Below are 144,179 nucleotides of genomic sequence, written 5' to 3'. Positions count from 1 at the left end.
TTTAGAAAATTCTAGAACATTTTAGAAAATTCTAGAACATTTTAGAAAATTCTAGAACATTAGAAAATTCTAGAACATTTTAGAAAATTCTAAAACTTTTAGAAAATTCTAGAACTTTTGGAAAATTCTAGAACTTTTGGAAAATTCTAGAAAATTCTAGAACTTTTAGAACATTCTAGAACATTTTAGAAAACTCTAGAACATTTTTGAAAATTCTAGAAAATTCTAGAACTTTTAGAAAATTCTAGAAAATTCTAGAACATTAGAAAATTCTAGAACATTTTAGAAAATTCTAGAAATTTTAGAAAATTCTAGAAAATTTTAGAACATTTTAGAAAATTCTAGAACATTTTTGAAAATTCTAGAACATTTTAGAAAATTCTAGATTCTGGAAAATTCTAGAACATTTTAGAAAATTCTAGAACATTAGAAAATTCTAGAACTTTTTAGAAAATTCTAGAACATTTTAGAAAATTCTAGAACATTTTAGAAAATTCTAGAACATTAGAAAATTCTAGAACATTTTAGAAAATTCTAGAACTTTTAGAAAATTCTAGAGCTTTTAGAAAATTCTAGAAAATTCAAGAACATTTTAGAACATTCTAGAACATTTTAGAAAACTCTAGAACATTTTTGAAAATTCTAGAACATTTTAGAAAATTCTAGAACATTTTAGAAAATTCTAGAACATTAGAAAATTCTAGAAAATTCTAGAACTTTTAGAAAATTCAAGAAAATTGAAGAGCATTTTAGAACATTCTAGAACATTTTACAAAATTCTAGAACATTTTACAAAATTCTATAACATTCTAGAACATTTTAGAAAATTCTAGAACATTTTAGAAAATTCTAGAACATTTTTGAAAATTCTAGAACATTTTTGAAAATTCTAGAACATTCTAGAATTCTAGAACATTCTAGAATTCTAGAAAATTCTAGAACATTTTTGAAAATTCTAGAACATTTTTGAAAATTCTACAACATTTTTGAAAATTCTAGAACATTTTTGAAAATTCTAGAACATTTTTGAAAATTCTAGAACATTTTTGAAAATTCTAGAACATTCTAGAATTCTAGAAAATTCTAGGACATTTTAGAAAATTCTAGAACATTTTAGAAAATTCTAGAACATTTTAGAAAATTCTAGAACATTTTAGAAAATTCTAGAACATTTTAGAAAATTCTAGAAAAATCTAGAACATTTTAGAAAATTCTAGAACATTCTAGAACATTTTAGAAAATTCTAGAACATTCTAGAACATTTTAGAAAATTCTAGAACATTTTAGAAAATTCTAGAATATTTTTGAAAATTCTAAAACATTCTAGAATTCTAGAACATTCTAGAACATTTTACAAAATTCTAGAACATTCTAGAACATTCTAGAACATTCTAGAACATTTTACAAAATTCTAGAACATTCTAGAACATTCTAGAACATTCTAGAACATTCTAGAACATTCTAAAAATTCTAGAACATTTTAGAAAATTCTACAAAATTCTAGAACATTGCAAAACATTTTAGAAAATTCTAGAACATTTTAGAAAATTCTAGAACATTTTAGAAAATTATAGAACATTTTAGAAAATTCTAGATTCTGGAAAATTCTAGAACATTTTAGAAAATTCTAGAACATTAGAAAATTCTAGAACTTTTTAGAAAATTCTAGAACATTTTAGAAAATTCTAGAACATTTTAGAATATTCTAGAACATTTTAGAAAATTCTAGAACATTTTAGAAAATTCTGGAACATTTTAGAAAATTCTAGAACATTTTAGAAAATTCTAGAACATTAGAAAATTCTAGAACATTTTAGAAAATTCTAGAACTTTTAGAAAATTCTAGAGCTTTTAGAAAATTCTAGAAAATTCAAGAACATTTTAGAACATTCTAGAACATTTTAGAAAACTCTAGAACATTTTTGAAAATTCTAGAACATTTTAGAAAATTCTAGAACATTTTAGAAAATTCTAGAACATTAGAAAATTCTAGAACTTTTTAGAAAATTCTAGAACTTTTAGAAAATTCTAGAACTTTTAGAAAATTCTAGAAAATTCTAGAACTTTTAGAAAATTCTAGAAAATTGAAGAGCATTTTAGAACATTCTAGAACATTTTACAAAATTCTAGAACATTTTACAAAATTCTAGAACATTTTAGAAAATTCTAGAACAATTTAGAAAATTCAAGAACATTAGAAAATTCTAGAACATTTTAGAAAATTCTGGAAAATTCAAGAACATTCTAGAACATTTTAGAACATTCTGGAACATTTTAGAACACTAGAACATTTTAGAAAATTCTAGAACTTTTAGAAAATTCTAGAACATTTTAGAAAATTCTAGAACATTTTAGAAAATTCTAGAACATTTTAGAAAATTCAAGAACATTAGAAAATTCTAGAACATTTTAGAATATTCTAGATCCTGGAAAATTCTAGAACATTTTAGAAAATTCTAGAACATTTTAGAAAATTCTAGAACATTTTTGAAAATTCTAGAACATTTTTGAAAATTCTAGAACATTTTTGAAAATTCTAGAACATTCTAGAACATTTTAGAAAATTCTAGAACATTTTAGAAAATTCTAGAACATTTTTGAAAATTCTAGAACATTTTAAAAAATTCTAGAAAATTCTAGAACATTTTAAAAAATTCTAGAAAATTCTAGAACATTTTAGAAAATTCTAGAACATTTTAGAAAATTCTAGAAAATTCTAGAACATTTTACAAAATTCTAGAACATTTTACAAAATTCTAGAACATTTTACAAAATTCTAGAACATTTTACAAAATTCTAGAACATTTTACAAAATTCTAGAACATTTTACAAAATTCTAGAACATTTTAGAAAATTCTAGAACATTTTACAAAATTCTAGAACATTTTAGAAAATTCTAGAACATTTTAGAAAATTCTAGAACATTTTAGAAAATTCTAGAACATTTTAGAAAATTCTAGAACATTAGAAAATTCTAGAACATTTTAGAAAATTCTAAAACTTTTAGAAAATTCTAGAACTTTTGGAAAATTCTAGAACTTTTGGAAAATTCTAGAAAATTCTAGAACTTTTAGAACATTCTAGAACATTTTAGAAAACTCTAGAACATTTTTGAAAATTCTAGAAAATTCTAGAACTTTTAGAAAATTCTAGAAAATTCTAGAACATTAGAAAATTCTAGAACATTTTAGAAAATTCTAGAAATTTTAGAAAATTCTAGAAAATTTTAGAACATTTTAGAAAATTCTAGAACATTTTAGAAAATTCTAGAAAATTCTAGAACTTTTAGAAAATTCTAGAAAATTCTAGAACATTAGAAAATTCTAGAACATTTTAGAAAATTCTAGAACATTTTAGAAAATTCTAGAACTTTTAGAAAATTCTAGAACTTCTAGAAAATTCTAGAAAATTCTAGAACTTTTAGAAAATTCTAGAACATTTTAGAAAATTCTAGAACATTTTACAAAATTCTAGAACATTTTACAAAATTCTAGAACATTTTAGAAAATTCTAGAACATTTTAGAAAATTCTAGAACATTTTCGAAAATTCTAGAACATTTTAGAAAATTCTAGAACATTTTAGAAAATTCTAGAAAATTCTAGAACTTTTAGAAAATTCTAGAAAATTCAAGAACATTTTTGAAAATTCTAGAACATTTTACAAAATTCTAGAACATATTACAAAATTCTAGAACATTTTACAAAATTCTAGAACTTTTAGAAAATTCTAGAACTTTTAGAAAATTCTAGAACTTCTAGAAAATTCTAGAACATTCTAGAACATTTTTGAAAATTCTAGAACATTTTACAAAATTCTAGAACATTTTACAAAATTCTAGAACATTTTAGAAAATTCTAGAACATTTTAGAAAATTCTAGAACATTAGAAAATTCTAGAACATTTTAGAAAATTCTAGAACTTTTAGAAAATTCTAGAACTTTTAGAAAATTTTAGAAAATTCTAGAACTTTTAGAAAATTCTAGAACATTTTAGAAAATTCTAGAACATTTTAGAAAATTCTAGAACATTTTAGAAAATTCTAGAACATTTTAGAAAATTCTAGAACATTTTAGAAAATTCTAGAACATTTTAGAACTTTTAGAAAATTCTAGAAAATTCTAGAACTTTTAGAACATTCTAGAACATTTTAGAAAACTCTAGAACATTTTTGAAAATTCTAGAACATTTTAGAAAATTCTAGAAAATTCTAGAACTTTTAGAAAAGTCTAGAAAATTCTAGAACATTAGAAAATTCTAGAACATTTTAGAAAATTCTAGAACTTTTAGAAAATTCTAGAACTTTTAGAAAATTCTAGAAAATTCAAGAACATTTTAGAACATTCTAGAACATTTTTGAAAATTCTAGAACATTTTTGAAAATTCTAGAACATTTTTGAAAATTCTAGAACATTTTTGAAAATTCTAGAACATTTTTGAAAATTCTAGAACATTCTAGAATTCTAGAAAATTCTAGGACATTTTAGAAAATTCTAGAACATTTTAGAAAATTCTAGAACATTTTAGAAAATTCTAGAACATTTTAGAAAATTCTAGAACATTTTAGAAAATTCTAGAAAAATCTAGAACATTTTAGAAAATTCTAGAACATTCTAGAACATTTTAGAAAATTCTAGAACATTCTAGAACATTTTAGAAAATTCTAGAACATTTTAGAAAATTCTAGAATATTTTTGAAAATTCTAAAACATTCTAGAATTCTAGAACATTCTAGAACATTTTACAAAATTCTAGAACATTCTAGAACATTCTAGAACATTCTAGAACATTTTACAAAATTCTAGAACATTCTAGAACATTCTAGAACATTCTAGAACATTCTAGAACATTCTAAAAATTCTAGAACATTTTAGAAAATTCTACAAAATTCTAGAACATTGCAAAACATTTTAGAAAATTCTAGAACATTTTAGAAAATTCTAGAACATTTTAGAAAATTATAGAACATTTTAGAAAATTCTAGATTCTGGAAAATTCTAGAACATTTTAGAAAATTCTAGAACATTAGAAAATTCTAGAACTTTTTAGAAAATTCTAGAACATTTTAGAAAATTCTAGAACATTTTAGAATATTCTAGAACATTTTAGAAAATTCTAGAACATTTTAGAAAATTCTGGAACATTTTAGAAAATTCTAGAACATTTTAGAAAATTCTAGAACATTAGAAAATTCTAGAACATTTTAGAAAATTCTAGAACTTTTAGAAAATTCTAGAGCTTTTAGAAAATTCTAGAAAATTCAAGAACATTTTAGAACATTCTAGAACATTTTAGAAAACTCTAGAACATTTTTGAAAATTCTAGAACATTTTAGAAAATTCTAGAACATTTTAGAAAATTCTAGAACATTAGAAAATTCTAGAACTTTTTAGAAAATTCTAGAACTTTTAGAAAATTCTAGAACTTTTAGAAAATTCTAGAACATTTTACAAAATTCTAGAACATTTTAGAAAATTCTAGAACAATTTAGAAAATTCAAGAACATTAGAAAATTCTAGAACATTTTAGAAAATTCTGGAAAATTCAAGAACATTCTAGAACATTTTAGAACATTCTGGAACATTTTAGAACACTAGAACATTTTAGAAAATTCTAGAACTTTTAGAAAATTCTAGAACATTTTAGAAAATTCTAGAACATTTTAGAAAATTCTAGAACATTTTAGAAAATTCAAGAACATTAGAAAATTCTAGAACATTTTAGAATATTCTAGATCCTGGAAAATTCTAGAACATTTTAGAAAATTCTAGAACATTTTAGAAAATTCTAGAACATTTTTGAAAATTCTAGAACATTTTTGAAAATTCTAGAACATTTTTGAAAATTCTAGAACATTCTAGAACATTTTAGAAAATTCTAGAACATTTTAGAAAATTCTAGAACATTTTTGAAAATTCTAGAACATTTTAAAAAATTCTAGAAAATTCTAGAACATTTTAAAAAATTCTAGAAAATTCTAGAACATTTTAGAAAATTCTAGAACATTTTAGAAAATTCTAGAAAATTCTAGAACATTTTACAAAATTCTAGAACATTTTACAAAATTCTAGAACATTTTACAAAATTCTAGAACATTTTACAAAATTCTAGAACATTTTACAAAATTCTAGAACATTTTACAAAATTCTAGAACATTTTAGAAAATTCTAGAACATTTTAGAAAATTCTAGAACAATTTAGAAAATTCTAGAACATTTTAGAAAATTCTAGAACATTAGAAAATTCTAGAACATTTTAGAAAATTCTAAAACTTTTAGAAAATTCTAGAACTTTTGGAAAATTCTAGAACTTTTGGAAAATTCTAGAAAATTCTAGAACTTTTAGAACATTCTAGAACATTTTAGAAAACTCTAGAACATTTTTGAAAATTCTAGAAAATTCTAGAACTTTTAGAAAATTCTAGAAAATTCTAGAACATTAGAAAATTCTAGAACATTTTAGAAAATTCTAGAAATTTTAGAAAATTCTAGAAAATTTTAGAACATTTTAGAAAATTCTAGAACATTTTAGAAAATTCTAGAAAATTCTAGAACTTTTAGAAAATTCTAGAAAATTCTAGAACATTAGAAAATTCTAGAACATTTTAGAAAATTCTAGAACATTTTAGAAAATTCTAGAACTTTTAGAAAATTCTAGAACTTCTAGAAAATTCTAGAAAATTCTAGAACTTTTAGAAAATTCTAGAACATTTTAGAAAATTCTAGAACATTTTAGAAAATTCTAGAACATTAGAAAATTCTAGAACATTTTAGAAAATTCTAGAACTTTTAGAAAATTCTAGAGCTTTTAGAAAATTCTAGAAAATTCAAGAACATTTTAGAACATTCTAGAACATTTTAGAAAACTCTAGAACATTTTTGAAAATTCTAGAACATTTTAGAAAATTCTAGAACATTTTAGAAAATTCTAGAACATTAGAAAATTCTAGAAAATTCTAGAACTTTTAGAAAATTCAAGAAAATTGAAGAGCATTTTAGAACATTCTAGAACATTTTACAAAATTCTAGAACATTTTACAAAATTCTATAACATTCTAGAACATTTTAGAAAATTCTAGAACATTTTAGAAAATTCTAGAACATTTTTGAAAATTCTAGAACATTTTTGAAAATTCTAGAACATTCTAGAATTCTAGAACATTCTAGAATTCTAGAAAATTCTAGAACATTTTTGAAAATTCTAGAACATTTTTGAAAATTCTACAACATTTTTGAAAATTCTAGAACATTTTTGAAAATTCTAGAACATTTTTGAAAATTCTAGAACATTTTTGAAAATTCTAGAACATTCTAGAATTCTAGAAAATTCTAGGACATTTTAGAAAATTCTAGAACATTTTAGAAAATTCTAGAACATTTTAGAAAATTCTAGAACATTTTAGAAAATTCTAGAACATTTTAGAAAATTCTAGAAAAATCTAGAACATTTTAGAAAATTCTAGAACATTCTAGAACATTTTAGAAAATTCTAGAACATTCTAGAACATTTTAGAAAATTCTAGAACATTTTAGAAAATTCTAGAATATTTTTGAAAATTCTAAAACATTCTAGAATTCTAGAACATTCTAGAACATTTTACAAAATTCTAGAACATTCTAGAACATTCTAGAACATTCTAGAACATTTTACAAAATTCTAGAACATTCTAGAACATTCTAGAACATTCTAGAACATTCTAGAACATTCTAAAAATTCTAGAACATTTTAGAAAATTCTACAAAATTCTAGAACATTGCAAAACATTTTAGAAAATTCTAGAACATTTTAGAAAATTCTAGAACATTTTAGAAAATTATAGAACATTTTAGAAAATTCTAGATTCTGGAAAATTCTAGAACATTTTAGAAAATTCTAGAACATTAGAAAATTCTAGAACTTTTTAGAAAATTCTAGAACATTTTAGAAAATTCTAGAACATTTTAGAATATTCTAGAACATTTTAGAAAATTCTAGAACATTTTAGAAAATTCTGGAACATTTTAGAAAATTCTAGAACATTTTAGAAAATTCTAGAACATTAGAAAATTCTAGAACATTTTAGAAAATTCTAGAACTTTTAGAAAATTCTAGAGCTTTTAGAAAATTCTAGAAAATTCAAGAACATTTTAGAACATTCTAGAACATTTTAGAAAACTCTAGAACATTTTTGAAAATTCTAGAACATTTTAGAAAATTCTAGAACATTTTAGAAAATTCTAGAACATTAGAAAATTCTAGAACTTTTTAGAAAATTCTAGAACTTTTAGAAAATTCTAGAACTTTTAGAAAATTCTAGAAAATTCTAGAACTTTTAGAAAATTCTAGAAAATTGAAGAGCATTTTAGAACATTCTAGAACATTTTACAAAATTCTAGAACATTTTACAAAATTCTAGAACATTTTAGAAAATTCTAGAACAATTTAGAAAATTCAAGAACATTAGAAAATTCTAGAACATTTTAGAAAATTCTGGAAAATTCAAGAACATTCTAGAACATTTTAGAACATTCTGGAACATTTTAGAACACTAGAACATTTTAGAAAATTCTAGAACTTTTAGAAAATTCTAGAACATTTTAGAAAATTCTAGAACATTTTAGAAAATTCTAGAACATTTTAGAAAATTCAAGAACATTAGAAAATTCTAGAACATTTTAGAATATTCTAGATCCTGGAAAATTCTAGAACATTTTAGAAAATTCTAGAACATTTTAGAAAATTCTAGAACATTTTTGAAAATTCTAGAACATTTTTGAAAATTCTAGAACATTTTTGAAAATTCTAGAACATTCTAGAACATTTTAGAAAATTCTAGAACATTTTAGAAAATTCTAGAACATTTTTGAAAATTCTAGAACATTTTAAAAAATTCTAGAAAATTCTAGAACATTTTAAAAAATTCTAGAAAATTCTAGAACATTTTAGAAAATTCTAGAACATTTTAGAAAATTCTAGAAAATTCTAGAACATTTTACAAAATTCTAGAACATTTTACAAAATTCTAGAACATTTTACAAAATTCTAGAACATTTTACAAAATTCTAGAACATTTTACAAAATTCTAGAACATTTTACAAAATTCTAGAACATTTTAGAAAATTCTAGAACATTTTAGAAAATTCTAGAACATTTTAGAAAATTCTAGAACATTTTAGAAAATTCTAGAACATTAGAAAATTCTAGAACATTTTAGAAAATTCTAAAACTTTTAGAAAATTCTAGAACTTTTGGAAAATTCTAGAACTTTTGGAAAATTCTAGAAAATTCTAGAACTTTTAGAACATTCTAGAACATTTTAGAAAACTCTAGAACATTTTTGAAAATTCTAGAAAATTCTAGAACTTTTAGAAAATTCTAGAAAATTCTAGAACATTAGAAAATTCTAGAACATTTTAGAAAATTCTAGAAATTTTAGAAAATTCTAGAAAATTTTAGAACATTTTAGAAAATTCTAGAACATTTTAGAAAATTCTAGAAAATTCTAGAACTTTTAGAAAATTCTAGAAAATTCTAGAACATTAGAAAATTCTAGAACATTTTAGAAAATTCTAGAACATTTTAGAAAATTCTAGAACTTTTAGAAAATTCTAGAACTTCTAGAAAATTCTAGAAAATTCTAGAACTTTTAGAAAATTCTAGAACATTTTAGAAAATTCTAGAACATTTTACAAAATTCTAGAACATTTTACAAAATTCTAGAACATTTTAGAAAATTCTAGAACATTTTAGAAAATTCTAGAACATTTTCGAAAATTCTAGAACATTTTAGAAAATTCTAGAACATTTTAGAAAATTCTAGAAAATTCTAGAACTTTTAGAAAATTCTAGAAAATTCAAGAACATTTTTGAAAATTCTAGAACATTTTACAAAATTCTAGAACATATTACAAAATTCTAGAACATTTTACAAAATTCTAGAACTTTTAGAAAATTCTAGAACTTTTAGAAAATTCTAGAACTTCTAGAAAATTCTAGAACATTCTAGAACATTTTTGAAAATTCTAGAACATTTTACAAAATTCTAGAACATTTTACAAAATTCTAGAACATTTTAGAAAATTCTAGAACATTTTAGAAAATTCTAGAACATTAGAAAATTCTAGAACATTTTAGAAAATTCTAGAACTTTTAGAAAATTCTAGAACTTTTAGAAAATTTTAGAAAATTCTAGAACTTTTAGAAAATTCTAGAACATTTTAGAAAATTCTAGAACATTTTAGAAAATTCTAGAACATTTTAGAAAATTCTAGAACATTTTAGAAAATTCTAGAACATTTTAGAAAATTCTAGAACATTTTAGAACTTTTAGAAAATTCTAGAAAATTCTAGAACTTTTAGAACATTCTAGAACATTTTAGAAAACTCTAGAACATTTTTGAAAATTCTAGAACATTTTAGAAAATTCTAGAAAATTCTAGAACTTTTAGAAAAGTCTAGAAAATTCTAGAACATTAGAAAATTCTAGAACATTTTAGAAAATTCTAGAACTTTTAGAAAATTCTAGAACTTTTAGAAAATTCTAGAAAATTCAAGAACATTTTAGAACATTCTAGAACATTTTTGAAAATTCTAGAACATTTTTGAAAATTCTAGAACATTTTTGAAAATTCTAGAACATTTTTGAAAATTCTAGAACATTTTTGAAAATTCTAGAACATTCTAGAATTCTAGAAAATTCTAGGACATTTTAGAAAATTCTAGAACATTTTAGAAAATTCTAGAACATTTTAGAAAATTCTAGAACATTTTAGAAAATTCTAGAACATTTTAGAAAATTCTAGAAAAATCTAGAACATTTTAGAAAATTCTAGAACATTCTAGAACATTTTAGAAAATTCTAGAACATTCTAGAACATTTTAGAAAATTCTAGAACATTTTAGAAAATTCTAGAATATTTTTGAAAATTCTAAAACATTCTAGAATTCTAGAACATTCTAGAACATTTTACAAAATTCTAGAACATTCTAGAACATTCTAGAACATTCTAGAACATTTTACAAAATTCTAGAACATTCTAGAACATTCTAGAACATTCTAGAACATTCTAGAACATTCTAAAAATTCTAGAACATTTTAGAAAATTCTACAAAATTCTAGAACATTGCAAAACATTTTAGAAAATTCTAGAACATTTTAGAAAATTCTAGAACATTTTAGAAAATTATAGAACATTTTAGAAAATTCTAGATTCTGGAAAATTCTAGAACATTTTAGAAAATTCTAGAACATTAGAAAATTCTAGAACTTTTTAGAAAATTCTAGAACATTTTAGAAAATTCTAGAACATTTTAGAATATTCTAGAACATTTTAGAAAATTCTAGAACATTTTAGAAAATTCTGGAACATTTTAGAAAATTCTAGAACATTTTAGAAAATTCTAGAACATTAGAAAATTCTAGAACATTTTAGAAAATTCTAGAACTTTTAGAAAATTCTAGAGCTTTTAGAAAATTCTAGAAAATTCAAGAACATTTTAGAACATTCTAGAACATTTTAGAAAACTCTAGAACATTTTTGAAAATTCTAGAACATTTTAGAAAATTCTAGAACATTTTAGAAAATTCTAGAACATTAGAAAATTCTAGAACTTTTTAGAAAATTCTAGAACTTTTAGAAAATTCTAGAACTTTTAGAAAATTCTAGAAAATTCTAGAACTTTTAGAAAATTCTAGAAAATTGAAGAGCATTTTAGAACATTCTAGAACATTTTACAAAATTCTAGAACATTTTACAAAATTCTAGAACATTTTAGAAAATTCTAGAACAATTTAGAAAATTCAAGAACATTAGAAAATTCTAGAACATTTTAGAAAATTCTGGAAAATTCAAGAACATTCTAGAACATTTTAGAACATTCTGGAACATTTTAGAACACTAGAACATTTTAGAAAATTCTAGAACTTTTAGAAAATTCTAGAACATTTTAGAAAATTCTAGAACATTTTAGAAAATTCTAGAACATTTTAGAAAATTCAAGAACATTAGAAAATTCTAGAACATTTTAGAATATTCTAGATCCTGGAAAATTCTAGAACATTTTAGAAAATTCTAGAACATTTTAGAAAATTCTAGAACATTTTTGAAAATTCTAGAACATTTTTGAAAATTCTAGAACATTTTTGAAAATTCTAGAACATTCTAGAACATTTTAGAAAATTCTAGAACATTTTAGAAAATTCTAGAACATTTTTGAAAATTCTAGAACATTTTAAAAAATTCTAGAAAATTCTAGAACATTTTAAAAAATTCTAGAAAATTCTAGAACATTTTAGAAAATTCTAGAACATTTTAGAAAATTCTAGAAAATTCTAGAACATTTTACAAAATTCTAGAACATTTTACAAAATTCTAGAACATTTTACAAAATTCTAGAACATTTTACAAAATTCTAGAACATTTTACAAAATTCTAGAACATTTTACAAAATTCTAGAACATTTTAGAAAATTCTAGAACATTTTAGAAAATTCTAGAACATTTTAGAAAATTCTAGAACATTTTAGAAAATTCTAGAACATTAGAAAATTCTAGAACATTTTAGAAAATTCTAAAACTTTTAGAAAATTCTAGAACTTTTGGAAAATTCTAGAAAATTCTAGAACTTTTAGAACATTCTAGAACATTTTAGAAAACTCTAGAACATTTTTGAAAATTCTAGAAAATTCTAGAACTTTTAGAAAATTCTAGAAAATTCTAGAACATTAGAAAATTCTAGAACATTTTAGAAAATTCTAGAAATTTTAGAAAATTCTAGAAAATTTTAGAACATTTTAGAAAATTCTAGAACATTTTAGAAAATTCTAGAAAATTCTAGAACTTTTAGAAAATTCTAGAAAATTCTAGAACATTAGAAAATTCTAGAACATTTTAGAAAATTCTAGAACATTTTAGAAAATTCTAGAACTTTTAGAAAATTCTAGAACTTCTAGAAAATTCTAGAAAATTCTAGAACTTTTAGAAAATTCTAGAACATTTTAGAAAATTCTAGAACATTTTACAAAATTCTAGAACATTTTACAAAATTCTAGAACATTTTAGAAAATTCTAGAACATTTTAGAAAATTCTAGAACATTTTCGAAAATTCTAGAACATTTTAGAAAATTCTAGAACATTTTAGAAAATTCTAGAAAATTCTAGAACTTTTAGAAAATTCTAGAAAATTCAAGAACATTTTTGAAAATTCTAGAACATTTTACAAAATTCTAGAACATATTACAAAATTCTAGAACATTTTACAAAATTCTAGAACTTTTAGAAAATTCTAGAACTTTTAGAAAATTCTAGAACTTCTAGAAAATTCTAGAAAATTCTAGAACTTTTAGAAAATTCTAGAAAATTCAAGAACATTTTAGAACATTCTAGAACATTTTTGAAAATTCTAGAACATTTTACAAAATTCTAGAACATTTTACAAAATTCTAGAACATTTTAGAAAATTCTAGAACATTTTAGAAAATTCTAGAACATTAGAAAATTCTAGAACATTTTAGAAAATTCTAGAACTTTTAGAAAATTCTAGAACTTTTAGAAAATTTTAGAAAATTCTAGAACTTTTAGAAAATTCTAGAACATTTTAGAAAATTCTAGAACATTTTAGAAAATTCTAGAACATTTTAGAAAATTCTAGAACATTTTAGAAAATTCTAGAACATTTTAGAAAATTCTAGAACATTTTAGAACTTTTAGAAAATTCTAGAAAATTCTAGAACTTTTAGAACATTCTAGAACATTTTAGAAAACTCTAGAACATTTTTGAAAATTCTAGAACATTTTAGAAAATTCTAGAAAATTCTAGAACTTTTAGAAAAGTCTAGAAAATTCTAGAACATTAGAAAATTCTAGAACATTTTAGAAAATTCTAGAACTTTTAGAAAATTCTAGAACTTTTAGAAAATTCTAGAAAATTCAAGAACATTTTAGAACATTCTAGAACATTTTTGAAAATTCTAGAACATTTTACAAAATTCTAGAACATTTTACAAAATTCTAGAACATTTTAGAAAATTCTAGAACATTTTAGAAAATTCTAGAACATTAGAAAATTCTAGAACATTTTAGAAAATTCTAGAACTTTTAGAAAATTCTAGAACTTTTAGAAAATTTTAGAAAATTCTAGAACTTTTAGAAAATTCTAGAACATTTTAGAAAATTCTAGAACATTTTAGAAAATTCTAGAACATTTTAGAAAATTCTAGAACATTTTAGAAAATTCTAGAACATTTTAGAAAATTCTAGAACATTTTAGAACTTTTAGAAAATTCTAGAAAATTCTAGAACTTTTAGAACATTCTAGAACATTTTAGAAAACTCTAGAACATTTTTGAAAATTCTAGAACATTTTAGAAAATTCTAGAAAATTCTAGAACTTTTAGAAAATTCTAGAAAATTCTAGAACTTTTAGAAAAGTCTAGAAAATTCTAGAACATTAGAAAATTCTAGAACATTGTAGAAAATTCTAGAACTTTTAGAAAATTCTAGAACTTTTAGAAAATTCTAGAAAATTCTAGAACTTTTAGAAAATTCAAGAAAATTCAAGAACATTTTTGAAAATTCTAGAACATTTTACAAAATTCTAGAACATTTTACAAAATTCTAGAACATTTTACAAAATTCTAGAACATTTTACAAAATTCTAGAACATTTTACAAAATTTTAGAACGTTTTACAAAATTCTAGAACATTTTAGAAAATTCTAGACCATTTGAAAATTCTAGAACATTTTAGAAAATTCTAGAACTTTTGGAAAATTCTAGAACTTTTGGAAAATTCTAGAATATTTTAGAAAATTCTAGAACATTTTAGAAAATTCTAGAACATTTTAGAAAATTCTAGAACATTTTAACATTTTAGAAAATTCTAGAACATTTTAGAAAATTCTAGAACATTTTAGAAAATTCTAGAACATTTTAGAAAATTCTAGAACATTTTAGAAAATTCTAGATTCTGGAAAATTCTAGAACATTTTAGAAAATTCTGGAACATTAGAAAATTCTAGAACATTTTAGAAAATTCTAGAACATTTTAGAAAATTCTAGAACATTTTAGAAAATTCTAGAACATTTTAGAAAATTCTAGATTCTGGAAAATTCTAGAACATTTTAGAAAATTCTAGAACATTTTAGAACTTTTAGAAAATTCTAGAAAATTCTAGAACTTTTAGAACATTCTAGAACATTTTAGAAAACTCTAGAACATTTTTGAAAATTCTAGAACTTTTAGAAAATTCTAGAACTTTTAGAAAATTCTAGAAAATTCTAGAACTTTTAGAAAATTCTAGAAAATTTTAGAACATTTTAGAAAATTCTAGAACATTTTAGAAAATTCTAGAACATTTTAGAAAATTCTAGAAAATTCTAGAACTTTTAGAAAATTCTAGAAAATTCTAGAACATTAGAAAATTCTAGAACATTTTAGAAAATTCTAGAACTTTTAGAAAATTCTAGAACTTCTAGAAAATTCTAGAAAATTCTAGAACTTTTAGAAAATTCTAGAACATTTTACAAAATTCTAGAACATTTTAGAAAATTCTAGAACATTTTAGAAAATTCTAGAACATTTTAGAAATTTCTAGAACATTTTTGAAAATTCTAGAACATTTTAGAAAATTCTAGAACATTTTAGAAAATTCTAGAAAATTCTAGAACTTTTAGAAAATTCTAGAAAATTCAAGAACATTTTTGAAAATTCTAGAACATTTTACAAAATTCTAGAACATATTACAAAATTCTAGAACATTTTACAAAATTCTAGAACTTTTAGAAAATTCTAGAACTTTTAGAAAATTCTAGAACTTCTAGAAAATTCTAGAAAATTCTAGAACTTTTAGAAAATTCTAGAAAATTCAAGAACATTTTAGAACATTCTAGAACATTTTTGAAAATTCTAGAACATTTTAGAAAATTCTAGAACATTAGAAAATTCTAGAACATTTTAGAAAATTCTAGAACTTTTAGAAAATTCTAGAACTTTTAGAAAATTCTAGAAAATTCTAGAACTTTTGGAAAATTCTAGAACTTTTGGAAAATTCTAGAATATTTTAGAAAATTCTAGAACATTTTAGAAAATTCTAGAACATTTTAGAAAATTCTAGAACATTTTAACATTTTAGAAAATTCTAGAACATTTTAGAAAATTCTAGAACATTTTAGAAAATTCTAGAACATTTTAGAAAATTCTAGAACATTTTAGAAAATTCTAGATTCTGGAAAATTCTAGAACATTTTAGAAAATTCTGGAACATTAGAAAATTCTAGAACATTTTAGAAAATTCTAGAACATTTTAGAAAATTGTAGATTCTGGAAAATTCTAGAACATTTTAGAAAATTCTAGAACATTTTAACATTTTAGAAAATTCTAGAACATTTTAGAAAATTCTAGAACATTTTAGAAAATTCTAGAACATTTTAGAAAATTCTAGAACATTTTAGAAAATTCTAGAACATTTTAGAAAATTCTAGAACATTTTAGAAAATTCTAGATTCTGGAAAATTCTAGAACATTTTAGAAAATTCTAGAACATTTTAGAACTTTTAGAAAATTCTAGAAAATTCTAGAACTTTTAGAACATTCTAGAACATTTTAGAAAACTCTAGAACATTTTTGAAAATTCTAGAACTTTTAGAAAATTCTAGAACTTTTAGAAAATTCTAGAAAATTCTAGAACTTTTAGAAAATTCTAGAAAATTTTAGAACATTTTAGAAAATTCTAGAACATTTTAGAAAATTCTAGAACATTTTAGAAAATTCTAGAAAATTCTAGAACTTTTAGAAAATTCTAGAAAATTCTAGAACATTAGAAAATTCTAGAACATTTTAGAAAATTCTAGAACTTTTAGAAAATTCTAGAACTTCTAGAAAATTCTAGAAAATTCTAGAACTTTTAGAAAATTCTAGAACATTTTACAAAATTCTAGAACATTTTAGAAAATTCTAGAACATTTTAGAAAATTCTAGAACATTTTAGAAATTTCTAGAACATTTTCGAAAATTCTAGAACATTTTAGAAAATTCTAGAACATTTTAGAAAATTCTAGAAAATTCTAGAACTTTTAGAAAATTCTAGAAAATTGAAGAACATTTTTGAAAATTCTAGAACATTTTACAAAATTCTAGAACATATTACAAAATTCTAGAACATTTTACAAAATTCTAGAACTTTTAGAAAATTCTAGAACTTTTAGAAAATTCTAGAACTTCTAGAAAATTCTAGAAAATTCTAGAACTTTTAGAAAATTCTAGAAAATTCAAGAACATTTTAGAACATTCTAGAACATTTTTGAAAATTCTAGAACATTTTAGAAAATTCTAGAACATTAGAAAATTCTAGAACATTTTAGAAAATTCTAGAACTTTTAGAAAATTCTAGAACTTTTAGAAAATTCTAGAAAATTCTAGAACTTTTAGAAAATTCTAGAACATTTTAGAAAATTCTAGAACATTTTAGAAAAATCTAGAACATTTTAGAAAATTCTAGAACATTTTAGAAAATTCTAGAACATTTTAGAAAATTCTAGAACATTTTAGAAAATTCTAGAACATTTTAAAAATTCTAGAACATTTTAGAAAATTCTAGATTCTGGAAAATTCTAGAACATTTTAGAAAATTCTAGAACATTTTAGAACTTTTAGAAAAGTCTAGAAAATTCTAGAACTTTTAGAACATTCTAGAACATTTTAGAAAACTCTAGAACATTTTTGAAAATTCTAGAACATTTTAGAAAATTCTAGAAAATTCTAGAACTTTTAGAAAAGTCTAGAAAATTCTAGAACATTAGAAAATTCTAGAACATTTTAGAAAATTCTAGAACTTTTAGAAAATTCTAGAAAATTCTAGAACTTTTAGAAAATTCTAGAAAATTCAAGAACATTTTTGAAAATTCTAGAACATTTTACAAAATTCTAGAACATTTTACAAAATTCTAGAACTTTTAGAAAATTCTAGAACATTTTAGAAAATTCTAGAACTTTTAGAAAATTCTAGAACATTAGAAAATTCTAGAACATTTTAGAAAATTCTAGAACTTTTAGAAAATTCTAGAACTTTTAGAAAATTCTAGAAAATTCTAGAACTTTTAGAAAATTCTAGAAAATTCAAGAACATTTTTGAAAATTCTAGAACATTTTACAAAATTCTAGAACATTTTACAAAATTCTAGAACTTTTAGAAAATTCTAGAAAATTGTAGAACATTTTAGAAAATTGTAGAACATTTTACAAAATTCTAGAACATTTTACAAAATTCTAGAACATTTTAGAAAATTCTAGAACATTTTAGAAAATTCTAGAACATTTTAGAAAATTCTAGAACATTTTAGAAAATTCTAGAACATTTTAGAAAATTCTAGAACATTTTAGAAAATTCTAGAACATTTTAGAAAATTCTAGAACATTTTAGAAAATTCTAGAACATTAGAAAATTCTAGAACATTTTAGAAAATTCTAAAACTTTTAGAAAATTCTAGAACTTTTGGAAAATTCTAGAACTTTTGGAAAATTCTAGAAAATTCTAGAACTTTTAGAACATTCTAGAACATTTTAGAAAACTCTAGAACATTTTTGAAAATTCTAGAAAATTCTAGAACTTTTAGAAAATTCTAGAAAATTCTAGAACATTAGAAAATTCTAGAACATTTTAGAAAATTCTAGAAATTTTAGAAAATTCTAGAAAATTTTAGAACATTTTAGAAAATTCTAGAACATTTTAGAAAATTCTAGAAAATTCTAGAACTTTTAGAAAATTCTAGAAAATTCTAGAACATTAGAAAATTCTAGAACATTTTAGAAAATTCTAGAACATTTTAGAAAATTCTAGAACTTTTAGAAAATTCTAGAACTTCTAGAAAATTCTAGAAAATTCTAGAACTTTTAGAAAATTCTAGAACATTTTAGAAAATTCTAGAACATTTTACAAAATTCTAGAACATTTTACAAAATTCTAGAACATTTTAGAAAATTCTAGAACATTTTAGAAAATTCTAGAACATTTTCGAAAATTCTAGAACATTTTAGAAAATTCTAGAACATTTTAGAAAATTCTAGAAAATTCTAGAACTTTTAGAAAATTCTAGAAAATTCAAGAACATTTTTGAAAATTCTAGAACATTTTACAAAATTCTAGAACATATTACAAAATTCTAGAACATTTTACAAAATTCTAGAACTTTTAGAAAATTCTAGAACTTTTAGAAAATTCTAGAACTTCTAGAAAATTCTAGAAAATTCTAGAACTTTTAGAAAATTCTAGAAAATTCAAGAACATTTTAGAACATTCTAGAACATTTTTGAAAATTCTAGAACATTTTAGAAAATTCTAGAACATTTTAGAAAATTCTAGAAAATTCTAGAACTTTTAGAAAATTCTAGAAAATTGAAGAACATTTTTGAAAATTCTAGAACATTTTACAAAATTCTAGAACATATTACAAAATTCTAGAACATTTTACAAAATTCTAGAACTTTTAGAAAATTCTAGAACTTTTAGAAAATTCTAGAACTTCTAGAAAATTCTAGAAAATTCTAGAACTTTTAGAAAATTCTAGAAAATTCAAGAACATTTTAGAACATTCTAGAACATTTTTGAAAATTCTAGAACATTTTAGAAAATTCTAGAACATTAGAAAATTCTAGAACATTTTAGAAAATTCTAGAACTTTTAGAAAATTCTAGAACTTTTAGAAAATTCTAGAAAATTCTAGAACTTTTAGAAAATTCTAGAACATTTTAGAAAATTCTAGAACATTTTAGAAAAATCTAGAACATTTTAGAAAATTCTAGAACATTTTAGAAAATTCTAGAACATTTTAGAAAATTCTAGAACATTTTAGAAAATTCTAGAACATTTTAAAAATTCTAGAACATTTTAGAAAATTCTAGATTCTGGAAAATTCTAGAACATTTTAGAAAATTCTAGAACATTTTAGAACTTTTAGAAAAGTCTAGAAAATTCTAGAACTTTTAGAACATTCTAGAACATTTTAGAAAACTCTAGAACATTTTTGAAAATTCTAGAACATTTTAGAAAATTCTAGAAAATTCTAGAACTTTTAGAAAAGTCTAGAAAATTCTAGAACATTAGAAAATTCTAGAACATTTTAGAAAATTCTAGAACTTTTAGAAAATTCTAGAACTTTTAGAAAATTCTAGAAAATTCTAGAACTTTTAGAAAATTCTAGAAAATTCTAGAACTTTTAGAAAATTCTAGAAAATTCAAGAACATTTTTGAAAATTCTAGAACATTTTACAAAATTCTAGAACATTTTACAAAATTCTAGAACTTTTAGAAAATTCTAGAACATTTTAGAAAATTCTAGAACTTTTAGAAAATTCTAGAACATTAGAAAATTCTAGAACATTTTAGAAAATTCTAGAACTTTTAGAAAATTCTAGAACTTTTAGAAAATTCTAGAAAATTCTAGAACTTTTAGAAAATTCTAGAAAATTCAAGAACATTTTTGAAAATTCTAGAACATTTTACAAAATTCTAGAACATTTTACAAAATTCTAGAACTTTTAGAAAATTCTAGAAAATTGTAGAACATTTTACAAAATTCTAGAACATTTTACAAAATTCTAGAACATTTTACAAAATTCTAGAACATTTTAGAAAATTCTAGAACATTTTAGAAAATTCTAGAACATTTTAGAAAATTCTAGAACATTTTAGAAAATTCTAGAACATTTTAGAAAATTCTAGAACATTTTAGAAAATTCTAGAACATTTTAGAAAATTCTAGAACATTTTAGAAAATTCTAGAACATTAGAAAATTCTAGAACATTTTAGAAAATTCTAAAACTTTTAGAAAATTCTAGAACTTTTGGAAAATTCTAGAACTTTTGGAAAATTCTAGAAAATTCTAGAACTTTTAGAACATTCTAGAACATTTTAGAAAACTCTAGAACATTTTTGAAAATTCTAGAAAATTCTAGAACTTTTAGAAAATTCTAGAAAATTCTAGAACATTAGAAAATTCTAGAACATTTTAGAAAATTCTAGAAATTTTAGAAAATTCTAGAAAATTTTAGAACATTTTAGAAAATTCTAGAACATTTTAGAAAATTCTAGAAAATTCTAGAACTTTTAGAAAATTCTAGAAAATTCTAGAACATTAGAAAATTCTAGAACATTTTAGAAAATTCTAGAACATTTTAGAAAATTCTAGAACTTTTAGAAAATTCTAGAACTTCTAGAAAATTCTAGAAAATTCTAGAACTTTTAGAAAATTCTAGAACATTTTAGAAAATTCTAGAACATTTTACAAAATTCTAGAACATTTTACAAAATTCTAGAACATTTTAGAAAATTCTAGAACATTTTAGAAAATTCTAGAACATTTTCGAAAATTCTAGAACATTTTAGAAAATTCTAGAACATTTTAGAAAATTCTAGAAAATTCTAGAACTTTTAGAAAATTCTAGAAAATTCAAGAACATTTTTGAAAATTCTAGAACATTTTACAAAATTCTAGAACATATTACAAAATTCTAGAACATTTTACAAAATTCTAGAACTTTTAGAAAATTCTAGAACTTTTAGAAAATTCTAGAACTTCTAGAAAATTCTAGAAAATTCTAGAACTTTTAGAAAATTCTAGAAAATTCAAGAACATTTTAGAACATTCTAGAACATTTTTGAAAATTCTAGAACATTTTACAAAATTCTAGAACATTTTACAAAATTCTAGAACATTTTAGAAAATTCTAGAACATTTTAGAAAATTCTAGAACATTAGAAAATTCTAGAACATTTTAGAAAATTCTAGAACTTTTAGAAAATTCTAGAACTTTTAGAAAATTTTAGAAAATTCTAGAACTTTTAGAAAATTCTAGAACATTTTAGAAAATTCTAGAACATTTTAGAAAATTCTAGAACATTTTAGAAAATTCTAGAACATTTTAGAAAATTCTAGAACATTTTAGAAAATTCTAGAACATTTTAGAACTTTTAGAAAATTCTAGAAAATTCTAGAACTTTTAGAACATTCTAGAACATTTTAGAAAACTCTAGAACATTTTTGAAAATTCTAGAACATTTTAGAAAATTCTAGAAAATTCTAGAACTTTTAGAAAAGTCTAGAAAATTCTAGAACATTAGAAAATTCTAGAACATTTTAGAAAATTCTAGAACTTTTAGAAAATTCTAGAAAATTCTAGAACTTTTAGAAAATTCTAGAAAATTCAAGAACATTTTTGAAAATTCTAGAACATTTTACAAAATTCTAGAACATTTTACAAAATTCTAGAACTTTTAGAAAATTCTAGAACATTTTAGAAAATTCTAGAACTTTTAGAAAATTCTAGAACATTAGAAAATTCTAGAACATTTTAGAAAATTCTAGAACTTTTAGAAAATTCTAGAACTTTTAGAAAATTCTAGAAAATTCTAGAACTTTTAGAAAATTCTAGAAAATTCAAGAACATTTTTGAAAATTCTAGAACATTTTACAAAATTCTAGAACATTTTACAAAATTCTAGAACTTTTAGAAAATTCTAGAAAATTGTAGAACATTTTAGAAAATTGTAGAACATTTTACAAAATTCTAGAACATTTTACAAAATTCTAGAACATTTTAGAAAATTCTAGAACATTTTAGAAAATTCTAGAACATTTTAGAAAATTCTAGAACATTTTAGAAAATTCTAGAACATTTTAGAAAATTCTAGAACATTTTAGAAAATTCTAGAACATTTTAGAAAATTCTAGAACATTTTAGAAAATTCTAGAACATTAGAAAATTCTAGAACATTTTAGAAAATTCTAAAACTTTTAGAAAATTCTAGAACTTTTGGAAAATTCTAGAACTTTTGGAAAATTCTAGAAAATTCTAGAACTTTTAGAACATTCTAGAACATTTTAGAAAACTCTAGAACATTTTTGAAAATTCTAGAAAATTCTAGAACTTTTAGAAAATTCTAGAAAATTCTAGAACATTAGAAAATTCTAGAACATTTTAGAAAATTCTAGAAATTTTAGAAAATTCTAGAAAATTTTAGAACATTTTAGAAAATTCTAGAACATTTTAGAAAATTCTAGAAAATTCTAGAACTTTTAGAAAATTCTAGAAAATTCTAGAACATTAGAAAATTCTAGAACATTTTAGAAAATTCTAGAACATTTTAGAAAATTCTAGAACTTTTAGAAAATTCTAGAACTTCTAGAAAATTCTAGAAAATTCTAGAACTTTTAGAAAATTCTAGAACATTTTAGAAAATTCTAGAACATTTTACAAAATTCTAGAACATTTTACAAAATTCTAGAACATTTTAGAAAATTCTAGAACATTTTAGAAAATTCTAGAACATTTTCGAAAATTCTAGAACATTTTAGAAAATTCTAGAACATTTTAGAAAATTCTAGAAAATTCTAGAACTTTTAGAAAATTCTAGAAAATTCAAGAACATTTTTGAAAATTCTAGAACATTTTACAAAATTCTAGAACATATTACAAAATTCTAGAACATTTTACAAAATTCTAGAACTTTTAGAAAATTCTAGAACTTTTAGAAAATTCTAGAACTTCTAGAAAATTCTAGAAAATTCTAGAACTTTTAGAAAATTCTAGAAAATTCAAGAACATTTTAGAACATTCTAGAACATTTTTGAAAATTCTAGAACATTTTAGAAAATTCTAGAACATTTTAGAAAATTCTAGAAAATTCTAGAACTTTTAGAAAATTCTAGAAAATTGAAGAACATTTTTGAAAATTCTAGAACATTTTACAAAATTCTAGAACATATTACAAAATTCTAGAACATTTTACAAAATTCTAGAACTTTTAGAAAATTCTAGAACTTTTAGAAAATTCTAGAACTTCTAGAAAATTCTAGAAAATTCTAGAACTTTTAGAAAATTCTAGAAAATTCAAGAACATTTTAGAACATTCTAGAACATTTTTGAAAATTCTAGAACATTTTAGAAAATTCTAGAACATTAGAAAATTCTAGAACATTTTAGAAAATTCTAGAACTTTTAGAAAATTCTAGAACTTTTAGAAAATTCTAGAAAATTCTAGAACTTTTAGAAAATTCTAGAACATTTTAGAAAATTCTAGAACATTTTAGAAAAATCTAGAACATTTTAGAAAATTCTAGAACATTTTAGAAAATTCTAGAACATTTTAGAAAATTCTAGAACATTTTAGAAAATTCTAGAACATTTTAAAAATTCTAGAACATTTTAGAAAATTCTAGATTCTGGAAAATTCTAGAACATTTTAGAAAATTCTAGAACATTTTAGAACTTTTAGAAAAGTCTAGAAAATTCTAGAACTTTTAGAACATTCTAGAACATTTTAGAAAACTCTAGAACATTTTTGAAAATTCTAGAACATTTTAGAAAATTCTAGAAAATTCTAGAACTTTTAGAAAAGTCTAGAAAATTCTAGAACATTAGAAAATTCTAGAACATTTTAGAAAATTCTAGAACTTTTAGAAAATTCTAGAACTTTTAGAAAATTCTAGAAAATTCTAGAACTTTTAGAAAATTCTAGAAAATTCTAGAACTTTTAGAAAATTCTAGAAAATTCAAGAACATTTTTGAAAATTCTAGAACATTTTACAAAATTCTAGAACATTTTACAAAATTCTAGAACTTTTAGAAAATTCTAGAACATTTTAGAAAATTCTAGAACTTTTAGAAAATTCTAGAACATTAGAAAATTCTAGAACATTTTAGAAAATTCTAGAACTTTTAGAAAATTCTAGAACTTTTAGAAAATTCTAGAAAATTCTAGAACTTTTAGAAAATTCTAGAAAATTCAAGAACATTTTTGAAAATTCTAGAACATTTTACAAAATTCTAGAACATTTTACAAAATTCTAGAACTTTTAGAAAATTCTAGAAAATTGTAGAACATTTTACAAAATTCTAGAACATTTTACAAAATTCTAGAACATTTTACAAAATTCTAGAACATTTTAGAAAATTCTAGAACATTTTAGAAAATTCTAGAACATTTTAGAAAATTCTAGAACATTTTAGAAAATTCTAGAACATTTTAGAAAATTCTAGAACATTTTAGAAAATTCTAGAACATTTTAGAAAATTCTAGAACATTTTAGAAAATTCTAGAACATTAGAAAATTCTAGAACATTTTAGAAAATTCTAAAACTTTTAGAAAATTCTAGAACTTTTGGAAAATTCTAGAACTTTTGGAAAATTCTAGAAAATTCTAGAACTTTTAGAACATTCTAGAACATTTTAGAAAACTCTAGAACATTTTTGAAAATTCTAGAAAATTCTAGAACTTTTAGAAAATTCTAGAAAATTCTAGAACATTAGAAAATTCTAGAACATTTTAGAAAATTCTAGAAATTTTAGAAAATTCTAGAAAATTTTAGAACATTTTAGAAAATTCTAGAACATTTTAGAAAATTCTAGAAAATTCTAGAACTTTTAGAAAATTCTAGAAAATTCTAGAACATTAGAAAATTCTAGAACATTTTAGAAAATTCTAGAACATTTTAGAAAATTCTAGAACTTTTAGAAAATTCTAGAACTTCTAGAAAATTCTAGAAAATTCTAGAACTTTTAGAAAATTCTAGAACATTTTAGAAAATTCTAGAACATTTTACAAAATTCTAGAACATTTTACAAAATTCTAGAACATTTTAGAAAATTCTAGAACATTTTAGAAAATTCTAGAACATTTTCGAAAATTCTAGAACATTTTAGAAAATTCTAGAACATTTTAGAAAATTCTAGAAAATTCTAGAACTTTTAGAAAATTCTAGAAAATTCAAGAACATTTTTGAAAATTCTAGAACATTTTACAAAATTCTAGAACATATTACAAAATTCTAGAACATTTTACAAAATTCTAGAACTTTTAGAAAATTCTAGAACTTTTAGAAAATTCTAGAACTTCTAGAAAATTCTAGAAAATTCTAGAACTTTTAGAAAATTCTAGAAAATTCAAGAACATTTTAGAACATTCTAGAACATTTTTGAAAATTCTAGAACATTTTACAAAATTCTAGAACATTTTACAAAATTCTAGAACATTTTAGAAAATTCTAGAACATTTTAGAAAATTCTAGAACATTAGAAAATTCTAGAACATTTTAGAAAATTCTAGAACTTTTAGAAAATTCTAGAACTTTTAGAAAATTTTAGAAAATTCTAGAACTTTTAGAAAATTCTAGAACATTTTAGAAAATTCTAGAACATTTTAGAAAATTCTAGAACATTTTAGAAAATTCTAGAACATTTTAGAAAATTCTAGAACATTTTAGAAAATTCTAGAACATTTTAGAACTTTTAGAAAATTCTAGAAAATTCTAGAACTTTTAGAACATTCTAGAACATTTTAGAAAACTCTAGAACATTTTTGAAAATTCTAGAACATTTTAGAAAATTCTAGAAAATTCTAGAACTTTTAGAAAAGTCTAGAAAATTCTAGAACATTAGAAAATTCTAGAACATTTTAGAAAATTCTAGAACTTTTAGAAAATTCTAGAACTTTTAGAAAATTCTAGAAAATTCAAGAACATTTTAGAACATTCTAGAACATTTTTGAAAATTCTAGAACATTTTACAAAATTCTAGAACATTTTACAAAATTCTAGAACATTTTAGAAAATTCTAGAACATTTTAGAAAATTCTAGAACATTAGAAAATTCTAGAACATTTTAGAAAATTCTAGAACTTTTAGAAAATTCTAGAACTTTTAGAAAATTTTAGAAAATTCTAGAACTTTTAGAAAATTCTAGAACATTTTAGAAAATTCTAGAACATTTTAGAAAATTCTAGAACATTTTAGAAAATTCTAGAACATTTTAGAAAATTCTAGAACATTTTAGAAAATTCTAGAACATTTTAGAACTTTTAGAAAATTCTAGAAAATTCTAGAACTTTTAGAACATTCTAGAACATTTTAGAAAACTCTAGAACATTTTTGAAAATTCTAGAACATTTTAGAAAATTCTAGAAAATTCTAGAACTTTTAGAAAAGTCTAGAAAATTCTAGAACATTAGAAAATTCTAGAACATTGTAGAAAATTCTAGAACTTTTAGAAAATTCTAGAACTTTTAGAAAATTCTAGAAAATTCTAGAACTTTTAGAAAATTCAAGAAAATTCAAGAACATTTTTGAAAATTCTAGAACATTTTACAAAATTCTAGAACATTTTACAAAATTCTAGAACATTTTACAAAATTCTAGAACATTTTACAAAATTCTAGAACATTTTACAAAATTTTAGAACGTTTTACAAAATTCTAGAACATTTTAGAAAATTCTAGACCATTTGAAAATTCTAGAACATTTTAGAAAATTCTAGAACTTTTGGAAAATTCTAGAACTTTTGGAAAATTCTAGAATATTTTAGAAAATTCTAGAACATTTTAGAAAATTCTAGAACATTTTAGAAAATTCTAGAACATTTTAACATTTTAGAAAATTCTAGAACATTTTAGAAAATTCTAGAACATTTTAGAAAATTCTAGAACATTTTAGAAAATTCTAGAACATTTTAGAAAATTCTAGATTCTGGAAAATTCTAGAACATTTTAGAAAATTCTGGAACATTAGAAAATTCTAGAACATTTTAGAAAATTCTAGAACATTTTAGAAAATTGTAGATTCTGGAAAATTCTAGAACATTTTAGAAAATTCTAGAACATTTTAACATTTTAGAAAATTCTAGAACATTTTAGAAAATTCTAGAACATTTTAGAAAATTCTAGAACATTTTAGAAAATTCTAGAACATTTTAGAAAATTCTAGAACATTTTAGAAAATTCTAGAACATTTTAGAAAATTCTAGATTCTGGAAAATTAGAACATTTTAGAAAATTCTAGAACATTTTAGAACTTTTAGAAAATTCTAGAAAATTCTAGAACTTTTAGAACATTCTAGAACATTTTAGAAAACTCTAGAACATTGTTGAAAATTCTAGAACTTTAGAAAATTCTAGAACTTTTAGAAAATTCTAGAAAATTCTAGAACTTTTAGAAAATTCTAGAAAATTTTAGAACATTTTAGAAAATTCTAGAACATTTTAGAAAATTCTAGAACATTTTAGAAAATTCTAGAAAATTCTAGAACTTTTAGAAAATTCTAGAAAATTCTAGAACATTAGAAAATTCTAGAACATTTTAGAAAATTCTAGAACTTTTAGAAAATTCTAGAACTTCTAGAAAATTCTAGAAAATTCTAGAACTTTTAGAAAATTCTAGAACATTTTACAAAATTCTAGAACATTTTAGAAAATTCTAGAACATTTTAGAAAATTCTAGAACATTTTAGAAATTTCTAGAACATTTTCGAAAATTCTAGAACATTTTAGAAAATTCTAGAACATTTTAGAAAATTCTAGAAAATTCTAGAACTTTTAGAAAATTCTAGAAAATTCAAGAACATTTTTGAAAATTCTAGAACATTTTACAAAATTCTAGAACATATTACAAAATTCTAGAACATTTTACAAAATTCTAGAACTTTTAGAAAATTCTAGAACTTTTAGAAAATTCTAGAACTTCTAGAAAATTCTAGAAAATTCTAGAACTTTTAGAAAATTCTAGAAAATTCAAGAACATTTTAGAACATTCTAGAACATTTTTGAAAATTCTAGAACATTTTAGAAAATTCTAGAACATTAGAAAATTCTAGAACATTTTAGAAAATTCTAGAACTTTTAGAAAATTCTAGAACTTTTAGAAAATTCTAGAAAATTCTAGAACTTTTAGAAAATTCTAGAACATTTTAGAAAATTCTAGAACATTTTAGAAAAATCTAGAACATTTTAGAAAATTCTAGAACATTTAGAAAATTCTAGAACATTTTAGAAAATTCTAGAACATTTAGAAAATTCTAGAACATTTTAGAAAATTCTAGAACATTTTAGAAAATTCTAGATTCTGGAAAATTCTAGAACATTTAGAAAATTCTAGAACATTTAGAACTTTTAGAAAAGTCTAGAAAATTCTAGAACTTTTAGAACATTCTAGAACATTTTAGAAAACTCTAGAACATTTTTGAAAATTCTAGAACATTTTAGAAAATTTCTAGAAAATTCTAGAACTTTTAGAAAAGTCTAGAAAATTCTAGAACATTAGAAAATTCTAGAACATTTTAGAAAATTCTAGAACTTTTAGAAAATTCTAGAACTTTTAGAAAATTCTAGAACTTTTAGAAAATTCTAGAAAATTCTAGAACTTTTAGAAAATTCTAGAAAATTCAAGAACATTTTTGAAAATTCTAGAACATTTTACAAAATTCTAGAACATTTTACAAAATTCTAGAACATTTTACAAAATTCTAGAACTTTTAGAAAATTCTAGAACATTTTAGAAAATTCTAGAACTTTTAGAAATTCTAGAAAATTCTAGAACTTTTAGAACATTCTAGAACATTTTAGAAAACTCTAGAACATTTTTGAAAATTCTAGAAATTCTAGAACTTTTAGAAAATTCTAGAAAATTCTAGAACATTAGAAAATTCTAGAACATTTAGAAAATTCTAGAAATTTTAGAAAATTCTAGAAAATTTTAGAACATTTTAGAAAATTCTAGAACATTTTAGAAAATTCTAGAAAATTCTAGAACTTTTAGAAAATTCTAGAAAATTCTAGAACATTAGAAAATTCTAGAACATTTTAGAAAATTCTAGAACATTTTAGAAAATTCTAGAACTTTTAGAAAATTCTAGAACTTCTAGAAAATTCTAGAAAATTCTAGAACTTTTAGAAAATTCTAGAACATTTTAGAAAATTCTAGAACATTTTACAAAATTCTAGAACATTTACAAATTCTAGAACATTTTAGAAAATTCTAGAACATTTTAGAAAATTCTAGAACATTTTCGAAAATTCTAGAACATTTTAGAAAATTCTAGAACATTTTAGAAAATTCTAGAAAATTCTAGAACTTTTAGAAAATTCTAGAAAATTCAAGAACATTTTTGAAAATTCTAGAACATTTTACAAAATTCTAGAACATATTACAAAATTCTAGAACATTTTACAAAATTCTAGAACTTTTAGAAAATTCTAGAACTTTTAGAAAATTCTAGAACTTCTAGAAAATTCTAGAAAATTCTAGAACTTTAGAAAATTCTAGAAAAATTCAAGAACATTTTAGAACATTCTAGAACATTTTTGAAAATTCTAGAACATTTACAAAATTCTAGAACATTTTACAAAATTCTAGAACATTTTAGAAATTCTAGAACATTTTAGAAAATTCTAGAACATTAGAAAATTCTAGAACATTTTAGAAAATTCTAGAACTTTAGAAAATTCTAGAACTTTTAGAAAATTTTAGAAAATTCTAGAACTTTTAGAAAATTCTAGAACATTTTAGAAAATTCTAGAACATTTTAGAAATTCTAGAACATTTTAGAAAATTCTAGAACATTTTAGAAAATTCTAGAACATTTTAGAAAATTCTAGAACATTTTAGAACTTTTAGAAATTCTAGAAAATTCTAGAACTTTTAGAACATTCTAGAACATTTTAGAAAACTCTAGAACATTTTTGAAAATTCTAGAACATTTTAGAAAATTCTAGAAAATTCTAGAACTTTTAGAAAAGTCTAGAAAATTCTAGAACATTAGAAAATTCTAGAACATTTTAGAAAATTCTAGAACTTTTAGAAAATTCTAGAACTTTTAGAAAATTCTAGAAAATTCAAGAACATTTTAGAACATTCTAGAACATTTTTGAAAATTCTAGAACATTTTACAAAATTCTAGAACATTTTACAAAATTCTAGAACATTTTAGAAAATTCTAGAACATTTTAGAAAATTCTAGAACATTAGAAAATTCTAGAACATTTTAGAAAATTCTAGAACTTTTAGAAAATTCTAGAACTTTTAGAAAATTTTAGAAAATTCTAGAACTTTTAGAAAATTCTAGAACATTTTAGAAAATTCTAGAACATTTTAGAAAATTCTAGAACATTTTAGAAAATTCTAGAACATTTTAGAAAATTCTAGAACATTTTAGAAAATTCTAGAACATTTTAGAACTTTTAGAAAATTCTAGAAAATTCTAGAACTTTTAGAACATTCTAGAACATTTTAGAAAACTCTAGAACATTTTTGAAAATTCTAGAACATTTTAGAAAATTCTAGAAAATTCTAGAACTTTTAGAAAAGTCTAGAAAATTCTAGAACATTAGAAAATTCTAGAACATTGTAGAAAATTCTAGAACTTTTAGAAAATTCTAGAACTTTTAGAAAATTCTAGAAAATTCTAGAACTTTTAGAAAATTCAAGAAAATTCAAGAACATTTTTGAAAATTCTAGAACATTTTACAAAATTCTAGAACATTTTACAAAATTCTAGAACATTTTACAAAATTCTAGAACATTTTACAAAATTCTAGAACATTTTACAAAATTTTAGAACGTTTTACAAAATTCTAGAACATTTTAGAAAATTCTAGACCATTTGAAAATTCTAGAACATTTTAGAAAATTCTAGAACTTTTGGAAAATTCTAGAACTTTTGGAAAATTCTAGAATATTTTAGAAAATTCTAGAACATTTTAGAAAATTCTAGAACATTTTAGAAAATTCTAGAACATTTTAACATTTTAGAAAATTCTAGAACATTTTAGAAAATTCTAGAACATTTTAGAAAATTCTAGAACATTTTAGAAAATTCTAGAACATTTTAGAAAATTCTAGATTCTGGAAAATTCTAGAACATTTTAGAAAATTCTGGAACATTAGAAAATTCTAGAACATTTTAGAAAATTCTAGAACATTTTAGAAAATTGTAGATTCTGGAAAATTCTAGAACATTTTAGAAAATTCTAGAACATTTTAACATTTTAGAAAATTCTAGAACATTTTAGAAAATTCTAGAACATTTTAGAAAATTCTAGAACATTTTAGAAAATTCTAGAACATTTTAGAAAATTCTAGAACATTTTAGAAAATTCTAGAACATTTTAGAAAATTCTAGATTCTGGAAAATTCTAGAACATTTTAGAAAATTCTAGAACATTTTAGAACTTTTAGAAAATTCTAGAAAATTCTAGAACTTTTAGAACATTCTAGAACATTTTAGAAAACTCTAGAACATTTTTGAAAATTCTAGAACTTTTAGAAAATTCTAGAACTTTTAGAAAATTCTAGAAAATTCTAGAACTTTTAGAAAATTCTAGAAAATTTTAGAACATTTTAGAAAATTCTAGAACATTTTAGAAAATTCTAGAACATTTTAGAAAATTCTAGAAAATTCTAGAACTTTTAGAAAATTCTAGAAAATTCTAGAACATTAGAAAATTCTAGAACATTTTAGAAAATTCTAGAACTTTTAGAAAATTCTAGAACTTCTAGAAAATTCTAGAAAATTCTAGAACTTTTAGAAAATTCTAGAACATTTTACAAAATTCTAGAACATTTTAGAAAATTCTAGAACATTTTAGAAAATTCTAGAACATTTTAGAAATTTCTAGAACATTTTCGAAAATTCTAGAACATTTTAGAAAATTCTAGAACATTTTAGAAAATTCTAGAAAATTCTAGAACTTTTAGAAAATTCTAGAAAATTCAAGAACATTTTTGAAAATTCTAGAACATTTTACAAAATTCTAGAACATATTACAAAATTCTAGAACATTTTACAAAATTCTAGAACTTTTAGAAAATTCTAGAACTTTTAGAAAATTCTAGAACTTCTAGAAAATTCTAGAAAATTCTAGAACTTTTAGAAAATTCTAGAAAATTCAAGAACATTTTAGAACATTCTAGAACATTTTTGAAAATTCTAGAACATTTTAGAAAATTCTAGAACATTAGAAAATTCTAGAACATTTTAGAAAATTCTAGAACTTTTAGAAAATTCTAGAACTTTTAGAAAATTCTAGAAAATTCTAGAACTTTTAGAAAATTCTAGAACATTTTAGAAAATTCTAGAACATTTTAGAAAAATCTAGAACATTTTAGAAAATTCTAGAACATTTTAGAAAATTCTAGAACATTTTAGAAAATTCTAGAACATTTTAGAAAATTCTAGAACATTTTAGAAAATTCTAGAACATTTTAGAAAATTCTAGATTCTGGAAAATTCTAGAACATTTTAGAAAATTCTAGAACATTTTAGAACTTTTAGAAAAGTCTAGAAAATTCTAGAACTTTTAGAACATTCTAGAACATTTTAGAAAACTCTAGAACATTTTTGAAAATTCTAGAACATTTTAGAAAATTCTAGAAAATTCTAGAACTTTTAGAAAAGTCTAGAAAATTCTAGAACATTAGAAAATTCTAGAACATTTTAGAAAATTCTAGAACTTTTAGAAAATTCTAGAACTTTTAGAAAATTCTAGAACTTTTAGAAAATTCTAGAAAATTCTAGAACTTTTAGAAAATTCTAGAAAATTCAAGAACATTTTTGAAAATTCTAGAACATTTTACAAAATTCTAGAACATTTTACAAAATTCTAGAACATTTTACAAAATTCTAGAACTTTTAGAAAATTCTAGAACATTTTAGAAAATTCTAGAACTTTTAGAAAATTCTAGAACATTAGAAAATTCTAGAACATTTTAGAAAATTCTAGAACTTTTAGAAAATTCTAGAACTTTTAGAAAATTCTAGAAAATTCTAGAACTTTTAGAAAATTCTAGAAAATTCAAGAACATTTTTGAAAATTCTAGAACATTTTACAAAATTCTAGAACATTTTACAAAATTCTAGAACTTTTAGAAAATTCTAGAAAATTGTAGAACATTTTAGAAAATTGTAGAACATTTTACAAAATTCTAGAACATTTTACAAAATTCTAGAACATTTTAGAAAATTCTAGAACATTTTAGAAAATTCTAGAACATTTTAGAAAATTCTAGAACATTTTAGAAAATTCTAGAACTTTTAGAAAATTCTAGAACTTTTAGAAAATTCTAGAAAATTCTAGAACTTTTAGAAAATTCTAGAACATTAGAAAATTCTAGAACATTTTAGAAAATTCTAGAACTTTTAGAAAATTCTAGAAAATTCTAGGTTTTAGAAAATTCTAGAAAATTCTAGAAAATTCTAGAACTTTCAGAAAATTCTAGAACTTTTAGAAAATTCTAGAAAATTCTAGAACTTTTAGAAAATTCTAGAACTTTTGGAAAATTCTAGAATATTTTAGAAAATTCTAGAACATTTTAGAAAATTCTAGAACATTTTAGAAAATTCTAGAACATTTTAACATTTTAGAAAATTCTAGAACATTTTAGAAAATTCTAGAACATTTTAGAAAATTCTAGAACATTTTAGAAAATTCTAGAACATTTTAGAAAATTCTAGATTCTGGAAAATTCTAGAACATTTTAGAAAATTCTGGAACATTAGAAAATTCTAGAACATTTTAGAAAATTCTAGAACATTTTAGAAAATTGTAGATTCTGGAAAATTCTAGAACATTTTAGAAAATTCTAGAACATTTTAACATTTTAGAAAATTCTAGAACATTTTAGAAAATTCTAGAACATTTTAGAAAATTCTAGAACATTTTAGAAAATTCTAGAACATTTTAGAAAATTCTAGAACATTTTAGAAAATTCTAGAACATTTTAGAAAATTCTAGAACATTTTAGAAAATTCTAGAACATTTTAGAAAATTCTAGATTCTGGAAAATTCTAGAACATTTTAGAAAATTCTAGAACATTTTAGAACTTTTAGAAAATTCTAGAAAATTCTAGAACTTTTAGAACATTCTAGAACATTTTAGAAAACTCTAGAACATTTTTGAAAATTCTAGAACTTTTAGAAAATTCTAGAACTTTTAGAAAATTCTAGAAAATTCTAGAACTTTTAGAAAATTCTAGAAAATTTTAGAACATTTTAGAAAATTCTAGAACATTTTAGAAAATTCTAGAACATTTTAGAAAATTCTAGAAAATTCTAGAACTTTTAGAAAATTCTAGAAAATTCTAGAACATTAGAAAATTCTAGAACATTTTAGAAAATTCTAGAACTTTTAGAAAATTCTAGAACTTCTAGAAAATTCTAGAAAATTCTAGAACTTTTAGAAAATTCTAGAACATTTTACAAAATTCTAGAACATTTTAGAAAATTCTAGAACATTTTAGAAAATTCTAGAACATTTTAGAAATTTCTAGAACATTTTCGAAAATTCTAGAACATTTTAGAAAATTCTAGAACATTTTAGAAAATTCTAGAAAATTCTAGAACTTTTAGAAAATTCTAGAAAATTCAAGAACATTTTTGAAAATTCTAGAACATTTTACAAAATTCTAGAACATATTACAAAATTCTAGAACATTTTACAAAATTCTAGAACTTTTAGAAAATTCTAGAACTTTTAGAAAATTCTAGAACTTCTAGAAAATTCTAGAAAATTCTAGAACTTTTAGAAAATTCTAGAAAATTCAAGAACATTTTAGAACATTCTAGAACATTTTTGAAAATTCTAGAACATTTTAGAAAATTCTAGAACATTAGAAAATTCTAGAACATTTTAGAAAATTCTAGAACTTTTAGAAAATTCTAGAACTTTTAGAAAATTCTAGAAAATTCTAGAACTTTTAGAAAATTCTAGAACATTTTAGAAAATTCTAGAACATTTTAGAAAAATCTAGAACATTTTAGAAAATTCTAGAACATTTTAGAAAATTCTAGAACATTTTAGAAAATTCTAGAACATTTTAGAAAATTCTAGAACATTTTAAAAATTCTAGAACATTTTAGAAAATTCTAGATTCTGGAAAATTCTAGAACATTTTAGAAAATTCTAGAACATTTTAGAACTTTTAGAAAAGTCTAGAAAATTCTAGAACTTTTAGAACATTCTAGAACATTTTAGAAAACTCTAGAACATTTTTGAAAATTCTAGAACATTTTAGAAAATTCTAGAAAATTCTAGAACTTTTAGAAAAGTCTAGAAAATTCTAGAACATTAGAAAATTCTAGAACATTTTAGAAAATTCTAGAACTTTTAGAAAATTCTAGAACTTTTAGAAAATTCTAGAAAATTCTAGAACTTTTAGAAAATTCTAGAAAATTCTAGAACTTTTAGAAAATTCTAGAAAATTCAAGAACATTTTTGAAAATTCTAGAACATTTTACAAAATTCTAGAACATTTTACAAAATTCTAGAACTTTTAGAAAATTCTAGAACATTTTAGAAAATTCTAGAACTTTTAGAAAATTCTAGAACATTAGAAAATTCTAGAACATTTTAGAAAATTCTAGAACTTTTAGAAAATTCTAGAACTTTTAGAAAATTCTAGAAAATTCTAGAACTTTTAGAAAATTCTAGAAAATTCAAGAACATTTTTGAAAATTCTAGAACATTTTACAAAATTCTAGAACATTTTACAAAATTCTAGAACTTTTAGAAAATTCTAGAAAATTGTAGAACATTTTAGAAAATTGTAGAACATTTTACAAAATTCTAGAACATTTTACAAAATTCTAGAACATTTTAGAAAATTCTAGAACATTTTAGAAAATTCTAGAACATTTTAGAAAATTCTAGAACATTTTAGAAAATTCTAGAACATTTTAGAAAATTCTAGAACATTTTAGAAAATTCTAGAACATTTTAGAAAATTCTAGAACATTTTAGAAAATTCTAGAACATTAGAAAATTCTAGAACATTTTAGAAAATTCTAAAACTTTTAGAAAATTCTAGAACTTTTGGAAAATTCTAGAACTTTTGGAAAATTCTAGAAAATTCTAGAACTTTTAGAACATTCTAGAACATTTTAGAAAACTCTAGAACATTTTTGAAAATTCTAGAAAATTCTAGAACTTTTAGAAAATTCTAGAAAATTCTAGAACATTAGAAAATTCTAGAACATTTTAGAAAATTCTAGAAATTTTAGAAAATTCTAGAAAATTTTAGAACATTTTAGAAAATTCTAGAACATTTTAGAAAATTCTAGAAAATTCTAGAACTTTTAGAAAATTCTAGAAAATTCTAGAACATTAGAAAATTCTAGAACATTTTAGAAAATTCTAGAACATTTTAGAAAATTCTAGAACTTTTAGAAAATTCTAGAACTTCTAGAAAATTCTAGAAAATTCTAGAACTTTTAGAAAATTCTAGAACATTTTAGAAAATTCTAGAACATTTTACAAAATTCTAGAACATTTTACAAAATTCTAGAACATTTTAGAAAATTCTAGAACATTTTAGAAAATTCTAGAACATTTTCGAAAATTCTAGAACATTTTAGAAAATTCTAGAACATTTTAGAAAATTCTAGAAAATTCTAGAACTTTTAGAAAATTCTAGAAAATTCAAGAACATTTTTGAAAATTCTAGAACATTTTACAAAATTCTAGAACATATTACAAAATTCTAGAACATTTTACAAAATTCTAGAACTTTTAGAAAATTCTAGAACTTTTAGAAAATTCTAGAACTTCTAGAAAATTCTAGAAAATTCTAGAACTTTTAGAAAATTCTAGAAAATTCAAGAACATTTTAGAACATTCTAGAACATTTTTGAAAATTCTAGAACATTTTACAAAATTCTAGAACATTTTACAAAATTCTAGAACATTTTAGAAAATTCTAGAACATTTTAGAAAATTCTAGAACATTAGAAAATTCTAGAACATTTTAGAAAATTCTAGAACTTTTAGAAAATTCTAGAACTTTTAGAAAATTTTAGAAAATTCTAGAACTTTTAGAAAATTCTAGAACATTTTAGAAAATTCTAGAACATTTTAGAAAATTCTAGAACATTTTAGAAAATTCTAGAACATTTTAGAAAATTCTAGAACATTTTAGAAAATTCTAGAACATTTTAGAACTTTTAGAAAATTCTAGAAAATTCTAGAACTTTTAGAACATTCTAGAACATTTTAGAAAACTCTAGAACATTTTTGAAAATTCTAGAACATTTTAGAAAATTCTAGAAAATTCTAGAACTTTTAGAAAAGTCTAGAAAATTCTAGAACATTAGAAAATTCTAGAACATTTTAGAAAATTCTAGAACTTTTAGAAAATTCTAGAACTTTTAGAAAATTCTAGAAAATTCAAGAACATTTTAGAACATTCTAGAACATTTTTGAAAATTCTAGAACATTTTACAAAATTCTAGAACATTTTACAAAATTCTAGAACATTTTAGAAAATTCTAGAACATTTTAGAAAATTCTAGAACATTAGAAAATTCTAGAACATTTTAGAAAATTCTAGAACTTTTAGAAAATTCTAGAACTTTTAGAAAATTTTAGAAAATTCTAGAACTTTTAGAAAATTCTAGAACATTTTAGAAAATTCTAGAACATTTTAGAAAATTCTAGAACATTTTAGAAAATTCTAGAACATTTTAGAAAATTCTAGAACATTTTAGAAAATTCTAGAACATTTTAGAACTTTTAGAAAATTCTAGAAAATTCTAGAACTTTTAGAACATTCTAGAACATTTTAGAAAACTCTAGAACATTTTTGAAAATTCTAGAACATTTTAGAAAATTCTAGAAAATTCTAGAACTTTTAGAAAAGTCTAGAAAATTCTAGAACATTAGAAAATTCTAGAACATTGTAGAAAATTCTAGAACTTTTAGAAAATTCTAGAACTTTTAGAAAATTCTAGAAAATTCTAGAACTTTTAGAAAATTCAAGAAAATTCAAGAACATTTTTGAAAATTCTAGAACATTTTACAAAATTCTAGAACATTTTACAAAATTCTAGAACATTTTACAAAATTCTAGAACATTTTACAAAATTCTAGAACATTTTACAAAATTTTAGAACGTTTTACAAAATTCTAGAACATTTTAGAAAATTCTAGACCATTTGAAAATTCTAGAACATTTTAGAAAATTCTAGAACTTTTGGAAAATTCTAGAACTTTTGGAAAATTCTAGAATATTTTAGAAAATTCTAGAACATTTTAGAAAATTCTAGAACATTTTAGAAAATTCTAGAACATTTTAACATTTTAGAAAATTCTAGAACATTTTAGAAAATTCTAGAACATTTTAGAAAATTCTAGAACATTTTAGAAAATTCTAGAACATTTTAGAAAATTCTAGATTCTGGAAAATTCTAGAACATTTTAGAAAATTCTGGAACATTAGAAAATTCTAGAACATTTTAGAAAATTCTAGAACATTTTAGAAAATTGTAGATTCTGGAAAATTCTAGAACATTTTAGAAAATTCTAGAACATTTTAACATTTTAGAAAATTCTAGAACATTTTAGAAAATTCTAGAACATTTTAGAAAATTCTAGAACATTTTAGAAAATTCTAGAACATTTTAGAAAATTCTAGAACATTTTAGAAAATTCTAGAACATTTTAGAAAATTCTAGATTCTGGAAAATTCTAGAACATTTTAGAAAATTCTAGAACATTTTAGAACTTTTAGAAAATTCTAGAAAATTCTAGAACTTTTAGAACATTCTAGAACATTTTAGAAAACTCTAGAACATTTTTGAAAATTCTAGAACTTTTAGAAAATTCTAGAACTTTTAGAAAATTCTAGAAAATTCTAGAACTTTTAGAAAATTCTAGAAAATTTTAGAACATTTTAGAAAATTCTAGAACATTTTAGAAAATTCTAGAACATTTTAGAAAATTCTAGAAAATTCTAGAACTTTTAGAAAATTCTAGAAAATTCTAGAACATTAGAAAATTCTAGAACATTTTAGAAAATTCTAGAACTTTTAGAAAATTCTAGAACTTCTAGAAAATTCTAGAAAATTCTAGAACTTTTAGAAAATTCTAGAACATTTTACAAAATTCTAGAACATTTTAGAAAATTCTAGAACATTTTAGAAAATTCTAGAACATTTTAGAAATTTCTAGAACATTTTCGAAAATTCTAGAACATTTTAGAAAATTCTAGAACATTTTAGAAAATTCTAGAAAATTCTAGAACTTTTAGAAAATTCTAGAAAATTCAAGAACATTTTTGAAAATTCTAGAACATTTTACAAAATTCTAGAACATATTACAAAATTCTAGAACATTTTACAAAATTCTAGAACTTTTAGAAAATTCTAGAACTTTTAGAAAATTCTAGAACTTCTAGAAAATTCTAGAAAATTCTAGAACTTTTAGAAAATTCTAGAAAATTCAAGAACATTTTAGAACATTCTAGAACATTTTTGAAAATTCTAGAACATTTTAGAAAATTCTAGAACATTAGAAAATTCTAGAACATTTTAGAAAATTCTAGAACTTTTAGAAAATTCTAGAACTTTTAGAAAATTCTAGAAAATTCTAGAACTTTTAGAAAATTCTAGAACATTTTAGAAAATTCTAGAACATTTTAGAAAAATCTAGAACATTTTAGAAAATTCTAGAACATTTTAGAAAATTCTAGAACATTTTAGAAAATTCTAGAACATTTTAGAAAATTCTAGAACATTTTAGAAAATTCTAGAACATTTTAGAAAATTCTAGATTCTGGAAAATTCTAGAACATTTTAGAAAATTCTAGAACATTTTAGAACTTTTAGAAAAGTCTAGAAAATTCTAGAACTTTTAGAACATTCTAGAACATTTTAGAAAACTCTAGAACATTTTTGAAAATTCTAGAACATTTTAGAAAATTCTAGAAAATTCTAGAACTTTTAGAAAAGTCTAGAAAATTCTAGAACATTAGAAAATTCTAGAACATTTTAGAAAATTCTAGAACTTTTAGAAAATTCTAGAACTTTTAGAAAATTCTAGAACTTTTAGAAAATTCTAGAAAATTCTAGAACTTTTAGAAAATTCTAGAAAATTCAAGAACATTTTTGAAAATTCTAGAACATTTTACAAAATTCTAGAACATTTTACAAAATTCTAGAACATTTTACAAAATTCTAGAACTTTTAGAAAATTCTAGAACATTTTAGAAAATTCTAGAACTTTTAGAAAATTCTAGAACATTAGAAAATTCTAGAACATTTTAGAAAATTCTAGAACTTTTAGAAAATTCTAGAACTTTTAGAAAATTCTAGAAAATTCTAGAACTTTTAGAAAATTCTAGAAAATTCAAGAACATTTTTGAAAATTCTAGAACATTTTACAAAATTCTAGAACATTTTACAAAATTCTAGAACTTTTAGAAAATTCTAGAAAATTGTAGAACATTTTAGAAAATTGTAGAACATTTTACAAAATTCTAGAACATTTTACAAAATTCTAGAACATTTTAGAAAATTCTAGAACATTTTAGAAAATTCTAGAACATTTTAGAAAATTCTAGAACATTTTAGAAAATTCTAGAACTTTTAGAAAATTCTAGAACTTTTAGAAAATTCTAGAAAATTCTAGAACTTTTAGAAAATTCTAGAACATTAGAAAATTCTAGAACATTTTAGAAAATTCTAGAACTTTTAGAAAATTCTAGAAAATTCTAGGTTTTAGAAAATTCTAGAAAATTCTAGAAAATTCTAGAACTTTCAGAAAATTCTAGAACTTTTAGAAAATTCTAGAAAATTCTAGAACTTTTAGAAAATTCTAGAACTTTTGGAAAATTCTAGAATATTTTAGAAAATTCTAGAACATTTTAGAAAATTCTAGAACATTTTAGAAAATTCTAGAACATTTTAACATTTTAGAAAATTCTAGAACATTTTAGAAAATTCTAGAACATTTTAGAAAATTCTAGAACATTTTAGAAAATTCTAGAACATTTTAGAAAATTCTAGATTCTGGAAAATTCTAGAACATTTTAGAAAATTCTGGAACATTAGAAAATTCTAGAACATTTTAGAAAATTCTAGAACATTTTAGAAAATTGTAGATTCTGGAAAATTCTAGAACATTTTAGAAAATTCTAGAACATTTTAACATTTTAGAAAATTCTAGAACATTTTAGAAAATTCTAGAACATTTTAGAAAATTCTAGAACATTTTAGAAAATTCTAGAACATTTTAGAAAATTCTAGAACATTTTAGAAAATTCTAGAACATTTTAGAAAATTCTAGATTCTGGAAAATTCTAGAACATTTTAGAAAATTCTAGAACATTTTAGAACTTTTAGAAAATTCTAGAAAATTCTAGAACTTTTAGAACATTCTAGAACATTTTAGAAAACTCTAGAACATTTTTGAAAATTCTAGAACTTTTAGAAAATTCTAGAACTTTTAGAAAATTCTAGAAAATTCTAGAACTTTTAGAAAATTCTAGAAAATTTTAGAACATTTTAGAAAATTCTAGAACATTTTAGAAAATTCTAGAACATTTTAGAAAATTCTAGAAAATTCTAGAACTTTTAGAAAATTCTAGAAAATTCTAGAACATTAGAAAATTCTAGAACATTTTAGAAAATTCTAGAACTTTTAGAAAATTCTAGAACTTCTAGAAAATTCTAGAAAATTCTAGAACTTTTAGAAAATTCTAGAACATTTTACAAAATTCTAGAACATTTTAGAAAATTCTAGAACATTTTAGAAAATTCTAGAACATTTTAGAAATTTCTAGAACATTTTCGAAAATTCTAGAACATTTTAGAAAATTCTAGAACATTTTAGAAAATTCTAGAAAATTCTAGAACTTTTAGAAAATTCTAGAAAATTCAAGAACATTTTTGAAAATTCTAGAACATTTTACAAAATTCTAGAACATATTACAAAATTCTAGAACATTTTACAAAATTCTAGAACTTTTAGAAAATTCTAGAACTTTTAGAAAATTCTAGAACTTCTAGAAAATTCTAGAAAATTCTAGAACTTTTAGAAAATTCTAGAAAATTCAAGAACATTTTAGAACATTCTAGAACATTTTTGAAAATTCTAGAACATTTTAGAAAATTCTAGAACATTAGAAAATTCTAGAACATTTTAGAAAATTCTAGAACTTTTAGAAAATTCTAGAACTTTTAGAAAATTCTAGAAAATTCTAGAACTTTTAGAAAATTCTAGAACATTTTAGAAAATTCTAGAACATTTTAGAAAAATCTAGAACATTTTAGAAAATTCTAGAACATTTTAGAAAATTCTAGAACATTTTAGAAAATTCTAGAACATTTTAGAAAATTCTAGAACATTTTAGAAAATTCTAGAACATTTTAGAAAATTCTAGATTCTGGAAAATTCTAGAACATTTTAGAAAATTCTAGAACATTTTAGAACTTTTAGAAAAGTCTAGAAAATTCTAGAACTTTTAGAACATTCTAGAACATTTTAGAAAACTCTAGAACATTTTTGAAAATTCTAGAACATTTTAGAAAATTCTAGAAAATTCTAGAACTTTTAGAAAAGTCTAGAAAATTCTAGAACATTAGAAAATTCTAGAACATTTTAGAAAATTCTAGAACTTTTAGAAAATTCTAGAACTTTTAGAAAATTCTAGAACTTTTAGAAAATTCTAGAAAATTCTAGAACTTTTAGAAAATTCTAGAAAATTCAAGAACATTTTTGAAAATTCTAGAACATTTTACAAAATTCTAGAACATTTTACAAAATTCTAGAACATTTTACAAAATTCTAGAACTTTTAGAAAATTCTAGAACATTTTAGAAAATTCTAGAACTTTTAGAAAATTCTAGAACATTAGAAAATTCTAGAACATTTTAGAAAATTCTAGAACTTTTAGAAAATTCTAGAACTTTTAGAAAATTCTAGAAAATTCTAGAACTTTTAGAAAATTCTAGAAAATTCAAGAACATTTTTGAAAATTCTAGAACATTTTACAAAATTCTAGAACATTTTACAAAATTCTAGAACTTTTAGAAAATTCTAGAAAATTGTAGAACATTTTAGAAAATTGTAGAACATTTTACAAAATTCTAGAACATTTTACAAAATTCTAGAACATTTTAGAAAATTCTAGAACATTTTAGAAAATTCTAGAACATTTTAGAAAATTCTAGAACATTTTAGAAAATTCTAGAACTTTTAGAAAATTCTAGAACTTTTAGAAAATTCTAGAAAATTCTAGAACTTTTAGAAAATTCTAGAACATTAGAAAATTCTAGAACATTTTAGAAAATTCTAGAACTTTTAGAAAATTCTAGAAAATTCTAGGTTTTAGAAAATTCTAGAAAATTCTAGAAAATTCTAGAACTTTCAGAAAATTCTAGAACTTTTAGAAAATTCTAGAAAATTCTAGAACTTTTAGAAAATTCTAGAACTTTTGGAAAATTCTAGAATATTTTAGAAAATTCTAGAACATTTTAGAAAATTCTAGAACATTTTAGAAAATTCTAGAACATTTTAACATTTTAGAAAATTCTAGAACATTTTAGAAAATTCTAGAACATTTTAGAAAATTCTAGAACATTTTAGAAAATTCTAGAACATTTTAGAAAATTCTAGATTCTGGAAAATTCTAGAACATTTTAGAAAATTCTGGAACATTAGAAAATTCTAGAACATTTTAGAAAATTCTAGAACATTTTAGAAAATTGTAGATTCTGGAAAATTCTAGAACATTTTAGAAAATTCTAGAACATTTTAGAACTTTTAGAAAAGTCTAGAAAATTCTAGAACTTTTAGAACATTCTAGAACATTTTAGAAAACTCTAGAACATTTTTGAAAATTCTAGAACATTTTAGAAAATTCTAGAAAATTCTAGAACTTTTAGAAAAGTCTAGAAAATTCTAGAACATTAGAAAATTCTAGAACATTTTAGAAAATTCTAGAACTTTTAGAAAATTCTAGAACTTTTAGAAAATTCTAGAACTTTTAGAAAATTCTAGAAAATTCTAGAACTTTTAGAAAATTCTAGAAAATTCAAGAACATTTTTGAAAATTCTAGAACATTTTACAAAATTCTAGAACATTTTACAAAATTCTAGAACATTTTACAAAATTCTAGAACTTTTAGAAAATTCTAGAACATTTTAGAAAATTCTAGAACTTTTAGAAAATTCTAGAACATTAGAAAATTCTAGAACATTTTAGAAAATTCTAGAACTTTTAGAAAATTCTAGAACTTTTAGAAAATTCTAGAAAATTCTAGAACTTTTAGAAAATTCTAGAAAATTCAAGAACATTTTTGAAAATTCTAGAACATTTTACAAAATTCTAGAACATTTTACAAAATTCTAGAACTTTTAGAAAATTCTAGAAAATTGTAGAACATTTTAGAAAATTGTAGAACATTTTACAAAATTCTAGAACATTTTACAAAATTCTAGAACATTTTAGAAAATTCTAGAACATTTTAGAAAATTCTAGAACATTTTAGAAAATTCTAGAACATTTTAGAAAATTCTAGAACTTTTAGAAAATTCTAGAACTTTTAGAAAATTCTAGAAAATTCTAGAACTTTTAGAAAATTCTAGAACATTAGAAAATTCTAGAACATTTTAGAAAATTCTAGAACTTTTAGAAAATTCTAGAAAATTCTAGGTTTTAGAAAATTCTAGAAAATTCTAGAAAATTCTAGAACTTTCAGAAAATTCTAGAACTTTTAGAAAATTCTAGAAAATTCTAGAACTTTTAGAAAATTCTAGAACTTTTGGAAAATTCTAGAATATTTTAGAAAATTCTAGAACATTTTAGAAAATTCTAGAACATTTTAGAAAATTCTAGAACATTTTAACATTTTAGAAAATTCTAGAACATTTTAGAAAATTCTAGAACATTTTAGAAAATTCTAGAACATTTTAGAAAATTCTAGAACATTTTAGAAAATTCTAGATTCTGGAAAATTCTAGAACATTTTAGAAAATTCTGGAACATTAGAAAATTCTAGAACATTTTAGAAAATTCTAGAACATTTTAGAAAATTGTAGATTCTGGAAAATTCTAGAACATTTTAGAAAATTCTAGAACATTTTAACATTTTAGAAAATTCTAGAACATTTTAGAAAATTCTAGAACATTTTAGAAAATTCTAGAACATTTTAGAAAATTCTAGAACATTTTAGAAAATTCTAGAACATTTTAGAAAATTCTAGAACATTTTAGAAAATTCTAGATTCTGGAAAATTCTAGAACATTTTAGAAAATTCTAGAACATTTTAGAACTTTTAGAAAATTCTAGAAAATTCTAGAACTTTTAGAACATTCTAGAACATTTTAGAAAACTCTAGAACATTTTTGAAAATTCTAGAACTTTTAGAAAATTCTAGAACTTTTAGAAAATTCTAGAAAATTCTAGAACTTTTAGAAAATTCTAGAAAATTTTAGAACATTTTAGAAAATTCTAGAACATTTTAGAAAATTCTAGAACATTTTAGAAAATTCTAGAAAATTCTAGAACTTTTAGAAAATTCTAGAAAATTCTAGAACATTAGAAAATTCTAGAACATTTTAGAAAATTCTAGAACTTTTAGAAAATTCTAGAACTTCTAGAAAATTCTAGAAAATTCTAGAACTTTTAGAAAATTCTAGAACATTTTACAAAATTCTAGAACATTTTAGAAAATTCTAGAACATTTTAGAAAATTCTAGAACATTTTAGAAATTTCTAGAACATTTTCGAAAATTCTAGAACATTTTAGAAAATTCTAGAACATTTTAGAAAATTCTAGAAAATTCTAGAACTTTTAGAAAATTCTAGAAAATTCAAGAACATTTTTGAAAATTCTAGAACATTTTACAAAATTCTAGAACATATTACAAAATTCTAGAACATTTTACAAAATTCTAGAACTTTTAGAAAATTCTAGAACTTTTAGAAAATTCTAGAACTTTTAGAAAATTCTAGAACATTAGAAAATTCTAGAACATTTTAGAAAATTCTAGAACTTTTAGAAAATTCTAGAACTTTTAGAAAATTCTAGAAAATTCTAGAACTTTTAGAAAATTCTAGAAAATTCAAGAACATTTTTGAAAATTCTAGAACATTTTACAAAATTCTAGAACATTTTACAAAATTCTAGAACTTTTAGAAAATTCTAGAAAATTGTAGAACATTTTAGAAAATTGTAGAACATTTTACAAAATTCTAGAACATTTTACAAAATTCTAGAACATTTTAGAAAATTCTAGAACATTTTAGAAAATTCTAGAACATTTTAGAAAATTCTAGAACATTTTAGAAAATTCTAGAACTTTTAGAAAATTCTAGAACTTTTAGAAAATTCTAGAAAATTCTAGAACTTTTAGAAAATTCAAGAACATTAGAAAATTCTAGAACATTTTAGAAAATTCTAGAACTTTTAGAAAATTCTAGAAAATTCTAGGTTTTAGAAAATTCTAGAAAATTCTAGAAAATTCTAGAACTTTCAGAAAATTCTAGAACTTTTAGAAAATTCTAGAAAATTCTAGAACTTTTAGAAAATTCTAGAACTTTTGGAAAATTCTAGAATATTTTAGAAAATTCTAGAACATTTTAGAAAATTCTAGAACATTTTAGAAAATTCTAGAACATTTTAACATTTTAGAAAATTCTAGAACATTTTAGAAAATTCTAGAACATTTTAGAAAATTCTAGAACATTTTAGAAAATTCTAGAACATTTTAGAAAATTCTAGATTCTGGAAAATTCTAGAACATTTTAGAAAATTCTGGAACATTAGAAAATTCTAGAACATTTTAGAAAATTCTAGAACATTTTAGAAAATTCTAGAACATTTTAGAAAATTCTAGAACATTTTAGAAAATTCTAGAACATTTTAGAAAATTCTAGAACATTTTAGAAAATTCTAGAACATTTTAGAAAATTCTAGATTCTGGAAAATTCTAGAACATTTTAGAAAATTCTAGAACATTTTAGAACTTTTAGAAAATTCTAGAAAATTCTAGAACTTTTAGAACATTCTAGAACATTTTAGAAAACTCTAGAACATTTTTGAAAATTCTAGAACTTTTAGAAAATTCTAGAACTTTTAGAAAATTCTAGAAAATTCTAGAACTTTTAGAAAATTCTAGAAAATTTTAGAACATTTTAGAAAATTCTAGAACATTTTAGAAAATTCTAGAACATTTTAGAAAATTCTAGAAAATTCTAGAACTTTTAGAAAATTCTAGAAAATTCTAGAACATTAGAAAATTCTAGAACATTTTAGAAAATTCTAGAACTTTTAGAAAATTCTAGAACTTCTAGAAAATTCTAGAAAATTCTAGAACTTTTAGAAAATTCTAGAACATTTTACAAAATTCTAGAACATTTTAGAAAATTCTAGAACATTTTAGAAAATTCTAGAACATTTTAGAAATTTCTAGAACATTTTCGAAAATTCTAGAACATTTTAGAAAATTCTAGAACATTTTAGAAAATTCTAGAAAATTCTAGAACTTTTAGAAAATTCTAGAAAATTCAAGAACATTTTTGAAAATTCTAGAACATTTTACAAAATTCTAGAACATATTACAAAATTCTAGAACATTTTACAAAATTCTAGAACTTTTAGAAAATTCTAGAACTTTTAGAAAATTCTAGAACTTCTAGAAAATTCTAGAAAATTCTAGAACTTTTAGAAAATTCTAGAAAATTCAAGAACATTTTAGAACATTCTAGAACATTTTTGAAAATTCTAGAACATTTTAGAAAATTCTAGAACATTAGAAAATTCTAGAACATTTTAGAAAATTCTAGAACTTTTAGAAAATTCTAGAACTTTTAGAAAATTCTAGAAAATTCTAGAACTTTTAGAAAATTCTAGAACATTTTAGAAAATTCTAGAACATTTTAGAAAAATCTAGAACATTTTAGAAAATTCTAGAACATTTTAGAAAATTCTAGAACATTTTAGAAAATTCTAGAACATTTTAGAAAATTCTAGAACATTTTAGAAAATTCTAGAACATTTTAGAAAATTCTAGATTCTGGAAAATTCTAGAACATTTTAGAAAATTCTAGAACATTTTAGAACTTTTAGAAAAGTCTAGAAAATTCTAGAACTTTTAGAACATTCTAGAACATTTTAGAAAACTCTAGAACATTTTTGAAAATTCTAGAACATTTTAGAAAATTCTAGAAAATTCTAGAACTTTTAGAAAAGTCTAGAAAATTCTAGAACATTAGAAAATTCTAGAACATTTTAGAAAATTCTAGAACTTTTAGAAAATTCTAGAACTTTTAGAAAATTCTAGAAAATTCTAGAACTTTTAGAAAATTCTAGAAAATTCTAGAACTTTTAGAAAATTCTAGAAAATTCAAGAACATTTTTGAAAATTCTAGAACATTTTACAAAATTCTAGAACATTTTACAAAATTCTAGAACATTTTACAAAATTCTAGAACTTTTAGAAAATTCTAGAACATTTTAGAAAATTCTAGAACTTTTAGAAAATTCTAGAACATTAGAAAATTCTAGAACATTTTAGAAAATTCTAGAACTTTTAGAAAATTCTAGAACTTTTAGAAAATTCTAGAAAATTCTAGAACTTTTAGAAAATTCTAGAAAATTCAAGAACATTTTTGAAAATTCTAGAACATTTTACAAAATTCTAGAACATTTTACAAAATTCTAGAACTTTTAGAAAATTCTAGAAAATTGTAGAACATTTTAGAAAATTGTAGAACATTTTACAAAATTCTAGAACATTTTACAAAATTCTAGAACATTTTAGAAAATTCTAGAACATTTTAGAAAATTCTAGAACATTTTAGAAAATTCTAGAACATTTTAGAAAATTCTAGAACTTTTAGAAAATTCTAGAACTTTTAGAAAATTCTAGAAAATTCTAGAACTTTTAGAAAATTCTAGAACATTAGAAAATTCTAGAACATTTTAGAAAATTCTAGAACTTTTAGAAAATTCTAGAAAATTCTAGGTTTTAGAAAATTCTAGAAAATTCTAGAAAATTCTAGAACTTTCAGAAAATTCTAGAACTTTTAGAAAATTCTAGAAAATTCTAGAACTTTTAGAAAATTCTAGAAAATTCTAGAAAATTTTAGAAAATTCTAGAACATTAGAAAATTCTAGAACATTTTAGAAAATTCTAGAACTTTTAGAAAATTCTAGAACTTCTAGAAAATTCTAGAAAATTCTAGAACTTTTAGAAAATTCTAGAACATTTTGCAAAATTCTAGAACATTTTACAAAATTCTAGAACATTTTAGAAAATTCTAGAACATTTTAGAAATTTCTAGATCATTTTCGAAAATTCTAGAACATTTTAGAAAATTCTACAAAATTCTAGAACATTTTAGAAAATTCTAGAACATTTTACAAAATTCTAGAAAATTCTAGAACTTTTAGAAAATTCTAGAAAATTCTAGAACATTAGAAAATTCTAGAACATTTTAGAAAATTCTAGAACTTTTAGAAAATTCTAGAACTTCTAGAAAATTCTAGAAAATTCTAGAACTTTTAGAAAATTCTAGAACATTTTGCAAAATTCTAGAACATTTTACAAAATTCTAGAACATTTTAGAAAATTCTAGAACATTTTAGAAATTTCTAGAACATTTTCGAAAATTCTAGAACATTTTAGAAAATTCTAGAACATTTTAGAAAATTCTACAAAATTCTAGAACTTTTAGAAAATTCTAGAAAATTCAAGAACATTTTTGAAAATTCTAGAACATTTTACAAAATTCTAGAACATTTTACAAAATTCTAGAACATTTTACAAAATTCTAGAACTTTTAGAAAATTCTAGAACATTCTAGAAAATTCTAGAACTTTTAGAAATTTCTAGAAAATTGTAGAACATTTTAGAAAATTCTAGAAAATTCTAGAACATTTTAGAAAATTCTAGAACATTTTAGAAAATTCTAGAACATTTTAGAAAATTCTAGAACATTTTAGAAAATTCTAGAACTTTTAAAAAATTCTAGAACTTTTAGAAAATTCTAGAAAATTCTAGAACTTTTAGAAAATTCTAGAAAATTCAAGAACATTTTTGAAAATTCTAGAACATTTTACAAAATTCTAGAACATTTTTGAAAATTCTAGAACATTTTACAAAATTCTAGAACATATTACAAAATTCTAGAACATTTTACAAAATTCTAGAACTTTTAGAAAATTTTAGAACGTTTTACAAAATTCTAGAACATTTTAGAAAATTCTAGAACATTTTAGAAAATTCTAGAACATTAGAAAATTCTAGAACATTTTAGAAAATTCTAGAACTTTTAGAAAATTCTAGAACATTTTAGAAAATTCTAGAACCTTTTAGAAAATTCTAGAACCTTTTAGAAAATTCTAGAACATTTTAGAAAATTCTAGAACATTTTAGAACTTTTAGAAAATTCTAGAAAATTCTAGAACTTTTAGAACATTCTAGAACATTTTAGAAAACTCTAGAACATTTTTGAAAATTCTAGAACATTTTAGAAAATTCTAGAACATTTTAGAAAATTCTAGAACATTTTAGAAAATTCTAGAACATTTTAGAAAATTCTAGAACATTCTAGAACATTTTAGAAAATTCTAGAACATTTTAGAAAATTCTAGAACATTCTAGAACATTTTAGAAAATTCTAGAACATTTTTGAAAATTCTAAAACATTCTAGAATTCTAGAACATTCTAGAACGTTTTACAAAATTCTAGAACATTGTAGAACATTCTAGAACATTCTAGAACATTCTAGAACATTTTACAAAATTCTAGAACATTCTAGAACATTCTAGAACATTTTAGAAAATTCTAGAACATTGCAAAACATTTTAGAAAATTCTAGAACATTTTAGAAAATTCTAGAACATTTTAGAAAATTCTAGAATATTTTGGAAAATTCTAGAACATTTTAGAAAATTCTAGAAAGTTCTAGAACATTTTAGAAAATTCTAGAACATTTTAGAAAATTCTAGAACATTTTAGAAAATTCTAGAACATTTTTGAAAATTCTAGAACATTTTAAAAAATTCTAGAAAATTCTAGAACATTTTAAAAAATTCTAGAAAATTCTAGAACATTTTAGAAAATTCTAGAACATTTTAGAAAATTCTAGAACATTTTAGAAAATTCTAGAAAATTCTAGAACATTTTAGAAAATTCAGAACATTCTAGAACATTTTAGAAAATTCTAGAACATTTTAGAAAATTCTAGAACATTTAGAATTTTCTAAAATGGCTGTTGAAAGTTTTTTATTTTAGAAAATTCTAGAACATTTTAGAAAATTCTAGAACATTTTTGAAAATTCTAGAACATTTTTGAAAATTCTAGAACATTTTTGAAAATTCTAGAACATTTTTGAAAATTCTAGAACATTTTAGAAAATTCTAGAACATTTTAGAAAATTCTAGAACATTTTAGAAAATTCTAGAACATTCTAGAACATTTTAGAAAATTCTAGAACATTTTAGAAAATTCTAGAACATTCTAGAACATTTTAGAACATTCTAGAACATTTTTGAAAATTCTAAAACATTCTAGAATTCTAGAACATTCTAGAACGTTTTACAAAATTCTAGAACATTGTAGAACATTGTAGAACATTCTAGAACATTCTAGAACATTCTAGAACATTTTTCAAAATTCTAAAACATTTTAGAAAATTCTAGAATATTCTAGAACATTTTTGAAAATTCTAGAACATTTTAGAACATTTTTGAAACTTCTAGAACATTTTTGAAACTTCTAGAACATTTTTGAAAATTCTAGAACATTTTTGAAAATTCTAGAACATTTTTGAAAACTAGAACATTTTTGAAAATTCTAGAACATTTTTGAAAATTCTAGAACATTTTAGAAAGTTCTAGAACATTTTAGAAAGTTCTAGAACATTCTAGAACGTTTTAGAAAATTCTAGAACATTTTTGAAAATTCTAGAACATTTTTAAAAATTCTAGAAAATTCTAGAACATTTTAGAAAATTCTAGAACATTTTAGAAAATTCTAGAACATTTTTGAAAATTCTAGAACATTCTAGAATTCTAGAAAATTCTAGAACATTTTTGAAAATTCTAGAACATTTTTGAAAATTCTAGAACATTTTTAAAAATTCTAGAACATTTTTGAAAATTCTAGAAAATTCTAGAACATTTTAGAAAATTCAGAACATTCTAGAACATTTTAGAAAATTCTAGAACATTTTAGAAAATTCTAGAACATTTAGAATTTTCTAAAATGGCTGTTGAAAGTTTTTTATTTTAGAAAATTCTAGAACATTTTTGAAAATTCTAGAACATTTTTGAAAATTCTAGAACATTTTTGAAAATTCTAGAACATTTTTGAAAATTCTAGAAAATTCTAGAACATTTTTGAAAATTCTAGAACATTTTTGAAAATTCTAGAACATTTTTGAAAATTCTAGAACATTTTTGAAAATTCTAGAACATTTTTGAAAATTCTAGAACATTTTTGAAAATTCTAGAACATTTTAGAAAATTCTAGAACATTTTAGAAAATTCTAGAACATTTTAGAAAATTCTAGAACATTCTAGAACATTTTAGAAAATTCTAGAACATTTTAGAAAATTCTAGAACATTCTAGAACATTTTAGAAAATTCTAGAACATTTTTGAAAATTCTAAAACATTCTAGAATTCTAGAACATTCTAGAACGTTTTACAAAATTCTAGAACATTGTAGAACATTCTAGAACATTCTAGAACATTCTAGAACATTTTACAAAATTCTAGAACATTCTAGAACATTCTAGAACATTTTAGAAAATTCTAGAACATTGCAAAACATTTTAGAAAATTCTAGAACATTTTAGAAAATTCTAGAACATTTTAGAAAATTCTAGAATATTTTGGAAAATTCTAGAACATTTTAGAAAATTCTAGAACATTTTAGAAAATTCTAGAACATTCTAGAACATTTTAGAAAATTCTAGAACATTTTAGAAAATTCTAGAACATTTTAGAAAATACTAGAACATTTTAGAAAATTCTAGAACATTTTAGAAAATTCTAGAACATTTTAGAAAATTCTAGAACATTTTAGAAAATTCTAGAACATTTTAGAAAATTCTAGAACATTTTAGAAAATTCTACAACATTTTAGAAAATTTTACATTTTAGAAAATTCTAGAACATTTTAGAAAATTCTAGAACATTTTAGAAAATTCTAGAACATTCTACAACATTGCAAAACATTTTAGAAAATTCTAGAACTTTTAGAAAATTCAAGAAAATTGAACACCATTTTAGAACATTCTAGAACATTTTACAAAATTCTAGAACATTTTACAAAATTCTATAACATTCTATAACATTTTAGAAAATTCTAGAACATTTTAGAAAATTCTAGAACATTTTAGAAAATTCTAGAACATTTTTGAAAATTCTAGAACATTTTAGAAAATTCTAGATTCTGGAAAATTCTAGAACATTTTAGAAAATTCTAGAACATTAGAAAATTCTAGAACTTTTTAGAAAATTCTAGAACATTTTAGAAAATTCTAGAACATTTTAGAAAATTCTAGAACATTAGAAAATTCTAGAACATTTTAGAAAATTCTAGAACTTTTAGAAAATTCTAGAGCTTTTAGAAAATTCTAGAAAATTCAAGAACATGTTAGAACATTCTAGAACATAGAAAACTCTAGAACATTTTTGAAAATTCTAGAACATTTTAGAAAATTCTAGAACATTTTAGAAAATTCTAGAACATTAGAAAATTCTAGAAAATTCTAGAACTTTTAGAAAATTCAAGAAAATTGAAGAGCATTTTAGAACATTCTAGAACATTTTACAAAATTCTAGAACATTTTACAAAATTCTATAACATTCTAGAACATTTTAGAAAATTCTAGAACATTTTAGAAAATTCTAGAACATTTTAGAAAATTCTAGAACATTTTTGAAAATTCTAGAACATTTTTGAAAATTCTAGAACATTCTAGAATTCTAGAACATTCTAGAATTCTAGAAAATTCTAGAACATTTTTGAAAATTCTAGAACATTTTTGAAAATTCTACAACATTTTTGAAAATTCTAGAACATTTTTGAAAATTCTAGAACATTTTTGAAAATTCTAGAGCATTTTTGAAAATTCTAGAACATTCTAGAACATTTTAGAAAATTCTAGAACATTTTAGAAAATTCTAGAACATTTTTGAAAATTCTAGAACATTTTTGAAAATTCTAGAACATTTTTGAAAATTCTAGAACATTCTAGAATTCTAGAAAATTCTAGGACATTTTAGAAAATTCTAGAACATTTTAGAAAATTCTAGAACATTTTAGAAAATTCTAGAACATTTTAGAAAATTCTAGAACATTTTAGAAAATTCTAGAAAAATCTAGAACATTTTAGAAAATTCTAGAACATTCTAGAACATTTTAGAAAATTCTAGAACATTCTAGAACATTTTAGAAAATTCTAGAACATTTTAGAAAATTCTAGAATATTTTTGAAAATTCTAAAACATTCTAGAATTCTAGAACATTCTAGAACATTTTACAAAATTCTAGAACATTCTAGAACATTCTAGAACATTCTAGAACATTTTACAAAATTCTAGAACATTCTAGAACATTCTAGAACATTCTAGAACATTCTAAAAATTCTAGAACATTTTAGAAAATTCTACAAAATTCTAGAACATTGCAAAACATTTTAGAAAATTCTAGAACATTTTAGAAAATTCTAGAACATTTTAGAAAATTCTAGAACATTTTAGAAAATTCTGGAACATTTTAGAAAATTCTAGAACATTTTAGAAAATTCTAGAACATTAGAAAATTCTAGAACATTTTAGAAAATTCTAGAACTTTTAGAAAATTCTAGAGCTTTTAGAAAATTCTAGAAAATTCAAGAACATTTTAGAACATTCTAGAACATTTTAGAAAACTCTAGAACATTTTTGAAAATTCTAGAACATTTTAGAAAATTCTAGAACATTTTAGAAAATTCTAGAACATTAGAAAATTCTAGAACTTTTTAGAAAATTCTAGAACTTTTAGAAAATTCTAGAACTTTTAGAAAATTCTAGAAAATTCTAGAACTTTTAGAAAATTCAAGAAAATTGAAGAGCATTTTAGAACATTCTAGAACATTTTACAAAATTCTAGAACATTTTACAAAATTCTAGAACATTTTAGAAAATTCTAGAACAATTTAGAAAATTCAAGAACATTAGAAAATTCTAGAACATTTTAGAAAATTCTGGAAAATTCAAGAACATTCTAGAACATTTTAGAACATTCTGGAACATTTTAGAACACTAGAACATTTTAGAAAATTCTAGAACTTTTAGAAAATTCTAGAACATTTTAGAAAATTCTAGAACATTTTAGAAAATTCTAGAACATTTTAGAAAATTCAAGAACATTAGAAAATTCTAGAACATTTTAGAATATTCTAGATCCTGGAAAATTCTAGAACATTTTAGAAAATTCTAGAACATTTTAGAAAATTCTAGAACATTTTTGAAAATTCTAGAACATTTTTGAAAATTCTAGAACATTTTTGAAAATTCTAGAACATTCTAGAACATTTTAGAAAATTCTAGAACATTTTAGAAAATTCTAGAACATTTTTGAAAATTCTAGAACATTTTAAAAAATTCTAGAAAATTCTAGAACATTTTAAAAAATTCTAGAAAATTCTAGAACATTTTAGAAAATTCTAGAACATTTTAGAAAATTCTAGAAAATTCTAGAACATTTTACAAAATTCTAGAACATTTTACAAAATTCTAGAACATTTTACAAAATTCTAGAACATTTTACAAAATTCTAGAACATTTTACAAAATTCTAGAACATTTTAGAAAATTCTAGAACATTTTAGAAAATTCTAGAACATTTTAGAAAATTCTAGAACATTTTAGAAAATTCTAGAACATTTTAGAAAATTCTAGAACATTAGAAAATTCTAGAACATTTTAGAAAATTCTAAAACTTTTAGAAAATTCTAGAACTTTTGGAAAATTCTAGAACTTTTGGAAAATTCTAGAAAATTCTAGAACTTTTAGAACATTCTAGAACATTTTAGAAAACTCTAGAACATTTTTGAAAATTCTAGAAAATTCTAGAACTTTTAGAAAATTCTAGAAAATTCTAGAACATTAGAAAATTCTAGAACATTTTAGAAAATTCTAGAAATTTTAGAAAATTCTAGAAAATTTTAGAACATTTTAGAAAATTCTAGAACATTTTAGAAAATTCTAGAAAATTCTAGAACTTTTAGAAAATTCTAGAAAATTCTAGAACATTTTAGAAAATTCTAGAACATTTTAGAAAATTCTAGAACTTTTAGAAAATTCTAGAACTTCTAGAAAATTCTAGAAAATTCTAGAACTTTTAGAAAATTCTAGAACATTTTAGAAAATTCTAGAACATTTTACAAAATTCTAGAACATTTTACAAAATTCTAGAACATTTTAGAAAATTCTAGAACATTTTAGAAAATTCTAGAACATTTTCGAAAATTCTAGAACATTTTAGAAAATTCTAGAACATTTTAGAAAATTCTAGAACTTTTAGAAAATTCTAGAAAATTCAAGAACATTTTTGAAAATTCTAGAACATTTTACAAAATTCTAGAACATATTACAAAATTCTAGAACATTTTACAAAATTCTAGAACTTTTAGAAAATTCTAGAACTTTTAGAAAATTCTAGAACTTCTAGAAAATTCTAGAAAATTCTAGAACTTTTAGAAAATTCTAGAAAATTCAAGAACATTTTAGAACATTCTAGAACATTTTTGAAAATTCTAGAACATTTTACAAAATTCTAGAACATTTTACAAAATTCTAGAACATTTTAGAAAATTCTAGAACATTTTAGAAAATTCTAGAACATTAGAAAATTCTAGAACATTTTAGAAAATTCTAGAACTTTTAGAAAATTCTAGAACTTTTAGAAAATTTTAGAAAATTCTAGAACTTTTAGAAAATTCTAGAACATTTTAGAAAATTCTAGAACATTTTAGAAAATTCTAGAACATTTTAGAAAATTCTAGAACATTTTAGAAAATTCTAGAACATTTTAGAAAATTCTAGAACATTTTAGAACTTTTAGAAAATTCTAGAAAATTCTAGAACTTTTAGAACATTCTAGAACATTTTAGAAAACTCTAGAACATTTTTGAAAATTCTAGAACATTTTAGAAAATTCTAGAAAATTCTAGAACTTTTAGAAAAGTCTAGAAAATTCTAGAACATTAGAAAATTCTAGAACATTTTAGAAAATTCTAGAACTTTTAGAAAATTCTAGAACTTTTAGAAAATTCTAGAAAATTCAAGAACATTTTAGAACATTCTAGAACATTTTTGAAAATTCTAGAACATTTTACAAAATTCTAGAACATTTTACAAAATTCTAGAACATTTTAGAAAATTCTAGAACATTTTAGAAAATTCTAGAACATTAGAAAATTCTAGAACATTTTAGAAAATTCTAGAACTTTTAGAAAATTCTAGAACTTTTAGAAAATTTTAGAAAATTCTAGAAATTTTAGAAAATTCTAGAACATTTTAGAAAATTCTAGAACATTTTAGAAAATTCTAGAACATTTTAGAAAATTCTAGAACATTTTAGAAAATTCTAGAACATTTTAGAAAATTCTAGAACATTTTAGAACTTTTAGAAAATTCTAGAAAATTCTAGAACTTTTAGAACATTCTAGAACATTTTAGAAAACTCTAGAACATTTTTGAAAATTCTAGAACATTTTAGAAAATTCTAGAAAATTCTAGAACTTTTAGAAAAGTCTAGAAAATTCTAGAACATTAGAAAATTCTAGAACATTTTAGAAAATTCTAGAACTTTTAGAAAATTCTAGAACTTTTAGAAAATTCTAGAAAATTCTAGAACTTTTAGAAAATTCAAGAAAATTCAAGAACATTTTTGAAAATTCTAGAACATTTTACAAAATTCTAGAACATTTTACAAAATTCTAGAACATTTTACAAAATTCTAGAACATTTTACAAAATTCTAGAACATTTTACAAAATTTTAGAACGTTTTACAAAATTCTAGAACATTTTAGAAAATTCTAGAACATTTTAACATTTTAGAAAATTCTAGAACATTTTAGAAAATTCTAGAACATTTTAGAAAATTCTAGAACATTTTAGAAAATTCTAGAACATTTTAGAAAATTCTAGATTCTGGAAAATTCTAGAACATTTTAGAAAATTCTGGAACATTAGAAAATTCTAGAACATTTTAGAAAATTCTAGAACATTTTAGAAAATTGTAGATTCTGGAAAATTCTAGAACATTTTAGAAAATTCTAGAACATTTTAACATTTTAGAAAATTCTAGAACATTTTAGAAAATTCTAGAACATTTTAGAAAATTCTAGAACATTTTAGAAAATTCTAGAACATTTTAGAAAATTCTAGAACATTTTAGAAAATTCTAGATTCTGGAAAATTCTAGAACATTTTAGAAAATTCTAGAACATTTTAGAACTTTTAGAAAATTCTAGAAAATTCTAGAACTTTTAGAACATTCTAGAACATTTTAGAAAACTCTAGAACATTTTTGAAAATTCTAGAACTTTTAGAAAATTCTAGAACTTTTAGAAAATTCTAGAAAATTCTAGAACTTTTAGAAAATTCTAGAAAATTTTAGAACATTTTAGAAAATTCTAGAACATTTTAGAAAATTCTAGAACATTTTAGAAAATTCTAGAAAATTCTAGAACTTTTAGAAAATTCTAGAAAATTCTAGAACATTAGAAAATTCTAGAACATTTTAGAAAATTCTAGAACTTTTAGAAAATTCTAGAACTTCTAGAAAATTCTAGAAAATTCTAGAACTTTTAGAAAATTCTAGAACATTTTACAAAATTCTAGAACATTTTAGAAAATTCTAGAACATTTTAGAAAATTCTAGAACATTTTAGAAATTTCTAGAACATTTTCGAAAATTCTAGAACATTTTAGAAAATTCTAGAACATTTTAGAAAATTCTAGAAAATTCTAGAACTTTTAGAAAATTCTAGAAAATTCAAGAACATTTTTGAAAATTCTAGAACATTTTACAAAATTCTAGAACATATTACAAAATTCTAGAACATTTTACAAAATTCTAGAACTTTTAGAAAATTCTAGAACTTTTAGAAAATTCTAGAACTTTTAGAAAATTCTAGAAAATTCAAGAACATTTTAGAACATTCTAGAACATTTTTGAAAATTCTAGAACATTTTAGAAAATTCTAGAACATTAGAAAATTCTAGAACATTTTAGAAAATTCTAGAACTTTTAGAAAATTCTAGAACTTTTAGAAAATTCTAGAAAATTCTAGAACTTTTAGAAAATTCTAGAACATTTTAGAAAATTCTAGAACATTTTAGAAAAATCTAGAACATTTTAGAAAATTCTAGAACATTTTAGAAAATTCTAGAACATTTTAGAAAATTCTAGAACATTAGAAAATTCTAGAACATTTTAGAAAATTCTAGAACTTTTAGAAAATTCTAGAACTTCTAGAAAATTCTAGAAAATTCTAGAACTTTTAGAAAATTCTAGAACATTTTGCAAAATTCTAGAACATTTTACAAAATTCTAGAACATTTTAGAAAATTCTAGAACATTTTAGAAATTTCTAGATCATTTTCGAAAATTCTAGAACATTTTAGAAAATTCTAGAACATTTTAGAAAATTCTACAAAATTCTAGAACATTTTAGAAAATTCTAGAACATTTTTGAAAATTCTAGAGCATTTTTGAAAATTCTAGAACATTCTAGAACATTTTAGAAAATTCTAGAACATTTTAGAAAATTCTAGAACATTTTTGAAAATTCTAGAACATTTTTGAAAATTCTAGAACATTTTTGAAAATTCTAGAACATTCTAGAATTCTAGAAAATTCTAGGACATTTTAGAAAATTCTAGAACATTTTAGAAAATTCTAGAACATTTTAGAAAATTCTAGAACATTTTAGAAAATTCTAGAACATTTTAGAAAATTCTAGAAAAATCTAGAACATTTTAGAAAATTCTAGAACATTCTAGAACATTTTAGAAAATTCTAGAACATTCTAGAACATTTTAGAAAATTCTAGAACATTTTAGAAAATTCTAGAATATTTTTGAAAATTCTAAAACATTCTAGAATTCTAGAACATTCTAGAACATTTTACAAAATTCTAGAACATTCTAGAACATTCTAGAACATTCTAGAACATTTTACAAAATTCTAGAACATTCTAGAACATTCTAGAACATTCTAGAACATTCTAAAAATTCTAGAACATTTTAGAAAATTCTACAAAATTCTAGAACATTGCAAAACATTTTAGAAAATTCTAGAACATTTTAGAAAATTCTAGAACATTTTAGAAAATTCTAGAACATTTTAGAAAATTCTGGAACATTTTAGAAAATTCTAGAACATTTTAGAAAATTCTAGAACATTAGAAAATTCTAGAACATTTTAGAAAATTCTAGAACTTTTAGAAAATTCTAGAGCTTTTAGAAAATTCTAGAAAATTCAAGAACATTTTAGAACATTCTAGAACATTTTAGAAAACTCTAGAACATTTTTGAAAATTCTAGAACATTTTAGAAAATTCTAGAACATTTTAGAAAATTCTAGAACATTAGAAAATTCTAGAACTTTTTAGAAAATTCTAGAACTTTTAGAAAATTCTAGAACTTTTAGAAAATTCTAGAAAATTCTAGAACTTTTAGAAAATTCAAGAAAATTGAAGAGCATTTTAGAACATTCTAGAACATTTTACAAAATTCTAGAACATTTTACAAAATTCTAGAACATTTTAGAAAATTCTAGAACAATTTAGAAAATTCAAGAACATTAGAAAATTCTAGAACATTTTAGAAAATTCTGGAAAATTCAAGAACATTCTAGAACATTTTAGAACATTCTGGAACATTTTAGAACACTAGAACATTTTAGAAAATTCTAGAACTTTTAGAAAATTCTAGAACATTTTAGAAAATTCTAGAACATTTTAGAAAATTCTAGAACATTTTAGAAAATTCAAGAACATTAGAAAATTCTAGAACATTTTAGAATATTCTAGATCCTGGAAAATTCTAGAACATTTTAGAAAATTCTAGAACATTTTAGAAAATTCTAGAACATTTTTGAAAATTCTAGAACATTTTTGAAAATTCTAGAACATTTTTGAAAATTCTAGAACATTCTAGAACATTTTAGAAAATTCTAGAACATTTTAGAAAATTCTAGAACATTTTTGAAAATTCTAGAACATTTTAAAAAATTCTAGAAAATTCTAGAACATTTTAAAAAATTCTAGAAAATTCTAGAACATTTTAGAAAATTCTAGAACATTTTAGAAAATTCTAGAAAATTCTAGAACATTTTACAAAATTCTAGAACATTTTACAAAATTCTAGAACATTTTACAAAATTCTAGAACATTTTACAAAATTCTAGAACATTTTACAAAATTCTAGAACATTTTACAAAATTCTAGAACATTTTAGAAAATTCTAGAACATTTTAGAAAATTCTAGAACATTTTAGAAAATTCTAGAACATTTTAGAAAATTCTAGAACATTTTAGAAAATTCTAGAACATTAGAAAATTCTAGAACATTTTAGAAAATTCTAAAACTTTTAGAAAATTCTAGAACTTTTGGAAAATTCTAGAACTTTTGGAAAATTCTAGAAAATTCTAGAACTTTTAGAACATTCTAGAACATTTTAGAAAACTCTAGAACATTTTTGAAAATTCTAGAAAATTCTAGAACTTTTAGAAAATTCTAGAAAATTCTAGAACATTAGAAAATTCTAGAACATTTTAGAAAATTCTAGAAATTTTAGAAAATTCTAGAAAATTTTAGAACATTTTAGAAAATTCTAGAACATTTTAGAAAATTCTAGAAAATTCTAGAACTTTTAGAAAATTCTAGAAAATTCTAGAACATTTTAGAAAATTCTAGAACATTTTAGAAAATTCTAGAACTTTTAGAAAATTCTAGAACTTCTAGAAAATTCTAGAAAATTCTAGAACTTTTAGAAAATTCTAGAACATTTTAGAAAATTCTAGAACATTTTACAAAATTCTAGAACATTTTACAAAATTCTAGAACATTTTAGAAAATTCTAGAACATTTTAGAAAATTCTAGAACATTTTCGAAAATTCTAGAACATTTTAGAAAATTCTAGAACATTTTAGAAAATTCTAGAACTTTTAGAAAATTCTAGAAAATTCAAGAACATTTTTGAAAATTCTAGAACATTTTACAAAATTCTAGAACATATTACAAAATTCTAGAACATTTTACAAAATTCTAGAACTTTTAGAAAATTCTAGAACTTTTAGAAAATTCTAGAACTTCTAGAAAATTCTAGAAAATTCTAGAACTTTTAGAAAATTCTAGAAAATTCAAGAACATTTTAGAACATTCTAGAACATTTTTGAAAATTCTAGAACATTTTACAAAATTCTAGAACATTTTACAAAATTCTAGAACATTTTAGAAAATTCTAGAACATTTTAGAAAATTCTAGAACATTAGAAAATTCTAGAACATTTTAGAAAATTCTAGAACTTTTAGAAAATTCTAGAACTTTTAGAAAATTTTAGAAAATTCTAGAACTTTTAGAAAATTCTAGAACATTTTAGAAAATTCTAGAACATTTTAGAAAATTCTAGAACATTTTAGAAAATTCTAGAACATTTTAGAAAATTCTAGAACATTTTAGAAAATTCTAGAACATTTTAGAACTTTTAGAAAATTCTAGAAAATTCTAGAACTTTTAGAACATTCTAGAACATTTTAGAAAACTCTAGAACATTTTTGAAAATTCTAGAACATTTTAGAAAATTCTAGAAAATTCTAGAACTTTTAGAAAAGTCTAGAAAATTCTAGAACATTAGAAAATTCTAGAACATTTTAGAAAATTCTAGAACTTTTAGAAAATTCTAGAACTTTTAGAAAATTCTAGAAAATTCAAGAACATTTTAGAACATTCTAGAACATTTTTGAAAATTCTAGAACATTTTACAAAATTCTAGAACATTTTACAAAATTCTAGAACATTTTAGAAAATTCTAGAACATTTTAGAAAATTCTAGAACATTAGAAAATTCTAGAACATTTTAGAAAATTCTAGAACTTTTAGAAAATTCTAGAACTTTTAGAAAATTTTAGAAAATTCTAGAAATTTTAGAAAATTCTAGAACATTTTAGAAAATTCTAGAACATTTTAGAAAATTCTAGAACATTTTAGAAAATTCTAGAACATTTTAGAAAATTCTAGAACATTTTAGAAAATTCTAGAACATTTTAGAACTTTTAGAAAATTCTAGAAAATTCTAGAACTTTTAGAACATTCTAGAACATTTTAGAAAACTCTAGAACATTTTTGAAAATTCTAGAACATTTTAGAAAATTCTAGAAAATTCTAGAACTTTTAGAAAAGTCTAGAAAATTCTAGAACATTAGAAAATTCTAGAACATTTTAGAAAATTCTAGAACTTTTAGAAAATTCTAGAACTTTTAGAAAATTCTAGAAAATTCTAGAACTTTTAGAAAATTCAAGAAAATTCAAGAACATTTTTGAAAATTCTAGAACATTTTACAAAATTCTAGAACATTTTACAAAATTCTAGAACATTTTACAAAATTCTAGAACATTTTACAAAATTCTAGAACATTTTACAAAATTTTAGAACGTTTTACAAAATTCTAGAACATTTTAGAAAATTCTAGAACATTTTAACATTTTAGAAAATTCTAGAACATTTTAGAAAATTCTAGAACATTTTAGAAAATTCTAGAACATTTTAGAAAATTCTAGAACATTTTAGAAAATTCTAGATTCTGGAAAATTCTAGAACATTTTAGAAAATTCTGGAACATTAGAAAATTCTAGAACATTTTAGAAAATTCTAGAACATTTTAGAAAATTGTAGATTCTGGAAAATTCTAGAACATTTTAGAAAATTCTAGAACATTTTAACATTTTAGAAAATTCTAGAACATTTTAGAAAATTCTAGAACATTTTAGAAAATTCTAGAACATTTTAGAAAATTCTAGAACATTTTAGAAAATTCTAGAACATTTTAGAAAATTCTAGATTCTGGAAAATTCTAGAACATTTTAGAAAATTCTAGAACATTTTAGAACTTTTAGAAAATTCTAGAAAATTCTAGAACTTTTAGAACATTCTAGAACATTTTAGAAAACTCTAGAACATTTTTGAAAATTCTAGAACTTTTAGAAAATTCTAGAACTTTTAGAAAATTCTAGAAAATTCTAGAACTTTTAGAAAATTCTAGAAAATTTTAGAACATTTTAGAAAATTCTAGAACATTTTAGAAAATTCTAGAACATTTTAGAAAATTCTAGAAAATTCTAGAACTTTTAGAAAATTCTAGAAAATTCTAGAACATTAGAAAATTCTAGAACATTTTAGAAAATTCTAGAACTTTTAGAAAATTCTAGAACTTCTAGAAAATTCTAGAAAATTCTAGAACTTTTAGAAAATTCTAGAACATTTTACAAAATTCTAGAACATTTTAGAAAATTCTAGAACATTTTAGAAAATTCTAGAACATTTTAGAAATTTCTAGAACATTTTCGAAAATTCTAGAACATTTTAGAAAATTCTAGAACATTTTAGAAAATTCTAGAAAATTCTAGAACTTTTAGAAAATTCTAGAAAATTCAAGAACATTTTTGAAAATTCTAGAACATTTTACAAAATTCTAGAACATATTACAAAATTCTAGAACATTTTACAAAATTCTAGAACTTTTAGAAAATTCTAGAACTTTTAGAAAATTCTAGAACTTTTAGAAAATTCTAGAAAATTCAAGAACATTTTAGAACATTCTAGAACATTTTTGAAAATTCTAGAACATTTTAGAAAATTCTAGAACATTAGAAAATTCTAGAACATTTTAGAAAATTCTAGAACTTTTAGAAAATTCTAGAACTTTTAGAAAATTCTAGAAAATTCTAGAACTTTTAGAAAATTCTAGAACATTTTAGAAAATTCTAGAACATTTTAGAAAAATCTAGAACATTTTAGAAAATTCTAGAACATTTTAGAAAATTCTAGAACATTTTAGAAAATTCTAGAACATTAGAAAATTCTAGAACATTTTAGAAAATTCTAGAACTTTTAGAAAATTCTAGAACTTCTAGAAAATTCTAGAAAATTCTAGAACTTTTAGAAAATTCTAGAACATTTTGCAAAATTCTAGAACATTTTACAAAATTCTAGAACATTTTAGAAAATTCTAGAACATTTTAGAAATTTCTAGATCATTTTCGAAAATTCTAGAACATTTTAGAAAATTCTAGAACATTTTAGAAAATTCTACAAAATTCTAGAACATTTTAGAAAATTCTAGAACATTTTACAAAATTCTAGAAAATTCTAGAACTTTTAGAAAATTCTAGAAAATTCTAGAACATTAGAAAATTCTAGAACATTTTAGAAAATTCTAGAACTTTTAGAAAATTCTAGAACTTCTAGAAAATTCTAGAAAATTCTAGAACTTTTAGAAAATTCTAGAACATTTTGCAAAATTCTAGAACATTTTACAAAATTCTAGAACATTTTAGAAAATTCTAGAACATTTTAGAAATTTCTAGAACATTTTCGAAAATTCTAGAACATTTTAGAAAATTCTAGAACATTTTAGAAAATTCTACAAAATTCTAGAACTTTTAGAAAATTCTAGAAAATTCAAGAACATTTTTGAAAATTCTAGAACATTTTACAAAATTCTAGAACATTTTACAAAATTCTAGAACATTTTACAAAATTCTAGAACTTTTAGAAAATTCTAGAACATTCTAGAAAATTCTAGAACTTTTAGAAATTTCTAGAAAATTGTAGAACATTTTAGAAAATTGTAGAAAATTCTAGAACTTTTAGAAAATTCTAGAAAATTCTAGAACATTTTAGAAAATTCTAGAACATTTTAGAAAATTCTAGAACATTTTAGAAAATTCTAGAACTTTTAAAAAATTCTAGAACTTTTAGAAAATTCTAGAAAATTCTAGAACTTTTAGAAAATTCTAGAAAATTCAAGAACATTTTTGAAAATTCTAGAACATTTTACAAAATTCTAGAACATTTTTGAAAATTCTAGAACATTTTACAAAATTCTAGAACATATTACAAAATTCTAGAACATTTTACAAAATTCTAGAACTTTTAGAAAATTTTAGAACGTTTTACAAAATTCTAGAACATTTTAGAAAATTCTAGAACATTTTAGAAAATTCTAGAACATTAGAAAATTCTAGAACATTTTAGAAAATTCTAGAACTTTTAGAAAATTCTAGAACATTTTAGAAAATTCTAGAACCTTTTAGAAAATTCTAGAACATTTTAGAAAATTCTAGAACATTTTAGAAAATTCTAGAACATTTTAGAACTTTTAGAAAATTCTAGAAAATTCTAGAACTTTTAGAACATTCTAGAACATTTTAGAAAACTCTAGAACATTTTTGAAAATTCTAGAACATTTTTGAAAATTCTAGAACATTTTAGAAAATTCTAGAACATTTTAGAAAATTCTAGAACATTTTAGAAAATTCTAGAACATTCTAGAACATTTTAGAAAATTCTAGAACATTTTAGAAAATTCTAGAACATTCTAGAACATTTTAGAAAATTCTAGAACATTTTTGAAAATTCTAAAACATTCTAGAATTCTAGAACATTCTAGAACGTTTTACAAAATTCTAGAACATTCTAGAACATTCTAAAAATTCTAGAACATTTTAGAAAATTCTACAAAATTCTAGAACATTGCAAAACATTTTAGAAAATTCTAGAACATTTTAGAAAATTCTAGAACATTTTAGAAAATTATAGAACATTTTAGAAAATTCTAGATTCTGGAAAATTCTAGAACATTTTAGAAAATTCTAGAACATTAGAAAATTCTAGAACTTTTTAGAAAATTCTAGAACATTTTAGAAAATTCTAGAACATTTTAGAAAATTCTAGAACATTTTAGAAAATTCTAGAACATTTTAGAAAATTCTGGAACATTTTAGAAAATTCAAGAACATTTTAGAACATTCTAGAACATTTTAGAAAACTCTAGAACATTTTTGAAAATTCTAGAACATTTTAGAAAATTCTAGAACATTTTAGAAAATTCTAGAACATTAGAAAATTCTAGAACTTTTTAGAAAATTCTAGAACTTTTAGAAAATTCTAGAACTTTTAGAAAATTCTAGAAAATTCTAGAACTTTTAGAAAATTCAAGAAAATTGAAGAGCATTTTAGAACATTCTAGAACATTTTACAAAATTCTAGAACATTTTACAAAATTCTAGAACATTTTAGAAAATTCTAGAACAATTTAGAAAATTCAAGAACATTAGAAAATTCTAGAACATTTTAGAAAATTCTGGAAAATTCAAGAACATTCTAGAACATTTTAGAACATTCTGGAACATTTTAGAACACTAGAACATTTTAGAAAATTCTAGAACTTTTAGAAAATTCTAGAACATTTTAGAAAATTCTAGAACATTTTAGAAAATTCTAGAACATTTTAGAAAATTCAAGAACATTAGAAAATTCTAGAACATTTTAGAATATTCTAGATCCTGGAAAATTCTAGAACATTTTAGAAAATTCTAGAACATTTTAGAAAATTCTAGAACATTTTTGAAAATTCTAGAACATTTTTGAAAATTCTAGAACATTTTTGAAAATTCTAGAACATTCTAGAACATTTTAGAAAATTCTAGAACATTTTAGAAAATTCTAGAACATTTTAGAAAATTCTAGAACATTTTTGAAAATTCTAGAACATTTTAAAAAATTCTAGAAAATTCTAGAACATTTTAAAAAATTCTAGAAAATTCTAGAACATTTTAGAAAATTCTAGAACATTTTAGAAAATTCTAGAAAATTCTAGAACATTTTAGAAAATTCAGAACATTCTAGAACATTTTAGAAAATTCTAGAACATTTTTGAAAATTCTAGAACATTTTTGAAAATTCTAGAACATTTTTGAAAATTCTAGAAAATTCTAGAACATTTTTGAAAATTCTAGAACATTTTTGAAAATTCTAGAACATTTTTGAAAATTCTAGAACATTTTTGAAAATTCTAGAACATTTTTGAAAATTCTAGAACATTTTTGAAAATTCTAGAACATTCTAGAACATTTTAGAAAATTCTAGAACATTTTAGAAAATTCTAGAACATTTTTGAAAATTCTAGAACATTTTAAAAAATTCTAGAAAATTCTAGAACATTTTAAAAAATTCTAGAAAATTCTAGAACATTTTAGAAAATTCTAGAACATTTTAGAAAATTCTAGAAAATTCTAGAACATTTTAGAAAATTCAGAACATTCTAGAACATTTTAGAAAATTCTAGAACATTTTAGAAAATTCTAGAACATTAGAAAATTCTAGAACATTTTAGAATATTCTAGATCCTGGAAAATTCTAGAACATTTTAGAAAATTCTAGAACATTTTAGAAAATTCTAGAACATTTTTGAAAATTCTAGAACATTTTTGAAAATTCTAGAACATTTTTGAAAATTCTAGAACATTCTAGAACATTTTAGAAAATTCTAGAACATTTTAGAAAATTCTAGAACATTTTTGAAAATTCTAGAACATTTTAAAAAATTCTAGAAAATTCTAGAACATTTTAGAAAATTCTAGAACATTTTAGAAAATTCTAGAACATTTTAGAAAATTCAAGAACATTAGAAAATTCTAGAACATTTTAGAATATTCTAGATCCTGGAAAATTCTAGAACATTTTAGAAAATTCTAGAACATTTTAGAAAATTCTAGAACATTTTTGAAAATTCTAGAACATTTTTGAAAATTCTAGAACATTTTTGAAAATTCTAGAACATTTTTGAAAATTCTAGAAAATTCTAGAACATTTTTGAAAATTCTAGAACATTTTTGAAAATTCTAGAACATTTTTGAAAATTCTAGAACATTTTTGAAAATTCTAGAACATTTTTGAAAATTCTAGAACATTCTAGAACATTTTAGAAAATTCTAGAACATTTTAGAAAATTCTAGAACATTTTTGAAAATTCTAGAACATTTTAAAAAATTCTAGAAAATTCTAGAACATTTTAAAAAATTCTAGAAAATTCTAGAACATTTTAGAAAATTCTAGAACATTTTAGAAAATTCTAGAAAATTCTAGAACATTTTAGAAAATTCAGAACATTCTAGAACATTTTAGAAAATTCTAGAACATTTTAGAAAATTCTAGAACATTAGAAAATTCTAGAACATTTTAGAATATTCTAGATCCTGGAAAATTCTAGAACATTTTAGAAAATTCTAGAACATTTTAGAAAATTCTAGAACATTTTTGAAAATTCTAGAACATTTTTGAAAATTCTAGAACATTTTTGAAAATTCTAGAACATTCTAGAACATTTTAGAAAATTCTAGAACATTTTAGAAAATTCTAGAACATTTTTGAAAATTCTAGAACATTTTAAAAAATTCTAGAAAATTCTAGAACATTTTAAAAAATTCTAGAAAATTCTAGAACATTTTAGAAAATTCTAGAACATTTTAGAAAATTCTAGAAAATTCTAGAACATTTTAGAAAATTCAGAACATTCTAGAACATTTTAGAAAATTCTAGAACATTTTAGAAAATTCTAGAACATTTAGAATTTTCTAAAATGGCTGTTGAAAGTTTTTTATTTTAGAAAATTCTAGAACATTTTAGAAAATTCTAGAACATTTTAGAAAATTCTAGAACATTTTTGAAAATTCTAGAACATTTTTGAAAATTCTAGAAAATTCTAGAACATTTTTGAAAATTCTAGAACATTTTTGAAAATTCTAGAACATTTTTGAAAATTCTAGAACATTTTTGAAAATTCTAGAACATTTTTGAAAATTCTAGAACATTTTAGAAAATTCTAGAACATTTTAGAAAATTCTAGAACATTTTAGAAAATTCTAGAACATTTTAGAAAATTCTAGAACATTCTAGAACATTTTAGAAAATTCTAGAACATTTTAGAAAATTCTAGAACATTCTAGAACATTTTAGAAAATTCTAGAACATTTTTGAAAATTCTAAAACATTCTAGAATTCTAGAACATTCTAGAACGTTTTACAAAATTCTAGAACATTGTAGAACATTCTAGAACATTCTAGAACATTCTAGAACATTTTAAAAAATTCTAGAACATTGCAAAACATTTTAGAAAATTCTAGAACATTTTAAAAAATTCTAGAACATTTTAGAAAATTCTAGAATATTTTGGAAAATTCTAGAACATTTTAGAAAATTCTAGAAAGTTCTAGAACATTTTAGAAAATTCTAGAACATTTTAGAAAATTCTAGAACATTCTAGAACATTTTAGAAAATTCTAGAACATTTTAGAAAATTCTAGAACATTTTAGAAAATACTAGAACATTTTAGAAAATTCTAGAACATTTTAGAAAATTCTAGAACATTTTAGAAAATTCTAGAACATTTTAGAAAATTCTAGAACATTTTAGAAAATTCTAGAACATTTTAGAAAATTCTACAACATTTTAGAAAATTTTACATTTTAGAAAATTCTAGAACATTTTAGAAAATTCTAGAACATTTTAGAAAATTCTAGAACATTCTACAACATTGCAAAACATTTTAGAAAATTCTAGAACTTTTAGAAAATTCAAGAAAATTGAAGACCATTTTAGAACATTCTAGAACATTTTACAAAATTCTAGAACATTTTACAAAATTCTATAACATTCTAGAACATTTTAGAAAATTCTAGAACATTTTAGAAAATTCTAGAACATTTTAGAAAATTCTAGAACATTTTAGAAAATTCTAGAACATTTTTGAAAATTCTAGAACATTTTAGAAAATTCTAGATTCTGGAAAATTCTAGAACATTTTAGAAAATTCTAGAACATTAGAAAATTCTAGAACTTTTTAGAAAATTCTAGAACATTTTAGAAAATTCTAGAAAATTCTAGAACATTTTAGAAAATTCTAGAACATTTTAGAAAATTCTAGAAAATTCTAGAACATTTTAGAAAATTCAGAACATTCTAGAACATTTTAGAAAATTCTAGAACATTTTTGAAAATTCTAGAACATTTTTGAAAATTCTAGAACATTTTTGAAAATTCTAGAAAATTCTAGAACATTTTTGAAAATTCTAGAACATTTTTGAAAATTCTAGAACATTTTTGAAAATTCTAGAACATTTTTGAAAATTCTAGAACATTTTTGAAAATTCTAGAACATTTTTGAAAATTCTAGAACATTCTAGAACATTTTAGAAAATTCTAGAACATTTTAGAAAATTCTAGAACATTTTTGAAAATTCTAGAACATTTTAAAAAATTCTAGAAAATTCTAGAACATTTTAAAAAATTCTAGAAAATTCTAGAACATTTTAGAAAATTCTAGAACATTTTAGAAAATTCTAGAAAATTCTAGAACATTTTAGAAAATTCAGAACATTCTAGAACATTTTAGAAAATTCTAGAACATTTTAGAAAATTCTAGAACATTAGAAAATTCTAGAACATTTTAGAATATTCTAGATCCTGGAAAATTCTAGAACATTTTAGAAAATTCTAGAACATTTTAGAAAATTCTAGAACATTTTTGAAAATTCTAGAACATTTTTGAAAATTCTAGAACATTTTTGAAAATTCTAGAACATTCTAGAACATTTTAGAAAATTCTAGAACATTTTAGAAAATTCTAGAACATTTTTGAAAATTCTAGAACATTTTAAAAAATTCTAGAAAATTCTAGAACATTTTAGAAAATTCTAGAACATTTTAGAAAATTCTAGAACATTTTAGAAAATTCAAGAACATTAGAAAATTCTAGAACATTTTAGAATATTCTAGATCCTGGAAAATTCTAGAACATTTTAGAAAATTCTAGAACATTTTAGAAAATTCTAGAACATTTTTGAAAATTCTAGAACATTTTTGAAAATTCTAGAACATTTTTGAAAATTCTAGAACATTTTTGAAAATTCTAGAAAATTCTAGAACATTTTTGAAAATTCTAGAACATTTTTGAAAATTCTAGAACATTTTTGAAAATTCTAGAACATTTTTGAAAATTCTAGAACATTTTTGAAAATTCTAGAACATTCTAGAACATTTTAGAAAATTCTAGAACATTTTAGAAAATTCTAGAACATTTTTGAAAATTCTAGAACATTTTAAAAAATTCTAGAAAATTCTAGAACATTTTAAAAAATTCTAGAAAATTCTAGAACATTTTAGAAAATTCTAGAACATTTTAGAAAATTCTAGAAAATTCTAGAACATTTTAGAAAATTCAGAACATTCTAGAACATTTTAGAAAATTCTAGAACATTTTAGAAAATTCTAGAACATTAGAAAATTCTAGAACATTTTAGAATATTCTAGATCCTGGAAAATTCTAGAACATTTTAGAAAATTCTAGAACATTTTAGAAAATTCTAGAACATTTTTGAAAATTCTAGAACATTTTTGAAAATTCTAGAACATTTTTGAAAATTCTAGAACATTCTAGAACATTTTAGAAAATTCTAGAACATTTTAGAAAATTCTAGAACATTTTTGAAAATTCTAGAACATTTTAAAAAATTCTAGAAAATTCTAGAACATTTTAAAAAATTCTAGAAAATTCTAGAACATTTTAGAAAATTCTAGAACATTTTAGAAAATTCTAGAAAATTCTAGAACATTTTAGAAAATTCAGAACATTCTAGAACATTTTAGAAAATTCTAGAACATTTTAGAAAATTCTAGAACATTTAGAATTTTCTAAAATGGCTGTTGAAAGTTTTTTATTTTAGAAAATTCTAGAACATTTTAGAAAATTCTAGAACATTTTAGAAAATTCTAGAACATTTTTGAAAATTCTAGAACATTTTTGAAAATTCTAGAAAATTCTAGAACATTTTTGAAAATTCTAGAACATTTTTGAAAATTCTAGAACATTTTTGAAAATTCTAGAACATTTTTGAAAATTCTAGAACATTTTTGAAAATTCTAGAACATTTTAGAAAATTCTAGAACATTTTAGAAAATTCTAGAACATTTTAGAAAATTCTAGAACATTTTAGAAAATTCTAGAACATTCTAGAACATTTTAGAAAATTCTAGAACATTTTAGAAAATTCTAGAACATTCTAGAACATTTTAGAAAATTCTAGAACATTTTTGAAAATTCTAAAACATTCTAGAATTCTAGAACATTCTAGAACGTTTTACAAAATTCTAGAACATTGTAGAACATTCTAGAACATTCTAGAACATTCTAGAACATTTTAAAAAATTCTAGAACATTGCAAAACATTTTAGAAAATTCTAGAACATTTTAAAAAATTCTAGAACATTTTAGAAAATTCTAGAATATTTTGGAAAATTCTAGAACATTTTAGAAAATTCTAGAAAGTTCTAGAACATTTTAGAAAATTCTAGAACATTTTAGAAAATTCTAGAACATTCTAGAACATTTTAGAAAATTCTAGAACATTTTAGAAAATTCTAGAACATTTTAGAAAATACTAGAACATTTTAGAAAATTCTAGAACATTTTAGAAAATTCTAGAACATTTTAGAAAATTCTAGAACATTTTAGAAAATTCTAGAACATTTTAGAAAATTCTAGAACATTTTAGAAAATTCTAGAACATTTTAGAAAATTTTACATTTTAGAAAATTCTAGAACATTTTAGAAAATTCTAGAACATTTTAGAAAATTCTAGAACATTCTACAACATTGCAAAACATTTTAGAAAATTCTAGAACTTTTAGAAAATTCAAGAAAATTGAAGACCATTTTAGAACATTCTAGAACATTTTACAAAATTCTAGAACATTTTACAAAATTCTATAACATTCTAGAACATTTTAGAAAATTCTAGAACATTTTAGAAAATTCTAGAACATTTTAGAAAATTCTAGAACATTTTAGAAAATTCTAGAACATTTTTGAAAATTCTAGAACATTTTAGAAAATTCTAGATTCTGGAAAATTCTAGAACATTTTAGAAAATTCTAGAACATTAGAAAATTCTAGAACTTTTTAGAAAATTCTAGAACATTTTAGAAAATTCTAGAACATTTTAGAAAATTCTAGAACATTAGAAAATTCTAGAACATTTTAGAAAATTCTAGAACTTTTAGAAAATTCTAGAGCTTTTAGAAAATTCTAGAAAATTCAAGAACATTTTAGAACATTCTAGAACATTTTAGAAAACTCTAGAACATTTTTGAAAATTCTAGAACATTTTAGAAAATTCTAGAACATTTTAGAAAATTCTAGAACATTAGAAAATTCTAGAACTTTTTAGAAAATTCTAGAACTTTTAGAAAATTCTAGAACTTTTAGAAAATTCTAGAAAATTCTAGAACTTTTAGAAAATTCAAGAAAATTGAAGAGCATTTTAGAACATTCTAGAACATTTTAGAAAATTCTAGAACATTTTTGAAAATTCTAGAACATTTTTGAAAATTCTAGAACATTCTAGAATTCTAGAACATTCTAGAATTCTAGAAAATTCTAGAACATTTTTGAAAATTCTAGAACATTTTTGAAAATTCTAGAACATTTTTGAAAATTCTAGAACATTTTTGAAAATTCTAGAGCATTTTTGAAAATTCTAGAACATTCTAGAGCATTTTTGAAAATTCTAGAACATTTTAGAAAATTCTAGAACATTTTTGAAAATTCTAGAACATTTTTGAAAATTCTAGAACATTTTTGAAAATTCTAGAACATTCTAGAATTCTAGAAAATTCTAGAACATTTTAGAAAATTCTAGAACATTTTAGAAAATTCTAGAACATTTTAGAAAATTCTAGAACATTTTAGAAAATTCTAGAACATTAGAAAATTCTAGAACATTTTAGAAAATTCTAGAACTTTTAGAAAATTCTAGAACTTTTAGAAAATTCTAGAAAATTCTAGAACTTTTAGAAAATTCTAGAACATTTTAGAAAATTCTAGAACATTTTAGAAAAATCTAGAACATTTTAGAAAATTCTAGAACATTTTAGAAAATTCTAGAACATTTTAGAAAATTCTAGAACATTTTAGAAAATTCTAGAAAATTCTAGAACTTTTAGAAAATTCTAGAAAATTCAAGAACATTTTTGAAAATTCTAGAACATTTTACAAAATTCTAGAACATATTACAAAATTCTAGAACATTTTACAAAATTCTAGAACTTTTAGAAAATTCTAGAACTTTTAGAAAATTCTAGAACTTCTAGAAAATTCTAGAAAATTCTAGAACTTTTAGAAAATTCTAGAAAATTTAAGAACATTTTAGAACATTCTAGAACATTTTTGAAAATTCTAGAACATTTTAGAAAATTCTAGAACATTAGAAAATTCTAGAACATTTTAGAAAATTCTAGAACTTTTAGAAAATTCTAGAACTTTTAGAAAATTCTAGAAAATTCTAGAACTTTTAGAAAATTCTAGAACATTTTAGAAAATTCTAGAACATTTTAGAAAAATCTAGAACATTTTAGAAAATTCTAGAACATTTTAGAAAATTCTAGAACATTTTAGAAAATTCTAGAACATTTTAGAAAATTCTAGAACATTTTAGAAAATTCTAGATTCTGGAAAATTCTAGAACATTTTAGAAAATTCTAGAACATTTTAGAACTTTTAGAAAAGTCTAGAAAATTCTAGAACTTTTAGAACATTCTAGAACATTTTAGAAAACTCTAGAACATTTTTGAAAATTCTAGAACATTTTAGAAAATTCTAGAAAATTCTAGAACTTTTAGAAAAGTCTAGAAAATTCTAGAACATTAGAAAATTCTAGAACATTTTAGAAAATTCTAGAACTTTTAGAAAATTCTAGAACTTTTAGAAAATTCTAGAAAATTCTAGAACTTTTAGAAAATTCTAGAAAATTCTAGAACTTTTAGAAAATTCTAGAAAATTCAAGAACATTTTTGAAAATTCTAGAACATTTTACAAAATTCTAGAACATTTTACAAAATTCTAGAACATTTTACAAAATTCTAGAACTTTTAGAAAATTCTAGAACATTTTAGAAAATTCTAGAACTTTTAGAAAATTCTAGAACATTAGAAAATTCTAGAACATTTTAGAAAATTCTAGAACTTTTAGAAAATTCTAGAACTTTTAGAAAATTCTAGAAAATTCTAGAACTTTTAGAAAATTCTAGAAAATTCAAGAACATTTTTGAAAATTCTAGAACATTTTACAAAATTCTAGAACATTTTACAAAATTCTAGAACTTTTAGAAAATTCTAGAAAATTGTAGAACATTTTAGAAAATTGTAGAACATTTTACAAAATTCTAGAACATTTTACAAAATTCTAGAACATTTTAGAAAATTCTAGAACATTTTAGAAAATTCTAGAACATTTTAGAAAATTCTAGAACATTTTAGAAAATTCTAGAACTTTTAGAAAATTCTAGAACTTTTAGAAAATTCTAGAAAATTCTAGAACTTTTAGAAAATTCTAGAACATTAGAAAATTCTAGAACATTTTAGAAAATTCTAGAACTTTTAGAAAATTCTAGAAAATTCTAGGTTTTAGAAAATTCTAGAAAATTCTAGAAAATTCTAGAACTTTCAGAAAATTCTAGAACTTTTAGAAAATTCTAGAATATTCTAGAACTTTTAGAAAATTCTAGAAAATTCTAGAAAATTTTAGAAAATTCTAGAACATTAGAAAATTCTAGAACATTTTAGAAAATTCTAGAACTTTTAGAAAATTCTAGAACTTCTAGAAAATTCTAGAACTTTTAGAAAATTCTAGAACATTTTGCAAAATTCTAGAACATTTTACAAAATTCTAGAACATTTTAGAAAATTCTAGAACATTTTAGAAATTTCTAGATCATTTTCGAAAATTCTAGAACATTTTAGAAAATTCTAGAACATTTTAGAAAATTCTACAAAATTCTAGAACATTTTAGAAAATTCTAGAACATTTTACAAAATTCTAGAAAATTCTAGAACTTTTAGAAAATTCTAGAAAATTCTAGAACATTAGAAAATTCTAGAACATTTTAGAAAATTCTAGAACTTTTAGAAAATTCTAGAACTTCTAGAAAATTCTAGAAAATTCTAGAACTTTTAGAAAATTCTAGAACATTTTGCAAAATTCTAGAACATTTTACAAAATTCTAGAACATTTTAGAAAATTCTAGAACATTTTAGAAATTTCTAGAACATTTTCGAAAATTCTAGAACATTTTAGAAAATTCTAGAACTTTTAGAAAATTCTAGAACTTCTAGAAAATTCTAGAAAATTCTAGAACTTTTAGAAAATTCTAGAACATTTTACAAAATTCTAGAACATTTTAGAAAATTCTAGAACATTTTAGAAAATTCTAGAACATTTTAGAAATTTCTAGAACATTTTCGAAAATTCTAGAACATTTTAGAAAATTCTAGAACATTTTAGAAAATTCTAGAAAATTCTAGAACTTTTAGAAAATTCTAGAAAATTCAAGAACATTTTTGAAAATTCTAGAACATTTTACAAAATTCTAGAACATATTACAAAATTCTAGAACATTTTACAAAATTCTAGAACTTTTAGAAAATTCTAGAACTTTTAGAAAATTCTAGAACTTCTAGAAAATTCTAGAAAATTCTAGAACTTTTAGAAAATTCTAGAAAATTCAAGAACATTTTAGAACATTCTAGAACATTTTTGAAAATTCTAGAACATTTTAGAAAATTCTAGAACATTTTAGAAAATTCTAGAACATTTTAGAAAATTCTAGAACATTTTTGAAAATTCTAGAACATTCTAGAAAATTCTAGAACATTAGAAAATTCTAGAACATTTTAGAAAATTCTAGAACTTTTAGAAAATTCTAGAACATTTTAGAAAATTCTAGAACCTTTTAGAAAATTCTAGAACATTTTAGAAAATTCTAGAACATTTTAGAAAATTCTAGAACATTTTAGAACTTTTAGAAAATTCTAGAAAATTCTAGAACTTTTAGAACATTCTAGAACATTTTAGAAAACTCTAGAACATTTTTGAAAATTCTAGAACATTTTTGAAAATTCTAGAACATTTTAGAAAATTCTAGAACATTTTAGAAAATTCTAGAACATTTTAGAAAATTCTAGAACATTCTAGAACATTTTAGAAAATTCTAGAACATTTTAGAAAATTCTAGAACATTCTAGAACATTTTAGAAAATTCTAGAACATTTTTGAAAATTCTAAAACATTCTAGAATTCTAGAACATTCTAGAACGTTTTACAAAATTCTAGAACATTGTAGAACATTGTAGAACATTGTAGAACATTCTAGAACATTCTAGAACATTTTACAAAATTCTAGAACATTCTAGAACATTTTAGAAAATTCTAGAACATTGCAAAACATTTTAGAAAATTCTAGAACATTTTAGAAAATTCTAGAACATTTTAGAAAATTCTAGAATATTTTGGAAATTTCTAGAACATTTTAGAAAATTCTAGAAAGTTCTAGAACATTTTAGAAAATTCTAGAACATTTTAGAAAATTCTAGAACATTTTAGAAAATTCTAGAACATTTTTGAAAATTCTAGAACATTTTAAAAAATTCTAGAAAATTCTAGAACATTTTTAAAAATTCTAGAAAATTCTAGAACATTTTAGAAAATTCTAGAACATTTTAGAAAATTCTAGAACATTTTAGAAAATTCTAGAAAATTCTAGAATATTTTAGAAAATTCAGAACATTCTAGAACATTTTAGAAAATTCTAGAACATTTTAGAAAATTCTAGAACATTTAGAATTTTCTAAAATGGCTGTTGAAAGTTTTTTATTTTAGAAAATTCTAGAACATTTTAGAAAATTCTAGAACATTTTAGAAAATTCTAGAACATTTTAGAAAATTCTAGAACATTTTAGAAAATTCTAGAACATTCTAGAACATTTTAGAAAATTCTAGAACATTCTAGAACATTTTAGAAAATTCTAGAACATTTTAGAAAATTCTAGAACATTTTTGAAAATTCTAAAACATTCTAGAATTCTAGAACATTCTAGAACGTTTTACAAAATTCTAGAACATTCTAGAACATTCTAGAACATTCTAGAACATTCTAAAAATTCTAGAACATTTTAGAAAATTCTACAAAATTCTAGAACATTGCAAAACATTTTAGAAAATTCTAGAACATTTTAGAAAATTCTAGAACATTTTAGAAAATTATAGAACATTTTAGAAAATTCTAGATTCTGGAAAATTCTAGAACATTTTAGAAAATTCTAGAACATTAGAAAATTCTAGAACTTTTTAGAAAATTCTAGAACATTTTAGAAAATTCTAGAACATTTTAGAAAATTCTAGAACATTTTAGAAAATTCTAGAACATTTTAGAAAATTCTGGAACATTTTAGAAAATTCTAGAACATTTTAGAAAATTCTAGAACATTAGAAAATTCTAGAACATTTTAGAAAATTCTAGAACTTTTAGAAAATTCTAGAGCTTTTAGAAAATTCTAGAAAATTCAAGAACATTTTAGAACATTCTAGAACATTTTAGAAAACTCTAGAACATTTTTGAAAATTCTAGAACATTTTAGAAAATTCTAGAACATTTTAGAAAATTCTAGAACATTAGAAAATTCTAGAACTTTTTAGAAAATTCTAGAACTTTTAGAAAATTCTAGAACTTTTAGAAAATTCTAGAAAATTCTAGAACTTTTAGAAAATTCAAGAAAATTGAAGAGCATTTTAGAACATTCTAGAACATTTTACAAAATTCTAGAACATTTTAGAAAATTCTAGAACAATTTAGAAAATTCAAGAACATTAGAAAATTCTAGAACATTTTAGAAAATTCTGGAAAATTCAAGAACATTCTAGAACATTTTAGAACATTCTGGAACATTTTAGAACACTAGAACATTTTAGAAAATTCTAGAACTTTTAGAAAATTCTAGAACATTTTAGAAAATTCTAGAACATTTTAGAAAATTCTAGAACATTTTAGAAAATTCAAGAACATTAGAAAATTCTAGAACATTTTAGAATATTCTAGATCCTGGAAAATTCTAGAACATTTTAGAAAATTCTAGAACATTTTAGAAAATTCTAGAACATTTTTGAAAATTCTAGAACATTTTTGAAAATTCTAGAACATTTTTGAAAATTCTAGAACATTCTAGAACATTTTAGAAAATTCTAGAACATTTTAGAAAATTCTAGAACATTTTTGAAAATTCTAGAACATTTTAAAAAATTCTAGAAAATTCTAGAACATTTTAAAAAATTCTAGAAAATTCTAGAACATTTTAGAAAATTCTAGAACATTTTAGAAAATTCTAGAAAATTCTAGAACATTTTAGAAAATTCAGAACATTCTAGAACATTTTAGAAAATTCTAGAACATTTTTGAAAATTCTAGAACATTTTTGAAAATTCTAGAACATTTTTGAAAATTCTAGAAAATTCTAGAACATTTTTGAAAATTCTAGAACATTTTTGAAAATTCTAGAACATTTTTGAAAATTCTAGAACATTTTTGAAAATTCTAGAACATTTTTGAAAATTCTAGAACATTTTTGAAAATTCTAGAACATTTTTGAAAATTCTAGAACATTTTTGAAAATTCTAGAACATTTTTGAAAATTCTAGAACATTCTAGAACATTTTAGAAAATTCTAGAACATTTTAGAAAATTCTAGAACATTTTTGAAAATTCTAGAACATTTTAAAAAATTCTAGAAAATTCTAGAACATTTTAAAAAATTCTAGAAAATTCTAGAACATTTTAGAAAATTCTAGAACATTTTAGAAAATTCTAGAAAATTCTAGAACATTTTAGAAAATTCAGAACATTCTAGAACATTTTAGAAAATTCTAGAACATTTTAGAAAATTCTAGAACATTAGAAAATTCTAGAACATTTTAGAATATTCTAGATCCTGGAAAATTCTAGAACATTTTAGAAAATTCTAGAACATTTTAGAAAATTCTAGAACATTTTTGAAAATTCTAGAACATTTTTGAAAATTCTAGAACATTTTTGAAAATTCTAGAACATTCTAGAACATTTTAGAAAATTCTAGAACATTTTAGAAAATTCTAGAACATTTTTGAAAATTCTAGAACATTTTAAAAAATTCTAGAAAATTCTAGAACATTTTAAAAAATTCTAGAAAATTCTAGAACATTTTAGAAAATTCTAGAACATTTTAGAAAATTCTAGAAAATTCTAGAACATTTTAGAAAATTCAGAACATTCTAGAACATTTTAGAAAATTCTAGAACATTTTAGAAAATTCTAGAACATTTAGAATTTTCTAAAATGGCTGTTGAAAGTTTTTTATTTTAGAAAATTCTAGAACATTTTAGAAAATTCTAGAACATTTTTGAAAATTCTAGAACATTTTTGAAAATTCTAGAACATTTTTGAAAATTCTAGAAAATTCTAGAACATTTTTGAAAATTCTAGAACATTTTTGAAAATTCTAGAATATTTTTGAAAATTCTAGAACATTTTTGAAAATTCTAGAACATTTTTGAAAATTCTAGAACATTTTAGAAAATTCTAGAACATTTTAGAAAATTCTAGAACATTTTAGAAAATTCTAGAACATTTTAGAAAATTCTAGAACATTCTAGAACATTTTAGAAAATTCTAGAACATTTTAGAAAATTCTAGAACATTCTAGAACATTTTAGAAAATTCTAGAACATTTTTGAAAATTCTAAAACATTCTAGAATTCTAGAACATTCTAGAACGTTTTACAAAATTCTAGAACATTGTAGAACATTGTAGAACATTGTAGAACATTCTAGAACATTTTAGAAAATTCTAGAACATTGCAAAACATTTTAGAAAATTCTAGAACATTTTAGAAAATTCTAGAACATTTTAGAAAATTCTAGAATATTTTGGAAAATTCTAGAACATTTTAGAAAATTCTAGAAAGTTCTAGAACATTTTAGAAAATTCTAGAACATTTTAGAAAATTCTAGAACATTCTAGAACATTTTAGAAAATTCTAGAACATTTTAGAAAATTCTAGAACATTTTAGAAAATACTAGAACATTTTAGAAAATTCTAGAACATTTTAGAAAATTCTAGAACATTTTAGAAAATTCTAGAACATTTTAGAAAATTCTAGAACATTTTAGAAAATTCTAGAACATTTTAGAAAATTCTACAACATTTTAGAAAATTTTACATTTTAGAAAATTCTAGAACATTTTAGAAAATTCTAGAACATTTTAGAAAATTCTAGAACATTCTACAACATTGCAAAACATTTTAGAAAATTCTAGAACTTTTAGAAAATTCAAGAAAATTGAAGACCATTTTAGAAAATTCTAGAACATTTTAGAAAATTCTAGAACATTTTAGAAAATTCTAGAACATTTTAGAAAATTCTAGAACATTTTAGAAAATTCTAGAACATTTTAGAAAATTCTAGATTCTGGAAAATTCTAGAACATTTTAGAAAATTCTAGAACATTAGAAAATTCTAGAACTTTTTAGAAAATTCTAGAACATTTTAAAAAATTCTAGAACATTTTAGAAAATTCTAGAACATTAGAAAATTCTAGAACATTTTAGAAAATTCTAGAACTTTTAGAAAATTCTAGAGCTTTTAGAAAATTCTAGAAAATTCAAGAACATTTTAGAACATTCTAGAACATTTTAGAAAACTCTAGAACATTTTTGAAAATTCTAGAACATTTTAGAAAATTCTAGAACATTTTAGAAAATTCTAGAACATTAGAAAATTCTAGAAAATTCTAGAACTTTTAGAAAATTCAAGAAAATTGAAGAGCATTTTAGAACATTCTAGAACATTTTACAAAATTCTAGAACATTTTACAAAATTCTATAACATTTTTGAAAATTCTAGAACATTTTTGAAAATTCTAGAACATTCTAGAATTCTAGAACATTCTAGAATTCTAGAAAATTCTAGAACATTTTTGAAAATTCTAGAACATTTTTGAAAATTCTACAACATTTTTGAAAATTCTAGAACATTTTTGAAAATTCTAGAACATTTTTGAAAATTCTAGAGCATTTTTGAAAATTCTAGAACATTCTAGAACATTTTAGAAAATTCTAGAACATTTTAGAAAATTCTAGAACATTTTAGAAAATTCTAGAACATTTTTGAAAATTCTAGAACATTTTTGAAAATTCTAGAACATTCTAGAATTGTAGAAAATTCTAGGACATTTTAGAAAATTCTAGAACATTTTAGAAAATTCTAGAACATTTTAGAAAATTCTAGAACATTTTAGAAAATTCTAGAACATTTTAGAAAATTCTAGAAAAATCTAGAACATTTTAGAAAATTCTAGAACATTCTAGAACATTTTAGAAAATTCTAGAACATTCTAGAACATTTTAGAAAATTCTAGAACATTTTAGAAAATTCTAGAATATTTTTGAAAATTCTAAAACATTCTAGAATTCTAGAACATTCTAGAACATTTTACAAAATTCTAGAACATTCTAGAACATTCTAGAACATTCTAGAACATTTTACAAAATTCTAGAACATTCTAGAACATTCTAGAACATTCTAGAACATTCTAGAACATTCTAAAAATTCTAGAACATTTTAGAAAATTCTACAAAATTCTAGAACATTGCAAAACATTTTAGAAAATTCTAGAACATTTTAGAAAATTCTAGAACATTTTAGAAAATTATAGAACATTTTAGAAAATTCTAGATTCTGGAAAATTCTAGAACATTTTAGAAAATTCTAGAACATTAGAAAATTCTAGAACTTTTTAGAAAATTCTAGAACATTTTAGAAAATTCTAGAACATTTTAGAATATTCTAGAACATTTTAGAAAATTCTAGAACATTTTAGAAAATTCTGGAACATTTTAGAAAATTCTAGAACATTTTAGAAAATTCTAGAACATTAGAAAATTCTAGAACATTTTAGAAAATTCTAGAACTTTTAGAAAATTCTAGAGCTTTTAGAAAATTCTAGAAAATTCAAGAACATTTTAGAACATTCTAGAACATTTTAGAAAACTCTAGAACATTTTTGAAAATTCTAGAACATTTTAGAAAATTCTAGAACATTTTAGAAAATTCTAGAACATTAGAAAATTCTAGAACTTTTTAGAAAATTCTAGAACTTTTAGAAAATTCTAGAACTTTTAGAAAATTCTAGAAAATTCTAGAACTTTTAGAAAATTCAAGAAAATTGAAGAGCATTTTAGAACATTCTAGAACATTTTACAAAATTCTAGAACATTTTACAAAATTCTACAACATTTTAGAAAATTCTAGAACAATTTAGAAAATTCAAGAACATTAGAAAATTCTAGAACATTTTAGAAAATTCTGGAAAATTCAAGAACATTCTAGAACATTTTAGAACATTCTGGAACATTTTAGAACACTAGAACATTTTAGAAAATTCTAGAACTTTTAGAAAATTCTAGAACATTTTAGAAAATTCTAGAACATTTTAGAAAATTCTAGAACATTTTAGAAAATTCAAGAACATTAGAAAATTCTAGAACATTTTAGAATATTCTAGATCCTGGAAAATTCTAGAACATTTTAGAAAATTCTAGAACATTTTAGAAAATTCTAGAACATTTTTGAAAATTCTAGAACATTTTTGAAAATTCTAGAACATTTTTGAAAATTCTAGAACATTCTAGAACATTTTAGAAAATTCTAGAACATTTTAGAAAATTCTAGAACATTTTTGAAAATTCTAGAACATTTTAAAAAATTCTAGAAAATTCTAGAACATTTTAAAAAATTCTAGAAAATTCTAGAACATTTTAGAAAATTCTAGAACATTTTAGAAAATTCTAGGAAATTCTAGAACATTTTACAAAATTCTAGAACATTTTACAAAATTCTAGAACATTTTACAAAATTCTAGAACATTTTACAAAATTCTAGAACATTTTACAAAATTCTAGAACATTTTACAAAATTCTAGAACATTTTACAAAATTCTAGAACATTTTAGAAAATTCTAGAACATTTTAGAAAATTCTAGAACATTTTAGAAAATTCTAGAACATTTTAGAAAATTCTAGAACATTTTAGAAAATTCTAGAACATTAGAAAATTCTAGAACATTTTAGAAAATTCTAAAACTTTTAGAAAATTCTAGAACTTTTGGAAAATTCTAGAACTTTTGGAAAATTCTAGAAAATTCTAGAACTTTTAGAACATTCTAGAACATTTTAGAAAACTCTAGAACATTTTTGAAAATTCTAGAAAATTCTAGAACTTTTAGAAAATTCTAGAAAATTCTAGAACATTAGAAAATTCTAGAACATTTTAGAAAATTCTAGAAATTTTAGAAAATTCTAGAAAATTTTAGAACATTTTAGAAAATTCTAGAACATTTTTGAAAATTCTAGAACATTTTAGAAAATTCTAGATTCTGGAAAATTCTAGAACATTTTAGAAAATTCTAGAACATTAGAAAATTCTAGAACTTTTTAGAAAATTCTAGAACATTTTAGAAAATTCTAGAACATTTTAGAAAATTCTAGAACATTAGAAAATTCTAGAACATTTTAGAAAATTCTAGAACTTTTAGAAAATTCTAGAGCTTTTAGAAAATTCTAGAAAATTCAAGAACATTTTAGAACATTCTAGAACATTTTAGAAAACTCTAGAACATTTTTGAAAATTCTAGAACATTTTAGAAAATTCTAGAACATTTTAGAAAATTCTAGAACATTAGAAAATTCTAGAAAATTCTAGAACTTTTAGAAAATTCAAGAAAATTGAAGAGCATTTTAGAACATTCTAGAACATTTTACAAAATTCTAGAACATTTTACAAAATTCTAGAACATTTTACAAAATTCTATAACATTCTAGAACATTTTAGAAAATTCTAGAACATTTTAGAAAATTCTAGAACATTTTTGAAAATTCTAGAACATTTTTGAAAATTCTAGAACATTCTAGAATTCTAGAACATTCTAGAATTCTAGAAAATTCTAGAACATTTTTGAAAATTCTAGAACATTTTTGAAAATTCTACAACATTTTTGAAAATTCTAGAACATTTTTGAAAATTCTAGAACATTTTTGAAAATTCTAGAACATTTTTGAAAATTCTAGAACATTCTAGAATTCTAGAAAATTCTAGGACATTTTAGAAAATTCTAGAACATTTTAGAAAATTCTAGAACATTTTAGAAAATTCTAGAACATTTTAGAAAATTCTAGAACATTTTAGAAAATTCTAGAAAAATCTAGAACATTTTAGAAAATTCTAGAACATTCTAGAACATTTTAGAAAATTCTAGAACATTCTAGAACATTTTAGAAAATTCTAGAACATTTTAGAAAATTCTAGAATATTTTTGAAAATTCTAAAACATTCTAGAATTCTAGAACATTCTAGAACATTTTACAAAATTCTAGAACATTCTAGAACATTCTAGAACATTCTAGAACATTTTACAAAATTCTAGAACATTCTAGAACATTCTAGAACATTCTAGAACATTCTAGAACATTCTAAAAATTCTAGAACATTTTAGAAAATTCTACAAAATTCTAGAACATTGCAAAACATTTTAGAAAATTCTAGAACATTTTAGAAAATTCTAGAACATTTTAGAAAATTATAGAACATTTTAGAAAATTCTAGATTCTGGAAAATTCTAGAACATTTTAGAAAATTCTAGAACATTAGAAAATTCTAGAACTTTTTAGAAAATTCTAGAACATTTTAGAAAATTCTAGAACATTTTAGAATATTCTAGAACATTTTAGAAAATTCTAGAACATTTTAGAAAATTCTGGAACATTTTAGAAAATTCTAGAACATTTTAGAAAATTCTAGAACATTAGAAAATTCTAGAACATTTTAGAAAATTCAAGAACTTTTAGAAAATTCTAGAGCTTTTAGAAAATTCTAGAAAATTCAAGAACATTTTAGAACATTCTAGAACATTTTAGAAAACTCTAGAACATTTTTGAAAATTCTAGAACATTTTAGAAAATTCTAGAACATTTTAGAAAATTCTAGAACATTAGAAAATTCTAGAACTTTTTAGAAAATTCTAGAACTTTTAGAAAATTCTAGAACTTTTAGAAAATTCTAGAAAATTCTAGAACTTTTAGAAAATTCTAGAAAATTGAAGAGCATTTTAGAACATTCTAGAACATTTTACAAAATTCTAGAACATTTTACAAAATTCTAGAACATTTTAGAAAATTCTAGAACAATTTAGAAAATTCAAGAACATTAGAAAATTCTAGAACATTTTAGAAAATTCTGGAAAATTCAAGAACATTCTAGAACATTTTAGAACATTCTGGAACATTTTAGAACACTAGAACATTTTAGAAAATTCTAGAACTTTTAGAAAATTCTAGAACATTTTAGAAAATTCTAGAACATTTTAGAAAATTCTAGAACATTTTAGAAAATTCAAGAACATTAGAAAATTCTAGAACATTTTAGAATATTCTAGATCCTGGAAAATTCTAGAACATTTTAGAAAATTCTAGAACATTTTAGAAAATTCTAGAACATTTTTGAAAATTCTAGAACATTTTTGAAAATTCTAGAACATTTTTGAAAATTCTAGAACATTCTAGAACATTTTAGAAAATTCTAGAACATTTTAGAAAATTCTAGAACATTTTTGAAAATTCTAGAACATTTTAAAAAATTCTAGAAAATTCTAGAACATTTTAAAAAATTCTAGAAAATTCTAGAACATTTTAGAAAATTCTAGAACATTTTAGAAAATTCTAGGAAATTCTAGAACATTTTACAAAATTCTAGAACATTTTACAAAATTCTAGAACATTTTACAAAATTCTAGAACATTTTACAAAATTCTAGAACATTTTACAAAATTCTAGAACATTTTACAAAATTCTAGAACATTTTACAAAATTCTAGAACATTTTACAAAATTCTAGAACATTTTAGAAAATTCTAGAACATTTTAGAAAATTCTAGAACATTTTAGAAAATTCTAGAACATTTTAGAAAATTCTAGAACATTAGAAAATTCTAGAACATTTTAGAAAATTCTAAAACTTTTAGAAAATTCTAGAACTTTTGGAAAATTCTAGAACTTTTGGAAAATTCTAGAAAATTCTAGAACTTTTAGAACATTCTAGAACATTTTAGAAAACTCTAGAACATTTTTGAAAATTCTAGAAAATTCTAGAACTTTTAGAAAATTCTAGAAAATTCTAGAACATTAGAAAATTCTAGAACATTTTAGAAAATTCTAGAAATTTTAGAAAATTCTAGAAAATTTTAGAACATTTTAGAAAATTCTAGAACATTTTAGAAAATTCTAGAACATTTTAGAAAATTCTAGATTCTGGAAAATTCTAGAACATTTTAGAAAATTCTAGAACATTAGAAAATTCTAGAACTTTTTAGAAAATTCTAGAACATTTTAGAAAATTCTAGAACATTTTAGAAAATTCTAGAACATTAGAAAATTCTAGAACATTTTAGAAAATTCTAGAACTTTTAGAAAATTCTAGAGCTTTTAGAAAATTCTAGAAAATTCAAGAACATTTTAGAACATTCTAGAACATTTTAGAAAACTCTAGAACATTTTTGAAAATTCTAGAACATTTTAGAAAATTCTAGAACATTTTAGAAAATTCTAGAACATTAGAAAATTCTAGAAAATTCTAGAACTTTTAGAAAATTCAAGAAAATTGAAGAGCATTTTAGAACATTCTAGAACATTTTACAAAATTCTAGAACATTTTACAAAATTCTATAACATTCTAGAACATTTTAGAAAATTCTAGAACATTTTAGAAAATTCTAGAACATTTTTGAAAATTCTAGAACATTTTTGAAAATTCTAGAACATTCTAGAATTCTAGAACATTCTAGAATTCTAGAAAATTCTAGAACATTTTTGAAAATTCTAGAACATTTTTGAAAATTCTACAACATTTTTGAAAATTCTAGAACATTTTTGAAAATTCTAGAACATTTTTGAAAATTCTAGAACATTTTTGAAAATTCTAGAACATTCTAGAATTCTAGAAAATTCTAGGACATTTTAGAAAATTCTAGAACATTTTAGAAAATTCTAGAACATTTTAGAAAATTCTAGAACATTTTAGAAAATTCTAGAACATTTTAGAAAATTCTAGAAAAATCTAGAACATTTTAGAAAATTCTAGAACATTCTAGAACATTTTAGAAAATTCTAGAACATTCTAGAACATTTTAGAAAATTCTAGAACATTTTAGAAAATTCTAGAATATTTTTGAAAATTCTAAAACATTCTAGAATTCTAGAACATTCTAGAACATTTTACAAAATTCTAGAACATTCTAGAACATTCTAGAACATTCTAGAACATTTTACAAAATTCTAGAACATTCTAGAACATTCTAGAACATTCTAGAACATTCTAGAACATTCTAAAAATTCTAGAACATTTTAGAAAATTCTACAAAATTCTAGAACATTGCAAAACATTTTAGAAAATTCTAGAACATTTTAGAAAATTCTAGAACATTTTAGAAAATTATAGAACATTTTAGAAAATTCTAGATTCTGGAAAATTCTAGAACATTTTAGAAAATTCTAGAACATTAGAAAATTCTAGAACTTTTTAGAAAATTCTAGAACATTTTAGAAAATTCTAGAACATTTTAGAATATTCTAGAACATTTTAGAAAATTCTAGAACATTTTAGAAAATTCTGGAACATTTTAGAAAATTCTAGAACATTTTAGAAAATTCTAGAACATTAGAAAATTCTAGAACATTTTAGAAAATTCTAGAACTTTTAGAAAATTCTAGAGCTTTTAGAAAATTCTAGAAAATTCAAGAACATTTTAGAACATTCTAGAACATTTTAGAAAACTCTAGAACATTTTTGAAAATTCTAGAACATTTTAGAAAATTCTAGAACATTTTAGAAAATTCTAGAACATTAGAAAATTCTAGAACTTTTTAGAAAATTCTAGAACTTTTAGAAAATTCTAGAACTTTTAGAAAATTCTAGAAAATTCTAGAACTTTTAGAAAATTCTAGAAAATTGAAGAGCATTTTAGAACATTCTAGAACATTTTACAAAATTCTAGAACATTTTACAAAATTCTAGAACATTTTAGAAAATTCTAGAACAATTTAGAAAATTCAAGAACATTAGAAAATTCTAGAACATTTTAGAAAATTCTGGAAAATTCAAGAACATTCTAGAACATTTTAGAACATTCTGGAACATTTTAGAACACTAGAACATTTTAGAAAATTCTAGAACTTTTAGAAAATTCTAGAACATTTTAGAAAATTCTAGAACATTTTAGAAAATTCTAGAACATTTTAGAAAATTCAAGAACATTAGAAAATTCTAGAACATTTTAGAATATTCTAGATCCTGGAAAATTCTAGAACATTTTAGAAAATTCTAGAACATTTTAGAAAATTCTAGAACATTTTTGAAAATTCTAGAACATTTTTGAAAATTCTAGAACATTTTTGAAAATTCTAGAACATTCTAGAACATTTTAGAAAATTCTAGAACATTTTAGAAAATTCTAGAACATTTTTGAAAATTCTAGAACATTTTAAAAAATTCTAGAAAATTCTAGAACATTTTAAAAAATTCTAGAAAATTCTAGAACATTTTAGAAAATTCTAGAACATTTTAGAAAATTCTAGAAAATTCTAGAACATTTTACAAAATTCTAGAACATTTTACAAAATTCTAGAACATTTTACAAAATTCTAGAACATTTTACAAAATTCTAGAACATTTTACAAAATTCTAGAACATTTTACAAAATTCTAGAACATTTTAGAAAATTCTAGAACATTTTAGAAAATTCTAGAACATTTTAGAAAATTCTAGAACATTTTAGAAAATTCTAGAACATTAGAAAATTCTAGAACATTTTAGAAAATTCTAAAACTTTTAGAAAATTCTAGAACTTTTGGAAAATTCTAGAACTTTTGGAAAATTCTAGAAAATTCTAGAACTTTTAGAACATTCTAGAACATTTTAGAAAACTCTAGAACATTTTTGAAAATTCTAGAAAATTCTAGAACTTTTAGAAAATTCTAGAAAATTCTAGAACATTAGAAAATTCTAGAACATTTTAGAAAATTCTAGAAATTTTAGAAAATTCTAGAAAATTTTAGAACATTTTAGAAAATTCTAGAACATTTTAGAAAATTCTAGAAAATTCTAGAACTTTTAGAAAATTCTAGAAAATTCTAGAACATTAGAAAATTCTAGAACATTTTAGAAAATTCTAGAACATTTTAGAAAATTCTAGAACTTTTAGAAAATTCTAGAACTTCTAGAAAATTCTAGAAAATTCTAGAACTTTTAGAAAATTCTAGAACATTTTAGAAAATTCTAGAACATTTTACAAAATTCTAGAACATTTTACAAAATTCTAGAACATTTTAGAAAATTCTAGAACATTTTAGAAAATTCTAGAACATTTTCGAAAATTCTAGAACATTTTAGAAAATTCTAGAACATTTTAGAAAATTCTAGAAAATTCTAGAACTTTTAGAAAATTCTAGAAAATTCAAGAACATTTTTGAAAATTCTAGAACATTTTACAAAATTCTAGAACATATTACAAAATTCTAGAACATTTTACAAAATTCTAGAACTTTTAGAAAATTCTAGAACTTTTAGAAAATTCTAGAACTTCTAGAAAATTCTAGAAAATTCTAGAACTTTTAGAAAATTCTAGAACATTAGAAAATTCTAGAACTTTTTAGAAAATTCTAGAACATTTTAGAAAATTCTAGAACATTTTAGAATATTCTAGAACATTTTAGAAAATTCTAGAACATTTTAGAAAATTCTGGAACATTTTAGAAAATTCTAGATTCTGGAAAATTCTAGAACATTTTAGAAAATTCTAGAAAATTTTAGAACATTTTAGAAAATTCTAGAACATTTTAGAAAATTCTAGAAAATTCTAGAACTTTTAGAAAATTCTACAAAATTCTAGAACATTGCAAAACATTTTAGAAAATTCTAGAACATTTTAGAAAATTCTAGAACATTTTAGAAAATTATAGAACATTTTAGAAAATTCTAGATTCTGGAAAATTCTAGAACATTTTAGAAAATTCTAGAACATTAGAAAATTCTAGAACTTTTTAGAAAATTCTAGAACATTTTAGAAAATTCTAGAACATTTTAGAATATTCTAGAACATTTTAGAAAATTCTAGAACATTTTAGAAAATTCTGGAACATTTTAGAAAATTCTAGAACATTTTAGAAAATTCTAGAACATTAGAAAATTCTAGAACATTTTAGAAAATTCAAGAACTTTTAGAAAATTCTAGAGCTTTTAGAAAATTCTAGAAAATTCAAGAACATTTTAGAACATTCTAGAACATTTTAGAAAACTCTAGAACATTTTTGAAAATTCTAGAACATTTTAGAAAATTCTAGAACATTTTAGAAAATTCTAGAACATTAGAAAATTCTAGAACTTTTTAGAAAATTCTAGAACTTTTAGAAAATTCTAGAACTTTTAGAAAATTCTAGAAAATTCTAGAACTTTTAGAAAATTCTAGAAAATTGAAGAGCATTTTAGAACATTCTAGAACATTTTACAAAATTCTAGAACATTTTACAAAATTCTAGAACATTTTAGAAAATTCTAGAACAATTTAGAAAATTCAAGAACATTAGAAAATTCTAGAACATTTTAGAAAATTCTGGAAAATTCAAGAACATTCTAGAACATTTTAGAACATTCTGGAACATTTTAGAACACTAGAACATTTTAGAAAATTCTAGAACTTTTAGAAAATTCTAGAACATTTTAGAAAATTCTAGAACATTTTAGAAAATTCTAGAACATTTTAGAAAATTCAAGAACATTAGAAAATTCTAGAACATTTTAGAATATTCTAGATCCTGGAAAATTCTAGAACATTTTAGAAAATTCTAGAACATTTTAGAAAATTCTAGAACATTTTTGAAAATTCTAGAACATTTTTGAAAATTCTAGAACATTTTTGAAAATTCTAGAACATTCTAGAACATTTTAGAAAATTCTAGAACATTTTAGAAAATTCTAGAACATTTTTGAAAATTCTAGAACATTTTAAAAAATTCTAGAAAATTCTAGAACATTTTAAAAAATTCTAGAAAATTCTAGAACATTTTAGAAAATTCTAGAACATTTTAGAAAATTCTAGGAAATTCTAGAACATTTTACAAAATTCTAGAACATTTTACAAAATTCTAGAACATTTTACAAAATTCTAGAACATTTTACAAAATTCTAGAACATTTTACAAAATTCTAGAACATTTTACAAAATTCTAGAACATTTTACAAAATTCTAGAACATTTTACAAAATTCTAGAACATTTTAGAAAATTCTAGAACATTTTAGAAAATTCTAGAACATTTTAGAAAATTCTAGAACATTTTAGAAAATTCTAGAACATTAGAAAATTCTAGAACATTTTAGAAAATTCTAAAACTTTTAGAAAATTCTAGAACTTTTGGAAAATTCTAGAACTTTTGGAAAATTCTAGAAAATTCTAGAACTTTTAGAACATTCTAGAACATTTTAGAAAACTCTAGAACATTTTTGAAAATTCTAGAAAATTCTAGAACTTTTAGAAAATTCTAGAAAATTCTAGAACATTAGAAAATTCTAGAACATTTTAGAAAATTCTAGAAATTTTAGAAAATTCTAGAAAATTTTAGAACATTTTAGAAAATTCTAGAACATTTTAGAAAATTCTAGAACATTTTAGAAAATTCTAGATTCTGGAAAATTCTAGAACATTTTAGAAAATTCTAGAACATTAGAAAATTCTAGAACTTTTTAGAAAATTCTAGAACATTTTAGAAAATTCTAGAACATTTTAGAAAATTCTAGAACATTAGAAAATTCTAGAACATTTTAGAAAATTCTAGAACTTTTAGAAAATTCTAGAGCTTTTAGAAAATTCTAGAAAATTCAAGAACATTTTAGAACATTCTAGAACATTTTAGAAAACTCTAGAACATTTTTGAAAATTCTAGAACATTTTAGAAAATTCTAGAACATTTTAGAAAATTCTAGAACATTAGAAAATTCTAGAAAATTCTAGAACTTTTAGAAAATTCAAGAAAATTGAAGAGCATTTTAGAACATTCTAGAACATTTTACAAAATTCTAGAACATTTTACAAAATTCTATAACATTCTAGAACATTTTAGAAAATTCTAGAACATTTTAGAAAATTCTAGAACATTTTTGAAAATTCTAGAACATTTTTGAAAATTCTAGAACATTCTAGAATTCTAGAACATTCTAGAATTCTAGAAAATTCTAGAACATTTTTGAAAATTCTAGAACATTTTTGAAAATTCTACAACATTTTTGAAAATTCTAGAACATTTTTGAAAATTCTAGAACATTTTTGAAAATTCTAGAACATTTTTGAAAATTCTAGAACATTCTAGAATTCTAGAAAATTCTAGGACATTTTAGAAAATTCTAGAACATTTTAGAAAATTCTAGAACATTTTAGAAAATTCTAGAACATTTTAGAAAATTCTAGAACATTTTAGAAAATTCTAGAAAAATCTAGAACATTTTAGAAAATTCTAGAACATTCTAGAACATTTTAGAAAATTCTAGAACATTCTAGAACATTTTAGAAAATTCTAGAACATTTTAGAAAATTCTAGAATATTTTTGAAAATTCTAAAACATTCTAGAATTCTAGAACATTCTAGAACATTTTACAAAATTCTAGAACATTCTAGAACATTCTAGAACATTCTAGAACATTTTACAAAATTCTAGAACATTCTAGAACATTCTAGAACATTCTAGAACATTCTAGAACATTCTAAAAATTCTAGAACATTTTAGAAAATTCTACAAAATTCTAGAACATTGCAAAACATTTTAGAAAATTCTAGAACATTTTAGAAAATTCTAGAACATTTTAGAAAATTATAGAACATTTTAGAAAATTCTAGATTCTGGAAAATTCTAGAACATTTTAGAAAATTCTAGAACATTAGAAAATTCTAGAACTTTTTAGAAAATTCTAGAACATTTTAGAAAATTCTAGAACATTTTAGAATATTCTAGAACATTTTAGAAAATTCTAGAACATTTTAGAAAATTCTGGAACATTTTAGAAAATTCTAGAACATTTTAGAAAATTCTAGAACATTAGAAAATTCTAGAACATTTTAGAAAATTCTAGAACTTTTAGAAAATTCTAGAGCTTTTAGAAAATTCTAGAAAATTCAAGAACATTTTAGAACATTCTAGAACATTTTAGAAAACTCTAGAACATTTTTGAAAATTCTAGAACATTTTAGAAAATTCTAGAACATTTTAGAAAATTCTAGAACATTAGAAAATTCTAGAACTTTTTAGAAAATTCTAGAACTTTTAGAAAATTCTAGAACTTTTAGAAAATTCTAGAAAATTCTAGAACTTTTAGAAAATTCTAGAAAATTGAAGAGCATTTTAGAACATTCTAGAACATTTTACAAAATTCTAGAACATTTTACAAAATTCTAGAACATTTTAGAAAATTCTAGAACAATTTAGAAAATTCAAGAACATTAGAAAATTCTAGAACATTTTAGAAAATTCTGGAAAATTCAAGAACATTCTAGAACATTTTAGAACATTCTGGAACATTTTAGAACACTAGAACATTTTAGAAAATTCTAGAACTTTTAGAAAATTCTAGAACATTTTAGAAAATTCTAGAACATTTTAGAAAATTCTAGAACATTTTAGAAAATTCAAGAACATTAGAAAATTCTAGAACATTTTAGAATATTCTAGATCCTGGAAAATTCTAGAACATTTTAGAAAATTCTAGAACATTTTAGAAAATTCTAGAACATTTTTGAAAATTCTAGAACATTTTTGAAAATTCTAGAACATTTTTGAAAATTCTAGAACATTCTAGAACATTTTAGAAAATTCTAGAACATTTTAGAAAATTCTAGAACATTTTTGAAAATTCTAGAACATTTTAAAAAATTCTAGAAAATTCTAGAACATTTTAAAAAATTCTAGAAAATTCTAGAACATTTTAGAAAATTCTAGAACATTTTAGAAAATTCTAGAAAATTCTAGAACATTTTACAAAATTCTAGAACATTTTACAAAATTCTAGAACATTTTACAAAATTCTAGAACATTTTACAAAATTCTAGAACATTTTACAAAATTCTAGAACATTTTACAAAATTCTAGAACATTTTAGAAAATTCTAGAACATTTTAGAAAATTCTAGAACATTTTAGAAAATTCTAGAACATTTTAGAAAATTCTAGAACATTAGAAAATTCTAGAACATTTTAGAAAATTCTAAAACTTTTAGAAAATTCTAGAACTTTTGGAAAATTCTAGAACTTTTGGAAAATTCTAGAAAATTCTAGAACTTTTAGAACATTCTAGAACATTTTAGAAAACTCTAGAACATTTTTGAAAATTCTAGAAAATTCTAGAACTTTTAGAAAATTCTAGAAAATTCTAGAACATTAGAAAATTCTAGAACATTTTAGAAAATTCTAGAAATTTTAGAAAATTCTAGAAAATTTTAGAACATTTTAGAAAATTCTAGAACATTTTAGAAAATTCTAGAAAATTCTAGAACTTTTAGAAAATTCTAGAAAATTCTAGAACATTAGAAAATTCTAGAACATTTTAGAAAATTCTAGAACATTTTAGAAAATTCTAGAACTTTTAGAAAATTCTAGAACTTCTAGAAAATTCTAGAAAATTCTAGAACTTTTAGAAAATTCTAGAACATTTTAGAAAATTCTAGAACATTTTACAAAATTCTAGAACATTTTACAAAATTCTAGAACATTTTAGAAAATTCTAGAACATTTTAGAAAATTCTAGAACATTTTCGAAAATTCTAGAACATTTTAGAAAATTCTAGAACATTTTAGAAAATTCTAGAAAATTCTAGAACTTTTAGAAAATTCTAGAAAATTCAAGAACATTTTTGAAAATTCTAGAACATTTTACAAAATTCTAGAACATATTACAAAATTCTAGAACATTTTACAAAATTCTAGAACTTTTAGAAAATTCTAGAACTTTTAGAAAATTCTAGAACTTCTAGAAAATTCTAGAAAATTCTAGAACTTTTAGAAAATTCTAGAAAATTCAAGAACATTTTAGAACATTCTAGAACATTTTTGAAAATTCTAGAACATTTTACAAAATTCTAGAACATTTTACAAAATTCTAGAACATTTTAGAAAATTCTAGAACATTTTAGAAAATTCTAGAACATTAGAAAATTCTAGAACATTTTAGAAAATTCTAGAACTTTTAGAAAATTCTAGAACTTTTAGAAAATTTTAGAAAATTCTAGAACTTTTAGAAAATTCTAGAACATTTTAGAAAATTCTAGAACATTTTAGAAAATTCTAGAACATTTTAGAAAATTCTAGAACATTTTAGAAAATTCTAGAACATTTTAGAAAATTCTAGAACATTTTAGAACTTTTAGAAAATTCTAGAAAATTCTAGAACTTTTAGAACATTCTAGAACATTTTAGAAAACTCTAGAACATTTTTGAAAATTCTAGAACATTTTAGAAAATTCTAGAAAATTCTAGAACTTTTAGAAAAGTCTAGAAAATTCTAGAACATTAGAAAATTCTAGAACATTTTAGAAAATTCTAGAACTTTTAGAAAATTCTAGAACTTTTAGAAAATTCTAGAAAATTCAAGAACATTTTAGAACATTCTAGAACATTTTTGAAAATTCTAGAACATTTTACAAAATTCTAGAACATTTTACAAAATTCTAGAACATTTTAGAAAATTCTAGAACATTTTAGAAAATTCTAGAACATTAGAAAATTCTAGAACATTTTAGAAAATTCTAGAACTTTTAGAAAATTCTAGAACTTTTAGAAAATTTTAGAAAATTCTAGAACTTTTAGAAAATTCTAGAACATTTTAGAAAATTCTAGAACATTTTAGAAAATTCTAGAACATTTTAGAAAATTCTAGAACATTTTAGAAAATTCTAGAACATTTTAGAAAATTCTAGAACATTTTAGAACTTTTAGAAAATTCTAGAAAATTCTAGAACTTTTAGAACATTCTAGAACATTTTAGAAAACTCTAGAACATTTTTGAAAATTCTAGAACATTTTAGAAAATTCTAGAAAATTCTAGAACTTTTAGAAAATTCTAGAAAATTCTAGAACTTTTAGAAAAGTCTAGAAAATTCTAGAACATTAGAAAATTCTAGAACATTGTAGAAAATTCTAGAACTTTTAGAAAATTCTAGAACTTTTAGAAAATTCTAGAAAATTCTAGAACTTTTAGAAAATTCAAGAAAATTCAAGAACATTTTTGAAAATTCTAGAACATTTTACAAAATTCTAGAACATTTTACAAAATTCTAGAACATTTTACAAAATTCTAGAACATTTTACAAAATTCTAGAACATTTTACAAAATTTTAGAACGTTTTACAAAATTCTAGAACATTTTAGAAAATTCTAGACCATTTGAAAATTCTAGAACATTTTAGAAAATTCTAGAACTTTTGGAAAATTCTAGAACTTTTGGAAAATTCTAGAATATTTTAGAAAATTCTAGAACATTTTAGAAAATTCTAGAACATTTTAGAAAATTCTAGAACATTTTAACATTTTAGAAAATTCTAGAACATTTTAGAAAATTCTAGAACATTTTAGAAAATTCTAGAACATTTTAGAAAATTCTAGAACATTTTAGAAAATTCTAGATTCTGGAAAATTCTAGAACATTTTAGAAAATTCTGGAACATTAGAAAATTCTAGAACATTTTAGAAAATTCTAGAACATTTTAGAAAATTGTAGATTCTGGAAAATTCTAGAACATTTTAGAAAATTCTAGAACATTTTAACATTTTAGAAAATTCTAGAACATTTTAGAAAATTCTAGAACATTTTAGAAAATTCTAGAACATTTTAGAAAATTCTAGAACATTTTAGAAAATTCTAGAACATTTTAGAAAATTCTAGAACATTTTAGAAAATTCTAGATTCTGGAAAATTCTAGAACATTTTAGAAAATTCTAGAACATTTTAGAACTTTTAGAAAATTCTAGAAAATTCTAGAACTTTTAGAACATTCTAGAACATTTTAGAAAACTCTAGAACATTTTTGAAAATTCTAGAACTTTTAGAAAATTCTAGAACTTTTAGAAAATTCTAGAAAATTCTAGAACTTTTAGAAAATTCTAGAAAATTTTAGAACATTTTAGAAAATTCTAGAACATTTTAGAAAATTCTAGAACATTTTAGAAAATTCTAGAAAATTCTAGAACTTTTAGAAAATTCTAGAAAATTCTAGAACTTTTAGAAAATTCTAGAAAATTTTAGAACATTTTAGAAAATTCTAGAACATTTTAGAAAATTCTAGAACATTTTAGAAAATTCTACAAAATTCTAGAACATTGCAAAACATTTTAGAAAATTCTAGAACATTTTAGAAAATTCTAGAACATTTTAGAAAATTATAGAACATTTTAGAAAATTCTAGATTCTGGAAAATTCTAGAACATTTTAGAAAATTCTAGAACATTAGAAAATTCTAGAACTTTTTAGAAAATTCTAGAACATTTTAGAAAATTCTAGAACATTTTAGAATATTCTAGAACATTTTAGAAAATTCTAGAACATTTTAGAAAATTCTGGAACATTTTAGAAAATTCTAGAACATTTTAGAAAATTCTAGAACATTAGAAAATTCTAGAACATTTTAGAAAATTCTAGAACTTTTAGAAAATTCTAGAGCTTTTAGAAAATTCTAGAAAATTCAAGAACATTTTAGAACATTCTAGAACATTTTAGAAAACTCTAGAACATTTTTGAAAATTCTAGAACATTTTAGAAAATTCTAGAACATTTTAGAAAATTCTAGAACATTAGAAAATTCTAGAACTTTTTAGAAAATTCTAGAACTTTTAGAAAATTCTAGAACTTTTAGAAAATTCTAGAAAATTCTAGAACTTTTAGAAAATTCTAGAAAATTGAAGAGCATTTTAGAACATTCTAGAACATTTTACAAAATTCTAGAACATTTTACAAAATTCTAGAACATTTTAGAAAATTCTAGAACAATTTAGAAAATTCAAGAACATTAGAAAATTCTAGAACATTTTAGAAAATTCTGGAAAATTCAAGAACATTCTAGAACATTTTAGAACATTCTGGAACATTTTAGAACACTAGAACATTTTAGAAAATTCTAGAACTTTTAGAAAATTCTAGAACATTTTAGAAAATTCTAGAACATTTTAGAAAATTCTAGAACATTTTAGAAAATTCAAGAACATTAGAAAATTCTAGAACATTTTAGAATATTCTAGATCCTGGAAAATTCTAGAACATTTTAGAAAATTCTAGAACATTTTAGAAAATTCTAGAACATTTTTGAAAATTCTAGAACATTTTTGAAAATTCTAGAACATTTTTGAAAATTCTAGAACATTCTAGAACATTTTAGAAAATTCTAGAACATTTTAGAAAATTCTAGAACATTTTTGAAAATTCTAGAACATTTTAAAAAATTCTAGAAAATTCTAGAACATTTTAAAAAATTCTAGAAAATTCTAGAACATTTTAGAAAATTCTAGAACATTTTAGAAAATTCTAGAAAATTCTAGAACATTTTACAAAATTCTAGAACATTTTACAAAATTCTAGAACATTTTACAAAATTCTAGAACATTTTACAAAATTCTAGAACATTTTACAAAATTCTAGAACATTTTACAAAATTCTAGAACATTTTACAAAATTCTAGAACATTTTACAAAATTCTAGAACATTTTACAAAATTCTAGAACATTTTAGAAAATTCTAGAACATTTTAGAAAATTCTAGAACATTTTAGAAAATTCTAGAACATTTTAGAAAATTCTAGAACATTTTAGAAAATTCTAGAACATTAGAAAATTCTAGAACATTTTAGAAAATTCTAAAACTTTTAGAAAATTCTAGAACTTTTGGAAAATTCTAGAACTTTTGGAAAATTCTAGAAAATTCTAGAACTTTTAGAACATTCTAGAACATTTTAGAAAACTCTAGAACATTTTTGAAAATTCTAGAAAATTCTAGAACTTTTAGAAAATTCTAGAAAATTCTAGAACATTAGAAAATTCTAGAACATTTTAGAAAATTCTAGAAATTTTAGAAAATTCTAGAAAATTTTAGAACATTTTAGAAAATTCTAGAACATTTTAGAAAATTCTAGAAAATTCTAGAACTTTTAGAAAATTCTAGAAAATTCTAGAACATTAGAAAATTCTAGAACATTTTAGAAAATTCTAGAACATTTTAGAAAATTCTAGAACTTTTAGAAAATTCTAGAACTTCTAGAAAATTCTAGAAAATTCTAGAACTTTTAGAAAATTCTAGAACATTTTAGAAAATTCTAGAACATTTTACAAAATTCTAGAACATTTTACAAAATTCTAGAACATTTTAGAAAATTCTAGAACATTTTAGAAAATTCTAGAACATTTTCGAAAATTCTAGAACATTTTAGAAAATTCTAGAACATTTTAGAAAATTCTAGAAAATTCTAGAACTTTTAGAAAATTCTAGAAAATTCAAGAACATTTTTGAAAATTCTAGAACATTTTACAAAATTCTAGAACATATTACAAAATTCTAGAACATTTTACAAAATTCTAGAACTTTTAGAAAATTCTAGAACTTTTAGAAAATTCTAGAACTTCTAGAAAATTCTAGAAAATTCTAGAACTTTTAGAAAATTCTAGAAAATTCAAGAACATTTTAGAACATTCTAGAACATTTTTGAAAATTCTAGAACATTTTACAAAATTCTAGAACATTTTACAAAATTCTAGAACATTTTAGAAAATTCTAGAACATTTTAGAAAATTCTAGAACATTAGAAAATTCTAGAACATTTTAGAAAATTCTAGAACTTTTAGAAAATTCTAGAACTTTTAGAAAATTTTAGAAAATTCTAGAACTTTTAGAAAATTCTAGAACATTTTAGAAAATTCTAGAACATTTTAGAAAATTCTAGAACATTTTAGAAAATTCTAGAACATTTTAGAAAATTCTAGAACATTTTAGAAAATTCTAGAACATTTTAGAACTTTTAGAAAATTCTAGAAAATTCTAGAACTTTTAGAACATTCTAGAACATTTTAGAAAACTCTAGAACATTTTTGAAAATTCTAGAACATTTTAGAAAATTCTAGAAAATTCTAGAACTTTTAGAAAAGTCTAGAAAATTCTAGAACATTAGAAAATTCTAGAACATTTTAGAAAATTCTAGAACTTTTAGAAAATTCTAGAACTTTTAGAAAATTCTAGAAAATTCAAGAACATTTTAGAACATTCTAGAACATTTTTGAAAATTCTAGAACATTTTACAAAATTCTAGAACATTTTACAAAATTCTAGAACATTTTAGAAAATTCTAGAACATTTTAGAAAATTCTAGAACATTAGAAAATTCTAGAACATTTTAGAAAATTCTAGAACTTTTAGAAAATTCTAGAACTTTTAGAAAATTTTAGAAAATTCTAGAACTTTTAGAAAATTCTAGAACATTTTAGAAAATTCTAGAACATTTTAGAAAATTCTAGAACATTTTAGAAAATTCTAGAACATTTTAGAAAATTCTAGAACATTTTAGAAAATTCTAGAACATTTTAGAACTTTTAGAAAATTCTAGAAAATTCTAGAACTTTTAGAACATTCTAGAACATTTTAGAAAACTCTAGAACATTTTTGAAAATTCTAGAACATTTTAGAAAATTCTAGAAAATTCTAGAACTTTTAGAAAATTCTAGAAAATTCTAGAACTTTTAGAAAAGTCTAGAAAATTCTAGAACATTAGAAAATTCTAGAACATTGTAGAAAATTCTAGAACTTTTAGAAAATTCTAGAACTTTTAGAAAATTCTAGAAAATTCTAGAACTTTTAGAAAATTCAAGAAAATTCAAGAACATTTTTGAAAATTCTAGAACATTTTACAAAATTCTAGAACATTTTACAAAATTCTAGAACATTTTACAAAATTCTAGAACATTTTACAAAATTCTAGAACATTTTACAAAATTTTAGAACGTTTTACAAAATTCTAGAACATTTTAGAAAATTCTAGACCATTTGAAAATTCTAGAACATTTTAGAAAATTCTAGAACTTTTGGAAAATTCTAGAACTTTTGGAAAATTCTAGAATATTTTAGAAAATTCTAGAACATTTTAGAAAATTCTAGAACATTTTAGAAAATTCTAGAACATTTTAACATTTTAGAAAATTCTAGAACATTTTAGAAAATTCTAGAACATTTTAGAAAATTCTAGAACATTTTAGAAAATTCTAGAACATTTTAGAAAATTCTAGATTCTGGAAAATTCTAGAACATTTTAGAAAATTCTGGAACATTAGAAAATTCTAGAACATTTTAGAAAATTCTAGAACATTTTAGAAAATTGTAGATTCTGGAAAATTCTAGAACATTTTAGAAAATTCTAGAACATTTTAACATTTTAGAAAATTCTAGAACATTTTAGAAAATTCTAGAACATTTTAGAAAATTCTAGAACATTTTAGAAAATTCTAGAACATTTTAGAAAATTCTAGAACATTTTAGAAAATTCTAGAACATTTTAGAAAATTCTAGATTCTGGAAAATTCTAGAACATTTTAGAAAATTCTAGAACATTTTAGAACTTTTAGAAAATTCTAGAAAATTCTAGAACTTTTAGAACATTCTAGAACATTTTAGAAAACTCTAGAACATTTTTGAAAATTCTAGAACTTTTAGAAAATTCTAGAACTTTTAGAAAATTCTAGAAAATTCTAGAACTTTTAGAAAATTCTAGAAAATTTTAGAACATTTTAGAAAATTCTAGAACATTTTAGAAAATTCTAGAACATTTTAGAAAATTCTAGAAAATTCTAGAACTTTTAGAAAATTCTAGAAAATTCTAGAACATTAGAAAATTCTAGAACATTTTAGAAAATTCTAGAACTTTTAGAAAATTCTAGAACTTCTAGAAAATTCTAGAAAATTCTAGAACTTTTAGAAAATTCTAGAACATTTTACAAAATTCTAGAACATTTTAGAAAATTCTAGAACATTTTAGAAAATTCTAGAACATTTTAGAAATTTCTAGAACATTTTTGAAAATTCTAGAACATTTTAGAAAATTCTAGAACATTTTAGAAAATTCTAGAAAATTCTAGAACTTTTAGAAAATTCTAGAAAATTCAAGAACATTTTTGAAAATTCTAGAACATTTTACAAAATTCTAGAACATATTACAAAATTCTAGAACATTTTACAAAATTCTAGAACTTTTAGAAAATTCTAGAACTTTTAGAAAATTCTAGAACTTCTAGAAAATTCTAGAAAATTCTAGAACTTTTAGAAAATTCTAGAAAATTCAAGAACATTTTAGAACATTCTAGAACATTTTTGAAAATTCTAGAACATTTTAGAAAATTCTAGAACATTAGAAAATTCTAGAACATTTTAGAAAATTCTAGAACTTTTAGAAAATTCTAGAACTTTTAGAAAATTCTAGAAAATTCTAGAACTTTTGGAAAATTCTAGAACTTTTGGAAAATTCTAGAATATTTTACAAAATTCTAGAACATTTTAGAAAATTCTAGAACATTTTAGAAAATTCTAGAACATTTTAACATTTTAGAAAATTCTAGAACATTTTAGAAAATTCTAGAACATTTTAGAAAATTCTAGAACATTTTAGAAAATTCTAGAACATTTTAGAAAATTCTAGATTCTGGAAAATTCTAGAACATTTTAGAAAATTCTGGAACATTAGAAAATTCTAGAACATTTTAGAAAATTCTAGAACATTTTAGAAAATTGTAGATTCTGGAAAATTCTAGAACATTTTAGAAAATTCTAGAACATTTTAACATTTTAGAAAATTCTAGAACATTTTAGAAAATTCTAGAACATTTTAGAAAATTCTAGAACATTTTAGAAAATTCTAGAACATTTTAGAAAATTCTAGAACATTTTAGAAAATTCTAGAACATTTTAGAAAATTCTAGAACATTTTAGAAAATTCTAGATTCTGGAAAATTCTAGAACATTTTAGAAAATTCTAGAACATTTTAGAACTTTTAGAAAATTCTAGAAAATTCTAGAACTTTTAGAACATTCTAGAACATTTTAGAAAACTCTAGAACATTTTTGAAAATTCTAGAACTTTTAGAAAATTCTAGAACTTTTAGAAAATTCTAGAAAATTCTAGAACTTTTAGAAAATTCTAGAAAATTTTAGAACATTTTAGAAAATTCTAGAACATTTTAGAAAATTCTAGAACATTTTAGAAAATTCTAGAAAATTCTAGAACTTTTAGAAAATTCTAGAAAATTCTAGAACATTAGAAAATTCTAGAACATTTTAGAAAATTCTAGAACTTTTAGAAAATTCTAGAACTTCTAGAAAATTCTAGAAAATTCTAGAACTTTTAGAAAATTCTAGAACATTTTACAAAATTCTAGAACATTTTAGAAAATTCTAGAACATTTTAGAAAATTCTAGAACATTTTAGAAATTTCTAGAACATTTTCGAAAATTCTAGAACATTTTAGAAAATTCTAGAACATTTTAGAAAATTCTAGAAAATTCTAGAACTTTTAGAAAATTCTAGAAAATTCAAGAACATTTTTGAAAATTCTAGAACATTTTACAAAATTCTAGAACATATTACAAAATTCTAGAACATTTTACAAAATTCTAGAACTTTTAGAAAATTCTAGAACTTTTAGAAAATTCTAGAACTTCTAGAAAATTCTAGAAAATTCTAGAACTTTTAGAAAATTCTAGAAAATTCAAGAACATTTTAGAACATTCTAGAACATTTTTGAAAATTCTAGAACATTTTAGAAAATTCTAGAACATTAGAAAATTCTAGAACATTTTAGAAAATTCTAGAACTTTTAGAAAATTCTAGAACTTTTAGAAAATTCTAGAAAATTCTAGAACTTTTAGAAAATTCTAGAACATTTTAGAAAATTCTAGAACATTTTAGAAAAATCTAGAACATTTTAGAAAATTCTAGAACATTTTAGAAAATTCTAGAACATTTTAGAAAATTCTAGAACATTTTAGAAAATTCTAGAACATTTTAAAAATTCTAGAACATTTTAGAAAATTCTAGATTCTGGAAAATTCTAGAACATTTTAGAAAATTCTAGAACATTTTAGAACTTTTAGAAAAGTCTAGAAAATTCTAGAACTTTTAGAACATTCTAGAACATTTTAGAAAACTCTAGAACATTTTTGAAAATTCTAGAACATTTTAGAAAATTCTAGAAAATTCTAGAACTTTTAGAAAAGTCTAGAAAATTCTAGAACATTAGAAAATTCTAGAACATTTTAGAAAATTCTAGAACTTTTAGAAAATTCTAGAACTTTTAGAAAATTCTAGAAAATTCTAGAACTTTTAGAAAATTCTAGAAAATTCTAGAACTTTTAGAAAATTCTAGAAAATTCAAGAACATTTTTGAAAATTCTAGAACATTTTACAAAATTCTAGAACATTTTACAAAATTCTAGAACTTTTAGAAAATTCTAGAACATTTTAGAAAATTCTAGAACTTTTAGAAAATTCTAGAACATTAGAAAATTCTAGAACATTTTAGAAAATTCTAGAACTTTTAGAAAATTCTAGAACTTTTAGAAAATTCTAGAAAATTCTAGAACTTTTAGAAAATTCTAGAAAATTCAAGAACATTTTTGAAAATTCTAGAACATTTTACAAAATTCTAGAACATTTTACAAAATTCTAGAACTTTTAGAAAATTCTAGAAAATTGTAGAACATTTTAGAAAATTGTAGAACATTTTACAAAATTCTAGAACATTTTACAAAATTCTAGAACATTTTAGAAAATTCTAGAACATTTTAGAAAATTCTAGAACATTTTAGAAAATTCTAGAACATTTTAGAAAATTCTAGAACATTTTAGAAAATTCTAGAACATTTTAGAAAATTCTAGAACATTTTAGAAAATTCTAGAACATTTTAGAAAATTCTAGAACATTAGAAAATTCTAGAACATTTTAGAAAATTCTAAAACTTTTAGAAAATTCTAGAACTTTTGGAAAATTCTAGAACTTTTGGAAAATTCTAGAAAATTCTAGAACTTTTAGAACATTCTAGAACATTTTAGAAAACTCTAGAACATTTTTGAAAATTCTAGAAAATTCTAGAACTTTTAGAAAATTCTAGAAAATTCTAGAACATTAGAAAATTCTAGAACATTTTAGAAAATTCTAGAAATTTTAGAAAATTCTAGAAAATTTTAGAACATTTTAGAAAATTCTAGAACATTTTAGAAAATTCTAGAAAATTCTAGAACTTTTAGAAAATTCTAGAAAATTCTAGAACATTAGAAAATTCTAGAACATTTTAGAAAATTCTAGAACATTTTAGAAAATTCTAGAACTTTTAGAAAATTCTAGAACTTCTAGAAAATTCTAGAAAATTCTAGAACTTTTAGAAAATTCTAGAACATTTTAGAAAATTCTAGAACATTTTACAAAATTCTAGAACATTTTAGAAAATTCTAGAACATTTTACAAAATTCTAGAACATTTTCGAAAATTCTAGAACATTTTAGAAAATTCTAGAACATTTTAGAAAATTCTAGAAAATTCTAGAACTTTTAGAAAATTCTAGAAAATTCAAGAACATTTTTGAAAATTCTAGAACATTTTACAAAATTCTAGAACATATTACAAAATTCTAGAACATTTTACAAAATTCTAGAACTTTTAGAAAATTCTAGAACTTTTAGAAAATTCTAGAACTTCTAGAAAATTCTAGAAAATTCTAGAACTTTTAGAAAATTCTAGAAAATTCAAGAACATTTTAGAACATTCTAGAACATTTTTGAAAATTCTAGAACATTTTACAAAATTCTAGAACATTTTACAAAATTCTAGAACATTTTAGAAAATTCTAGAACATTTTAGAAAATTCTAGAACATTAGAAAATTCTAGAACATTTTAGAAAATTCTAGAACTTTTAGAAAATTCTAGAACTTTTAGAAAATTTTAGAAAATTCTAGAACTTTTAGAAAATTCTAGAACATTTTAGAAAATTCTAGAACATTTTAGAAAATTCTAGAACATTTTAGAAAATTCTAGAACATTTTAGAAAATTCTAGAACATTTTAGAAAATTCTAGAACATTTTAGAACTTTTAGAAAATTCTAGAAAATTCTAGAACTTTTAGAACATTCTAGAACATTTTAGAAAACTCTAGAACATTTTTGAAAATTCTAGAACATTTTAGAAAATTCTAGAAAATTCTAGAACTTTTAGAAAAGTCTAGAAAATTCTAGAACATTAGAAAATTCTAGAACATTTTAGAAAATTCTAGAACTTTTAGAAAATTCTAGAACTTTAGAAAATTCTAGAAAATTCAAGAACATTTTAGAACATTCTAGAACATTTTTGAAAATTCTAGAACATTTTACAAAATTCTAGAACATTTTACAAAATTCTAGAACATTTTAGAAAATTCTAGAACATTTTAGAAAATTCTAGAACATTAGAAAATTCTAGAACATTTTAGAAAATTCTAGAACTTTTAGAAAATTCTAGAACTTTTAGAAAATTTTAGAAAATTCTAGAACTTTTAGAAAATTCTAGAACATTTTAGAAAATTCTAGAACATTTTAGAAAATTCTAGAACATTTTAGAAAATTCTAGAACATTTTAGAAAATTCTAGAACATTTTAGAAAATTCTAGAACATTTTAGAACTTTTAGAAAATTCTAGAAAATTCTAGAACTTTTAGAACATTCTAGAACATTTTAGAAAACTCTAGAACATTTTTGAAAATTCTAGAACATTTTAGAAAATTCTAGAAAATTCTAGAACTTTTAGAAAAGTCTAGAAAATTCTAGAACATTAGAAAATTCTAGAACATTGTAGAAAATTCTAGAACTTTTAGAAAATTCTAGAACTTTTAGAAAATTCTAGAAAATTCTAGAACTTTTAGAAAATTCAAGAAAATTCAAGAACATTTTTGAAAATTCTAGAACATTTTACAAAATTCTAGAACATTTTACAAAATTCTAGAACATTTTACAAAATTCTAGAACATTTTACAAAATTCTAGAACATTTTACAAAATTTTAGAACGTTTTACAAAATTCTAGAACATTTTAGAAAATTCTAGACCATTTGAAAATTCTAGAACATTTTAGAAAATTCTAGAACTTTTGGAAAATTCTAGAACTTTTGGAAAATTCTAGAATATTTTAGAAAATTCTAGAACATTTTAGAAAATTCTAGAACATTTTAGAAAATTCTAGAACATTTTAACATTTTAGAAAATTCTAGAACATTTTAGAAAATTCTAGAACATTTTAGAAAATTCTAGAACATTTTAGAAAATTCTAGAACATTTTAGAAAATTCTAGATTCTGGAAAATTCTAGAACATTTTAGAAAATTCTGGAACATTAGAAAATTCTAGAACATTTTAGAAAATTCTAGAAAATTTTAGAAAATTGTAGATTCTGGAAAATTCTAGAACATTTTAGAAAATTCTAGAACATTTTAACATTTTAGAAAATTCTAGAACATTTTAGAAAATTCTAGAACATTTTAGAAAATTCTAGAACATTTTAGAAAATTCTAGAACATTTTAGAAAATTCTAGAACATTTTAGAAAATTCTAGAACATTTTAGAAAATTCTAGATTCTGGAAAATTCTAGAACATTTTAGAAAATTCTAGAACATTTTAGAACTTTTAGAAAATTCTAGAAAATTCTAGAACTTTTAGAACATTCTAGAACATTTTAGAAAACTCTAGAACATTTTTGAAAATTCTAGAACTTTTAGAAAATTCTAGAACTTTTAGAAAATTCTAGAAAATTCTAGAACTTTTAGAAAATTCTAGAAAATTTTAGAACATTTTAGAAAATTCTAGAACATTTTAGAAAATTCTAGAACATTTTAGAAAATTCTAGAAAATTCTAGAACTTTTAGAAAATTCTAGAAAATTCTAGAACATTAGAAAATTCTAGAACATTTTAGAAAATTCTAGAACTTTTAGAAAATTCTAGAACTTCTAGAAAATTCTAGAAAATTCTAGAACTTTTAGAAAATTCTAGAACATTTTACAAAATTCTAGAACATTTTAGAAAATTCTAGAACATTTTAGAAAATTCTAGAACATTTTAGAAATTTCTAGAACATTTTCGAAAATTCTAGAACATTTTAGAAAATTCTAGAACATTTTAGAAAATTCTAGAAAATTCTAGAACTTTTAGAAAATTCTAGAAAATTCAAGAACATTTTTGAAAATTCTAGAACATTTTACAAAATTCTAGAACATATTACAAAATTCTAGAACATTTTACAAAATTCTAGAACTTTTAGAAAATTCTAGAACTTTTAGAAAATTCTAGAACTTCTAGAAAATTCTAGAAAATTCTAGAACTTTTAGAAAATTCTAGAAAATTCAAGAACATTTTAGAACATTCTAGAACATTTTTGAAAATTCTAGAACATTTTAGAAAATTCTAGAACATTAGAAAATTCTAGAACATTTTAGAAAATTCTAGAACTTTTAGAAAATTCTAGAACTTTTAGAAAATTCTAGAAAATTCTAGAACTTTTAGAAAATTCTAGAACATTTTAGAAAATTCTAGAACATTTTAGAAAAATCTAGAACATTTTAGAAAATTCTAGAACATTTTAGAAAATTCTAGAACATTTTAGAAAATTCTAGAACATTTTAGAAAATTCTAGAACATTTTAGAAAATTCTAGAACATTTTAGAAAATTCTAGATTCTGGAAAATTCTAGAACATTTTAGAAAATTCTAGAACATTTTAGAACTTTTAGAAAAGTCTAGAAAATTCTAGAACTTTTAGAACATTCTAGAACATTTTAGAAAACTCTAGAACATTTTTGAAAATTCTAGAACATTTTAGAAAATTCTAGAAAATTCTAGAACTTTTAGAAAAGTCTAGAAAATTCTAGAACATTAGAAAATTCTAGAACATTTTAGAAAATTCTAGAACTTTTAGAAAATTCTAGAACTTTTAGAAAATTCTAGAACTTTTAGAAAATTCTAGAAAATTCTAGAACCTTTAGAAAATTCTAGAAAATTCAAGAACATTTTTGAAAATTCTAGAACATTTTACAAAATTCTAGAACATTTTACAAAATTCTAGAACATTTTACAAAATTCTAGAACTTTTAGAAAATTCTAGAACATTTTAGAAAATTCTAGAACTTTTAGAAAATTCTAGAACATTAGAAAATTCTAGAACATTTTAGAAAATTCTAGAACTTTTAGAAAATTCTAGAACTTTTAGAAAATTCTAGAAAATTCTAGAACTTTTAGAAAATTCTAGAAAATTCAAGAACATTTTTGAAAATTCTAGAACATTTTACAAAATTCTAGAACATTTTACAAAATTCTAGAACTTTTAGAAAATTCTAGAAAATTGTAGAACATTTTAGAAAATTGTAGAACATTTTACAAAATTCTAGAACATTTTACAAAATTCTAGAACATTTTAGAAAATTCTAGAACATTTTAGAAAATTCTAGAACATTTTAGAAAATTCTAGAACATTTTAGAAAATTCTAGAACTTTTAGAAAATTCTAGAACTTTTAGAAAATTCTAGAAAATTCTAGAACTTTTAGAAAATTCTAGAACTTTTAGAAAATTCTAGAAAATTCTAGAACTTTTAGAAAATTCTAGAACTTTTGGAAAATTCTAGAATATTTTAGAAAATTCTAGAACATTTTAGAAAATTCTAGAACATTTTAGAAAATTCTAGAACATTTTAACATTTTAGAAAATTCTAGAACATTTTAGAAAATTCTAGAACATTTTAGAAAATTCTAGAACATTTTAGAAAATTCTAGAACATTTTAGAAAATTCTAGATTCTGGAAAATTCTAGAACATTTTAGAAAATTCTGGAACATTAGAAAATTCTAGAACATTTTAGAAAATTCTAGAACATTTTAGAAAATTGTAGATTCTGGAAAATTCTAGAACATTTTAGAAAATTCTAGAACATTTTAACATTTTAGAAAATTCTAGAACATTTTAGAAAATTCTAGAACATTTTAGAAAATTCTAGAACATTTTAGAAAATTCTAGAACATTTTAGAAAATTCTAGAACATTTTAGAAAATTCTAGAACATTTTAGAAAATTCTAGATTCTGGAAAATTCTAGAACATTTTAGAAAATTCTAGAACATTTTAGAACTTTTAGAAAATTCTAGAAAATTCTAGAACTTTTAGAACATTCTAGAACATTTTAGAAAACTCTAGAACATTTTTGAAAATTCTAGAACTTTTAGAAAATTCTAGAACTTTTAGAAAATTCTAGAAAATTCTAGAACTTTTAGAAAATTCTAGAAAATTTTAGAACATTTTAGAATATTCTAGAACATTTTAGAAAATTCTAGAACATTTTAGAAAATTCTAGAAAATTCTAGAACTTTTAGAAAATTCTAGAAAATTCTAGAACATTAGAAAATTCTAGAACATTTTAGAAAATTCTAGAACTTTTAGAAAATTCTAGAACTTCTAGAAAATTCTAGAAAATTCTAGAACTTTTAGAAAATTCTAGAACATTTTACAAAATTCTAGAACATTTTAGAAAATTCTAGAACATTTTAGAAAATTCTAGAACATTTTAGAAATTTCTAGAACATTTTCGAAAATTCTAGAACATTTTAGAAAATTCTAGAACATTTTAGAAAATTCTAGAAAATTCTAGAACTTTTAGAAAATTCTAGAAAATTCAAGAACATTTTTGAAAATTCTAGAACATTTTACAAAATTCTAGAACATATTACAAAATTCTAGAACATTTTACAAAATTCTAGAACTTTTAGAAAATTCTAGAACTTTTAGAAAATTCTAGAACTTCTAGAAAATTCTAGAAAATTCTAGAACTTTTAGAAAATTCTAGAAAATTCAAGAACATTTTAGAACATTCTAGAACATTTTTGAAAATTCTAGAACATTTTAGAAAATTCTAGAACATTAGAAAATTCTAGAACATTTTAGAAAATTCTAGAACTTTTAGAAAATTCTAGAACTTTTAGAAAATTCTAGAAAATTCTAGAACTTTTAGAAAATTCTAGAACATTTTAGAAAATTCTAGAACATTTTAGAAAAATCTAGAACATTTTAGAAAATTCTAGAACATTTTAGAAAATTCTAGAACATTTTAGAAAATTCTAGAACATTTTAGAAAATTCTAGAACATTTTAAAAATTCTAGAACATTTTAGAAAATTCTAGATTCTGGAAAATTCTAGAACATTTTAGAAAATTCTAGAACATTTTAGAACTTTTAGAAAAGTCTAGAAAATTCTAGAACTTTTAGAACATTCTAGAACATTTTAGAAAACTCTAGAACATTTTTGAAAATTCTAGAACATTTTAGAAAATTCTAGAAAATTCTAGAACTTTTAGAAAAGTCTAGAAAATTCTAGAACATTAGAAAATTCTAGAACATTTTAGAAAATTCTAGAACTTTTAGAAAATTCTAGAACTTTTAGAAAATTCTAGAAAATTCTAGAACTTTTAGAAAATTCTAGAAAATTCTAGAACTTTTAGAAAATTCTAGAAAATTCAAGAACATTTTTGAAAATTCTAGAACATTTTACAAAATTCTAGAACATTTTACAAAATTCTAGAACTTTTAGAAAATTCTAGAACATTTTAGAAAATTCTAGAACTTTTAGAAAATTCTAGAACATTAGAAAATTCTAGAACATTTTAGAAAATTCTAGAACTTTTAGAAAATTCTAGAACTTTTAGAAAATTCTAGAAAATTCTAGAACTTTTAGAAAATTCTAGAAAATTCAAGAACATTTTTGAAAATTCTAGAACATTTTACAAAATTCTAGAACATTTTACAAAATTCTAGAACTTTTAGAAAATTCTAGAAAATTGTAGAACATTTTAGAAAATTGTAGAACATTTTACAAAATTCTAGAACATTTTACAAAATTCTAGAACATTTTAGAAAATTCTAGAACATTTTAGAAAATTCTAGAACATTTTAGAAAATTCTAGAACATTTTAGAAAATTCTAGAACATTTTAGAAAATTCTAGAACATTTTAGAAAATTCTAGAACATTTTAGAAAATTCTAGAACATTTTAGAAAATTCTAGAACATTAGAAAATTCTAGAACATTTTAGAAAATTCTAAAACTTTTAGAAAATTCTAGAACTTTTGGAAAATTCTAGAACTTTTGGAAAATTCTAGAAAATTCTAGAACTTTTAGAACATTCTAGAACATTTTAGAAAACTCTAGAACATTTTTGAAAATTCTAGAAAATTCTAGAACTTTTAGAAAATTCTAGAAAATTCTAGAACATTAGAAAATTCTAGAACATTTTAGAAAATTCTAGAAATTTTAGAAAATTCTAGAAAATTTTAGAACATTTTAGAAAATTCTAGAACATTTTAGAAAATTCTAGAAAATTCTAGAACTTTTAGAAAATTCTAGAAAATTCTAGAACATTAGAAAATTCTAGAACATTTTAGAAAATTCTAGAACATTTTAGAAAATTCTAGAACTTTTAGAAAATTCTAGAACTTCTAGAAAATTCTAGAAAATTCTAGAACTTTTAGAAAATTCTAGAACATTTTAGAAAATTCTAGAACATTTTACAAAATTCTAGAACATTTTACAAAATTCTAGAACATTTTAGAAAATTCTAGAACATTTTAGAAAATTCTAGAACATTTTCGAAAATTCTAGAACATTTTAGAAAATTCTAGAACATTTTAGAAAATTCTAGAAAATTCTAGAACTTTTAGAAAATTCTAGAAAATTCAAGAACATTTTTGAAAATTCTAGAACATTTTACAAAATTCTAGAACATATTACAAAATTCTAGAACATTTTACAAAATTCTAGAACTTTTAGAAAATTCTAGAACTTTTAGAAAATTCTAGAACTTCTAGAAAATTCTAGAAAATTCTAGAACTTTTAGAAAATTCTAGAAAATTCAAGAACATTTTAGAACATTCTAGAACATTTTTGAAAATTCTAGAACATTTTACAAAATTCTAGAACATTTTACAAAATTCTAGAACATTTTAGAAAATTCTAGAACATTTTAGAAAATTCTAGAACATTAGAAAATTCTAGAACATTTTAGAAAATTCTAGAACTTTTAGAAAATTCTAGAACTTTTAGAAAATTTTAGAAAATTCTAGAACTTTTAGAAAATTCTAGAACTTTTAGAAAATTCTAGAAAATTCTAGAACTTTTAGAAAATTCTAGAACTTTTAGAAAATTCTAGAAAATTCTAGAACTTTTAGAAAATTCTAGAACATTAGAAAATTCTAGAACATTTTAGAAAATTCTAGAACTTTTAGAAAATTCTAGAACTTTTAGAAAATTCTAGAAAATTCTAGAACTTTTAGAAAATTCTAGAAAATTCAAGAACATTTTTGAAAATTCTAGAACATTTTACAAAATTCTAGAACATTTTACAAAATTCTAGAACTTTTAGAAAATTCTAGAAAATTGTAGAACATTTTAGAAAATTGTAGAACATTTTACAAAATTCTAGAACATTTTACAAAATTCTAGAACATTTTAGAAAATTCTAGAACATTTTAGAAAATTCTAGAACATTTTAGAAAATTCTAGAACATTTTAGAAAATTCTAGAACATTTTAGAAAATTCTAGAACATTTTAGAAAATTCTAGAACATTTTAGAAAATTCTAGAACATTTTAGAAAATTCTAGAACATTAGAAAATTCTAGAACATTTTAGAAAATTCTAAAACTTTTAGAAAATTCTAGAACTTTTGGAAAATTCTAGAACTTTTGGAAAATTCTAGAAAATTCTAGAACTTTTAGAACATTCTAGAACATTTTAGAAAACTCTAGAACATTTTTGAAAATTCTAGAAAATTCTAGAACTTTTAGAAAATTCTAGAAAATTCTAGAACATTAGAAAATTCTAGAACATTTTAGAAAATTCTAGAAATTTTAGAAAATTCTAGAAAATTTTAGAACATTTTAGAAAATTCTAGAACATTTTAGAAAATTCTAGAAAATTCTAGAACTTTTAGAAAATTCTAGAAAATTCTAGAACATTAGAAAATTCTAGAACATTTTAGAAAATTCTAGAACATTAGAAAATTCTAGAACATTTTAGAAAATTCTAGAACTTTTAGAAAATTCTAGAACTTTTAGAAAATTCTAGAAAATTCTAGAACTTTTAGAAAATTCTAGAACATTTTAGAAAATTCTAGAACATTTTAGAAAAATCTAGAACATTTTAGAAAATTCTAGAACATTTTAGAAAATTCTAGAACATTTTAGAAAATTCTAGAACATTTTAGAAAATTCTAGAACATTTTAAAAATTCTAGAACATTTTAGAAAATTCTAGATTCTGGAAAATTCTAGAACATTTTAGAAAATTCTAGAACATTTTAGAACTTTTAGAAAAGTCTAGAAAATTCTAGAACTTTTAGAACATTCTAGAACATTTTAGAAAACTCTAGAACATTTTTGAAAATTCTAGAACATTTTAGAAAATTCTAGAAAATTCTAGAACTTTTAGAAAAGTCTAGAAAATTCTAGAACATTAGAAAATTCTAGAACATTTTAGAAAATTCTAGAACTTTTAGAAAATTCTAGAACTTTTAGAAAATTCTAGAAAATTCTAGAACTTTTAGAAAATTCTAGAAAATTCTAGAACTTTTAGAAAATTCTAGAAAATTCAAGAACATTTTTGAAAATTCTAGAACATTTTACAAAATTCTAGAACATTTTACAAAATTCTAGAACTTTTAGAAAATTCTAGAACATTTTAGAAAATTCTAGAACTTTTAGAAAATTCTAGAACATTAGAAAATTCTAGAACATTTTAGAAAATTCTAGAACTTTTAGAAAATTCTAGAACTTTTAGAAAATTCTAGAAAATTCTAGAACTTTTAGAAAATTCTAGAAAATTCAAGAACATTTTTGAAAATTCTAGAACATTTTACAAAATTCTAGAACATTTTACAAAATTCTAGAACTTTTAGAAAATTCTAGAAAATTGTAGAACATTTTAGAAAATTGTAGAACATTTTACAAAATTCTAGAACATTTTACAAAATTCTAGAACATTTTAGAAAATTCTAGAACATTTTAGAAAATTCTAGAACATTTTAGAAAATTCTAGAACATTTTAGAAAATTCTAGAACATTTTAGAAAATTCTAGAACATTTTAGAAAATTCTAGAACATTTTAGAAAATTCTAGAACATTTTAGAAAATTCTAGAACATTTTAGAAAATTCTAGAACATTAGAAAATTCTAGAACATTTTAGAAAATTCTAAAACTTTTAGAAAATTCTAGAACTTTTGGAAAATTCTAGAACTTTTGGAAAATTCTAGAAAATTCTAGAACTTTTAGAACATTCTAGAACATTTTAGAAAACTCTAGAACATTTTTGAAAATTCTAGAAAATTCTAGAACTTTTAGAAAATTCTAGAAAATTCTAGAACATTAGAAAATTCTAGAACATTTTAGAAAATTCTAGAAATTTTAGAAAATTCTAGAAAATTTTAGAACATTTTAGAAAATTCTAGAACATTTTAGAAAATTCTAGAAAATTCTAGAACTTTTAGAAAATTCTAGAAAATTCTAGAACATTAGAAAATTCTAGAACATTTTAGAAAATTCTAGAACATTTTAGAAAATTCTAGAACTTTTAGAAAATTCTAGAACTTCTAGAAAATTCTAGAAAATTCTAGAACTTTTAGAAAATTCTAGAACATTTTAGAAAATTCTAGAACATTTTACAAAATTCTAGAACATTTTACAAAATTCTAGAACATTTTAGAAAATTCTAGAACATTTTAGAAAATTCTAGAACATTTTCGAAAATTCTAGAACATTTTAGAAAATTCTAGAACATTTTAGAAAATTCTAGAAAATTCTAGAACTTTTAGAAAATTCTAGAAAATTCAAGAACATTTTTGAAAATTCTAGAACATTTTACAAAATTCTAGAACATATTACAAAATTCTAGAACATTTTACAAAATTCTAGAACTTTTAGAAAATTCTAGAACTTTTAGAAAATTCTAGAACTTCTAGAAAATTCTAGAAAATTCTAGAACTTTTAGAAAATTCTAGAAAATTCAAGAACATTTTAGAACATTCTAGAACATTTTTGAAAATTCTAGAACATTTTACAAAATTCTAGAACATTTTACAAAATTCTAGAACATTTTAGAAAATTCTAGAACATTTTAGAAAATTCTAGAACATTAGAAAATTCTAGAACATTTTAGAAAATTCTAGAACTTTTAGAAAATTCTAGAACTTTTAGAAAATTTTAGAAAATTCTAGAACTTTTAGAAAATTCTAGAACATTTTAGAAAATTCTAGAACATTTTAGAAAATTCTAGAACATTTTAGAAAATTCTAGAACATTTTAGAAAATTCTAGAACATTTTAGAAAATTCTAGAACATTTTAGAACTTTTAGAAAATTCTAGAAAATTCTAGAACTTTTAGAACATTCTAGAACATTTTAGAAAACTCTAGAACATTTTTGAAAATTCTAGAACATTTTAGAAAATTCTAGAAAATTCTAGAACTTTTAGAAAAGTCTAGAAAATTCTAGAACATTAGAAAATTCTAGAACATTTTAGAAAATTCTAGAACTTTTAGAAAATTCTAGAACTTTTAGAAAATTCTAGAAAATTCAAGAACATTTTAGAACATTCTAGAACATTTTTGAAAATTCTAGAACATTTTACAAAATTCTAGAACATTTTACAAAATTCTAGAACATTTTAGAAAATTCTAGAACATTTTAGAAAATTCTAGAACATTAGAAAATTCTAGAACATTTTAGAAAATTCTAGAACTTTTAGAAAATTCTAGAACTTTTAGAAAATTTTAGAAAATTCTAGAACTTTTAGAAAATTCTAGAACATTTTAGAAAATTCTAGAACATTTTAGAAAATTCTAGAACATTTTAGAAAATTCTAGAACATTTTAGAAAATTCTAGAACATTTTAGAAAATTCTAGAACATTTTAGAACTTTTAGAAAATTCTAGAAAATTCTAGAACTTTTAGAACATTCTAGAACATTTTAGAAAACTCTAGAACATTTTTGAAAATTCTAGAACATTTTAGAAAATTCTAGAAAATTCTAGAACTTTTAGAAAAGTCTAGAAAATTCTAGAACATTAGAAAATTCTAGAACATTGTAGAAAATTCTAGAACTTTTAGAAAATTCTAGAACTTTTAGAAAATTCTAGAAAATTCTAGAACTTTTAGAAAATTCAAGAAAATTCAAGAACATTTTTGAAAATTCTAGAACATTTTACAAAATTCTAGAACATTTTACAAAATTCTAGAACATTTTACAAAATTCTAGAACATTTTACAAAATTCTAGAACATTTTACAAAATTTTAGAACGTTTTACAAAATTCTAGAACATTTTAGAAAATTCTAGACCATTTGAAAATTCTAGAACATTTTAGAAAATTCTAGAACTTTTGGAAAATTCTAGAACTTTTGGAAAATTCTATAATATTTTAGAAAATTCTAGAACATTTTAGAAAATTCTAGAACATTTTAGAAAATTCTAGAACATTTTAACATTTTAGAAAATTCTAGAACATTTTAGAAAATTCTAGAACATTTTAGAAAATTCTAGAACATTTTAGAAAATTCTAGAACATTTTAGAAAATTCTAGATTCTGGAAAATTCTAGAACATTTTAGAAAATTCTGGAACATTAGAAAATTCTAGAACATTTTAGAAAATTCTAGAACATTTTAGAAAATTGTAGATTCTGGAAAATTCTAGAACATTTTAGAAAATTCTAGAACATTTTAACATTTTAGAAAATTCTAGAACATTTTAGAAAATTCTAGAACATTTTAGAAAATTCTAGAACATTTTAGAAAATTCTAGAACATTTTAGAAAATTCTAGAACATTTTAGAAAATTCTAGAACATTTTAGAAAATTCTAGATTCTGGAAAATTCTAGAACATTTTAGAAAATTCTAGAACATTTTAGAACTTTTAGAAAATTCTAGAAAATTCTAGAACTTTTAGAACATTCTAGAACATTTTAGAAAACTCTAGAACATTTTTGAAAATTCTAGAACTTTTAGAAAATTCTAGAACTTTTAGAAAATTCTAGAAAATTCTAGAACTTTTAGAAAATTCTAGAAAATTTTAGAACATTTTAGAAAATTCTAGAACATTTTAGAAAATTCTAGAACATTTTAGAAAATTCTAGAAAATTCTAGAACTTTTAGAAAATTCTAGAAAATTCTAGAACATTAGAAAATTCTAGAACATTTTAGAAAATTCTAGAACTTTTAGAAAATTCTAGAACTTCTAGAAAATTCTAGAAAATTCTAGAACTTTTAGAAAATTCTAGAACATTTTACAAAATTCTAGAACATTTTAGAAAATTCTAGAACATTTTAGAAAATTCTAGAACATTTTAGAAATTTCTAGAACATTTTCGAAAATTCTAGAACATTTTAGAAAATTCTAGAACATTTTAGAAAATTCTAGAAAATTCTAGAACTTTTAGAAAATTCTAGAAAATTCAAGAACATTTTTGAAAATTCTAGAACATTTTACAAAATTCTAGAACATATTACAAAATTCTAGAACATTTTACAAAATTCTAGAACTTTTAGAAAATTCTAGAACTTTTAGAAAATTCTAGAACTTCTAGAAAATTCTAGAAAATTCTAGAACTTTTAGAAAATTCAAGAACATTTTAGAACATTCTAGAACATTTTTGAAAATTCTAGAACATTTTAGAAAATTCTAGAACATTAGAAAATTCTAGAACATTTTAGAAAATTCTAGAACTTTTAGAAAATTCTAGAACTTTTAGAAAATTCTAGAAAATTCTAGAACTTTTAGAAAATTCTAGAACATTTTAGAAAATTCTAGAACATTTTAGAAAAATCTAGAACATTTTAGAAAATTCTAGAACATTTTAGAAAATTCTAGAACATTTTAGAAAATTCTAGAACATTTTAGAAAACTCTAGAACATTTTTGAAAATTCTAGAACATTTTAGAAAATTCTAGAAAATTCTAGAACTTTTAGAAAAGTCTAGAAAATTCTAGAACATTAGAAAATTCTAGAACATTTTAGAAAATTCTAGAACTTTTAGAAAATTCTAGAACTTTTAGAAAATTCTAGAACTTTTAGAAAATTCTAGAAAATTCTAGAACTTTTAGAAAATTCTAGAAAATTCAAGAACATTTTTGAAAATTCTAGAACATTTTACAAAATTCTAGAACATTTTACAAAATTCTAGAACATTTTACAAAATTCTAGAACTTTTAGAAAATTCTAGAACATTTTAGAAAATTCTAGAACTTTTAGAAAATTCTAGAACATTAGAAAATTCTAGAACATTTTAGAAAATTCTAGAACTTTTAGAAAATTCTAGAACTTTTAGAAAATTCTAGAAAATTCTAGAACTTTTAGAAAATTCTAGAAAATTCAAGAACATTTTTGAAAATTCTAGAACATTTTACAAAATTCTAGAACATTTTACAAAATTCTAGAACTTTTAGAAAATTCTAGAAAATTGTAGAACATTTTAGAAAATTGTAGAACATTTTACAAAATTCTAGAACATTTTACAAAATTCTAGAACATTTTAGAAAATTCTAGAACATTTTAGAAAATTCTAGAACATTTTAGAAAATTCTAGAACATTTTAGAAAATTCTAGAACTTTTAGAAAATTCTAGAACTTTTAGAAAATTCTAGAAAATTCTAGAACTTTTAGAAAATTCTAGAACATTAGAAAATTCTAGAACATTTTAGAAAATTCTAGAACTTTTAGAAAATTCTAGAAAATTCTAGGTTTTAGAAAATTCTAGAAAATTCTAGAAAATTCTAGAACTTTCAGAAAATTCTAGAACTTTTAGAAAATTCTAGAAAATTCTAGAACTTTTAGAAAATTCTAGAACTTTTGGAAAATTCTAGAATATTTTAGAAAATTCTAGAACATTTTAGAAAATTCTAGAACATTTTAGAAAATTCTAGAACATTTTAACATTTTAGAAAATTCTAGAACATTTTAGAAAATTCTAGAACATTTTAGAAAATTCTAGAACATTTTAGAAAATTCTAGAACATTTTAGAAAATTCTAGATTCTGGAAAATTCTAGAACATTTTAGAAAATTCTGGAACATTAGAAAATTCTAGAACATTTTAGAAAATTCTAGAACATTTTAGAAAATTGTAGATTCTGGAAAATTCTAGAACATTTTAGAAAATTCTAGAACATTTTAACATTTTAGAAAATTCTAGAACATTTTAGAAAATTCTAGAACATTTTAGAAAATTCTAGAACATTTTAGAAAATTCTAGAACATTTTAGAAAATTCTAGAACATTTTAGAAAATTCTAGAACATTTTAGAAAATTCTAGATTCTGGAAAATTCTAGAACATTTTAGAAAATTCTAGAACATTTTAGAACTTTTAGAAAATTCTAGAAAATTCTAGAACTTTTAGAACATTCTAGAACATTTTAGAAAACTCTAGAACATTTTTGAAAATTCTAGAACTTTTAGAAAATTCTAGAACTTTTAGAAAATTCTAGAAAATTCTAGAACTTTTAGAAAATTCTAGAAAATTTTAGAACATTTTAGAAAATTCTAGAACATTTTAGAAAATTCTAGAACATTTTAGAAAATTCTAGAAAATTCTAGAACTTTTAGAAAATTCTAGAAAATTCTAGAACATTAGAAAATTCTAGAACATTTTAGAAAATTCTAGAACTTTTAGAAAATTCTAGAACTTCTAGAAAATTCTAGAAAATTCTAGAACTTTTAGAAAATTCTAGAACATTTTACAAAATTCTAGAACATTTTAGAAAATTCTAGAACATTTTAGAAAATTCTAGAACATTTTAGAAATTTCTAGAACATTTTCGAAAATTCTAGAACATTTTAGAAAATTCTAGAACATTTTAGAAAATTCTAGAAAATTCTAGAACTTTTAGAAAATTCTAGAAAATTCAAGAACATTTTTGAAAATTCTAGAACATTTTACAAAATTCTAGAACATATTACAAAATTCTAGAACATTTTACAAAATTCTAGAACTTTTAGAAAATTCTAGAACTTTTAGAAAATTCTAGAACTTCTAGAAAATTCTAGAAAATTCTAGAACTTTTAGAAAATTCTAGAAAATTCAAGAACATTTTAGAACATTCTAGAACATTTTTGAAAATTCTAGAACATTTTAGAAAATTCTAGAACATTAGAAAATTCTAGAACATTTTAGAAAATTCTAGAACTTTTAGAAAATTCTAGAACTTTTAGAAAATTCTAGAAAATTCTAGAACTTTTAGAAAATTCTAGAACATTTTAGAAAATTCTAGAACATTTTAGAAAAATCTAGAACATTTTAGAAAATTCTAGAACATTTTAGAAAATTCTAGAACATTTTAGAAAATTCTAGAACATTTTAGAAAATTCTAGAACATTTTAGAAAATTCTAGAACATTTTAGAAAATTCTAGATTCTGGAAAATTCTAGAACATTTTAGAAAATTCTAGAACATTTTAGAACTTTTAGAAAAGTCTAGAAAATTCTAGAACTTTTAGAACATTCTAGAACATTTTAGAAAACTCTAGAACATTTTTGAAAATTCTAGAACATTTTAGAAAATTCTAGAAAATTCTAGAACTTTTAGAAAAGTCTAGAAAATTCTAGAACATTAGAAAATTCTAGAACATTTTAGAAAATTCTAGAACTTTTAGAAAATTCTAGAACTTTTAGAAAATTCTAGAAAATTCTAGAACTTTTAGAAAATTCTAGAAAATTCTAGAACTTTTAGAAAATTCTAGAAAATTCAAGAACATTTTTGAAAATTCTAGAACATTTTACAAAATTCTAGAACATTTTACAAAATTCTAGAACATTTTACAAAATTCTAGAACTTTTAGAAAATTCTAGAACATTTTAGAAAATTCTAGAACTTTTAGAAAATTCTAGAACATTAGAAAATTCTAGAACATTTTAGAAAATTCTAGAACTTTTAGAAAATTCTAGAACTTTTAGAAAATTCTAGAAAATTCTAGAACTTTTAGAAAATTCTAGAAAATTCAAGAACATTTTTGAAAATTCTAGAACATTTTACAAAATTCTAGAACATTTTACAAAATTCTAGAACTTTTAGAAAATTCTAGAAAATTGTAGAACATTTTAGAAAATTGTAGAACATTTTACAAAATTCTAGAACATTTTACAAAATTCTAGAACATTTTAGAAAATTCTAGAACATTTTAGAAAATTCTAGAACATTTTAGAAAATTCTAGAACATTTTAGAAAATTCTAGAACTTTTAGAAAATTCTAGAACTTTTAGAAAATTCTAGAAAATTCTAGAACTTTTAGAAAATTCTAGAACATTAGAAAATTCTAGAACATTTTAGAAAATTCTAGAACTTTTAGAAAATTCTAGAAAATTCTAGGTTTTAGAAAATTCTAGAAAATTCTAGAAAATTCTAGAACTTTCAGAAAATTCTAGAACTTTTAGAAAATTCTAGAAAATTCTAGAACTTTTAGAAAATTCTAGAAAATTCTAGAAAATTTTAGAAAATTCTAGAACATTAGAAAATTCTAGAACATTTTAGAAAATTCTAGAACTTTTAGAAAATTCTAGAACTTCTAGAAAATTCTAGAAAATTCTAGAACTTTTAGAAAATTCTAGAACATTTTGCAAAATTCTAGAACATTTTACAAAATTCTAGAACATTTTAGAAAATTCTAGAACATTTTAGAAATTTCTAGATCATTTTCGAAAATTCTAGAACATTTTAGAAAATTCTACAAAATTCTAGAACATTTTAGAAAATTCTAGAACATTTTACAAAATTCTAGAAAATTCTAGAACTTTTAGAAAATTCTAGAAAATTCTAGAACATTAGAAAATTCTAGAACATTTTAGAAAATTCTAGAACTTTTAGAAAATTCTAGAACTTCTAGAAAATTCTAGAAAATTCTAGAACTTTTAGAAAATTCTAGAACATTTTGCAAAATTCTAGAACATTTTACAAAATTCTAGAACATTTTAGAAAATTCTAGAACATTTTAGAAATTTCTAGAACATTTTCGAAAATTCTAGAACATTTTAGAAAATTCTAGAACATTTTAGAAAATTCTACAAAATTCTAGAACTTTTAGAAAATTCTAGAAAATTCAAGAACATTTTTGAAAATTCTAGAACATTTTACAAAATTCTAGAACATTTTACAAAATTCTAGAACATTTTACAAAATTCTAGAACTTTTAGAAAATTCTAGAACATTCTAGAAAATTCTAGAACTTTTAGAAATTTCTAGAAAATTGTAGAACATTTTAGAAAATTCTAGAAAATTCTAGAACATTTTAGAAAATTCTAGAACATTTTAGAAAATTCTAGAACATTTTAGAAAATTCTAGAACATTTTAGAAAATTCTAGAACTTTTAAAAAATTCTAGAACTTTTAGAAAATTCTAGAAAATTCTAGAACTTTTAGAAAATTCTAGAAAATTCAAGAACATTTTTGAAAATTCTAGAACATTTTACAAAATTCTAGAACATTTTTGAAAATTCTAGAACATTTTACAAAATTCTAGAACATATTACAAAATTCTAGAACATTTTACAAAATTCTAGAACTTTTAGAAAATTTTAGAACGTTTTACAAAATTCTAGAACATTTTAGAAAATTCTAGAACATTTTAGAAAATTCTAGAACATTAGAAAATTCTAGAACATTTTAGAAAATTCTAGAACTTTTAGAAAATTCTAGAACATTTTAGAAAATTCTAGAACCTTTTAGAAAATTCTAGAACATTTTAGAAAATTCTAGAACATTTTAGAAAATTCTAGAACATTTTAGAACTTTTAGAAAATTCTAGAAAATTCTAGAACTTTTAGAACATTCTAGAACATTTTAGAAAACTCTAGAACATTTTTGAAAATTCTAGAACATTTTAGAAAATTCTAGAACATTTTAGAAAATTCTAGAACATTTTAGAAAATTCTAGAACATTTTAGAAAATTCTAGAACATTCTAGAACATTTTAGAAAATTCTAGAACATTTTAGAAAATTCTAGAACATTCTAGAACATTTTAGAAAATTCTAGAACATTTTTGAAAATTCTAAAACATTCTAGAATTCTAGAACATTCTAGAACGTTTTACAAAATTCTAGAACATTGTAGAACATTCTAGAACATTCTAGAACATTCTAGAACATTTTACAAAATTCTAGAACATTCTAGAACATTCTAGAACATTTTAGAAAATTCTAGAACATTGCAAAACATTTTAGAAAATTCTAGAACATTTTAGAAAATTCTAGAACATTTTAGAAAATTCTAGAATATTTTGGAAAATTCTAGAACATTTTAGAAAATTCTAGAAAGTTCTAGAACATTTTAGAAAATTCTAGAACATTTTAGAAAATTCTAGAACATTTTAGAAAATTCTAGAACATTTTTGAAAATTCTAGAACATTTTAAAAAATTCTAGAAAATTCTAGAACATTTTAAAAAATTCTAGAAAATTCTAGAACATTTTAGAAAATTCTAGAACATTTTAGAAAATTCTAGAACATTTTAGAAAATTCTAGAAAATTCTAGAACATTTTAGAAAATTCAGAACATTCTAGAACATTTTAGAAAATTCTAGAACATTTTAGAAAATTCTAGAACATTTAGAATTTTCTAAAATGGCTGTTGAAAGTTTTTTATTTTAGAAAATTCTAGAACATTTTTGAAAATTCTAGAACATTTTTGAAAATTCTAGAACATTTTTGAAAATTCTAGAACATTTTTGAAAATTCTAGAACATTTTAGAAAATTCTAGAACATTTTAGAAAATTCTAGAACATTTTAGAAAATTCTAGAACATTCTAGAACATTTTAGAAAATTCTAGAACATTTTAGAAAATTCTAGAACATTCTAGAACATTTTAGAACATTCTAGAACATTTTTGAAAATTCTAAAACATTCTAGAATTCTAGAACATTCTAGAACGTTTTACAAAATTCTAGAACATTGTAGAACATTCTAGAACATTCTAGAACATTCTAGAACATTCTAGAACATTTTTCAAAATTCTAAAACATTTTAGAAAATTCTAGAATATTCTAGAACATTTTTGAAAATTCTAGAACATTTTAGAACATTTTTGAAACTTCTAGAACATTTTTGAAAATTCTAGAACATTTTTGAAAATTCTAGAACATTTTTGAAAATTCTAGAACATTTTTGAAAACTAGAACATTTTTGAAAATTCTAGAACATTTTTGAAAATTCTAGAACATTTTAGAAAGTTCTAGAACATTTTAAAAAATTCTAGAAAATTCTAGAACATTTTAAAAAATTCTAGAAAATTCTAGAGCATTTTAGAAAATTCTAGAACATTTTAGAAAATTCTAGAAAATTCTAGAACATTTTAGAAAATTCAGAACATTCTAGAACATTTTAGAAAATTCTAGAACATTTTAGAAAATTCTAGAACATTTAGAATTTTCTAAAATGGCTGTTGAAAGTTTTTTATTTTAGAAAATTCTAGAACATTTTAGAAAATTCTAGAACATTTTAGAAAATTCTAGAACATTTTTGAAAATTCTAGAACATTTTTGAAAATTCTAGAACATTTTAGAAAATTCTAGAACATTTTAGAAAATTCTAGAACATTTTTGAAAATTCTAGAACATTTTTGAAAATTCTAGAACATTTTTGAAAATTCTAGAACATTTTTGAAAATTCTAGAACATTTTTGAAAATTCTAGAAAATTCTAGAACATTTTTGAAAATTCTAGAACATTTTTGAAAATTCTAGAGCATTTTTGAAAATTCTAGAACATTCTAGAACATTTTAGAAAATTCTAGAACATTTTAGAAAATTCTAGAACATTTTAGAAAGTTCTAGAACATTTTAGAAAATTCTAGAACATTCTACAACATTGCAAAACATTTTAGAAAATTCTAGAACTTTTAGAAAATTCAAGAAAATTGAAGACCATTTTAGAACATTCTAGAACATTTTACAAAATTCTAGAACATTTTACAAAATTCTATAACATTCTAGAACATTTTAGAAAATTCTAGAACATTTTAGAAAATTCTAGAACATTTTAGAAAATTCTAGAACATTTTTGAAAATTCTAGAACATTTTAGAAAATTCTAGATTCTGGAAAATTCTAGAACATTTTAGAAAATTCTAGAACATTAGAAAATTCTAGAACTTTTTAGAAAATTCTAGAACATTTTAGAAAATTCTAGAACATTTTAGAAAATTCTAGAACATTAGAAAATTCTAGAACATTTTAGAAAATTCTAGAACTTTTAGAAAATTCTAGAGCTTTTAGAAAATTCTAGAAAATTCAAGAACATTTTAGAACATTCTAGAACATTTTAGAAAACTCTAGAACATTTTTGAAAATTCTAGAACATTTTAGAAAATTCTAGAACATTTTAGAAAATTCTAGAACATTAGAAAATTCTAGAACTTTTTAGAAAATTCTAGAACTTTTAGAAAATTCTAGAACTTTTAGAAAATTCTAGAAAATTCTAGAACTTTTAGAAAATTCAAGAAAATTGAAGAGCATTTTAGAACATTCTAGAACATTTTACAAAATTCTAGAACATTTTACAAAATTCTAGAACATTTTAGAAAATTCTAGAACAATTTAGAAAATTCAAGAACATTAGAAAATTCTAGAACATTTTAGAAAATTCTGGAAAATTCAAGAACATTCTAGAACATTTTAGAACATTCTGGAACATTTTAGAACACTAGAACATTTTAGAAAATTCTAGAACTTTTAGAAAATTCTAGAACATTTTAGAAAATTCTAGAACATTTTAGAAAATTCTAGAACATTTTAGAAAATTCAAGAACATTAGAAAATTCTAGAACATTTTAGAATATTCTAGATCCTGGAAAATTCTAGAACATTTTAGAAAATTCTAGAACATTTTAGAAAATTCTAGAACATTTTTGAAAATTCTAGAACATTTTTGAAAATTCTAGAACATTTTTGAAAATTCTAGAACATTCTAGAACATTTTAGAAAATTCTAGAACATTTTAGAAAATTCTAGAACATTTTTGAAAATTCTAGAACATTTTAAAAAATTCTAGAAAATTCTAGAACATTTTAAAAAATTCTAGAAAATTCTAGAACATTTTAGAAAATTCTAGAACATTTTAGAAAATTCTAGAAAATTCTAGAACATTTTACAAAATTCTAGAACATTTTACAAAATTCTAGAACATTTTACAAAATTCTAGAACATTTTACAAAATTCTAGAACATTTTACAAAATTCTAGAACATTTTACAAAATTCTAGAACATTTTAGAAAATTCTAGAACATTTTAGAAAATTCTAGAACATTTTAGAAAATTCTAGAACATTTTAGAAAATTCTAGAACATTTTAGAAAATTCTAGAACATTAGAAAATTCTAGAACATTTTAGAAAATTCTAAAACTTTTAGAAAATTCTAGAACTTTTGGAAAATTCTAGAACTTTTGGAAAATTCTAGAAAATTCTAGAACTTTTAGAACATTCTAGAACATTTTAGAAAACTCTAGAACATTTTTGAAAATTCTAGAAAATTCTAGAACTTTTAGAAAATTCTAGAAAATTCTAGAACATTAGAAAATTCTAGAACATTTTAGAAAATTCTAGAAATTTTAGAAAATTCTAGAAAATTTTAGAACATTTTAGAAAATTCTAGAACATTTTAGAAAATTCTAGAAAATTCTAGAACTTTTAGAAAATTCTAGAAAATTCTAGAACATTTTAGAAAATTCTAGAACATTTTAGAAAATTCTAGAACTTTTAGAAAATTCTAGAACTTCTAGAAAATTCTAGAAAATTCTAGAACTTTTAGAAAATTCTAGAACATTTTAGAAAATTCTAGAACATTTTACAAAATTCTAGAACATTTTACAAAATTCTAGAACATTTTAGAAAATTCTAGAACATTTTAGAAAATTCTAGAACATTTTCGAAAATTCTAGAACATTTTAGAAAATTCTAGAACATTTTAGAAAATTCTAGAACTTTTAGAAAATTCTAGAAAATTCAAGAACATTTTTGAAAATTCTAGAACATTTTACAAAATTCTAGAACATATTACAAAATTCTAGAACATTTTACAAAATTCTAGAACTTTTAGAAAATTCTAGAACTTTTAGAAAATTCTAGAACTTCTAGAAAATTCTAGAAAATTCTCGAACTTTTAGAAAATTCTAGAAAATTCAAGAACATTTTAGAACATTCTAGAACATTTTTGAAAATTCTAGAACATTTTACAAAATTCTAGAACATTTTACAAAATTCTAGAACATTTTAGAAAATTCTAGAACATTTTAGAAAATTCTAGAACATTAGAAAATTCTAGAACATTTTAGAAAATTCTAGAACTTTTAGAAAATTCTAGAACTTTTAGAAAATTTTAGAAAATTCTAGAACTTTTAGAAAATTCTAGAACATTTTAGAAAATTCTAGAACATTTTAGAAAATTCTAGAACATTTTAGAAAATTCTAGAACATTTTAGAAAATTCTAGAACATTTTAGAAAATTCTAGAACATTTTAGAACTTTTAGAAAATTCTAGAAAATTCTAGAACTTTTAGAACATTCTAGAACATTTTAGAAAACTCTAGAACATTTTTGAAAATTCTAGAACATTTTAGAAAATTCTAGAAAATTCTAGAACTTTTAGAAAAGTCTAGAAAATTCTAGAACATTAGAAAATTCTAGAACATTTTAGAAAATTCTAGAACTTTTAGAAAATTCTAGAACTTTTAGAAAATTCTAGAACATTTTAGAAAATTCTAGAACATATTACAAAATTCTAGAACATTTTACAAAATTCTAGAACTTTTAGAAAATTCTAGAACTTTTAGAAAATTCTAGAACTTCTAGAAAATTCTAGAAAATTCTAGAACTTTTAGAAAATTCTAGAAAATTCAAGAACATTTTAGAACATTCTAGAACATTTTTGAAAATTCTAGAACATTTTAGAAAATTCTAGAACATTAGAAAATTCTAGAACATTTTAGAAAATTCTAGAACTTTTAGAAAATTCTAGAACTTTTAGAAAATTCTAGAAAATTCTAGAACTTTTAGAAAATTCTAGAACATTTTAGAAAATTCTAGAACATTTTAGAAAAATCTAGAACATTTTAGAAAATTCTAGAACATTTTAGAAAATTCTAGAACATTTTAGAAAATTCTAGAACATTTTAGAAAATTCTAGAACATTTTAGAAAATTCTAGAACATTTTAGAAAATTCTAGATTCTGGAAAATTCTAGAACATTTTAGAAAATTCTAGAACATTTTAGAACTTTTAGAAAAGTCTAGAAAATTCTAGAACTTTTAGAACATTCTAGAACATTTTAGAAAACTCTAGAACATTTTTGAAAATTCTAGAACATTTTAGAAAATTCTAGAAAATTCTAGAACTTTTAGAAAAGTCTAGAAAATTCTAGAACATTAGAAAATTCTAGAACATTTTAGAAAATTCTAGAACTTTTAGAAAATTCTAGAACTTTTAGAAAATTCTAGAAAATTCTAGAACTTTTAGAAAATTCTAGAAAATTCTAGAACTTTTAGAAAATTCTAGAAAATTCAAGAACATTTTTGAAAATTCTAGAACATTTTACAAAATTCTAGAACATTTTACAAAATTCTAGAACATTTTACAAAATTCTAGAACTTTTAGAAAATTCTAGAACATTTTAGAAAATTCTAGAACTTTTAGAAAATTCTAGAACATTAGAAAATTCTAGAACATTTTAGAAAATTCTAGAACTTTTAGAAAATTCTAGAACTTTTAGAAAATTCTAGAAAATTCTAGAACTTTTAGAAAATTCTAGAAAATTCAAGAACATTTTTGAAAATTCTAGAACATTTTACAAAATTCTAGAACATTTTACAAAATTCTAGAACTTTTAGAAAATTCTAGAAAATTGTAGAACATTTTAGAAAATTGTAGAACATTTTACAAAATTCTAGAACATTTTACAAAATTCTAGAACATTTTAGAAAATTCTAGAACATTTTAGAAAATTCTAGAACATTTTAGAAAATTCTAGAACATTTTAGAAAATTCTAGAACTTTTAGAAAATTCTAGAACTTTTAGAAAATTCTAGAAAATTCTAGAACTTTTAGAAAATTCTAGAACATTAGAAAATTCTAGAACATTTTAGAAAATTCTAGAACTTTTAGAAAATTCTAGAAAATTCTAGGTTTTAGAAAATTCTAGAAAATTCTAGAAAATTCTAGAACTTTCAGAAAATTCTAGAACTTTTAGAAAATTCTAGAAAATTCTAGAACTTTTAGAAAATTCTAGAAAATTCTAGAAAATTTTAGAAAATTCTAGAACATTAGAAAATTCTAGAACATTTTAGAAAATTCTAGAACTTTTAGAAAATTCTAGAACTTCTAGAAAATTCTAGAAAATTCTAGAACTTTTAGAAAATTCTAGAACATTTTGCAAAATTCTAGAACATTTTACAAAATTCTAGAACATTTTAGAAAATTCTAGAACATTTTAGAAATTTCTAGATCATTTTCGAAAATTCTAGAACATTTTAGAAAATTCTACAAAATTCTAGAACATTTTAGAAAATTCTAGAACATTTTACAAAATTCTAGAAAATTCTAGAACTTTTAGAAAATTCTAGAAAATTCTAGAACATTAGAAAATTCTAGAACATTTTAGAAAATTCTAGAACTTTTAGAAAATTCTAGAACTTCTAGAAAATTCTAGAAAATTCTAGAACTTTTAGAAAATTCTAGAACATTTTGCAAAATTCTAGAACATTTTACAAAATTCTAGAACATTTTAGAAAATTCTAGAACATTTTAGAAATTTCTAGAACATTTTCGAAAATTCTAGAACATTTTAGAAAATTCTAGAACATTTTAGAAAATTCTACAAAATTCTAGAACTTTTAGAAAATTCTAGAAAATTCAAGAACATTTTTGAAAATTCTAGAACATTTTACAAAATTCTAGAACATTTTACAAAATTCTAGAACATTTTACAAAATTCTAGAACTTTTAGAAAATTCTAGAACATTCTAGAAAATTCTAGAACTTTTAGAAATTTCTAGAAAATTGTAGAACATTTTAGAAAATTCTAGAAAATTCTAGAACATTTTAGAAAATTCTAGAACATTTTAGAAAATTCTAGAACATTTTAGAAAATTCTAGAACATTTTAGAAAATTCTAGAACTTTTAAAAAATTCTAGAACTTTTAGAAAATTCTAGAAAATTCTAGAACTTTTAGAAAATTCTAGAAAATTCAAGAACATTTTTGAAAATTCTAGAACATTTTACAAAATTCTAGAACATTTTTGAAAATTCTAGAACATTTTACAAAATTCTAGAACATATTACAAAATTCTAGAACATTTTACAAAATTCTAGAACTTTTAGAAAATTTTAGAACGTTTTACAAAATTCTAGAACATTTTAGAAAATTCTAGAACATTTTAGAAAATTCTAGAACATTAGAAAATTCTAGAACATTTTAGAAAATTCTAGAACTTTTAGAAAATTCTAGAACATTTTAGAAAATTCTAGAACCTTTTAGAAAATTCTAGAACATTTTAGAAAATTCTAGAACATTTTAGAAAATTCTAGAACATTTTAGAACTTTTAGAAAATTCTAGAAAATTCTAGAACTTTTAGAACATTCTAGAACATTTTAGAAAACTCTAGAACATTTTTGAAAATTCTAGAACATTTTAGAAAATTCTAGAACATTTTAGAAAATTCTAGAACATTTTAGAAAATTCTAGAACATTTTAGAAAATTCTAGAACATTCTAGAACATTTTAGAAAATTCTAGAACATTTTAGAAAATTCTAGAACATTCTAGAACATTTTAGAAAATTCTAGAACATTTTTGAAAATTCTAAAACATTCTAGAATTCTAGAACATTCTAGAACGTTTTACAAAATTCTAGAACATTGTAGAACATTCTAGAACATTCTAGAACATTCTAGAACATTTTACAAAATTCTAGAACATTCTAGAACATTCTAGAACATTTTAGAAAATTCTAGAACATTGCAAAACATTTTAGAAAATTCTAGAACATTTTAGAAAATTCTAGAACATTTTAGAAAATTCTAGAATATTTTGGAAAATTCTAGAACATTTTAGAAAATTCTAGAAAGTTCTAGAACATTTTAGAAAATTCTAGAACATTTTAGAAAATTCTAGAACATTTTAGAAAATTCTAGAACATTTTTGAAAATTCTAGAACATTTTAAAAAATTCTAGAAAATTCTAGAACATTTTAAAAAATTCTAGAAAATTCTAGAACATTTTAGAAAATTCTAGAACATTTTAGAAAATTCTAGAACATTTTAGAAAATTCTAGAAAATTCTAGAACATTTTAGAAAATTCAGAACATTCTAGAACATTTTAGAAAATTCTAGAACATTTTAGAAAATTCTAGAACATTTAGAATTTTCTAAAATGGCTGTTGAAAGTTTTTTATTTTAGAAAATTCTAGAACATTTTTGAAAATTCTAGAACATTTTTGAAAATTCTAGAACATTTTTGAAAATTCTAGAACATTTTTGAAAATTCTAGAACATTTTAGAAAATTCTAGAACATTTTAGAAAATTCTAGAACATTTTAGAAAATTCTAGAACATTCTAGAACATTTTAGAAAATTCTAGAACATTTTAGAAAATTCTAGAACATTCTAGAACATTTTAGAACATTCTAGAACATTTTTGAAAATTCTAAAACATTCTAGAATTCTAGAACATTCTAGAACGTTTTACAAAATTCTAGAACATTGTAGAACATTCTAGAACATTCTAGAACATTCTAGAACATTCTAGAACATTTTTCAAAATTCTAAAACATTTTAGAAAATTCTAGAATATTCTAGAACATTTTTGAAAATTCTAGAACATTTTAGAACATTTTTGAAACTTCTAGAACATTTTTGAAAATTCTAGAACATTTTTGAAAATTCTAGAACATTTTTGAAAATTCTAGAACATTTTTGAAAACTAGAACATTTTTGAAAATTCTAGAACATTTTTGAAAATTCTAGAACATTTTAGAAAGTTCTAGAACATTTTAGAAAGTTCTAGAACATTCTAGAACATTTTAGAAAATTCTAGAACATTTTTGAAAATTCTAGAACATTTTTAAAAATTCTAGAAAATTCTAGAACATTTTAGAAAATTCTAGAACATTTTAGAAAATTCTAGAACATTTTTGAAAATTCTAGAACATTCTAGAATTCTAGAAAATTCTAGAACATTTTTGAAAATTCTAGAACATTTTTGAAAATTCTAGAACATTTTTAAAAATTCTAGAACATTTTTGAAAATTCTAGAAAATTCTAGAACATTTTAGAAAATTCAGAACATTCTAGAACATTTTAGAAAATTCTAGAACATTTTAGAAAATTCTAGAACATTTAGAATTTTCTAAAATGGCTGTTGAAAGTTTTTTATTTTAGAAAATTCTAGAACATTTTTGAAAATTCTAGAACATTTTTGAAAATTCTAGAACATTTTTGAAAATTCTAGAACATTTTTGAAAATTCTAGAAAATTCTAGAACATTTTTGAAAATTCTAGAACATTTTTGAAAATTCTAGAACATTTTTGAAAATTCTAGAACATTTTTGAAAATTCTAGAACATTTTTGAAAATTCTAGAACATTTTTGAAAATTCTAGAACATTTTAGAAAATTCTAGAACATTTTAGAAAATTCTAGAACATTTTAGAAAATTCTAGAACATTCTAGAACATTTTAGAAAATTCTAGAACATTTTAGAAAATTCTAGAACATTCTAGAACATTTTAGAAAATTCTAGAACATTTTTGAAAATTCTAAAACATTCTAGAATTCTAGAACATTCTAGAACGTTTTACAAAATTCTAGAACATTGTAGAACATTCTAGAACATTCTAGAACATTCTAGAACATTTTACAAAATTCTAGAACATTCTAGAACATTCTAGAACATTTTAGAAAATTCTAGAACATTGCAAAACATTTTAGAAAATTCTAGAACATTTTAGAAAATTCTAGAACATTTTAGAAAATTCTAGAATATTTTGGAAAATTCTAGAACATTTTAGAAAATTCTAGAACATTTTAGAAAATTCTAGAACATTCTAGAACATTTTAGAAAATTCTAGAACATTTTAGAAAATTCTAGAACATTTTAGAAAATACTAGAACATTTTAGAAAATTCTAGAACATTTTAGAAAATTCTAGAACATTTTAGAAAATTCTAGAACATTTTAGAAAATTCTAGAACATTTTAGAAAATTCTAGAACATTTTAGAAAATTCTACAACATTTTAGAAAATTTTACATTTTAGAAAATTCTAGAACATTTTAGAAAATTCTAGAACATTTTAGAAAATTCTAGAACATTCTACAACATTGCAAAACATTTTAGAAAATTCTAGAACTTTTAGAAAATTCAAGAAAATTGAACACCATTTTAGAACATTCTAGAACATTTTACAAAATTCTAGAACATTTTACAAAATTCTATAACATTCTATAACATTTTAGAAAATTCTAGAACATTTTAGAAAATTCTAGAACATTTTAGAAAATTCTAGAACATTTTTGAAAATTCTAGAACATTTTAGAAAATTCTAGATTCTGGAAAATTCTAGAACATTTTAGAAAATTCTAGAACATTAGAAAATTCTAGAACTTTTTAGAAAATTCTAGAACATTTTAGAAAATTCTAGAACATTTTAGAAAATTCTAGAACATTAGAAAATTCTAGAACATTTTAGAAAATTCTAGAACTTTTAGAAAATTCTAGAGCTTTTAGAAAATTCTAGAAAATTCAAGAACATTTTAGAACATTCTAGAACATTTTAGAAAACTCTAGAACATTTTTGAAAATTCTAGAACATTTTAGAAAATTCTAGAACATTTTAGAAAATTCTAGAACATTAGAAAATTCTAGAAAATTCTAGAACTTTTAGAAAATTCAAGAAAATTGAAGAGCATTTTAGAACATTCTAGAACATTTTACAAAATTCTAGAACATTTTACAAAATTCTATAACATTCTAGAACATTTTAGAAAATTCTAGAACATTTTAGAAAATTCTAGAACATTTTAGAAAATTCTAGAACATTTTTGAAAATTCTAGAACATTTTTGAAAATTCTAGAACATTCTAGAATTCTAGAACATTCTAGAATTCTAGAAAATTCTAGAACATTTTTGAAAATTCTAGAACATTTTTGAAAATTCTACAACATTTTTGAAAATTCTAGAACATTTTTGAAAATTCTAGAACATTTTTGAAAATTCTAGAGCATTTTTGAAAATTCTAGAACATTCTAGAACATTTTAGAAAATTCTAGAACATTTTAGAAAATTCTAGAACATTTTTGAAAATTCTAGAACATTTTTGAAAATTCTAGAACATTTTTGAAAATTCTAGAACATTCTAGAATTCTAGAAAATTCTAGGACATTTTAGAAAATTCTAGAACATTTTAGAAAATTCTAGAACATTTTAGAAAATTCTAGAACATTTTAGAAAATTCTAGAACATTTTAGAAAATTCTAGAAAAATCTAGAACATTTTAGAAAATTCTAGAACATTCTAGAACATTTTAGAAAATTCTAGAACATTCTAGAACATTTTAGAAAATTCTAGAACATTTTAGAAAATTCTAGAATATTTTTGAAAATTCTAAAACATTCTAGAATTCTAGAACATTCTAGAACATTTTACAAAATTCTAGAACATTCTAGAACATTCTAGAACATTCTAGAACATTTTACAAAATTCTAGAACATTCTAGAACATTCTAGAACATTCTAGAACATTCTAAAAATTCTAGAACATTTTAGAAAATTCTAGAACATTTTAGAAAATTCTAGAACATTTTAGAAAATTCTGGAACATTTTAGAAAATTCTAGAACATTTTAGAAAATTCTAGAACATTAGAAAATTCTAGAACATTTTAGAAAATTCTAGAACTTTTAGAAAATTCTAGAGCTTTTAGAAAATTCTAGAAAATTCAAGAACATTTTAGAACATTCTAGAACATTTTAGAAAACTCTAGAACATTTTTGAAAATTCTAGAACATTTTAGAAAATTCTAGAACATTTTAGAAAATTCTAGAACATTAGAAAATTCTAGAACTTTTTAGAAAATACTAGAACTTTTAGAAAATTCTAGAACTTTTAGAAAATTCTAGAAAATTCTAGAACTTTTAGAAAATTCAAGAAAATTGAAGAGCATTTTAGAACATTCTAGAACATTTTACAAAATTCTAGAACATTTTACAAAATTCTAGAACATTTTAGAAAATTCTAGAACAATTTAGAAAATTCAAGAACATTAGAAAATTCTAGAACATTTTAGAAAATTCTGGAAAATTCAAGAACATTCTAGAACATTTTAGAACATTCTGGAACATTTTAGAACACTAGAACATTTTAGAAAATTCTAGAACTTTTAGAAAATTCTAGAACATTTTAGAAAATTCTAGAACATTTTAGAAAATTCTAGAACATTTTAGAAAATTCAAGAACATTAGAAAATTCTAGAACATTTTAGAATATTCTAGATCCTGGAAAATTCTAGAACATTTTAGAAAATTCTAGAACATTTTAGAAAATTCTAGAACATTTTTGAAAATTCTAGAACATTTTTGAAAATTCTAGAACATTTTTGAAAATTCTAGAACATTCTAGAACATTTTAGAAAATTCTAGAACATTTTAGAAAATTCTAGAACATTTTTGAAAATTCTAGAACATTTTAAAAAATTCTAGAAAATTCTAGAACATTTTAAAAAATTCTAGAAAATTCTAGAACATTTTAGAAAATTCTAGAACATTTTAGAAAATTCTAGAAAATTCTAGAACATTTTACAAAATTCTAGAACATTTTACAAAATTCTAGAACATTTTACAAAATTCTAGAACATTTTACAAAATTCTAGAACATTTTACAAAATTCTAGAACATTTTACAAAATTCTAGAACATTTTAGAAAATTCTAGAACATTTTAGAAAATTCTAGAACATTTTAGAAAATTCTAGAACATTTTAGAAAATTCTAGAACATTTTAGAAAATTCTAGAACATTAGAAAATTCTAGAACATTTTAGAAAATTCTAAAACTTTTAGAAAATTCTAGAACTTTTGGAAAATTCTAGAACTTTTGGAAAATTCTAGAAAATTCTAGAACTTTTAGAACATTCTAGAACATTTTAGAAAACTCTAGAACATTTTTGAAAATTCTAGAAAATTCTAGAACTTTTAGAAAATTCTAGAAAATTCTAGAACATTAGAAAATTCTAGAACATTTTAGAAAATTCTAGAAATTTTAGAAAATTCTAGAAAATTTTAGAACATTTTAGAAAATTCTAGAACATTTTAGAAAATTCTAGAAAATTCTAGAACTTTTAGAAAATTCTAGAAAATTCTAGAACATTTTAGAAAATTCTAGAACATTTTAGAAAATTCTAGAACTTTTAGAAAATTCTAGAACTTCTAGAAAATTCTAGAAAATTCTAGAACTTTTAGAAAATTCTAGAACATTTTAGAAAATTCTAGAACATTTTACAAAATTCTAGAACATTTTACAAAATTCTAGAACATTTTAGAAAATTCTAGAACATTTTAGAAAATTCTAGAACATTTTCGAAAATTCTAGAACATTTTAGAAAATTCTAGAACATTTTAGAAAATTCTAGAACTTTTAGAAAATTCTAGAAAATTCAAGAACATTTTTGAAAATTCTAGAACATTTTACAAAATTCTAGAACATATTACAAAATTCTAGAACATTTTACAAAATTCTAGAACTTTTAGAAAATTCTAGAACTTTTAGAAAATTCTAGAACTTCTAGAAAATTCTAGAAAATTCTAGAACTTTTAGAAAATTCTAGAAAATTCAAGAACATTTTAGAACATTCTAGAACATTTTTGAAAATTCTAGAACATTTTACAAAATTCTAGAACATTTTACAAAATTCTAGAACATTTTAGAAAATTCTAGAACATTTTAGAAAATTCTAGAACATTAGAAAATTCTAGAACATTTTAGAAAATTCTAGAACTTTTAGAAAATTCTAGAACTTTTAGAAAATTTTAGAAAATTCTAGAACTTTTAGAAAATTCTAGAACATTTTAGAAAATTCTAGAACATTTTAGAAAATTCTAGAACATTTTAGAAAATTCTAGAACATTTTAGAAAATTCTAGAACATTTTAGAAAATTCTAGAACATTTTAGAACTTTTAGAAAATTCTAGAAAATTCTAGAACTTTTAGAACATTCTAGAACATTTTAGAAAACTCTAGAACATTTTTGAAAATTCTAGAACATTTTAGAAAATTCTAGAAAATTCTAGAACTTTTAGAAAAGTCTAGAAAATTCTAGAACATTAGAAAATTCTAGAACATTTTAGAAAATTCTAGAACTTTTAGAAAATTCTAGAACTTTTAGAAAATTCTAGAAAATTCAAGAACATTTTAGAACATTCTAGAACATTTTTGAAAATTCTAGAACATTTTACAAAATTCTAGAACATTTTACAAAATTCTAGAACATTTTAGAAAATTCTAGAACATTTTAGAAAATTCTAGAACATTAGAAAATTCTAGAACATTTTAGAAAATTCTAGAACTTTTAGAAAATTCTAGAACTTTTAGAAAATTTTAGAAAATTCTAGAAATTTTAGAAAATTCTAGAACATTTTAGAAAATTCTAGAACATTTTAGAAAATTCTAGAACATTTTAGAAAATTCTAGAACATTTTAGAAAATTCTAGAACATTTTAGAAAATTCTAGAACATTTTAGAACTTTTAGAAAATTCTAGAAAATTCTAGAACTTTTAGAACATTCTAGAACATTTTAGAAAACTCTAGAACATTTTTGAAAATTCTAGAACATTTTAGAAAATTCTAGAAAATTCTAGAACTTTTAGAAAAGTCTAGAAAATTCTAGAACATTAGAAAATTCTAGAACATTTTAGAAAATTCTAGAACTTTTAGAAAATTCTAGAACTTTTAGAAAATTCTAGAAAATTCTAGAACTTTTAGAAAATTCAAGAAAATTCAAGAACATTTTTGAAAATTCTAGAACATTTTACAAAATTCTAGAACATTTTACAAAATTCTAGAACATTTTACAAAATTCTAGAACATTTTACAAAATTCTAGAACATTTTACAAAATTTTAGAACGTTTTACAAAATTCTAGAACATTTTAGAAAATTCTAGAACATTTTAACATTTTAGAAAATTCTAGAACATTTTAGAAAATTCTAGAACATTTTAGAAAATTCTAGAACATTTTAGAAAATTCTAGAACATTTTAGAAAATTCTAGATTCTGGAAAATTCTAGAACATTTTAGAAAATTCTGGAACATTAGAAAATTCTAGAACATTTTAGAAAATTCTAGAACATTTTAGAAAATTGTAGATTCTGGAAAATTCTAGAACATTTTAGAAAATTCTAGAACATTTTAACATTTTAGAAAATTCTAGAACATTTTAGAAAATTCTAGAACATTTTAGAAAATTCTAGAACATTTTAGAAAATTCTAGAACATTTTAGAAAATTCTAGAACATTTTAGAAAATTCTAGATTCTGGAAAATTCTAGAACATTTTAGAAAATTCTAGAACATTTTAGAACTTTTAGAAAATTCTAGAAAATTCTAGAACTTTTAGAACATTCTAGAACATTTTAGAAAACTCTAGAACATTTTTGAAAATTCTAGAACTTTTAGAAAATTCTAGAACTTTTAGAAAATTCTAGAAAATTCTAGAACTTTTAGAAAATTCTAGAAAATTTTAGAACATTTTAGAAAATTCTAGAACATTTTAGAAAATTCTAGAACATTTTAGAAAATTCTAGAAAATTCTAGAACTTTTAGAAAATTCTAGAAAATTCTAGAACATTAGAAAATTCTAGAACATTTTAGAAAATTCTAGAACTTTTAGAAAATTCTAGAACTTCTAGAAAATTCTAGAAAATTCTAGAACTTTTAGAAAATTCTAGAACATTTTACAAAATTCTAGAACATTTTAGAAAATTCTAGAACATTTTAGAAAATTCTAGAACATTTTAGAAATTTCTAGAACATTTTCGAAAATTCTAGAACATTTTAGAAAATTCTAGAACATTTTAGAAAATTCTAGAAAATTCTAGAACTTTTAGAAAATTCTAGAAAATTCAAGAACATTTTTGAAAATTCTAGAACATTTTACAAAATTCTAGAACATATTACAAAATTCTAGAACATTTTACAAAATTCTAGAACTTTTAGAAAATTCTAGAACTTTTAGAAAATTCTAGAACTTTTAGAAAATTCTAGAAAATTCAAGAACATTTTAGAACATTCTAGAACATTTTTGAAAATTCTAGAACATTTTAGAAAATTCTAGAACATTAGAAAATTCTAGAACATTTTAGAAAATTCTAGAACTTTTAGAAAATTCTAGAACTTTTAGAAAATTCTAGAAAATTCTAGAACTTTTAGAAAATTCTAGAACATTTTAGAAAATTCTAGAACATTTTAGAAAAATCTAGAACATTTTAGAAAATTCTAGAACATTTTAGAAAATTCTAGAACATTTTAGAAAATTCTAGAACATTAGAAAATTCTAGAACATTTTAGAAAATTCTAGAACTTTTAGAAAATTCTAGAACTTCTAGAAAATTCTAGAAAATTCTAGAACTTTTAGAAAATTCTAGAACATTTTGCAAAATTCTAGAACATTTTACAAAATTCTAGAACATTTTAGAAAATTCTAGAACATTTTAGAAATTTCTAGATCATTTTCGAAAATTCTAGTACATTTTAGAAAATTCTAGAACATTTTAGAAAATTCTACAAAATTCTAGAACATTTTAGAAAATTCTAGAACATTTTACAAAATTCTAGAAAATTCTAGAACTTTTAGAAAATTCTAGAAAATTCTAGAACATTAGAAAATTCTAGAACATTTTAGAAAATTCTAGAACTTTTAGAAAATTCTAGAACTTCTAGAAAATTCTAGAAAATTCTAGAACTTTTAGAAAATTCTAGAACATTTTGCAAAATTCTAGAACATTTTACAAAATTCTAGAACATTTTAGAAAATTCTAGAACATTTTAGAAATTTCTAGAACATTTTTGAAAATTCTAGAACATTTTAGAAAATTCTAGAACATTTTAGAAAATTCTACAAAATTCTAGAACTTTTAGAAAATTCTAGAAAATTCAAGAACATTTTTGAAAATTCTAGAACATTTTACAAAATTCTAGAACATTTTACAAAATTCTAGAACATTTTACAAAATTCTAGAACTTTTAGAAAATTCTAGAACATTCTAGAAAATTCTAGAACTTTTAGAAATTTCTAGAAAATTGTAGAACATTTTAGAAAATTGTAGAAAATTCTAGAACTTTTAGAAAATTCTAGAACATTTTAGAAAATTCTAGAACATTTTAGAAAATTCTAGAACATTTTAGAAAATTCTAGAACTTTTAAAAAATTCTAGAACTTTTAGAAAATTCTAGAAAA

This window comes from Erythrolamprus reginae, assembly GCF_031021105.1.
Source record: "Erythrolamprus reginae isolate rEryReg1 chromosome 13 unlocalized genomic scaffold, rEryReg1.hap1 SUPER_13_unloc_8, whole genome shotgun sequence".
Classification (NCBI taxonomy): Eukaryota; Metazoa; Chordata; class Lepidosauria; order Squamata; family Dipsadidae; genus Erythrolamprus; species Erythrolamprus reginae.
The sequence above is the reverse complement of the archived record's forward strand: the minus strand, read 5'-3'. Positions refer to the sequence as shown.